The sequence below is a fragment of the Palaemon carinicauda genome, chromosome 5 (assembly GCF_036898095.1).
Source record: "Palaemon carinicauda isolate YSFRI2023 chromosome 5, ASM3689809v2, whole genome shotgun sequence".
In the NCBI taxonomy this organism is placed as follows: domain Eukaryota; kingdom Metazoa; phylum Arthropoda; class Malacostraca; order Decapoda; family Palaemonidae; genus Palaemon; species Palaemon carinicauda.
Genome location: NC_090729.1, coordinates 192,261,110 through 192,371,109, shown reverse-complemented (window position 1 = coordinate 192,371,109; position 110,000 = coordinate 192,261,110). Strand labels below are relative to the sequence as shown.

The 110,000-nt window shown below is 42.0% G+C and overlaps 2 protein-coding genes across 3 annotated transcripts; one reads left to right on the top strand and one right to left on the bottom strand.

Moving 5' to 3' along the window:
* The first annotated feature begins 7,064 nt into the window (after positions 1-7,064).
* LOC137641691 (reticulon-4-interacting protein 1 homolog, mitochondrial-like) lies at positions 7,065-60,116 on the top strand. Of its 2 annotated transcripts, XM_068374491.1 has the most exons (12): positions 7,065-7,132; positions 17,306-17,373; positions 17,879-18,104; positions 19,491-19,636; positions 22,429-22,584; positions 23,231-23,329; positions 24,181-24,374; positions 25,260-25,445; positions 25,676-25,853; positions 35,651-35,844; positions 57,931-57,968; positions 58,939-60,115. In XM_068374491.1, exons 2-12 carry the CDS (start codon positions 17,326-17,328, stop codon positions 58,950-58,952), a joined length of 1,479 nt encoding a protein of 492 aa, XP_068230592.1. In that variant the 5' UTR covers positions 7,065-7,132; positions 17,306-17,325; the 3' UTR covers positions 58,953-60,115. The 2 variants fall into 2 exon arrangements, with proteins under 2 accessions (XP_068230592.1, XP_068230593.1); XM_068374492.1 differs by lacking the exon at positions 57,931-57,968 and having other exon boundaries at positions 58,939-60,116.
* A 25,252-nt stretch (positions 60,117-85,368) lies between these two features.
* On the bottom strand, positions 85,369-109,079 carry LOC137641690 (SET and MYND domain-containing protein 4-like). The gene is made up of 4 exons (XM_068374490.1): positions 108,853-109,079; positions 105,928-106,680; positions 105,371-105,495; positions 85,369-86,806 (listed from the first exon to the last, which is right to left on the bottom strand). The coding sequence occupies exons 1-4, from the start codon at positions 108,914-108,916 to the stop codon at positions 85,664-85,666; spliced, it is 2,085 nt and encodes a 694-aa protein (XP_068230591.1). The 5' UTR covers positions 108,917-109,079; the 3' UTR covers positions 85,369-85,663.
* Positions 109,080-110,000: the final 921 nt, after the last annotated feature.

Here is a 110,000-nt window from a genome sequence, read left to right as displayed (position 1 = left end):
ACCAATCAGATAGCAGAACACTTTTCCGAGCTAAAAGGGCACCGCTGCGAGTCGGTGCAAATGCACCTCATTAAAAAAAAAATTGAGTGTAGTGTACCCACATACATATTTATTGCAAAAGTTTCGAAATTTCAAATGTCATCGTCAGTGGTACCTAAATTAAAAATAAAATCTGAGATTTTATTGTTTCTTTTATCTAAATGCGCCTCATTAAAAAAAAATTGAGTGCAGTGTCCCCACATACATATTTATTGCAAACGTTTCGAAATTTCAAATGTCATCGTCATTGCTACCTAAAGTACACTTAAAATTTGAGATTTTATTGTTTCTTTTATCTTTACTTCAGGTAGCAGTGATGATGACAATTGAAAAGTCGAAACGTTTGTAATAAATATGTATGTGGAGACATTAGTGTTTCTATTTCTATTAAATTGACACAATAGCTTTACAGGGTGTCATTTGGTAATTGAATTATTTATCTTTTTTTTCTTGCCTGACTTTTCTTATCTTCTTATCTAAAAAGTTAAATTACATTTATTACAATCACAATATTTCCAGTATGATTACATGCAATAGCATTTTTATATGAACATAAACCATCTAATCTAACAATTTACAAAATTACACATCTTGATTGTAATAATAATAATAAATAATAATAATGTTTATTGGACAAAAACATATTTCCATACAAAATATTTACAAAAAAAGACTCGGTCCAAGCCCATGTGGAGCAGAGCTCTTCGGGCAATAATACAAATAAAATAATATCATCAATTAAAATTTTTTTTTTATAAAAAGTAAATATTGATATAGATAAACTAAATGTACACATACATATGCACAAGTATATACATATGCATACATATACACATACATATACACACATGTACATATACATACACATATACACATACACATATAAGTGAGATTTTTAGCCTAAAAATAAATGGAAATGTATATTCATATAATTAAGAAGGGCGGAATAATAAACAGTGCAAATTTTGAATTTAAACATTGATATGGTAGAAATGCTAGAATTACAAATGTATACAAGCAATAAACGATATAAGAATTAAGAACATTATAGTGTGCATTAATGGTTAGGTCATGAAGAAATGTCTACTAATAAAACTTAGTACACAGATAAATAACCAACAATTAAAACAGTGGCGTTATTATAATCCTTTTTCGTCCTATATATGTAACTGAACATTAATGTATTTAAAAAATCGACCCTGTTTGTGTCACAGTTGAATTATTGATGGATATGTAGCCTAAATGAGTCCCTTCCGGCTTGTCTGTTTGAAATCTTAAGCCTAAATATTTACCTGCCATCCGAAATGACCCTTTCTGACACCTGGCTAATGAGGTTTGGACTCCTCCCACAAACACCTGAAAATATAGGGTAGGGTACCGTGTTTTTCTTAGTGTAGTATTGTTTAGTAAATATTTGTATGCGTGTATGTCCGTGCGCTTGATGTACCTTATAAAATGTAAAGAAAACTAGTTCAATAAGTCAGTCCTCTGAAGTATCACGAAATTACATTTCCCTGTGGTTATTTTGCATTATTTTGCATTATATATATATATATATATATATATATATATATATATATATATATATATATATATATATATATATATATATACACACACACACACACACACATATATATATATATATATATATATATATATATATATATATATTCACACACACGCACACATATATATATTTATATATATATATATATATATATATATATATACATATATATATATATATATATATATATATATATACTGTATATATATATATATACACGCACACACACACACACATATATATATATATATATATATATATATATATATATATATATATATATCTGGTCACTCAGCGGCATACCAGACGCATAAATATGCTGTACTGCCCCCCCCCCCTCGTCCCTAGGGTAGGGAGAGAGGGAGTTATCATTCCCTGGCGAGTGGAGAGTACCCCGAGAATGGGGGGAGGGGGAGCGAAGGGTTGAAAGTGGCCGTATGTCTACCTAAATATGTAACCGTCATTATTTACGGGTCGCATACACTAAACTTATACATATTGTAAACTGATAGAGGTCTAAACAGATGAAGAAATGGTTGCATAGACAATGATAAAGGCTACTACACTCCGCATTCATTAAAAGTGTATTAGAAAATATCCCTGATTTACTCAAATCAGTATGTTTCTAACTTAAAAACATTTAGAAAAATAACTTAAATAAAAATTTAATTTTAACATATTATAATAGATGTTATAATGTATATACAAAAATGTAAAATGTAATTTCATCATATTATAATAGATGTTATAATGTATATACAAAAATGTAAAATATAATTTGTTAAGGAATATTTCTTTATAAAAGAAAAAAAAATGTATGTTATGAAAATGTAATTGTATTTTCATAATAAAATATAAAAAAAAAATTATTCAAATCAGTATGTTTCTGACTTAAAAACATATTTAGAAAAATAATAAAATAAAAATTGAATTTTATCATATTATAATAGATGTTATAATGTATATACAAAAATGTAAAATACAATTTGTTAAGGAATATTTCTTTATAAAAGAAAAAAAATGTATGTTAAGAAAATGTAATTGTATTTTCATAATAAAAGATTAAAAAAAATTACTCTATCAGTGTGAAATTTGAGATTAATTGTCATTATTATTCTCTACAGTAGTTCTACAAACCACGACATTTTTAAGTCTATAATTCACTTAATTACCTTAATGGGACAACAACAACTTCAGTTATATTTGCACGATTTCCAACCCTCAATTCTGCACCTGTTTTTAACACGTGCTTCATTCCACACCATACTACCGTCTACACATCTGCACTGCACACTGCGGATTCTCAACATTCTACAGATTACATTACTTACAGTACTGTTATGTAATTCCTTCTAAACAGTATACACTCGGGCACACTATTCTCTTATTTCTCTTCCTTTCTCTTTTTTTTTAAGTTTTTATAGTTGTAGGAAATATCTGTTTTAATGTTGTTACGGTTATTAGAATATTTTATATTAATTGATACTTAATTTTCTGGTAGTTTCCTCACTGGGCTATTTTCCCTGTTGGAGCCCTCGGGTTTACAGCATGCTGCTTTTCCAACTAGGGTTGTAGCTTAGCAAATAATAATAATAATAATAATAATAATAATAATAATAATAAATAATTTATATCAATTGTTAATTACTTTTCTTGTAGTTCCCTTATTTCCTTTCCTCACTGGGCTATTTTCCTTGTTGGAGCCCTCAGGCTTATAGCATACTGCTTTTCCAACTAGGGTTGTAGCTTAGCAAGTAATAATAATAATAATTCATATTAATTGTTAATTAATTTTCTTGTAGTTTCCTTATTTCCTTTCCTCACTGGGCTATTTTCCTTGTTGGAGCCCTCAGGCTTATAGCATACTGCTTTTCCAACTAGGGTTGTAGCTTAGCAAATAATAATAATAATAATAATAATAATAATAATAATAATAATAATACAGAGTTCTTTGATGTCTCTCAATCACATTTCTTATATGTTTTACGAAGTACTCGTGATCACAACAATTTCTGCCTTGATAGCATATCAATTTCTTAATCATATACTTTTTTTTATCTTTTATTATGAAAATACAATTACATTTTCTTAACAAAAATTTTTTTTTCCTTTTATAAAGAAATATTTCCTTAACAAATTATATTTTACATTTTTGTATATACATTATAACATCTAATATATGATAAAATTAAATTTCTATTTTATTATTTTCCTAAATATGTTTTTAAGTTAGAAACATACTGATTTGTGAAAATATTTTTAACATGATTCTTATATCCAATAATATTGACATTAAATGTATTTAACAGTTTAATCTTTATACACTTAATAATTTGCTTTTGATAACTCCACATGAAGGTACGTAAAACAACTTTTTTTTTTCTCACTGTGAATAAAAAGCTTTACATTCTCGTTGTTCATTTATTCATTGTAGATTATTTTTGCGGGTATGCGCAGTTAAAAATACCGTAATTTTAATTGTAAATTTTCCGTAAAAAATATGCTGTGCTCAGCCGTATATCAGTAAAATACAGACGACCGTAATTTTTACCCTATTTTGTTATTTTCTTTTACGGTTTGGTGACCGTAAAATCACTCGCTAAGGTCAATATTTTAAAACGGTAAATGCCTGGCAACATTTATTCCAGGATTTTTACCGCTTTTTTTTTACGGCAAACTTTTAACAGTGTATGATTAATTATTAATATATATATATATATAAATATATATATATATATATATATATATATATATATATATATATATATATATATATATATATATATATATATATATCCGTTGTCTAGTCTTGTGGCCGCATATGTGAAATCTCTAGAAGTCTAGAAGCTACAGTAAACAGATACATCTTGGCTCTAATAACGTGTTGAAACTATCTGTAATTATTCTCGTGTTTACACGGTTAGTTGGCTGAGCGATGTGTAGGCAGTCTTAGAATTTTTAGGACGTCCGGTTCTGATAACTTACAGAGTTATTGCACACGTCTTAAACTTTATTTTAGCTTTAATTCGCAGTCAGTGTAATTCAATTAGTATAGAGGTGCGGCACCTTTTATTATTTGCTCCTCTGTTTATTATGTTTTGTAATTTCTTAAGTTAAACTTTCAGTAGATTGTAATTTTCTATAGTTTACATGGGAGATATTTATTTTATCATTCTTTATGAGTAATATCTTCTCGTGGTGAGGCACCAAATATTAGTCTTGCTCCTCTGTTTATTATGTTTTGTAATTTCTTAAGTTAAACTTTCAGTAGATTGTAATTTTCTATAGTTTACATGGGAGATATTTATTTTATCATTCTTTATGAGTAATATCTTCTCGTGGTGAAGCACCAAATATTAGTCTTGCTCTTCTGATTATTATGTTTTGTAATTTCTTTAAGTTAAACTTTGAGTAGATTGTAATTTTCTATAGTTTACATAGGAGATATCTATTTTATCATTCTTGAAATATTTATTTTTCCTTGTTTCCTTTCCTCACTGGGCTATTTTCCCTGTTGGAGCCCTTGGGCTTATAGTATTCTGCTTTTCCAACTAGGGTTGTAGCTCAACAATTAATAATAATAATAATAATAATAATAATAATAATAATAATAATAATAATAATAATAGTTGAAGTAGTCAATCCTGGTAATAATACCGTTAATCACAAGTTTGTTTATATAATATTCATCAAAATTCTTCTTTATAAAAAACAATGTTTCTGAAGTGATATCTAGTGATTTACTACATTGCCCTATACAGTACAGAGTGAATTCAAGAAATTGTAAAGCTTATAATTTGGAATTGAAGAGATTAACAGAAAATACGGCCCATGGATACTTAGCCCTTATGTAATAATAATAATAATAATAATAATAATAATAATAATAATAATAATAATAATAATAATAATAATAATAATGTTTATTGGACAAAAAAAATATTTACATACAAAGATTTACAAAAAGAAAAAAAGACTCGATCCAAGCCCATGTGGAGCAGAGCTCTTCGGGCAATGATACAACTAAAATAATATCATCAATTAAGTAAAAATAAAAAATAAAATAAATATGGATATAAAACAATTCAAATTCAATAACTAACAAATAAGAAATATTCTTCTCACGAAGCTGAAGGCTTCCTTGTTCTCTAAGTGTTTCAATTATGTGGATTTGACATCAAACACCAGTTATTATTAATATTACTAGCCAAGCTACAACCCTAGTAGGAAAAGTAAGTTGCTATAAGCCCAAGGGCTCCAACAGGGACAAATAGCCCAGTTAGGAAAGGAAACGTGGAAATAAATAAACGATATAAGAAGTAATGAAAAATTAAAATAAAATATTTAAAAAAAAACATTAACATTAAAAAAAGATTATTCATATATAGACTATAAAAAGACTTATGTAGCCTGTTCAACATAAAAAACATTAACTGCCAGTTTGAACTTTTGAAGTTCTACTGATTCTAGAATACTGTGTAGTATTGAGCTTAATGATGAAGAAGGCCTGACTATTAGAATTAACTGCTAACCTAGTATTACGAATAGGATGGAACTGTCCATGAAGATCTGAATGTAAAGGATGGTCAGAATTACGAAAAATCTTATGCAACACGCATAATGAACTAATCAAACGACGGTGGCAAAGATTAACATCTAGATTAGGAATAAGAAATTTATACGACCGTAAGTTCCTGTCCAACAAATCAAAATGAGAATCAGCAGCTGAAGACCAGACAGGAGAAAAATACTCGAAACAAGGTAGAATGAAAGAATTAAAACACTTCAGAATAGATTGACCACCGAAAATCTTAAAAGACTTTCTCAATAAGCCAATTATTTTTTGCAGTTGTTCAGTGTAGTATACAAAATACCTATGAATCTACACAATAAACTGATTTTGTAGGCCATATAGAGAGTAAGGGTCCCCCTACGTGATAGGAGTAGAAAAAGCAGTCCTTAAAGAAAAGTATTTGTATGAGCATCGCATACAGTCAAGTCAAATGATACACCATCAACAGATACAATACCAGGCAAGATTTAAATGTCCCTTCCGTCTGTACCCAATCTAAGTTCCCTTTAAATAATTAAAAAGGTCTACCATGTTGTGAATATACAAGTGTATTTTCTACATTCAGTAAATATATTTACCGGTTTGCAATAAAGACATTCCGCGAATGATAATCACCTAATTTACATTGAAGCCTTTGAAGGTCGTTTATCTTAGAGCCCAGCATCTCACCACCATTCACCAACGGCCTATAATGAAGCATACGGATCGAACATAAACAGGCCTATTTTAAAGTACTTAATCTTGTATATTAATCGTCCATTTAAATACATCGAAAATAATAGCAGATTAATTATATCTTTTCATTTCAGCAAGTTTTTATGCCATGCATTAAGTATTAGATAAATCTGATATTAAACTGAGAATTATTACATAATATCACAACTTGACCCAAACGCCACTGTGCAACGAGAACACTACGGATAAGTGTCTAGACTGCTAAACAATTTCAGGTAAGATAATGCCGGTGTATGCATTAAAAACTTCTTTTAAACTAAAGTTTCTGACCGTGTAGGGACTGAAAATTTATAATGTGAAATCACTCGTCGATGATTTAAGTATGTTAGCGCCTTTCGAAAGTCATTTTATGAAGTATCAATTACCTTAAGACATTTTTGAAGACGTGCAAAAGCAAGATCGTGCCAGTTGTTAGCCCTAGATTAGATTAAGCTGACCCTATAATTAGCCACTACTATCCTATGGTGAATAGCCAAAAAAAGGTGTTTAGTTCATAGAAAGATGTGGTAGAAAAGTTTATCAGTGGGAAAAGTAGCTAATTCAAACCAACATATGTTGTGACTTCCTACAGTTACTCCAGCACAATGAACCAACGAAATTTCAAAGTTATTTTGGGCCAGTTGTGATGATAATTGAACCGTTAGTCAGTTGTGGTGATAATTGAACTGTTGGTCAGTTGAGGTGATTATTGAACTGTTAGTCAGTTGTGGTGATAATTGAACTGTTAGTCAGTTGTAGTGATAATTAAACTATTAGTTGTAGTGATAATTGAACTGTTAGTCAGTTGTGGTGATAATTGAACTGTTAGTCAGTTGTGGTGATAATTGAACCGTTAGTCAGTTGTGGTGATAATTGAACTGTTGGTCGGTTGTAGTGATAATTGAACTGTTAGTCAGTTGTGATGATAATTGAACTATTAGTCAGTTGTGGTGATAATTGAACTGTTAGTCAGTTGTGGTGATAATTGAACTATTGGTCAGTTGTGGTGGTAATTGAACTGTTAGTCCGTTGTGGTTACAATTGAACTGTTAGTCAGTTGTGGTGATAATTGAACCGTTAGTCAGTTGTGGTGATAATTGAACTGTTGGTCAGTTGTGGTGACAACTAAACTATGAGTCAGTTGTAGTGATAATTGAACTGTTAGTCAGGTGTGGTGATAATTGAACTTTTAGTCAGTTGTGGTGATAATTGAACTGTTAGTCAGTTGTGGTGATAATTGAACTGTTAACTGTTAGTCAGTTGTAGTGATAATTGAACTGTTAACTGTTAGTCAGTTGTGGTGATGATTGAACTTTTAGTCAGCTGTGGTGATAATTGAACTGTTAGTCAGTTGTGGTGATTTTTGAACTCTTAGTCAGCTGTGGTGATAATTGAACTGTTAGTCCGTTGTGGTGATAATTGAACAATTAGTTAGTTGTGGTGATAAATGAACTGTTAAGTCCATTATGGTGATAATTCTATCGTTGTGATATTTGAACTAATAGTTGTGGTGATAAATGAACTTTTCCGGTCTCTCTCGATATTGAAGCTGGAAGACAATTATAAGCTCTCCTTAATGAATATGATGTTCCAAACACTTATTTTGAACAAATTTCCAGATTTAAGACGAAAAATAATTCAGGAACAATCAGTTCATCCATATGGAACAAGAAATTCAAACTTAACTCTCCCTTTCATACGTATTAATAGATGCGAGCAATCGTATCTATACCAAGGTATTAAACTTTGGAATACTCTGCCCGCTTATCTAAAGGCACTGCTTAGCGTTCGGTCTTTTAAGAAATCATATACAAATCTCCTGTTATCTGGGTATTAAGCTTTATTAATAAATATTTATACTTGCCTACCTAACCACAACGCAAGTATGTTTCATTGTTTAGAATATTTTTTTATTTGTAAAACTAGTTCTTTTACTGAGTTTTTTGCTTAATATCTACAATTTTTTCAATGTATATACCATTAGCTTTCATATACCATCTTTCCTTATCATATAAATATGCATTTCCATTTGTTTTTAGGCTAAGATTCTCATTTATATGTATCTATTTGTATACATATGATTATGTATATGTATGCGTACATTTTGTATATCTATATCCATATTTACTTTATTTTTTATTTTTACTTAATTGATGATATTATTTTGTTGTATTATTGCCCGAAGAGCTCTGCTCCACATGGGCTTGGACTGAGTCTTTTTTTTTTCTTTTTGTAAATCTTTGAATGTAAATATTTTTTGTCCAATAAACATTATTATTATTATTATTATAAAACATTATTATTTATTATTATTATTATTATTGTTGTGGTGATAATTGAACTTTTATCAAATTGTGGTGATGATTGAACTGTTAGTTAGTTGTGATGATAATTGGTCTGTTAGTTGTGAAGTTAATTTAACTTTTTAGTCAGTTGTGGTGATAACTGAACTGGTAGTTGTGATGATAATTCAACTGTTAGTTAGTTGTGGTGATAATTCAATTGTTAGTCAATTATGGAAATAATTCAGGTGATGTGATGATACTTCAACTGTTAGTCAGTTATGATGATAATTTAATTGTTAGTCAGATATGGAGATAGTTCAGTTGTTGTGATGATAATTCAACTGTTAGACAGTTGTTATGATAATTCAACTGTTAGACAGTTGTTATGATAATTTAAATGTTAGTGAGTTATAATGATAATTTAAATGTTAGTCAGTTATAATCATAATTTAACTGTTAGTCAGTTATGATGATAATTTATCTGTTAGTCAGTTATGGAGATAGTTCAGCTGTTGTGATGATGATTCAACTGTTAGACAGTTGTGATGATAATTCAACTGTTAGTCAGTTGTGATGGTAATGCAATTGTTAGTTCGTTGTGATGATAATTCAATTGTTAGTCAGTTACCATGATAATTCAACTGTAGTAAGTCATGATGATAATTCAACTTCTTCTCTGGGGGTGTATGTATGATAACAGCCACCTGTACGTATTATCATGTCTAACTTAGAATACGGCAGTGTAAGGGGGGTCGCAGGAGGGCATTAGCCCCCCGTTAGGTAAGTAGGTCAGGTTCGCGGGGGAAAGTTTAGGTTAGTTGATATCCAATTTTAATCGTGTGAGGAACTGGCCGCTGATATACAAAGGCTCCCTTCTCTGTCAATTATGATAATATACAGACCACCATTTAGAAATATGTGTATCCTAAGTCAGTTTTGAGTAAGGGGGAGATGGTTGAGGGTTTGGAGCCCCTCTGAATAGTAAAGCCTTGTCTTAGGCTGAATTAGATGATGGAGAGGTTTTGTGGTAAAATGTAGTTTGTCGGGACGGGCGATATCTTTCTTATTAAAGTTCTGTGGCCTTTTAAAAATCTGAATAGGGGTTGTGACCTGGGAAAGGGTCCCGGGGTTTGCCTCCGTCTAGGGGTTGTGACCTGGGAACTACAAGGTTAGGTTAGGTGGGTTTGGTAGGTTCTGTGGCCTTTTACAAATCTCAAAAGTGTTAAATAATCAAATTTTGTCATGTTTTGTACACACCCAAATCCCTAGATTCCCACCTGTGTCCGTCGAGTATTCCTAGTACAGTATGTAGAACGTTGGGACAAAAGAGTGAAATTTCAGTTACATATTTGATATCGTATGAAATACCAAGCACAAAACTACGGTTTTCTCGGTGTTCTAACAACGTTTCATGTTGTATATCCTCGGACGTTTCCGACATTCATGCGCCGAGTGGTCCTAGTATGTAGATTGTTAGGACAAGCATTTACAAAACTAGTGAATTCATTAATATTTCATTCGGTTATGATTCCAGTGAAAAAACAGCCGACTTCTGACGTTTTTTTACTCTATTTTCTGGTGATCCCAACCCTGTCCCAACAAACTACAAAGGCTCCAGTATTTTATGTAGGCATGGGCTAGCAAATGGGTAAACACTTGCTGATTATTTAGCCAAAGACATCAAGTATTTTTGTAACCCAAGCTAGGATGGTGTTTCCTTACACATTGGGGTGCAAATTACCTAAACTAACCTAGGCCACCGCATTCTCAACTCGATGTACATACAGTATCTCTAAGGGCCCGGCCAGACCAAGCGCGGCTAGCGGCGAGGTTAGCGGCAAGAGGTTATGGCGGCAAATTGAAATCTTAGGTATCTTATGTAGCCTCGCCCCTCCTATCTGGCCACCTACATAAGATACCTAAGGTTTCAATTTGCCGCCATAACCTCTTGCCGCTAACCTCGCCGCTAGCCGTGCTTGGTCTGGCCGAGCCCTTAAAGAGGTAAAGATATAATAAATGTGCAAAACTTTGCCTTGAACTAAGTTAAGTTAGGTTACATTAGATAATGTTTTGACAAATAAATTATATGCTTACTGTGTGGTGGGTTGTGGCATTTCTTATCTCTTGGAATATGAAGGATAACTCTCAAGGGTTTATGAAAGCAGCGTTGTTAATGCGGATTTTACAACTAAATTTTAAGAAAAGGCTTACGTCATGGAATATGAATTTCGGTACACTATAATTTAACTGGATCTACGATGCCATGTTCTTTCTTATTGAATACAATTTTATCTGTTTGGAACAAGGATAAATTTTTACTAGAATTTCTTCTTTCGAAATCTTTCTTTTTTAATCAAAATAATACAGACATCACATATAGATTTTCTTGAATCTGCTAAACTGTACCATCGCCCTTTAAAGTAAGTTCAATTAGTCCTCGAGTTACAAAGGTTTCGACATCTGAATACAAAACAGCTTCTGAAGGAATACTATGATATTTATGGCTACTATTTCACTCAATATTTGGTGGCTAGATTAAGTAAAATTTAGAAATCAAATAACCTGAAATTACATATAAAAATTAGACTATATATCATTTTAGTAAGATCGGTGTTACTGTACGGACATGAGTCATGGTATAACAATGAAACAATCTCCAATAGATTTAGTAGATTTTAGAACAAAGCTCCCAGAAGGATATTGGGAGTTAAGTGGCAGGACAGGATTAGAAATGAAACTATAAGAAAGATTACTCGATTGCCATACGTGGATGAGATCAGGATGAGGGGTAGATGGAAATGGTTTGGGCATGCTCTTCGCACTCCCCAAGACAGATTGGTTCACCAAACGTTCAACTGAGCTTTACAAGGGACTAGAGGAGTTGGAAGACCCAGGTCTACATGGCCGAGAACTATGACGTATAAAGTAGGAGATGATGAATGGAGAAGTATTGAAATTCATTAACCCTTTTACCCCCAAAGGACGTACTGGTACGTTTCACAAAAGTCATCCCTTTACCCCCATGGACGTACCAGTACGTCCTTGCAAAAATATGCTATAAAACTTTTTTTTTTTTTTTCATATTTTTGATAATTTTTTGAGAAAATTCGGGCATTTTCCAAGAGAATGAGACCAACCTGACTTCTCTATGACAAAAATTAAGGCTGTTAGAGCAATTTAAAAAAAATATACTGCAAAATGTGCTGGGAAAAAAATAACCCCCTGGGGGTTAAGGGTTGGAAATTTCCAAAGAGCCTGGGGGTAAAAGGGTTAAAAGCTCAAGATAGAGACGACTGGCGAAACCTACCCGTGGCCCTTTGCGTCAATAGGCGTAGGAGGAGATGATGATGATATTTATGGCCTCCATGTATTTTTTAGTCCTAGTTATGTTTCTAAGTCATAAAGTGTGTTTTTATAAACTAGTTTAAGATTTTACTACTGCATTACTATAGCTGAGTGACTTTGGTGCTTACATTAAATACTACTGTATACTGTATTTGGGCTTGTTCTGACTTATATCAAAATTTGAGTCACAACACATTGTAAGAACAGATCTCCGTAACCAAGGGACCTACTGTATAGTATAGGCAACTATAGTCCATTTCTTTTAGCGATGCATATTTGCACCGACTCGCGGAGGTGCCCTTTTAGCTCGGAAAAGTTTCCTGATCGCTGATTGGTTGGAATTATCTTGTCCAACCAATCAGCGATCCGGAAACTTTTCCGAGCTAAAAGGGCACCGCTGCGAGTCTGTGCAAATATGCATCGCTAAAAGAAATGGACTATAGACCCTCTAGATACTAATGATACCACATTTTTCAAAAACTTAATTCAAGATATGCAGTGAACTGGTAATAGGGCTTGCAATGTTATGCTTGGAATACCTAGTCAGGTAGAATGCTTCGCCAGATTTAGGTAAGGTTACAGGTCGGCATATTTCTAAGAAGCACAGTACTAACATAATTCTAGGCAAGGTTAAGTGGGTTTAAGGGCTAAATTCATCCGATTAGGTAGAATGTAATGCTCCAGGTATGGTTATGAATTATCCGTGCAAGTAAAGTACAACAAGACTTGCACAAAATTAACACTTTTACCCCCAAAGGACGTACTGGTACGTTTCACAAAAGCCATCCCTTTACCCCCATGGACGTACCGGTACGTCCTTGCAAGAAAATGCTATAAAAAAATTATTTTTTCATATTTTTGATAATTTTTTGAGAAAATTCAGGCATTTTCCAAGAGAATGAGACCAACCTGACCTCTCTATGACAAAAATTAAGGCTGTTAGAGCAATTAAAAAAATATATACTGCAAAATGTGCTGGGAAAAAAATAACCCCCTGGGGGTTAAGGGTTGGAAATTTCCAAATATCCTGGGGGTAATAGGGTTAAGGCAGGGTTAGATGGGTGGTTAATTGTCAAGTACTGATTCAGATAGAAAACTTGCCTTTCTACAGTATTAGGTTTGATTATATATATGATTGCTTTTTAACTCAGTTTTGTTCATAGTGTTTTTCAGTGAACACATTTATGAATCACTGCCATTATACTGTACTGTACTTGGTACTAATATGTGTTTGTATTTCCCCCAATCAAAAACCCCAATTTCCCACTTAATGCTGTCCATAATCATTGCATTTAAGTGGTTTTCACTTGCAATTACTGTACTGTACTGAAATCTTAAAACAGGAGGTAAGCAGTAAGAAAGATAATGTATTCATACTTTCGAATGAATATTATACCATTGTTCTACCACTGGGTAATGTTATGGTAAAACATTGGTATTCTTGATAGTATTATAAAATATGTAATAAAAGCCACTTTCTCTGTTGTACAAATTTTTAAATTTAAAGTAATCTAGCCCTTTTTTTTTTATCGACATCATCATCTCCTCCTAAGCCTATTGACGCAAAGGGCCTCGGCTGTATTTCGTCAGTAGTCTCATCTTGGGCTTTTGAAAGCTTTTTTTATAGGTAGGGCTAATTATTTGAGGACAGGAGCTTAATATGGGCTAGGTAGGATCCCTCACACTATGATGGGTTAGGTAGGATATGGCACCGTAGGGTGGTTTAACAATGGGTTATGGAGGAGCGTGTGCCTTATGGTGGTTTAACAATGGGTTATGGAGGACAATTGGTCTTAGGATAGTTTAGAGAAGACTTTCAAACCACAAAATAAGCTTAGTTAGTATCCCTCACCCTGCGATGGTTTAAGCAAGACATGGCACATAAAAATGGTTCAGGTTTGAAACTGTGCCCCAAGCTAGATTTAGTAGCACATGGTGGCTTCAATGGGTTTGATATATGATAGCGATCATAGTTCAATGAAAGTTGGGGATATGAATGGAAGAAACGTTGTAAATTTTTAAGCCATTTGTATTTTTCCTAACTATGTAAACCTGTGTACTTTAATAGGAGTATGTTTTCAGCGTACCAGGAACATGGCTGTTAAAATTTATAACGGGGTGTCGGTAGTTACTAGTGGGTGTGGGGGATCACTGGAAGCTGACCTGTGTCTCTTCCAACACCACTGAAGGGACTGCGTTAGGAACAAGTTCCTCCAAAGAAGAAAGATGTAGTAGTCGTTGCTATTGTTGAGCCAGTAGCACTTGCTGGGAGAGGAAAGGCCGCACTACTTTACCGAATCTGCTAACACAGTTGTCTGATGGAACAACACTTACTGTCGCTATGTCTATCCGCATTCCCAAGTACTCCATTCTCTCCTTGGGCGTGAGACTTGACTTCTCCTGATTTACTACGCACTCTCCTAAAAGGCGAGGAGTAAGACGAGATAAGATTGAAAACTTGGTGTGGGAGCCAGTCTAAAGCACAACTTTGAACTGGTATGCCTTACCATCGAGGAAAAGCGGAGGTACTTCCTGCAGGAAAGCAAGGAAATTGTTCTTCTGATGGCAGCTAGCACAGTGCTTGCTGTCTCCATCTTGAAGGGAGTTGCGACACAAAATCGTTTAGGGATAGAGATTGAGGACCAGTCTCCAATTGACTTTCCCACCAGGAACAGAAGAATGTAAAAGCCTGGAGATTTGTCATATGCAATGTGCAGCATTTCCTTCTCCAGCATTTCATCACCTCTGCTTGAAGGGCGAGGGCTTTGTCGGATTTTCTGAGATCCAATGAGAATGCTATCAGAGTCTGAGTGAAGGGAGGATGAGACCCAATGAATGGAAGGAGGTATTTGTCTCAAAGGACCTCTATCATCCAATCCTTGGCTATGTGGTGCTGCCACCTTGCCCGACGGGTTGACAGATGTCCCTCCCACTCATGGCAGCAGCAGGAGGTACCTGCCTATTGTAGCATTCTCTGGTTCTTCTCTCACCTCTACCTTTTCTGGATTGGCCAGAGTGGGAACGAAATGGCAGAGCAGTGTTGGGGCCTCTGTGAGAGATAGAAAGGGCTAAAGGAGAAACCCTGGTCCTAAATGTTGCTGGGGATTTCTTTAAATCGGACTTCATAGAGGTCGGTCGCTGACATTTTAGTAGTCATCTTGGATGTGGTTGAGCCTTTAAAAGTTACTACCTGATGAAAGAGGGAGTTTTGATTTGTTTTATTCCATCTCTCTACTATGTTATCTACTTCACGAGATGGGAAGAGGGCTTAGTTTAGCAAAACTTTAGAATTCTGGAGTGCTATGGACTCGTTGTCCGATCTGCCTAGCGAACTTCGCAACAACTGCATCTCTCTGTTTAAGAATCCAGTTGACCCACTGATAGGCTAAGAATGTGACTGCTTTTGCTCCTGACAGAACTAGGTCAGAAAATTGCTTCTTGTTCTCAGGAGTTGCCAAATCCTGAGAAGTAGTGAAGTAGGATACTGTTCCTGACCAGTGTTCCAAGCAGGAGGCCGTCCAGAGACTTGCCATGGAGGCTCACTCCCTTGCCATCAGCCAGTAACTACCAACACCTTGTTATAAATTTTAAGAGACAAGTCCAAGCTACGCTGAAATCATACTGTACTTCTATTAAAAGAAGAGGATTTGTATACATGTAGGACAAATGGCAATCGCTTGCGAGATACTTTTGTTAGGTTTTCCTATGTTGGGGAATCCATTACTGATGCCTTATTTTAGACATTTGTAGTGGATGCATTTTTCCCAATTTTTTTTAGATTATACTGAAAATAGTATACAGGTGACCCTCAGGTTACAACGGTCTCATCTTACGATGCTCTGTGAATACAATGCATATTTCATAAAACAAATTGTGTTGTACTGTATTATTGTAACTTTCATATGATACAGTATACTGCATCTATGGTCTCCATATTTTAATTCTACTTCCTGTTATGTTTTATATCCTAGACGTAGATAATGATTTTTCTGTACAGTAATTAATTTGGAAGGGGGGGGGGTGATGACTTCAGTAATGTATTTACGTGTGTCCCGACTCGAAAAGACGAAATTTGACTTGGGCCATGGTGAAGAAACGGATCTTGGTCGTAACTCAAGTACCACCTGTATACAAATGCATAGTACTGTACTGTACAGTTATTGATTTTCATCAAACTTGTTTTTACACTGTTCATGAGCAATGCCAGTTGAATCGAAGTACCCATCCTTAAAGCAATTAACCATTAATCACACAACACTTTTTTATAAAGCAGATTTGACTGTACTTACTGATTTTGGTGTACAGTATAGCTGTTATTAAAAATTGGTGCATGGTTGTTATTAACCCTTTTACCGCCAAAGGACGTACTGGTACGTTTCACAAAAGCCATCCCTTTACCCCCATGGACGTACCGGTACGTCCTTGCAAAAAAAATGCTATAAAATTTTTTTTTTCATATTTTTGATAATTTTTTGAGAAAATTCAGGCATTTTCCAAGAGAATAAGACCAACCTGACCTCTCTATGACAAAAATTAAGGCTATTAGAGCAATTTAAAAAAAATATACTGCAAAATGTGCTGGGAAAAAAATAACCCCCTGGGCCTGGGGGTTAAGGGTTGGAAATTTCCAAATAGCTTGGGGGTAAAAGGGTTAACCATTAATCACACAACACTTTATAATGCAGATTCGACTGTACTTACTGATGTTGGTGTATGGCTGTTATTAAAAAGGCTCATATTTTCTTGTTCTCTAAAGATCATAAAATTTTTCTCCACCAGGTATGATGTTTATTTAAAGAATGGATCATCTCCTCTTCTTGGCCCAGGAGAGGGCCGAATCAGTACAAGTAAGGAGCTTTAGTGTCTTGGGGCATATGCACAAAGTTTATCAAGATACTTGTATACCTTTATATTAACCATTACTCCTTATATATGATATCTTCACTGTATAGGTGTCCATTGAGTTTTCAAATCCTTAGAAAATGGCACCTCCCTTGATTGACTTTGTACAGTACAGTATGCCAATTTTGTGATAATGTAAATTCTAGAGCACAATACTATAGTCCATTTCTTTTATCGAGGCAGATTTGCACCGACTCGCAGCGGTGTCCTTTTAGCTCGGAAAAGTTTCCTGATCGCTGATTGGTTAGAATTATCTCGTCCAACCAATCAGCGATCAGGAAACTTTTCCGAGCTAAAAGGGCACCGCTGCGAGTCAGTGCAAATCTGCATCGCTAAAAGAAATGGACTATAGAAATAATCTTTTTGATGATTACAGTACTGTATAGTATTTTGATTGCTATAAATTTCTTGGATTTGATGTATTTTTAAATCTACCGTAATCATCTACAGTTATCCCTCCGTTCGGCCTCTTCGCATCTGGTGCATGGCCTCCAGAGTGCTCGGGATGGGGCCAGAGAGGCTTACAATAACTCTCTTGAAGCCATAAAACAACAAAGATTCTCAAAAGAACTGGCTGAAAGAATACGAGAGTTATTGATTAAGCTCAAAGAAGCGATAAGTGCCATTAGACCCTCCGAATTATACGAAAAATGCCTAATATTTTTCTTAACTGAAGGTAAGGAATTGCAACTGATCTTCTATAGTCCATTTCTCTTAGCGATTCATATTTGCACCGACTCGCAGGGGTGCCCTTTCAGCTCGGAAAAGTTTCCTGGTCGCTGATTGGTTAGAATGATCTTGTCCAACCAATCAGCGATCAGGAAACTTTTCCGCGCTAAAAGGGCACCGATGCGAGTCGGTGCAAATATGACTCGCTAAAAGAAATGGACTATAGTGCAAACATTTGCTTTTATACTTATATTGAGTTTCTTGTTAGTTTTTGAAGTTTTGCTGACAAATTCATGCTGCTATTAGAGAGCATATTTTCAGATTATCTTATTTTTTACTTTAAAGCTTTTATTGTTATGGAAGTACAGTGCAGCACTGTATTGAGTATTGCAAATGGAAGTACAGTGCAGCACTGTATTGAGTATTGCTAGGTAGCTTTTGAGCTTTTGTGTGTCAGTCACCTTGAGTGATTTGTTAAGCAGGAATATGTTTAAACTAATGGAAAAGAGAGCGGCATAACACAAACACTGAATAGGCTAGAACAACGGTAATGATATTATGAGTTGACCTGTCTTAGATGAGGAAGTTGTAGGCCACCTATATCTGGTAATATTTTAGGAGAAAAAAATGTGGCCCTAGCCTAGAAAAAGGCTGTTTCTGATAATTGTCACTTTATTCCTTTTTAGTTAATAATCAGTTTTCATTTCATATCATTTACTACTTGGCTATGGAATTATTCATGAATGAAAATGTACCCTAGAGCTAGACTGCTAATTTTTTTATCTTTCTTATTTTAGGATATAGTATAGGGTTATCCATTTTGTATTGAAAGTTATATATTTGATATTAATTTATTGTAAATACAGGCATAGCCAACTTTGATGAGCAGTTCATGAATATACTGTAATGTTTAACCAGTAGAGATTTATTATAATTACCTTCAGTTGTATGCTTTGCTAATGCATGCTCTATATTTAATGCTATATTATGTAGAACACTGCATATTAGCCCTTTTACCCCCAAAGGACGTACTGGTACGTTTCACAAAACCCATCCCTTTACCCCCATGGACGTACCGGTACGTCCTTGCAAAAAAATGCTATAAATTTTTTTTTTTCATATTTTTGATAATTTTTGGAAAAAATTCAGGCATTTTCCAAGAGAATGAAACCAACCTGACCTCTCTGTGACAAAAATTGAGGCTGTTAGAGCAATTTAAAAAATATATACTGCAAAATGTGCTGGGAAAAAAATAACCCCCTGGGGGTTAAGGGTTGGAAATTTCCAAAGAGCCTGGGGGTAAAAGGGTTAGAAAAAATGAAATGGACAGTATCTAGAATCTTTATCATCTCTTGTTTGTTACCTGCATTTTATACCTTTTTATTCCTTCCAGTGACGCGAACGCATATTTACTTTGGCGGAGTCTGTTTCCTAGTAGGCGGTTTTGTAGGGCTAGCTGTTGGTTTAAGGCTTCGAAGTTGTATAGTTGCCCCTCAGCGGATGAGAGCCGTTGTGGCGAACAGTTATCGAGGAATTGAGGTTTGGAACGTCTGTTGATTTTATGCTTATTAGATTAACATTTTAGAGTATTGTAGATACTCTAGGATGTCAGCTTAGTAAGTTTCTAGTTTAATAATTGCTTTCTTTCTTTGCATGTAATATTATTCTTTCGTTTTACAATTAAAGGAGTTATGTGCATTATATTGGAAGAATAGAGAAACTATTAAAAGGGCAAATTAGTATGTATATATCGCTCGTTTGCGACAACGTCGTCATAACTCAAAAACAGCTATTTTTCAGGAGAGCCATTTTAATCAGTTAAAACACTCTCATATTAATGTATGTCGTTAGGACATTTAGCGCCTCTAGCGATCAATTTTTTAGCTACAATTATGACACTTTTGCCAAAAAAATCAGCATTTGAAGATGAATATGTCTATATTGATAACCCAAAAATACATTTATTTGAGTTATGACGTCGCAAGCGAGCGATATGATGTTGAAATCATAAAAGTACTGTACTGTATATTATAGTTTTGATTCATGTACAGTATACAGGTATTTTTTCCCATACAAATATAAACCTTTATCCCCTATTAGGAGTACGGTATGTTTCCAGTGTAGCTGGAATTCTGCTGTTAAAATTATAACAAAGTGTAGGTAGTTACAGTACAGGGTGGTGGGGAAGCCAGCACACTGAGTAACCACTTAGTTTTCACCTGCTGGAGAGTACAAACGTATTACTGGCCCAATCAAGTGGTTGTTTTAATCTTTTGTTTTTTCTTTTAGATAAATGTCGTCAGTTCGTTGTGCAAGATGGTTTTGTAGGTTTCCCTATAACTGTAGCTGAATGACAATTGTCTGTGTAACCAGCCAATATGCACTTTCTTGTTCCTGTGCGACAGAATTCCTGATGGTGCTTAGACCCTCATGAGTGGGAAGAAGTGTTTGCAATGCCGATTTATTCCCTCACGAGTGGGAAGAAGTATTTGTAACGCCATTTTGAAGGGGTGGACCACCACCCCTCTCCTTTTTCTTCTTATCATAGCGTGCCCTTGCGCTTATGAAAAAGAGCTAGATCTTGAGATTGACCGTCAGCCTCACATGCAACCCCCAGAGCATGGCCATTCTTCTAAGAAAGTGCTCTCTTCTGAGGTTTCTATGCAATCGCTCATGAAAAGGTGCTCAAGCTCACCTCAGATCTCCCCCCCCCCATGCTTTCGAAGGAGAGCTTGCTTATTAAGTGATTTTCTCAATTCTGCGCTCGTGGCTCAGTTTTCTTTACATGCAAGTGCTGCAAAGTGCTCTCATTCTTCGGAAGATAAACTTACCACAAAACGCTCATAATTCTTTGGAAGATGAACTTGCCACTAAGCGCTATTCGTTCATCAGAAGATGAACTTGCCACAAAGCGCTATTTGTTCATCAGAAGATAAACTTGCCACAAAGCGCTTGGCTTTCTTTGGAAGATGAACTTGCCATGAAGTTCTTTTCAGTCTTCGAAAAGTGAATGTGCCACAAAGTACTTTTTAACCTTCAAAAGATGATCTTGCCAAAGAGTGCTTTTACTTTTCATTCTTTGGAAGATGAACTTTCATATAAAGTTGAAACTCTTGCTCCCGCACACCCTCTGTTTGCTTGCATGTGCCCGACATCCTATCGTGCCTCGTTAACGAACTTATAATGTTCCCCTTGCTTAGAGAGGATTACTAGTCTGAGTGCTCATGCACTTCTGTTCGTGTACACTTTGTTAATGTTCAGCACTCACCCAGAAGTGAGAGCAAACCTGGATATTCACACACTCCTATTCATGTGTACCCTTATTAGCCAAAGAGCTCTGTGTTTCACAAGAATGGAAGGAATTTCTACTGACTATGAGTGCAAGCACGGTCATGGTTATAAACACTCACTTTGGCTCTTGCACTCAGAGGCAAAGTGATGAGCTGAATCTCGTTTATCCCCCTAGCCATGAGTTCTTACGTGTCTGAAATAACCCACCTGTTTGCAGCAGACTTTTCATTTGTGATCAGGCTCAACCTTAGAAAGGCAACCCAAAGACAAGACAGTCCACAGGTCCTTCTATAGTGATTGCGTGAGCCCTACAGCGATACAAGTCTTCGATCAGTTGCCCAAGGCTCATGTGGGATCAAAGGGTGCTGAGAAGACTGTCTATCATTTGAAAGTACCTAGCCTATGTTCTACAAATCCAGTAGTGCCATAGGAAGTGGATTGGAGTCTATCATTCTATTCCCAAGATGTCTGAGTGCTTAGATATCTCTGGATTTTAGCGAGCCAGTGTGGTAGGGGCGTCCTCCCATCTATGTATAAGTCTCCTATTAAAGGACGAAGGTTTGTAACTGTCGACACCTCGTAAAAATGATAACAGCCAAATTCCAGCTATGCTGGACATATCCCTATTAAAGTACTAGGTTTTTGTTAGGGAAGAATATAAATTACTTTTAAAATTAGGGATTTTTCCAGGTTTTTCTAATTTTGAGAATGGAAAGGGTACATAGTCATTTTTGCTTTGTGCTCATATCGAAGCACAAGTACAAAATAATGGACATAACATTTGCAATGTTTTTGCTAGACATATTTTAATAACAATTTAATGTATATGAGAGCAGGAAAAATAATTCAAGTACAGTATATTTTACTAATGAAAATTTTCAATAACATTTTCTAAATTGCCCTTAAGACTTTTCGATTTTATTTTTCTAGCAAAATCAATCATTTGAGAATATTTTATTACATGACAAATGGAATGTAGTACAAGATAAATTATGCAGTAAATACATTTCCAGATTTAAAGTGATTTTTTTTTTCTCTAGGCCATAGGTATAGTAGAAGATGTAGTTGCTCCAAGGATCACCGAACCAAATCAAGTATTGATACAGGTCAAAGCAGCTGGAATTGATTACTTAGACATCAAGATAGCAGAGGGTTACGGCCGTGTATTAAGAAAACAACTAAATAAGTACAATCCTGTAAGTCTTCCATCATTATCTTTAACGATTTTGTCACCTTTTGCGTTTATTAGTTTAGACTTGAAACGAGTTCTTGCTAGTCTTTTCAGTCCTGTCCTCTTTCTGCCTAAACGTACGTCAAGTCAAAGTCTTTGTCTGTAACCAGTTTTTCTTCATCCAAACCATCTCAGTTTTTGAGTTTCAAAAGTGTAAGTAATTTTATATTACTTGAGTAACATTTTCATGTGTAGAAGTATCTTTTGGGAATATTTTATTCATTAGTAGTTTCATAGAGGAAATTCAAAATATACACATGTTATTAGCTCCATGTGTTCCTCTTCTGCTCAGGTATGTGCATCTTCCAACAGGTGCCATACTGAAAACTTTCAGATTATAGAGGCATGCACATTTGAAGGTTAGTTCAGTATATCAAAGGGAGATGATGGGTATACTGTATTAAAGGTGTCCTAATTTTACCAAAATGTACTTAGTGGAGACTCATTGATCTGTAAAAATATTGGCTTTACTGTATTTTTCTCATGTATTTTTTAGTTACTTCTCCTCTGTATGATCATAATGATATACTGTATCTAAGAACTACATTATAATAGATGTCATACATGATGTGTTTTTGCCTTTCATTTGAAAATTATTACGGTATTTTCAGAACAGCGATGGAGAATTTCCTGTTGTCCTAGGGAGGGATTGCTCTGGTATTGTTGTGGCTGTTGGAAAGGCAGTTTCTCGAGTTGAACAAGGAGATGAGGTTGGTAAAAGTTCAATATGTACAGTCCTTATGGGATAAAGTAGTTTAAAAACATTCATATGTTAAGGAATATTTTATTGTAATTTGACAGGTTTAACACGCAGAATATTTTGCATCTTTGTAGTGAAACTTTTACTTTCATTTTTTAAAGTGCAAAATGGACAGAAATTGAAATTTTTACTTCTCCTTGTTATAAATGGCATTCGAGGTCCCCTTTTTGTTTTTGTTTCTTTGTTGATGTCGGCTACCCCCCAAAATTGGGGGAAGTGCCATGGTATATGTATGTATGTATAAATGGCATTTTTAGAACCATGTCATGGTGGCAAATATATTTAATTTATAGCGAATCAGATTCAGCAGTACAGTATTATATATTAAGGATATTTTAGTTCAATATTGCTGTACAGTATTTTGAGGTAAACAGGTGAAAGCCTTTTTCATGTGTTTATGTATTGTAAATTGATTTGATGGAATAAAATTCTTCATTGGTTGTATTCTATATATCTATAGATTCAATCATATGCACAGATTTTAAATATCTAATCTCATTTGAATTGGTATGTATCCAAGAAAATAATATTGATGACTATAAAAGGTTTGCAAGGAACCTATAGGTTATGGTTATTTTTTTCTTTTTAAAAAGGTAGGCTTCATAGCTTTAAAAATATTTGTGAGACCCTTTAATTAACAATACAGTATTTCAAAGTTTACAGTATACTTTTTTGGTACCACTGTAACAACCCAATTTTATGTTTGGAACCTTGCGAAAAGTATTGCAATTCATCAAGTGTTCATAGAGGTAAGGCATGAAAAGATTTTCCTATTTCATAACTTTTACCAAAACTTCACAGGTTTGGCTTGCCGTTCCATTTTATCATCCTGGTACGTTAAGCGAATACATTGTTGTATCGGAGGATCTCGTGGCACCAAAACCATCAAAGCTTACTTATGAAGGTGCAGCTGCTTTGCCGTACAGTATTATGATGGCTTGGGATGCCCTTGTTTCGCAAGGGGGACTTGGGCCCGAAACATCAAGTGGGAAGAGGTACAGTAGCAAGATTAACCCTTTTACCCCCAGGCTATTTGGAAATTTCCAACCCTTAACCCCCAGGGGGTTATTTTATTCCCAGCACATTTTGCAGTATATTTTTTTTAAATTGCTCTAAAAGCCTTAATTTTTGTCATAGAGAGGTCAAGTTGGTCTCATTCTCTTGGAAAATGCCTGAAGTTTCTCAAAAAATTATCAAAAATATGAATAAAAATTTTTTAATAGCATTTTTTTGCAAGGACGTACCGGTACGTCCATGGGGGTAAAGGGATGGCTTTTGTGAAACATAGCAGTACGTCCTTTGGGGGTAAAAGGGTTATCATCCTTTTCTTTGCATTTTAATCTACTGTTATCTTTTTTAATCTCTTATGCTCGAGTTTTTTTTTATGGATACAGTATATGTACTATACTATATGGCAGTAGAACTTAGAGTAAGTTAGAACTGTACTAGTTCTTTGAGGTGTGACACTAGGGGAAAGATACATAGTGTACTGTACTGTATCAAGTGCATTATGTTTTGTGTGAATGTTAACATTCCCTTTCTTGTTGACTTCAGGTTTGTGTAATACATCTTTTTCTTAATTGGATACACTGAACTTTGAAACTACAGTAATTCTCTCTCCAGTGTACAGTACTGCAGTCCTTTATAATTTCTTAAACCTGCTACTAATTTGCTCTATAAATTTTCCAAACTGACATAAGTTTGTATGGGTCATATTTGAAGCATTCTCATTTAATGAATAATTTGAAAGCCAACTCTGAAACTCCATTGTAATGGAACAAGTAGGTAATTTTTATGCTTTGCAACATTGTTTATATAAAGAATTCACCCTTTGATAATTTTAAGAATTACTGACCTAAATGGAGATTATCCCTTTACAGAGTACTAGTTCACGCTGGTGTTACTGGAGTTGGTGTTGTTGCAATACAGTTGGTGCGGGCGTGGGGTGGAAATGTCACAACAACCGTATCTTCGCGTGCTGCTCCCCTCGCTCACATGCTAGGAGCAGATGATGTCATCACTTACGACAACTCAAATTTTGACAAAGAGCTGATGCTGAGAGAAAAGTAAGGGCAGTTTTCTTATGAATGTACAAAGCCATGACTTGTTGCTATTGTCTTTTTTTCCTTAGCTAATTCTATTTTTCTTTGTTTTGTATATTTTGTCTGTTAATGTGCTTTAGGGCTAATTTGTAATAGCACTATTAAATTAACAGGGGAACGGCACTGACTTTGAAATAAGAGGGATTCCATTTTTGTTTATAAACTTTGTTAATGTCTTGTGTTTGGTTTTGCAGGTATGACCTAATTCTTAACACTGTTGGCCAAGTGTTACATGATTCATGTTTAAAATATTGTGTCCCTGGTGGAGTTGTCGTTACAACTAGTGCGTCACACTTAGTATCTGATTCATATGGGTATGTGATGGGAGGACTATACTCTCTGTACATGAGAGCCAGATATTGGTTTACAAAGGTAAGGCAACGGCTCATCTTATAGCTCTTTCCTCTAAGTAGAGGGCATTATCTGAAATTTAATAAATGCTCCTCATCCAGGTACATTTCCCTCTTAATATTTTGCTATCTTTTACTGTATACAGAGTAGTATTCCATTTACTGTATACAGGGTAGTAGTCCGTCATATACCCAGGCACCCTACGTTTAAACTTACCCATCATCATGAATGTATTAAAAAATATAAAAAACTGAATTTACTTTGAAACACTTACTGATAACCCTTAAGGAGATCTTTGGCATACAGTAGTTTTAAATTATCAATGAAGGTCTTTTAGTTAGTAAGTAATGATGTCTGTTGTAAATATTGTAACTTTTATTTATAACCTACTGTGCATAAAATAGAAAAAAGGAATTTTATTAATAAATGTATTATTTCTATACTGTACTCACCTGATGGTCATATTCCTTGCTTTATGTCGACATACACGCTAAACCTAAAAATGTCCTGTTGTCTTTCCTTTAAATAGGCTTAGGCCTCTAGTACAACATTGTGACCATCTCAGGCAGGGGGACAAGCTCAAATTTGCGTATCTTTGGTGGCCTAGGGTGGGATAACTACTAACCTAACCTAACAACTCGCTACCCATTCCCTACGCTCGCATATATAACATACTAAGTACTGATAACTAATGTCTTTACTTGGTTTCTATCAGTGTAAATAGTGTGAAATTAAACCAGTAAGTGTACAGTACATGTGCACATGTGTACACTACGCACTGGACACGGTAAGGCTACAATACAGTACGTAACACTACAGTACTTAGTTATTGCACTGACCAAAGTATTATACAGTATAATTTTACCGAGTAGTCATCATACAATTATAACAAAACACAGTTGTTCCTATCTAGTAATACTGTACCGTATAACACTCACTGATACTGTAGTCTGTAGTATATATTACTGTAATATATATACTGTAGGGTAATATCACTATAGTACACCTTAACTGTACTGTAAGTGTTTGGTGTTTTCGTTTTGATGACTCAACTACTTTGACAACCGACCGCACACGTACCCTACATTTATATACTGTACTGTACAGTATTGTAGAGTAAAGTATGTAGTTAACCCTTTTACCCCCAAAGGACATACTGGTACGTTTCACAGTAGTTAACCCTTTTACCCCCAAAGGACATACTGGTACGTTTCACAAAACTCATCCCTTTACCCCCATGGACGTACTGGTACGTCCTTGCAAAAAACTGCTATTTACATTTTTTTTTTTTTTTTTTTTGATAACTTTATGAGAAACTTCAGGCATTTTCCAAAAGAATGAGACCAACCTGACCTCTCTATGACAAAAATTAAAGCTGTTAGAGCAATTTAAAAAATATATACTGTATAGCAAAATGTGCTTGAAAAAAAAAATAACCCTGGGGGTTAAGGGTTGGAAAGTTCCAAATAGCCTGGGGGTAAAAGTGTTAATAAACTCTGTAGTGTAATACTGTTCTGTATGATATACAATTTAAGATTAATTATGTGTGCATATTTTATACGACGACCACTAACCCTTCTTGTCCAAAGTTCTACGCAATGACATGAAGCATGGCGCAATTCCTGATGCGTCCTCTCTTGCGCAGTACTGCCCGACATCCACAGTAGCCCGGTAATAATACTTATCCCATCCTCTACTTCAATGGGTTCAAAAATTAAAAGATAATGATAAAAGTATAGTTAGTAACGTTATAATCATTGCATAAACGCATACAGCCACAATAACAACTGAACAAAAACAGCTGAATTTTTCATACTTGTAATTATTTTTCTACTTACATAGTACTTTGGAAGGATTGACTCATGCTCAGTATAATCATATACTATAGTTATGTTCAAGTAAAATAAAAATGTTATTTTGATGATAAAATAAATTTTTGAATATACTTACCCGGTGATTATAATAGCTGCAGCTCTGCTGCTCGACAGAAAACTCTACGGAAAAAATCCGCCAGCGATCGCTATGCAGGTAGGGGGTGTACTTCAACAGCGCCATCTGTCGTCCAGATACCCAGTACTCATTGTAAACAAAGAACTCAATTTTTTTCCTCGGTCCACTGCGTCTCTATTGGGGAGGAAGGGAGGGTCCTTTAATTTATAATCACCGGGTAAGTATATTCAAAAATTTATTTTATTATCAAAATAACATTTTTCAATATTTAACTTAGCCGGTGATTATAATAGCTGATTCACACCCAGGGGGGTGGGTAGAGACCAGCAATATATGTTTACATTATTATGAGCTAAGGATTTTTTATTTCATTTTAGAAGTTATCAAAATAACAAAAATAAAATAAATAGGTACCTGGTAAGGAAGTCGACTTGAACAATTACTCTGCCTTTTTAAGTACGTCTTCCTTACGGAGCCTCGCGATCCTCTTAGGATGCTGAGCGACCCCTAGGATCTGAAGTATGAAGGGTTACAACCCATACCACAGGACCTCATCAAAACCTCTAATCTAGGCGCTTCTCAAGAAAAGAATTTGACCACCCGCCAAATCAACCAGGATGCGAAAGGCTTCTTAGCCTTCCGGACAACCCCAAAACAACAATAAAAAACATTTCAAGAGAAAGATTAAAAAGGTTATGGAATTAGGGGATTGTAGTGGTTGAGCCCTCACCCACTACTGCACTCGCTGCTACGAATGGTCCCAGAGTGTAGCAGTTCTCGTAAAGAGACTGGACATCCTTAAGATAAAAAGACGCGAACACTGACTTGCTTCTCCAATAGGTTGCGTTCATTATACTTCGCAGAGATCTATTTTGTTTAAAGGCCACTGAAGTTGCGACAGCTCTAACTTCATGTGTCCTTACCTTCAGCAAAGCTTGGTCTTCCTCACTCAGATGTGAATGAGCTTCTCGTATTAACAGTCTGATAAAATAGGATAAAGCATTCTTTGACATAGGCAAAGATGGTTTCTTAACTGAACACCATAAAGCTTCTGACTGTCCTCGTAAAGGTTTAGTTCGTCTTAGATAGAACTTAAGAGCTCTCACAGGGCATAAAACTCTTTCTAGTTCATTTCCAACCATATTCGATAGGCTTGGAATATCGAACGATTTCGGCCAAGGACGAGAAGGTAGCTCGTTTTTGGCTAGAAAACCAAGTTGTAGAGAACATGTAGCCGTTTCAGATGAAAATCCGATGTTCCTGCTGAAGGCGTGAATCTCACTGACTCTTTTAGCTGTGGCTAAGCAAACCAGGAAAAGAGTCTTTAAGGTGAGATCTTTAAATGAGGCTGATTGAAGCGGCTCGAACCTTTCAGACATGAGGAATCTTAGTACCACGTCTAAATTCCAACCAGGTGTAGCCAAACGACGCTCCTTCGTGGTCTCAAAAGACTTAAGGAGGTCCTTTAGATCTTTATTGTTGGAAAGATCTAAGCCTCTGTGACGGAAGACTGATGCCAACATGCTTCTGTAACCCTTGATAGTGGGAGCTGAAAGAGATCGTTCTTTCCTCAGGTATAAAAGGAAGTCAGCTATTTGAGTTACAGAGGTACTGGTCGAGGATACAGATACTGACTTGCACCAGTTTCGGAAGACTTCCCACTTCAATTGGTAGACTCTAAGGGTGGATGTCCTCCTTGCTCTAGCAATCGCCCTGGCTGCCTCCTTCGAAAAGCCTCTAGCTCTCGAGAGTCTTTCGATAGTCTGAAGGCAGTCAGACGAAGAGCGTGGAGGCCTTGGTGTACCTTCTTTACATGTGGCTGACGTAGAAGGTCCACCCTTAGAGGAAGCGTTCTGGGAACGTCCACTAGCCATCGAAGTACCTCGGTGAACCATTCTCTCGCGGGCCAGAGGGGAGCAACTAACGTCAACCTTGTCCCTTCGTGAGAGGCGAACTTCTGCAGTACCTTGTTGACAATCTTGAACGGGGGGAATGCATATAGGTCTAGATGTGACCAATCTAGGAGAAAGGCATCTATATGAACTGCTGCTGGGTCCGGGATTGGTGAGCAATATATTGGGAGCCTCTTGGTCATCGAGGTTGCGAAGAGATCTATGGTTGGCTGGCCCCATGTGGCCCAAAGTCTCTTGCACACATCCTTGTGTAGGGTCCATTCTGTTGGAATGGTTTGTCCCTTTCGACTGAGGCAATCTGCCATGACATTCAAGCTGCCTTGGATGAACCTCGTTACAAGCGAAATGTTTAGACCTTTTGACCAGGTGAGGAGGTCCCTTGCGATCTCGTACAACGTCATAGAGTGGGTCCCTCCTTGCTTGGAGATGTACGCCAAAGCCGTGGTGTTGTCCGAGTTCACCTCCACCACTTTGCCTTGAAGGAGAGACTTGAAGCTTTTCAAGGCCAGATGAACTGCCAGTAGCTCCTTGCAGTTGATATGCATTGTCCTTTGACTCGAGTTCCAAGTTCCCGAGCATTCCCGACCGTCTAATGTCGCGCCCCAGCCCACGTCCGATGCGTCCGAGAAGAGAACGTGGTTGGGAGTCTGAACAGCCAGGGGCAGACCCTCTCTGAGGCTGATACTGTCCTTCCACCAAGTCAGGCAAGACTTCATCTTCTCGGAAATGGGGATCGAGACCGCTTCTAGCGTCTTGTCCTTTTTCCAGTAAACAGCTAGGTGATATTGAAGAGGACGGAGGTGTAGTCTTCCTAACGATACGAACTGTTCCAGGGATGATAGTGTCCCTATCAGACTCATCCACTGCCTGACTGAACACCGTTCCTTCTTCAGCATGTTCTGGATGCATAACTGGGCTTGGCTTGTTCTGGGGGCCGACGGAAAAGCCTGAAAAGCTAGACTGTGAATCTCCATCCCTAAATACACAATAGTTTGGGATGGGACCACTTGAGACTTTTCCATATTGACAAGGAGACCCAATTCCTTGGTCAGATCTAGAGTCCACTTTAGATCCTTCAGACAGCGACGACTGGAAGAAGCTCTTAGAAGCCAGTCGTCCAAATAGAGGGAGGCTCGGATGTCCGCTAAATGAAGGAATTTGGCTACATTCCTCATCAGCCTCGTAAACACAAGAGGAGCTGTGCTTAGGCCAAAGCACAGGGCTTGAAACTGGTAGACAACCTTTTCGTAAACAAATCTCAGAAAAGGTTGGGAGTCTGGGTGGATGGGGACGTGGAAGTATGCGTCCCTTAGGTCTAAAGAGACCATCCAGTCTTCCCTTCTGACCGCTGCTAGAACGGACTTTGTGGTCTCCATGGAGAACGTCTGCTTTGTGACAAAGACATTCAGCGCACTGACGTCTAGCACCGGCCTCCACCCTCCTGTCTTCTTTGCCACTAAGAAGAGACGGTTGTAGAAGCCCGGGGTTTGATGGTCCAGGACTTTGACTACCGCTCCCTTTTCTAGTAAGAGAGACACCTCCTGTTTCAATGCTCGTCTCTTGTCTTCCTCTCTGTACCTGGGAGAGAGATCGATGGGAGACGTTGCTAGAGGGGGTTTTCGTACAAACGGGATCTTGTACCCCTCTCTGAGCAACTTCACAGATTGTGCATCTGCGCCTCTCTTCTCCCAGGTCTGCCAGAAGTTCTTGAGTCTGGCTCCCACTGCTGTCTGAAGAAGCTGGCAGTCAGACTCTGCCTTTAAAGGACTTGGTTCCTTTCTTCTTTCCACGTCTCCCTTCGGCACGAGCACCTCCTCTGCTGGAGGCTCTGCCACGAAAGGGCGGAATAAATCGGGACGCTGGAGTGTCCATCCTTGGTCTAGCTGACAAGGTAGGCAAAGGGGTGGCTTTGCGAGCAGAGGACGCAACCAGGTCATGAGTGTCCTTCTGTATCAAAGACGCAGCAATCTCCTTAATCAAGTCCTCTGGAAAGAGGCACTTAGAAAGAGGAGCAAACAGAAGTTCGGATCTTTGACAAGGTGTCACTCCAGCTGACAGGAAAGAGCAAAGGTTCTCACGCTTCTTGAGGACTCCGGATACGAACGATGCAGCAAGCTCATTAGACCCGTCACGTATGGCCTTGTCCATGCAGGACATGATGAGCAAGGAAGTTTCCTTCTCTGTCAAAGAGATATTCCTGCTTAAAGCTCCCAGACACCAGTCTAAAAAGTTGAAGACCTCAAAGGCTCTAAATATCCCTTTCAAAAGGTGGTCTAGGTCCGAAGATGACCAACATATTTTCGAGCGTCTCATGGCTAGCCTGCGGGGAGAGTCTACAAGACTTGAGAAGTTGCCCTGGGCAGAGGCAGGAACTCCCAAGCCAAGAACTTCTCCCGTGGCATACCAGACGCTTGATCTAGAAGAGAGTCTAGCAGGGGGAAACGTAAAGGCTGTCTTCCCTAGACTCTTTTTGGACTACATCCATTCTCCTATCACTCGTAAAGCTCTCTTGGACGAGCGTGCGAGGACGAGTCTAGTAAAGGCAGGCGAGGATGACGGCATACCTAATACAAACTCTGACGGAGGAGAGCGCGGAGCCACAGACACAAACTGGTCCGGAAACATCTCTTTGAACAGAGCTAGAACTTTTCTAAAGTCCAAAGAGGGTTGCGTGGACTTAGGCTCGTCAAGATCCGAATGTGGTTCATCAACGTGAGCAGCACCATCATCATCCGAAAGTCCATCATCCGAGTATTGAGGAGGAAGCGGCAATGGAGTAGGTAACGGCTGGTTAGCTGAGTCCGGTCGCACGGGTGCACGCGTGACTGAACCGGACGCAACGTCATGGAACTGTTGCCCAGTCTGAGCTGGCAACAACCATAGCAGCGCGGGGACGCACAGCGTCTACTCCAGACTGAGAAGCCTGATGAGGGTGAGCAGTGGCAACCACACTGGGTTGCGGAGGTTGACGCACCGCGTCAAAACAAAACAACTCTGACGGTTGTTGTACCTCGCGAACGTCAACGGAAGGCTCCGTGCGTCGCTGAACGTCAACATGCGGCTGGCAGGGCACACTGGAACGCATGGGTGGCGGAACTCTCTCAGCTGGAGTGCGCAAGAAGGTCGCCTCAGCGTCCACAGGACGCACAACCGAGTGTGTGGTTGGTTGTAGGCAAGAGGCTGGTGCAGCAGCAACCTTCTCCGCACGAAAGTCCTGCATCAGTGACGTTAATTGGGACTGCATGGTCTGCAGCAAAGACCACTTAGGGTCTGCAGGAGCAGGTGCGGCGACAGACGGTGTAACAGTCTGAGGCGGTACCGCTTTGCCTCTCTTAGGAGGTGAGCAGTCATCGGAAGACTGCAGCGAGTCCGAACTGACCCAGTGGCTACAGCTGGGCCGTTGGACTTGCGCGGAAGGGACCGACTTGCGCTTTAACGGTCGTGAGACCTTGGTCCATGGTTTCTTGCGAGAAACCCCTTCCGCAGACGAGGTATTAATGGGCTCTCTCGTCTTTGTGTGGTTGGGACGATCTTGGGTAGATACGCCCGAAACCACGGAGGGAACGTCTGTTCGCTGATTAAAGCCTCTCGAACCCATTGGTCGTACGACATTGCTTCTCCCCTGGACTTGGGAGCTTGCAAGAGGTCCCGGACTAGGAGGACGACAGGCACGAACAGACGAACCCTCAAGCGCAACACTATCACTCACTTTATCACTTCCCACTGCACTTTTACACTTCAGCTCCTTGACGTCCGCCATGAGCTGGTTACGGTCACTAGCCAGAGACTCAACTCTCTCACCCAGAGCTTGGATGGCATGCATCATATCAGCCATCGAAGATTCCTGAGTGCCAGAAGGGGGATTAGGAGCAACCACTACAGGGGAAGGAATAGGTTGTGGGGCATGAGGAGAGGAAAATTCAACAGAACGAGAGGAACTTCTCCTGACTCTATCTCTCTCTAGCCTACGTGTATATTTCTGGAATTCGATAAAATCGAATTCCGAAAGCCCAACGCATTCCTCACATCGATCTTCCAATTGACAGGTTTTATCCCGACAATTGGAAAAAACAGTGTGAGGATCGATAGAGGCCTTCGGAAGACGCCTTGAACAGTCCCTAGCATTACACTTCCTGAATTTTGGGACTTGAGAAGGGTCAGCCATTTTGAATTGGTCAAAGGGGAATTCAAAAACTATCCAAAGTCATCAACAAATAATCCGTAATCAAAAAAAGAATGCAAGGATTTATTGAAGAGAAAGCCTGCACAGCGAAAGCTCAAAACTAGAATAGTGTACTTCACCAAATAGTTGTGAAAACAAATCCAGTTAGCAACAGCGAATTCGTAGGTCTTGCCGGTAGCACGACAGAGAGAAAATTGAGTTCTTTGTTTACAATGAGTACTGGGTATCTGGACGACAGATGGCGCTGTTGAAGTACACCCCCTACCTGCATAGCGATCGCTGGCGGATTTTTTCCGTAGAGTTTTCTGTCGAGCAGCAGAGCTGCAGCTATTATAATCACCGGCTAAGTTAAATATTGAAAAATAAGAATTAATCTTATCTTTACAATATTACAATATTTCTGTCACCAAAAACATTTGTTTTGGAAAACTTGGATTGTTTAAATTTTTGCCAAGAGATGGTGATTGCCGTTATGTAAACATCGAGTGAATTATTATGTAAACATTATGTAAAAACTCACAAATTGTTTTATTCTTATACTTTCTTAAACAAATAAAACTTATTTTATTAATTAAAAACAAATATCTTAGTAATAATTTTCTTTTAGGAAATATAAAATATCCTTCGGTAACATGCCTTAATCAGCTGATTTGAAAAACATGAATGTAAACAATGAAAAGATGATAATTTGCTGTGTTTTTATTTACAAATACAATACTAAAATGTGAATATTACTTCTTATTATTGGATACAGTTAAGTGATACATCAATTAACCCTTTTACCCCCAAGCTATTTGGAACCTTCCAACCCTTGACCCCCAGGCGTTTTCTTTTTAAGCACATTTTGCTATATATTTTTTTTAAATTTCTCTAACAGCCTTAATTTTTGTCGTACAGAGGTCAGGTTGTTCTCATTCTTTTGGAAAATGCCTGAAGTTTCTCATAAAGTTATCAAAAATGTGCAAAAAAGTGTAAATTAACAGTTTTTTGCAAGGACGTACCAGTACGTCCATGGGGGTAAAGGGATGAGTTTTGTAAAACGTACCAGTACGTCCATTGGGGGTAAAAGGGTTAAATCAAAATCCAGTTTATTTTAATATAGCAGTAATTTTTCATCACAGTAAATGGATATACCGTATACAGCGGGAGCTGGGTGGGGAGAGAGGAAAGTGACGCAAAGCAAGTCTAATGCATAGGAGTACAGGCTATTTTAACCATCGCACCACGAGATTTTTTATCGTGAATATTTTATTTTATTTAATAGGTATTGCGGTTCTCTGTGTCGCATATGAGTGAAATAGCGAAGTATAAACTCACCCAAAGCCCGGGCTGACTACATATCTATAAAACCAGGCTTTGAGAGGGATGCAATATGAACATCAGAGGAGTTTTATAAAAATATTAGCCTGTTCTAATAAGTACCGGTAATATGGATAAGAAAAAATGATCTTGTTAGTCCCTATATTAGTTACAAATAATATAATGAAGAAGGTACTGAATGGCTTCCCTTGCCCATTCACTAAATTCAATTCATATACTGTGCTGTGGTTTTCAATTTCTGGAATGGTAATCTTTTCATATTTTATCATCAGGAAATTTTAGACAGGTACAAATAATTTTATGATTTGAAATTTTTAATAATTTTACGGTTAAGCATACAGTATACGGTTCGTTTTATGACTAGAAATGTTTGATGAAATGTAACTGACTTTGTAAATTATACTTTAATTTTGTATTCAATTGAAATGTAATTTAAGTTTTATCTTTTCTAGTCACCATTAGTTACTGGAGGTCGGTGGGCAACATTCGAAGTAAATGGAACGGTATTAGATGCTGTGTTGCCATTAGTTGACTCAGGGAGATTACAGGCAGTCGTAGATAAGGCTTATTCGGCGCAAGATGCTGAAGTGGCCTTTGCACATGTGGCAAAGGGTGAACAAATCGGAAAGACAGTTGTACGATTCAGGTAAGTTTTTATTTTGTAATGTTTGTTCTTTCCATTTGTAGTGATTGCTATGCTTGTGTAGTGTGTATGTAAACAAATAAGTCTTCCTCAAAGGAGGAATAATATAGATCATGCCTCTTGAAGGGCAACTGGTAACTATAGGTGTCTTTTTTGCTAAGACCTCAGTAGGATTTGTTTTAACGTCTGCTGTATATTGTCTGTTTTAGTGTTAATTTTCAATAGCTGTTTTGTATATTTTACATCTTAATACAGTATCTTTTTGCATGCTTGTCTGCTCACGTAACTCAGAAAATGACAAGTTTTGTAAGACGGTGGATTAGTCGAAACTAAAAGTAAGTGGTAAAGTGTATAAGTTAGAATTGTTAAAAAAAATTGTGTAAGAATATATATTTGTATTTTCCATGTGTTGAAAACTTCTACTCCGGTCTCTTATTCCAACTAGTTTTCTATAGCAATTTATAGCCGAGATCTTAACTATGGCAGTTACGTTCCCAAATTGTATTTTCAGTTGTTGCCAGTATTAAGTCTTACTGCCATTACATTGGAATTAATTTGGTACAAATGTATTTCATATTTTTTTTGAAGAAATGTTTTGGCGAATCTTTGATTCTTTTGTTTGTAAAGTGCAAACCACTGATACTGTAGTAGCGTCAGTCATGATGAATTAACGACAAACACTTGAAAAACACCGAGAGCACAAAAAAATACGACTATGCGGGCAAGTCCAAAACAGAAGGATGACCTAGAGGGGGTTCGTGTTGGGTGACGGTGGCGTGGTCCAAGTGTGGTTTCTGGGGCCTTTGTTACGGCCCTTCCCTTTGATGAAGGAGTTATCTAAATGGAAGACAGCCTGTGAATAGTGGTTTTCACACGCCCCTGACGTATACACGACACCCACGAGGTGCTCGCGCGAGGGTAGTAACCTCTGCATTCCATGCTTTTATCTTTCTCTGGTATATTTTGAAGATTTATATCAGAAAAGTGTAAAGAAGGACTCTTTTCACCGGCCGTCACAGGTCTCTCCCCAGAAATAGATTTTTCCTTCGTCAAAATCCCTTTTTAGTTCTGAAGTAGATTATCTTTGAAAATACTCAAGTCCTTTCTTTTTGTTTGTAATGTGCAGGTTGAAGTCTTGATTTTATTTACACGAAGTTGTAGAAGCTTTGATTTAAAATTACTCCAAGCAAATTGTAATACCCTTTTGATTTTCTAATAAGGTTTTGTCTTTTATGTGGAATTCATTTTGGATTGATAGGCAAAATGTTCAGCTTTGTGGAAAATTCAGGTTTCCAAAATACAGTACATCTTGTTTTTAGTTTGATGACAGCTCCTTTTAAACAACAACTTATACAGTAAATATTCAGGTTATGATGGGATCTGCTTACGTCGTTTCGTACATATGATGCACCTAACTTAAATTATTAACCCTTTTACCCCCAGGCTATTTGGAAATTTCCAACCCTTAACCCCCAGGGGGTTATTTTTTTCCCAGCACATTTTGCAGTGTATCTTTTTTAAATTGCTCTAGCAGCCTTAATTTTTGTCTTTGAGAGGTCAGGTTGGTCTCATTCTCTCGGAAAATCCCTGAATTTTCTCAAAAAATTATAAAAAATATGAAAAAAAATTTTTTATAGCATTTTTTTGCAAGGACGTACCGGTATGTCCATGGGGGTAAAGGGATGGGTTTTGTGAAACGTACCAGTACGTCCTTTGGGGGTAAAAGGGTTAAGGAAATATGTGTCAACTTCCAATCCTTGCATTATTACAAACGAACAGACTACCTCGCATAGTTACGGCATGACAATATCTCTTAACTCTTTTACCCATGCCATAAGGTTAAATTTCGAGCACATTTTGCTATATATTTTTTTTCAAATTGCTCTAACAGCCTTAATTTTTGTCGTAGAGAGGTCAGGTTGGTCTCATTCTTTTGGAAAATGCCTGAAGTTTCTCAAAAGGTTATCAAAAACATGTATATAACAGTGTTTTGCAAGAATGTACCGGTATGCCTTTGGGGGCGAAAGGGTTAATAGCGCCAGCAAAAAAAGGTAACACAGTGCCTGAGAAAAGAGAACAATGTAAAAGCTTCGCTCAGTTACTGTTGATACTTTGTTATGAATTATCATTCTCTTTGTGGTCATGGCTTCCAAACATAAGGCAGACAATGATGGCAGTGCATCAAAGAAAAGGACACCCTTTATCTCGGATTTAGACCTTGTGAAACGGGCAGAAAAGGGAGAAACGCTGGCAAATATCGGCTACACTCTCCAACCGAGTCGTTAAAACAATCGATGATCAAGGGTAATGATTGTATCCTTTAGCATGTGAAAGGATCTTTTCCCATGAAATTGACCGTAATTATGAAACAGTGCAATGGTCTCATTAAAATGAAGAGATTGCTAGTTTTTCGTTTGGAGGACCAGAGTCATCAGCGTATCCCAGTGAGCCTTATGATAATTAGAGAAAGCAAATAGATTATTTGAGACATTGTAAGGGTGAAAGAAGTAAAAGTGAAGAGTTTGTGGCCAATAGGGTTTAGTTCATGCAATTTAATGAGCATGTAAATTTTCAAAACACTAAAGTTTAAGGTGAAGCTGCTAGTGCGAAGTAGATAACAGCAAGTGTGTATCCTAATTTATTGACAGAGATAATTAACCCTCTTAGGATTTGGTGACTCACTTATGAGTGATCCATACTCACTTTGGCGTCATCCGCTTGTGTAACTATAAATGCTGTATAGAAAATTTATTCAGTTTTCAATTGCAATTTTCATTTTCTATCTATATTCCTTTGTTAGTTAAACAGCAACATGTCAACATAAATAGGTTGATACATGACATCATTGCTCCTTGGCCAAAAGTCAAAAGCAATTTTGACATGGCTGGGGTAACCAGAGGGTTACCTTCCTGAACAAGTTTTTAATGTAGGTGAAACGTTTATTGTGGAATCGTACCTTGATCATGTCAACAAAAGGCTCAGGGATTCCAAAGCAATTGAGGACAGACCACATGGCTGTTCTTGGTACACTGTTGTATGCTTTTTTGAGGTCGTAGAAAAATAAGGATTATGGGTTTTTGCTATTCTTTTGATTTTTCCTGTAGTTGGCGAGCTCAGAAAATCATTTCTAAGGTTCCTCTTGATGGGCGGAAACCACACTGGGATTCTGGTAGGATTGTTTCTGCTCTATTTCATAATGTATTTAGTAAGAGTCTTGACAAGATTGATTGATTATCAGTTATCTGACATTCTTGCCAAGACCTTTCCTGCAATTGACAGCAAGGACATCCCTCTATAATTCCCACATTCTCTTCTATCTCCTTTTTTGAGAATGGTTACAAGAGTGCTTCTATCCCATCATTGGGGGTCTGTTTTTGCTCCCATGATCTTAGTATGAAGGAGTGAAGACGTATCTTTAGGACTAAACTGCCGTGGGTCAAAAGTTCAGTAGGCATGTTGTCCGGTCCTCCGGCCTTCCCTTGGCACATTTGTTTTTAAGCTGCATCGAATTCTTGAAATGTTGATGGTAGGGACATCCATATTTGGGGTAAATGTGGCACATTTTGGAGGAAGTCTTGTTGGGCTGATGCGTTTCTGTTCAGGAGGATGTTGAAATGTTCTGCCAAATGGTTCTGGATCTCTTTATCTTCTGTGAGGATGGTGTTGTCTGCTGCCAAGTGTGCCCCTGCAGCAGTGTGCTTTGGTTCGAACAAAATTTTTGTGCCTGTAAAGCTTTTAAGGTCCCTACTGTTGGCATAACCTTGTAGGTCTTGAGCCATTTGCTGTCACCATTCATTTTGTATTTCTCGAAGCCTGGCTTGACACTGTGACTTTGCTTGTGCACATTTAGCCTTCTTTGGGTGGAAATTAGGGTCTTGGTCAAGGCCTATTCGAGCTTTCCGTTTGGCATTAATAAGGGACTTCATATCTTAAGTCATTATCATGAAACCAGTCCTGGTGCTGTTTGCTCTGGAAGCCGATTACGGTTCTTGCAGCTTCATTGATGGTATCTCGAAAGTTAGTCCATTCAGCGTTGATTGATGGTTCTCTGGCTTGTAGGTTCTGCCGGATTGCTGCTTGGAAAGGTCAAGATGTATCAGGATCTTTTAATTTACCAGTGTCATATCTTCTGGTTTCCTTTTGTTGGATGTTACATGGCTTCCTTTTGATGGTTAGTTTTAATTTTGTGATGAGCACCTGGTGATCTGTCCAGCAGTCATCAGCTCCAGGCATGGTTCTCGTGATCAAAACCTTATTTTTGTGTTGTCTGACAATGGCATTATCTAAGATAAGCCAGTGTTTTGATCTAGGATGTTTCCAGGTGGTCTTAAATCTATTCAAAGTCTGAACTGCGGGTTTATGATGAACAGATCCTGTTCAGCATAAAGGCCAAGGAGGAGGCAATTGCCATTGCAGTTTCCCATGCCTTGCTTGCCAATGATGTTGTTCTAAAGTTCACGATCTCGCCCCACTCTGGCATTAAAATCCCTTGAGAGAAGGATATGGTCCCCAACTAGAATTTGGGATATGGCAGTGTCAGGCTGTTGGTAGAAGGCACCTTTGACAGGGTGTTCCGCATTTAGTGTTTGGGGCGTACACTGATACTAGCGTGATGAACTGTTTTATCGAGCGTTAGTCTTAGTGAGGTGATGCTCTCATTAATTCCATGTGGTGTCCGGTTATGGGCTTTTACTAATTGGGTCTTAACTGCAAAGCCAACACCCAGGGAATGGCGGTGTTTAAAGTTTTTCCCTTTCCAAAAGAAAGTATACCCTGACCCAACTTCTGTGATTTGCCCTTCACCAGGTTTTCGTCTAGCTGAGAGCAGCCACATCGACGTTGAATCTGATGAGTTCTCTTGAGACTAAGGCTGTTTGTCTTTCAGGATGGTGTGTCTCTCTAGCATCCATAAAGGTGCACACATTCCATGCACCTATTTTGAGGTACGATTTACCATAACGATTCCTTCTTTCACAGCTGCACATACAGTGCGTCATTGGGTGCAGCTGCCCAATGACTGGGATGGTGTGACTGCCAATGTTTAGCCCACTTTTTTTACGGCCTTCCACAGTTGGGGCAAGTAGCGTACTTCTGAATAGGCCTGTTCAGTTACAGGTGTAGGACAGAGTTCCTGTGTGGTCACAGTCACAGGGAAAGCGGCCATCACACGTCTGTCCCCAGTGTGCAGATCCGGCTTAAGAGTTTCCAGCTACACCAAGCCTACTTCCACCACCCTTGTCCCATTGCCACTGGTCTTTTTAGGTAGGGTTAGGAGGAATGGAAATAAGGAGGGTGTTAGAGGCAGTAGGTAGACTGAAAAGGCCGTTGGCGTGACTTTGTTTACGGTGGACAACACTTTGCCAAAGAGATGCCCACATACTCTGGCTTCACACCTTACTCCTGTACTGTACACTATATATTGTAACACTATGGGGTATCCATAGTTACCCTACCTGTAAAGGCACATTTTTTTTTAACTTCCAGTCCCAACTCCCAGTTTTCTTTTTTCTTCAAAAGTTTTCGACCATTATCCCTTCTACATAATACCTAATGGCTTTTGTTTGTCCCTCCTTTTAGGAAAATGATAAAAAAAGAGGTTACCAAGGTCTCGTACCCTATTTTTTCAGCATATTCCAGGTTTAAAAACCGATTGCCCACAAACATACACATAAGGTAATACTGTATTGTCTATACAACAGTACAGTATATTATGCATAGACATCTCAGTTTATATTTAACATTCAAAGCATTTCATTACATCAGTAAAATTCTGCTCATTGAGAGAGTTGTTCTTACAGTACTTATCCACCAAAAATGTTATTTTGATAATAGAATAAATTTTTGAATATACTTACCCGGTGATTATATAGCTGCAACTCTGTTGCCCGACAGACAACTCTACGATAAAAACTCGCCAGCGATCGCTACACAGGTTGCGGGTGTGCCCAACAGCGCCATCTGTCGTCCAGATACCCAGTACTCAATGTAAACAAAGACTCAATTTTCTCCTCGTCCCACTGCGTCTCTATTGGGGAGGAAGGGAGGGTCCTTTAATTTATAATCACCTGGTAAGTATATTCAAAAATTTATTTCATTATCAAAATAACATTTTTCAATATTTAACTTAGCCGGTGATTATATAGCTGATTCACACCCAGGGGGGTGGGTAGAGACCAGCAATATATGTTTACACTTTTATGAGCTAAGTGTTTTTATTTCATTTTAGAAGTTATCAAAATAACAAAAACAAAATAAATAGGTACCTGGTAAGGAAGTCGACTTGAACAATTTCTCTGCCTTTTAAGTACGTCTTCCTTACGGAGCCTCGCGATCCTCTTAGGATGCTGATCGACCCCTAGGATCTGAAGTATCAAGGGTTGCAACCCATACAACAGGACCTCATCAAAACCCCTAATCTAGGCGTTCTCAAGAAATGACTTTGACCACCCGCCAAATCAACCAGGATGCGAAAGGCTTCTTAGCCTTCCGGACAACCCAAAAAACAACAATAAACATTTCAAGAGAAAGATTAAAAGGGTATGGAATTAGGGAATTGTAGTGGTTGAGCCCTCACCCACTACTGCACTCGCTGCTATGAATGGTCCCAGTGTGTAGCAGTTCTTGTAAAGAGACTGGACATCTTTCAAGTAAAATGACGCGAACACTGACTTGCTTCTCCAATAGGTTGCGTCCATTATACTTTGCAGAGATATATTTTGCTTAAAGGCCACGGAAGTTGTTACAGCTCTAACTTCGTGCGTCTTCACCTTAAGCAAAGTTCGGTCTTCCTCACTCAGATGTGATTGAGCTTCTCGTATTAACAATCTGATAAAGTCTGACCAAGCATTCTTTGACAAAGGCAAGGATGGTTTCTTAACTGAACACCATAAAGCTTCAGATTGGCCTTGTAAAGGTTTAGTACGCTTTAAATAGAACTTAAGAGCTCTAACAGGGCATAAGACTCTTTCTAGTTCATTGCCTACGATCTCCGATAAGCTGGGGATATCGAAAGATTTAGGCCAAGGCCGAGAAGGCAGCTCATTTTTGGCTAGAAAACCAAGTTGTAGCGAACAAGTGGCTTTTTCTGACGAAAATCCTATGTTCTTGCTGAAGGCATGAATCTCACTGACTCTTTTAGCCGAGGCTAAGCATACCAGGAAAAGAGTCTTAAGAGTGAGATCTTTCAGGGAGGCTGATTGTAACGGCTCCAACCTGTCTGACATGAAGAATCTTAGTACCACGTCTAAATTCCATCCAGGGGTAGCCAAACGACGCTCCTTGGTGGTCTCAAAAGACTTAAGGAGGTCTTGCAGATCTTTATGTTTGGAAAGATCTAAGCCTCTATGCCGGAAGACCGATGCCAACATGCTTCTGTAGCCCTTGATAGTGGGAGCTGAAAGGGATCGTCCTTTTCTCAGGTATAAGAGAAAAACAGCTATTTGAGCTACAGAGGTACTGGTCGAGGATACAGAAACTGACTTGCACCAGTCTCGGAAGACTTCCCACTTCGATTGGTAGACTCTAATGGAAGAAACTCTCCTTGCTCTAGCAATCGCACTGGCTGCTTCCTTCGAAAAGCCTCTAGCTCTCGAGAGTCTTTCGATAGACTGGAGGCAGTCAGACGAAGAGCGTGGAGGCTTTGGAGTACCTTCTTTACGTGTGGCTGACGTAGAAGGTCTACCCTTAGAGGAAGACTACTGGGAACGTCTACTAACCATCGAAGTATCTCGGTGAACCATTCTCTCGCGGGCCAGAGGGAAGCAACTAACGTCAACCTTGTCCCTTCGTGAGAGGCGAACTTCTGCAGTACCTTGTTGACAATCTTGAACGGTGGGAATGCGTAGAGATCCAGATGTGACCAATCTAGGTGGAAAGCATCTATATGTATTGCTGCTGGGTCCGGGACTGGAGAGCAATAGATTGGAAGCCTCTTGGTCAGCGAGGTTGCAAAGAGATCTATGGATGGTTTTACCCCAAGTGGCCCAAAGTCTCTTGCACACATCCTTGTGGAGGGTCCATTCGGTTGGAATTACTTGCCCTTTCCGACTGAGACAATCTGCTATGACGTTCAAGTCGCCTTGGATGAACCTCGTTACTAGGGAGATGTCTTGACCTTTTGACCAGATGAGCAGGTCCCTTGTGATCTCGTACAACGTCAGTGAGTGGGTACCTCCTTGTTTGGAGATGTACGCCAAGGCCGTGGTGATGTCCGAGTTAACTTCCACCACTTTGCCTCGAAGGAGAGACTTGAAGCTTTTCAAGGCCAGATGTACTGCCAACAGCTCCTTGCAGTTGATATGCATGCTCCTCTGACTCGAGTTCCACAGTCCTGAGCATTCCCGACCGTTTAGTGTCGCTCCCACCCCCACGTCCGATGCGTCCGAGAAGAGAACGTGGTTGGGAGTCTGAACAGCCAGGGGAAGACCCTCTCTTAGGTTGATATTGTCCTTCCACCAAGTCAGACAAGACTTTATCTTTTCGGAAACCGGGATCGAGACCGCTTCTAGCGTCTTGTCCTTTTTCCAGTGAAAAGCTAGATGGTATTGAAGAGGACGGAGGTGTAGTCTTCCTAGTGACACAAATTGTTCCACGGATGACAGCGTCCCTACCAGACTCATCCACAGCCTGACTGAGCAGCGTTCCTTCTTCAGCATCTTCTGGATGGATAGCAGGGCTTGATCTATTCTGGGGGCTGATCGTCTTGTTGTTCAGCAACGTCCTCATCAGAGGGTTCCTCATCCGAAAACTGATGAGGAAACGGCAACGGAGTGGGCAACGTCTGGCTCGCTGAGTCCGGTCGCACTGGTGGATGCGTGACGGAGCCGGACGCAATATCATGGAACTGCTGCACAGTCTGTGAACTGTCAACAACCATGGGTGCGCGAGGAAGCACAGCGTCAACCCGAGACTGTCTAGACCGTCTGGGTTGTGCAGTCAACACCCTACCGGGTTGCTGAGGTTGACGCACTGCGTCAAAACAAGTCACCTCTGCTGGTTGTTGAACGTCCTGAACGTCAACAACCACCTCCGAGCGTCGCTTAACGTCAACGTGCGGCTGGCAACCCACACTGGGTCGCATCGGTGGAGGAACCACCTCAACTGGCAGACGCGAGTAGGTTACCTCAGCGTCAACAGGGTGCACAACCGACCGGTTGGAAGGTTGTTGGCCAGAAGGTTCGGTAGCAACCTTCTCCGCATTAAAGTCCTCTATCAAGGACGCAAGCTTGGACTGCATGTCTTGCAGCAAAGCCCATTTAGGGTCTACGGGAGCAGGTGTGGCAACAGACGGGGTTAGCGACTGAGGCGGTACCGTTTACCATCCCTGAAAGCCTTGTTATTCATGACATAATTGTACAGCAAAACTTCAAAGGCTCGAAAACAGCTGTGAAGTTGACCTGTAAACAACTTGGAGCGTCTCCTGGCCAGGCGCCAGGGAGAGTCTACGAGAATTGAGAAGTCTATCTGGGCAGAGGCATGAACTCCCAAGCCGAGAACTTCTCTCGTGTCATATCAGACTCTCGCTCTATAAACCAGTTAAAAGAAGGGAAAGCAAAGGCTGTATCCTCCAAACTCCTCCTGGTGAAAAACCAGTCGCCTAGCCAACGTAAAGCTCTCTAGGAGAGCGAGAGAGCACTAGCTTAAAAACAACGGCTTCGAAGTAGCTAGGCCTAGTGTAAGCTCTGACGTTTAGGCGAACGAGGAGCAGCAGTTACAAAAAGATCCGGACAAAGATCCTTAAAAAAATCATCATGATTTAATTAAAGTCCATAGGAGGCTAAGCAGCTTTAGGCTCCTCTCCATCTGACAGAGTCCTCAAGGGAATATCAGTAGGAGGGGGAACAGCAACTTCCTCATCTACAGGAACCTTGTCCGATAAAAGCTGAGTCTCAAGCAAGGGAGAGAGCTACCGTGGTGGCAATGCTTTACAAGCAGAGTCCACACTCACTGGTGCATTAGTAGCGGACCAGAACGCAACGTCATGTAACTGCTTGACAGTCTGTGAACTGTCAACAACTGAACTGTCAACCACAACAGGTGCGTGAGGACGCACAGCGTCCACTCGAGACTGCTTTGACTGCCTAGACTGAGCAGTCAAAACAACTCTAGAATGCGGAGGTTCACGCACAGCGTCAAAATAAGTCAACTCCGATTGTTAGTGAACGTCTTGAACGTCAACAGGAGCATCAGCAAGTGGCCTAACGTCCAAATGCGGCTGAAAAACCACACGAGACCGCATCGAGTGTGGTTCTAAACAACCTGACTGACGTGACTAAGCTACGCCAACGTCAACAGTAAGCACAAAGGAACGTTAGGTTGGCTGAAAGCCAGGATATCGATGAGATAAACGGCTAGACTCAACGGACTAATCGGCAGAATAGTCTTCCATAAGGGAGGCAAGCATATACTGCATGTCTTGCCATACAACCCATTAAGGATCAACGGAAATGGTTGTGGTAAGAGACGAGGGTAACGTCTGTGACCGCAACACTTTGCCTACAAAAAAAGACTCTCGGAGTCTGTGTTACGCTTTTGTTAGGCGGCGAGCAGTTATCCGATGACTGCATAGGGTCAGAGCTGTCCTAATGGTTGTAACCAGGACGCTGGACCTGTCCTGAAAGGACTGACTTTCGCTTAAGGGCTTCGAAACCTTGTGACAGGTTTCTTATGCGAAAAGCCTTCGGATGACGAGGAGAAACAACGTCTCTCTCGTCTTATGGTAGGGGAGATCTTGGTAAGATACACCCGATACCATAGAGGGAAAACGTCTGTTCGTTGGTCAAGGCCTCTCGAACCCATAAGTCGTTTGACATTACTTCTCCCCTGGGCTTGGGAGCATGTAAGAGGTCCCGGACTAGGTGAACGACAGGCACGAACAGACGAACCCTCGGACGCAACACTGTAACACTTTGCGCATATCACTTTATCACTTCGATTTTCTGTTTTGCACTTATTTCACTGAAATCGAAACTTTTACTGATTTCTACCTGAAACACGCAATTCTACCCTTCATTAAAAGGTAGTAATTGCGAAATCAGTCGTATAATGCAAGCTCATTAATACCAGCAAAAACCAGAAAACATATTTTAAGATAAAAAAATCAGTGGCTGGGAAAGAGACTAAACACTAGTTCATATAACTACGTTTTCAATCTCTCACCGCACATAGCCTGGGGACGAGAATAAAAAACTAAAACGTTTTATCCTTCCTCCCCGTACAGCGACTAGGGACGAGAGTAACTCGAGAACAACGTTACCCGCTTGAACGGAACGTTTTCTCTCCTCTCTCTCCCTCCGTCTCTATCTCTCTCTCTCTTTCTCTCTTGATTTCGCACCTAAGAGAAGAGCCCAATTACATTTCGTCAAAAAAACATGTTATTTGACCAAAGGAAAAAACTGAAAGGTTTTTCAATTAAAAAGTTCCTTTAAAATAGAATTTAAAACATTTAAGCTTTGAAAGAAGAATGAACAAAACGTCAGAATCGATTACTCTTTCTGCAAAGTGAAACCGTGATACTCTCTCTCTCTATCGTAATGATAGAGCGCAAACTGCGTAGCATAAATAAACTAAACGTTAGTTCATCTTTGAAAACAGTACGAAGACTATTCAAAGAAATTCTTTCATAAAATATTTATTAAAAATATTCATTTAAAAAGTTTTAAATCATTAGCTCTTTAAAAGCTATTTACGATTGAAAGGGCTCAACGTTGTTTAACTTCGGTTTCCAAGTTAGGACCGCCTACTCTCAGGAAAGGTCGCATATAAACAAAACATTAAAATTTATTTTTTATGTTTATTATAAATGGAAAGTTAATCGAAGAGGCCTAATAAAGGCGGTGAGATATAAAATATATAGAGGAAAATCTATAATTAATTTATAACCTGATAAGATAATTACTAAAAGCCTAAACACACTTCCGTCTAAGGGAAGGGTCGGCCATTTAAAAGTCAAAGAAAGTCCATACTCTCTTTGTCACCAAAAATTAAATCTATCCAAAACGAGTTCAAGATTTAAGATGAAGATAAAACACCTGCACTGCGAAAGCTCAAACCAAAATGAAGTACTTCACCAAATATGTTGAGAAAACTCCAGGTTCTACAGCGAGTAAAAGTACGTCTTGTCGACACGTCGACAGAGAAGAAATTGAGTCTTTGTTTACATCGAGAGAGTGGTATCTGGCCGACAGTTGGCGCTGGTGGGCACACCCGCAACCTGTATAGCGATCGCTGGCGAGTTTTTACTGTTTTTCGTCTATCGAGCAACAGAGTTGCAGCTATTATATATTCACCGGCTAAGTTAAATATTTAAAATTACAAGTGTCGTATCTTCTGGTTTCGTTTTGTTGTATGTTACATGGCTTCCTTTTGATAGTTAGTTTTAATTTTGTGATGAGCACAAGGTGATCTGTCTAGCAGTCATCAGCTCCAGGCATGGTTCTCGTGATCAAAACCTTATTTTTGTGTGGTCTGACAATGGCATAATCTAAGATAAGCCACTGTTTTGATTAAGGATGTTTCCAGGGGGTCTTAAATCTATTCGGAAGTCTGAACTGCGTGTTTATGATGAATAGATCCTGTTCAGCATAAAGGCCAAGGAGGAGGCAATTGTCATTGCAGTTTCCCATGCCTTGCTTGCCAATTATGTTGTTCTAGAGTTCACGATCTCGCCCCACTTTGGCATTAAAATCCCTTGAGAGAAGGATATGGTCCCCAACTGGAATTTGGGATATGGCAGTGTCAGGCTGTTGGTAGAACGCACCTTTGACAGGGTGTTCTGCATCTAGTGGTTGGGGCGTACACTGATACTAGTGTGATGAACTGTTTTTTCGAGCGGTAGTCTTAGTGAGGTGATGCTTTCATTAATTCCATGTGGTGTTAGGTTATGGGCTTTTACTAATTGGGTCTTAACTGGAAAGCCAACACCCTGGGAACGGCAGTCTTTCAAGTTTTTCCCTTTCCAAAAGAAAGTATACTTGACCCAACTTCTGTGATTTGCCCTTCACCAGGTTTTCTAGTCTAGCTGAGAGCAGCCACATCGACGTTGAATCTGACGAGTTCTCTTGAGACTAAGGCTGTTTGTCTTTCAGGGCGGTGTGTGTCTCTAGCATCCAAAAAGGTGCACACATTCCATGCACCTATTTTGAGGTACAATTTACTATAACGATTCCTTCTTTCACAGCTGCACATACAGTGCGTCATTGGGTGCAGCTGCCCAATGACTGGGATGGTGTGACTGCCAATGTTTAGCCCACTTTTTTAGGGCCTTCCCCAGTTGGGGCAAGTAGCGGTACTTCTGAATAGGCCTGTTCAGTTACAGGTGTAGGACCGACTTCCTGTGTGGTCACAGTCACAGGGAAAGCGGCCATCACACGTCTGTCGCCAGTGTGCAGATCCGGCTTAAGAGTTTCCAGCTACACCAATCCTACTTCCACCACCCTTGTCCCATTGCCACTGGTCTTTTTAGGTAGGGTTAGGAGGAATGGAAATAAGGAGGGTGTTAGAGGCAGTAGGTAGACTGAAAAGGCCGTTGGCGTGACTTTGTTTACGGTGGACAACACTTTGCCAAAGAGATGCCCACATACTCTGGCTTCACACCTTACTCCTGTACTGTACACTATATATTGTAACACTATGGGGTATCCATAGTTACCCTACCTGTAAAGGCACATTTTTTTTTTAACCTCCAGTCCTAACTCCCAGTTTTCTTTTTTCTTCAAAAGTTTTTGACCATTTTCCCCTCTACATAATACCTAATGGCTTTTGTTTGTCCCTCTTTTTGGGAAAATGATAAAAATAGAGGTTACCAAGGTCTTGTACCCTATTTCAGCATACAGTATTCCAGGTTTAAAAACCGATTGCAAAACTAACATACACATAAGGTAATACTGTATTGTATATACAACAGTACAGTATATTATGCATAGACATCTCAGCTTGTAACATTCAAAGCATTTCATTACATCAGTAAAATTCTGCTCATTGAGAGCGAGTCTTGTTCTTACAGTACTTATCCACCAAAAATGTGCATACGGAGGGAAATGTTTGCTCACAGACCAATACAATGAACATATACAGTATTGAAATGAAATTTCATGATTTTGTACCAAAATGAATGTATTGTATTCCAAGTTATTCGTAAACCGAGGTATTACTGTATTAAGAAATATTAAGTTTTCCTCTATTGGAGATTAACCCTTTTACCCCCAGGCTATTTGGAAATTTCCAACCCTTAACCCCCAGGGGTTATTTTTTTTCAAGCACAAAAAAATAAATTGCTCTAACAGCCTTAATTTTTGTCATAGAGAGGTCAGGTTGGTCTCATTCTCTTGGAAAATGTCTGAAGTTTCTCAAAAAATTATAAAAAAATATGGAAAAAAAAAAATTTAAATAGCAGTTGTTCCAACACAAAATACTTACCGAGAACTACTTTTCTTGGAGTCACTTGTGAATCCCTCAATCTCGACCAAGGTTTTTCCCGCCGATACCCCCCTTACTCCGCTCTACATAGGCTTACCCCCGCCGCTAGAGAATGGGCCCGGAGGGCAGGATTAGGGCAGGTCACTGCTTCTCTGGGTCAGCGTCCTCATTAAGTTCCTTGGTCGTGAGCAGTACACAGCTCACTCTCGTCTCTCTCGATCCTTTGGCGCGTTTGTGTTCCACGTGTTTCCAGCGTGGGGACTTGTGTTTTTGCGTAGTGCGTTATTCGCAAGTGTTACAGTGCGTTCTCCCTGTGTATATCCCCAGTGTACGTATAGCTCACTAGTGTTGTGCCATTCGTGTGCGAACGATGGAGCATGTGCGCCGTTGACCTGGGCCTAGGGCCGGAAAGTCGTGTGGGGCTTTCCTCTCAAAGCCAGAGGTAGACCCTCACTCCCTTTGTTCCACGTGTAGGGGGAAAGTTTGCTCCTCCGCGGACACGTGTCCGGAGTGCGTAAGTTGGGATGATATCCAGTGGGTACGCTACGGTACCAAAAAGAAGAAATCTTCTAAGCGTTCCCCCAGGAAGATAAGTGTCGTTTCTTCGTTACCGTCGGCCAGTGATCGGTCCGACGAAGCCTCGGCTTCTCCGTCTCCTTCGCAGAGGAGAGGGCAAGAAGCCTCCAGTGTTGTAGAAAGTCAAGGCGTTCTTCCCAGGGAACCCAGTGCGAGGGAAGAACCAAGGGCGGGCCCCTCTAGGGCTAACGAAGGGTCCGGTAGTGCTTCGGGTGAGTCACGCCTTGTGGCGGGGGGCCATGCGTCCTCTGAAGACTCCGTGTGGGGCAGTGTTGTTGTTTCAGAGTCTCCTCCGCCCTCGTGGGCCGGTGCGTCGGGCTCTCCCCCGCCAGGGGACAGCCAAACTAGAGTTCGCTGCCCGAGTAGCGATGCCTTCGGGTGGAAGTTGCCGAAGACGCCAGGGAGGTCACCGCTAAGAATGGACGTGACCCTGGACCCCTGGCCCCCTGGCATGGATAGATTAGACTCTTTGCCGACGATCTCCACGGCGGTTCCCGAGGACTTCCTCCAGCATTCGATCTCGGACGCCCGACGGCGAGGAAATTCCCCCGCGGATCACGCTGGCAGCCGTTACGCGAGGAACGTGGCGCCGTCGGACTCGTCAGAGGTAGACTCATCCTCCGAGGAAGAAGTCAGGGGGAAACGACGCAGGAGAAGGGAGCTGTCCGAGAGCGAGCATTCCCGCTCTAGGTCAAGGTCGCGGCCTAGCAAGAAGCGCTCCCACTCCCATTCCCGTAAGTGTAGGAGAAATGTCTCTCCCGGGGGCGCCTGGGTCTACGTACCTTCAGGAGAGTCCAAGAGGCTCCATTCACCAGACCCTCGTTCCAGTGAACGTGCGTCTAGGCTACCGCTCTCTACGCACAGCCTAGAACCGCGCGACCTGGCACGCAGGAAAGACCTCTCACAGAAGCATAAGTCCTCGAGGCCTCCGGTTCACCCCGCCCAGCGGGGGGAAACGCGTTTCTTTGCTGGCAGCCTGACCGAACCAGCCCAGCTGGTGCGGTCATCGAGTAAGAAGGAACGGTTCCCGTTGTCGGGTCAGCCCACCGGGACCGTGACTTCCGCTTCCAGAGCCTTCGGGCAACCGAGGGCCCTCCCTGAGCCGGTGGTACCCACCTTGCAGCAAGATCCACCCTCTTACGGAGCTCCCTACAGTTAAGGGTCGGCCCCCCTGGACCCAAGGGCGGGACGACCAGTCTGCCGAACCAGCAACCCGGCGCCCCCACTCCAGGCCGAGGCCTCGGCTGACGGAGGAGAAGCTCCCCCGTCGGAGGACTCCGCATACAGAAGTGTGGTGGGCCTCATCAGGAGGCACCATGGGATTACAGAACCCTCGGCGCCTAAGGTGGATTCCTGGAGATCAAGCCTCCTGAGAATTACCCATCACGCCACCCTTCCGAAGTCCTCCCTGGCCCTTCCTCTTGCCCCAGACCTAGTACTAGGGCAAGAGTACATAGACAACTTGGTGGCCAGCAATGCGGAAGCCCCCAAGTCCCAGAGTGCCTCGAAACTGCTCCAGGGCCTCAAGACACAAGGCAAAGTATACATTCCAGAAGGGCGGTGCCCAGGCCCCTGTAGAGTGGACCCGGCCTTGGACATCCTAGGACAAGGCGGCTCAGACGAAAGAGCCTCGTCAGCCCCGGTTTCCTTCTCTCCTACGGAAGCCGCCATGATGGAGGTGATGTCGCGGGACCTGGTTAACGTCTCCTCATGGCTGGACTGGTGGGCTTCCACTTCAGTAAACGTGCAAGCCTCCATCGACCCCGAAGATCCTGAGCAGCAGAACCTCGTGACGGACCTTCTCACCTCCGGGGGGGGAAAACTCTGAAGTTTCTATCGTACCAGGCGCTCGCCCTGACGGCCAACTGGGTACTAAGGAAACGAGACACGGTATTAGCTAAGGTGTCGAGGAGGATCCCGGACAGAGAGGCCCGAGCTGTTCGTAGCCTACCCTTGTGGGGTGAGTCTCTGTTCCCATTAAAAGAGCTGGAAAACCTAATGGAGAAAGTGTCCAAGAAGAAAGAGGCCAACGTCCCCAGACAGGCGTCATCTAAAAGGCCGCCATACAGGAGGGCCGCCTCAGATAGCGCCGTGACTCCTCAGGCCGCCCCCAACACTTCGAGGAGGGACGCTCCTTCCTCCTCCTGGACAACAACTCCTCAGCCCTCCCGCAGAGGAGCACCAGCTTCTTCCAGCTCCTTCAGGTCGGGTTACTCCGCCTCTAAGAGAGGCAGATCAGGCCGCCCCTCTAGGAGAAGGTAGAGGGAGAGGCCCCCTACTCCCGCCCAAGCCTCGGGTTGGGGGATGCCTCAGACCTCATTGGCAAGCATGGAAAGCACAAGGAGCGGATCCTTGGACGGTGTCCGTCCTGAAGGAAGGCTACAGGCTCCCCTTCATAGCGGACCCACCCCCTCTTATTCCAGCCAGCCAGACAGAATGGTTGGCCCCCAAGGACCCGATGAAAAGGGCCACCCTTCAAGAGGAGATTTCCTCCATGTTGGAGAAGGGGGCCATGGAAGAGGTCCTTCTCCCAGTCCCAGGCTTCTACAGCCGCCTGTTCCTGGTAGAGAAAGCAACGGGGGGGGGGGGGGGGGGGGGGGGAGACCCGTGATAGACCTGTCGGCCCTCAACAAGTTCGTCAAGAAGACGGACTTCAAGATGGACACCCCAAAATCCGTCCTGATGTCCTTGAGGGAGAAAGATTACATGATGACGGTCGACCTCAAGGACGCATACTTCCAGATCCCTGTCCACCCGTCGAGTCGGAAGTTCCTCCGGGTAAAATGGGGTTCCCAGATCCTGCAGTTCAAGACCCTTTGCTTCGGTCTGTCGACGGCCCCTCAAGTGTTCATGAGGGTCTTCGCGACAGTCTCAGTGTGGGCTCACGAACGGGGTATCCGTCTCATCAGATACCTAGACGACTGGTTGCTCCTTTCCAACTCAAAGGCCCTCTTGGGGGAGCAAGGGAGAAACCTCCTCCAGTTCTGCAGGAATCTGGGAATCGTAATCAATCTGGAAAAGTCGAACTTAACACCATCCAACAGAATGGGATACTTGGGGATGACGTTGGATACCGTGCAGGGGAAGGTTTTCCCCTCGGAAGACAGGATACGGAACCTCAAGCACATCATTCAGCCGTTCCTGTCAGAACATTCCAGGAGGGCGAGAGACTGGCAGAGACTGATAGGTCACCTGGTCTCATTGGAGAAACTGGTTCCCCAAGGGAGGATGAGGCTCAGACCCATTCAATGGAACCTCAAGAGCCTCTGGTCCCAGCAGACTCTCAGAAGGCGTTAATTCCAATCCTTCCAGACACGAGAACCTCCCTAGAATGGTGGCACTGCCAGTCAAACTCCCTCAAGGGGATGCCCCTCGGGTCCAGTCCCCCCGAGTACCTCCTGTTCACAGACGCCTCCAACCAAGGGTGGGGGGCCCACCTTCTGGAAGAGACAGCAAGCGGTACCTGGTCGGAGAGCGAAAAGCGTCTACACATCAATGTCCTAGAACTAAGAGCAGTCCAGAAGGCATGTCTTCACTTTGCAAGTCGGCTAAAGGGAAACACCGTGGCGTTAATGTGCGACAACGCCACGGTAGTGGCCTACATAAAGAAGCAAGGGGGCATGAGATCGAAAGAACTGTGCGACCTCGCCATAAGCATCTTACATTGGGTGGACGAGCAGCAAGTGGTGCTGCTAGCAAGGTTCATCCCCGGGAAGAAAAACGTGCTAGCTGACGGCCTCAGCAGAATGGGTCAAATAGTGGGGACAGAGTGGTCTCTACACCCAGAAGTAGCCAGACTCATCATTCAACGCTGGGGCTCCCCGGTGATGGACCTCTTTGCAACAAAGCTCAACGCCCAACTACCGGTCTATTGCTCCCCGGTCCCAGACCAAAAGGCAGCCCTAGAAGACGCCTTCCAGCACAAGTGGGACAACCTGGACTTGTACGCTTTTCCCCCCTTCACGTTGATAAGGCAGGTACTCAACAGAGTAAGGGCCTTCCGAAACCTAAGGATGACTTTGGTAGCGCCCTGGTGGCCGGAGAGAGAGTGGTTCGCGGACCTAAAAGACCTAGCGAGCCAACCGCCTTGGCCTCTGCCCGCCAGGTCAGACCTCCTGCACCAACCGCACTTCCTCAGGCTCCACGACAACCCTCTCTCTCTTCGCCTTCACGCATGGAGACTATCGAGCGACTCTTGAAGAAGGAGGGGTACTCCTACGCCACAGCTAAGAGAATGTCCCTATACCTGAGGAAATCCTCTACCGCAGTATACCAGGCGAAGTGGGCCTCCTTCACGAAGTGGTGCTCGGAGAAACACATTAGACCTCTTAAAGCTTCGGTCCCGGACATAGCTGAGTTTCTGGTGTATCTTAGAGATAAAGTGGGAATGTCAATCCCAGCCATTAAAGGAGTTCGAGCCGCCTTAGGCCAAGTCTTCCTCCTGAAAGGCATCGACCTGGGGACCTCGAGACACATAGCGATGCTGATTAGGAGTTTCGAGCAATCCTGCCCCCCTCAAGCTAGGAGAGTGCCCAGGTGGGACCTAGCCAAGGTCTTGAAGATGCTAAGTCTTCCTCCCTTTGAACCCCTGAAAGATATCGGGGACAAAGACCTCACCCTCAAGACCGTCTTCTTGCTAGCCTTAGCTTCGGCTAAGAGAGTGGGCGAGATCCATGGTCTGTCTTACTACGTTTCGCACTCCAAAGGGTGGAAAGAAGTGTCCTTCAGGTTCGTGCCCTCCTTTGTGGCGAAGACTCAGAACCCAGCAGTCTGGGACCTGAGGTTTGAAGGTTTCTCAATTCCGGCCATTCCCAAGACGGGCATTACGGAAGACTTGAAGTTATGCCCAGTACGGACGCTCAGAAAATACCTGGAAAGGACAGCTCATCTCCGACCAGGTGCCAAGAACCTCTTCATTTCCACAGGTGTTAATAGGAAACAAGTTTCCAAGAACACCATTTCCTTCTGGCTGAGACAAGTCATCGCTAGAACCTATGAAGAGGATAGAATGGCAGTGCCAGGCACTCCCCCGCCCCCATGACATCAGGGGTCTGAGCACCTCCTTGGCCTTTGAGAGAAACATGGCGGTGGGGCAGATCCTGCAGGCAGGCACTTGGTCGCACCAGTCGACCTTTACTGCCCACTACCTCAAGGAGTATTCAAGAAAATCCTTGGACGGGTTCTCCATTGGGACAGTCATTGCCGCCCTCCAAGCTGTGTAGCGGTAGGCCAGAAACTGTCCCCAACGGTGAACAAATTCTTCGCGACTACATCAGGAGAAAATCGCCAGAAGAAATTGTAAGAGGTGAGTCTTAAATAATAGCGTAAGGTTCCACAGTTACCCTCACTCCGCACTCTGATAGGCCCCGCATTCCATAGCCCTCTAGGCACTATGTGCCGAGTCAAGTGTCAGAATAGCACTCCCGCCTCCTAAAGTATAAGTCTCCAAGAAAAGTAGTTCTCGGTAAGTATTTTGTGTTGGAACAAATCAAAAATTTTAAATAATTTTTATTTTTCCTAACATACTTACCGAGAACTACTTTCGGGTAATTGCCCTCCCTTCCGTCCCCGAGTGCCATCCTTCCATTGCCAAGTTGGGCTAAGCGACGAACTTAATGAGGACGCTGACCCAGAGAAGCAGTGACCTGCCCTAATCCTGCCCTCAGGGCGCATTCTCTAGCGGGGGGGTAAGCCTATGTAGAGCGGAGTAAGGGGGGTATCGGCGGGAAAAACCTTGGTCGAGATTGAGGGATTCACAAGTGACTCCAAGAAAAGTAGTTCTCGGTAAGTATGTTAGGAAAAATAAAAATTATTCAAAATTTTTTATTTTTTTGCAAGAACGTACCGGTACGTCCATGGAAGTAAAGGGATGAGTTTTGTGAAATGTACCAGTACGTCCTTTGGGGGTAAAAGGGTTAAGTGAATGTGTATTTTGTTATATTCAGGGGCTATAGTCTTTTCTAGTTATTACTGTACTTCTTATCACATAGAATTTTCTGAAGATTCTACCAATATTATGTATTCAGAAAAATATTGGTTTGTAGCTTCTGCTTTTAGGAAAATTCAGTTCCTCTAATACTGTTTAACAAATATTGAGTGTTAAGACTACCAGTCCTTGTCTTCTTATGTTAAGAATACTACACGTAGCATTTGCCAGACCTCTGTAATTTCCTTCATTTATTCAGGTGTTAGTTTATTTTTAGAGAGGCCCTTAATTTTTCAGGGCTTTTCTATTTATTGAAGTTTTCAAATTTGCTTTTAAGCTTTGTATTGATTTTGACATTTTATGATCCATATTGTTAGCCTTGTTTTATTCAAAGTTTAATTAATTAACCCTTTTACCCCCAGGGTATTTGGAAATTTCCAAACCTTAACCCCCATGGGTTATTTTTTTTCAAGCACATTTTGCAGTATATTTTTTTAAAATTGCTCTAACAGCCTTAATTTTTGTCATGCAGAGGTCAGGTTGGTCTCATTCTCTTGGAAAATGCCTGAATTTTCTCAAAAAAGTATCAAAAATATGCAAAAAATATTTTAAATAGCAATTTTTTGCAAGGACGTATCGTTATGTCCATGGGGGTAAAGGGATGAGTTTTGTGAAACGTACCTGTACGTCCTTTGGGGGTAAAAGGGTTAATGAAACATTTTCAATACCTTATACCTTACAGTTAATTTTACCATTGAATAAAACATCTTGCATTCAAATGCCTTGCTTGTGTGATTTACATTTTTGAAACATTCATGTTCCAGTTTACAGCTGTAATTATTCCAATAGCTTCGTAGAATTAAGAGTTGTTCAATTTTATGGTTATAGGAAATTTGTCAGTGAATAAATTAGCAGTTACAAAGACATCTTTCAGTGTGGAGTCTTACTTACACCGTTGGTAACCCCTTCTCATTTATGACAGAGGGATGGTGGGTGAAGATTAGTACCCCGTGTTAGTCGTGTACTATTTCAAGTTTGCAAATTTTGTGGAATTCTGTTTTAACTTGTATCATGAGCATTTTATGATGATATAGCATGTTAATCAGGTTATCCTCTTTGCTTGGGTTTGTTTATTAATAACTGCTAACATTTTTGTGTATTCTTTATTGCAGTATTAATTCTCCAGTTAGGAATCTAGGAATGGCTTTTTGTAAGTATTTTGTTTCTTTGTTTGTCTCAATTAGTATAAGTAATTTCTTTTTTTGCTTTTAGTTAGTGTAATTAAATGTGTTTTTTTTTAGAATTACTGATTCCACTTAAAGTATGTCTTGCAATTTTATTTAATCTCCCCGCTGTTGTAATTATATAGGATAAAGTAAAGTTGTGTAAGCTAAAGTGACGTCCAATTAGTTTGATTAAGTTTTAGCATCTGCAATTATTATGAGATCAATGCAAAGTATCAAGATTTTCATGACTTTTGCCCATTTTTTTCAATAGCTAAGGTAATATTTTTCTGCATTGAACCTATACTTTACATTGTGAAGCAATATGTAATGTATTTTCAAGCTTTGACCCTAAAAATGTTTCACAGTATTTTGCTCCAGTCCTATGACCCACTACTTTACATTTTAAATACTATGTCATTGCCTGTCAATAAAGTTCTTTCTGAAGCAAGTTTTTGCAATGTGGAACGTAAAAACATTTTACACATCATGTTGAATGAATGCTCTGCTTAAATTTAGAGTCAGTTAGCTTTAGTTTACTTTTGTTATGAAATATTTATTTCTGAAAGTAAGACTTTTCTGATACATACAGTATTAACCCTTTTACCCCCAGGCTATTTGGAAATTTCCAACCCTTAACCCCCAGGGGGTTATTTTTTTCCCAGCACATTTTGCAGTATATTTTTTTTAAATTGCTCTAACAGCCTTAATTTTTGTCATAGAGAGGTCAGGTTGGTCTCATTCTCTTGGAAAATGCCTGAATTTTTAAAAAAAATTATAAAAAATATAAAAAAAATTTTATAGCATATTTTTGCGAGGACGTACCGGTACGTCCATGGGGGTAAAGGGATGGCTTTTGTGAAACGTACCAGTACGTCCTTTGGGGGTAGAAGGGTTAATGATTATTTTTTTAAAACCAGTACGGTTTGTCAAAAAAAACTCTCTCTTTTATTTCAGGGCAAGACCATTAGCATCAAGAATGGAAGGCTCGATGTAAATATGAGTATGTGAGGTGCAACAGGAAGTTGAGATAAGCTACAATAGTTGCGTAAATGAAGGATCATTACAGAGAACTTGATCATGAACTGTCAAACTAGAAACCTGTCATAATGTATCGAGAAATTCTAAAGGCAAGTAAGACCGGGAAGGCAGAGATAATCAAAATCTTTAAAAATGTTCAAATATTAATTCTATTTTTTGTAAATGCTTGAGATCTGCTCTAATGATTTCTTCGCGTGGATGTGGGATAGAAAGGACACAACTGCCGTTATAGGGTGCGGTGCTTTAGATTTTTGATAATTCAGGGATCTGCCTTCATATCACAAATGCAGGCAAAAAAAAAAAAAAAAAAAGTACCACATACTGAAGTATTATACTAAAGATACGCGAGATTTGATTGCAATGCGTAAATCAATTTGGTTACATATAAAAGTTTTAGATTTGAAAGGGCTGTTGTTTTATGTTTTGAGTTGAAATTCAATTTGATGACCATAAAAAGCAATAAGAAGGTATAGCATTTTGTCCACTCAATTAATTTGAAGCTGTTGTTACAAGTGGTGTTTCCCTTTTAATGGAAATTGCCAATAAAAATGAATTTCGTTTTGAATATGAAAGTAGTCATAGTACTCTTGTAATGGAGGTAAATGTTATTTCTTCAAAAATTAATTTATTGGCAGTACATTATGCATTTAACGTATGATACACACTGTTGTGTAAAAATATACTTAAAAGGTTTTACTAGTCAGATGAATGGTTTTACGGTTGATTTTTAAACATGGGTGTTGAAATTTTTAATTTATTGTTATTGAGAAATTATTTTGCTCAGTAATTTACAAAAATTAAAATTTTGTAAGATTTTATTGTTATTTATGAATAGGGCACACAAGTGTTTTATGCTGCCTGGTGTTGGTACTTTTCAATTGTCTTTGTAGATATCATATTTAAATTATTGAATCTCTAAAAACTGTTGGTGTGTTATTTTTGATACTGTCAGACAATAAGTCATATGTAACTAAACAGTGAGTAGAGGTCTTCCTGCCATAATGTATAATATGTCTATTAATTTTTTAGGTGTACAGTTTTATTAGTACTATATAAATTAAAACACTTGTACAGTGTACAGTCTTCTTACAAAATAAATAGTTTGTAAATGTATATTTGATTGATATATACCTTTTGCATATACCTTTTGCTTATTTATCTTTTAAAAATAACTAGTGAAATCATCAAAGTTTCTAATTTAAATACAATTCTTCACTCCCAGTAACTATGTTTTGGCATAGTGTAAATTACTTATTGACTTTAAATTTCTTAAAAATCAATGAAATTATATATTTTTTTTAGAAATTACAGTAAAACTAGACAGTTATTAAGGGTGTGACAAAACTGGGTACAATGTATTATGAAAGAATACTTTCAACAAACCCACATCGTCGCATTTACTCCACAGGCCTGAGAGCTTGCCTGAAAAAGTTTTTCATAAATAAGTGAAAATGGGAGGAACTGGACCAAAAATAAACTACTCATACTGTTACCTACCAAAGCTAGGAAAAGGTAATGGTTACAGAGATTAGAAAAGTCTCTGAAAATTCTGAAATCAAACCAAAACCAGTAAGAATAGTAGTAATATGACAAATTTTTTAAGTAATTTGTATTTTTCCTAACAATATAAACCTGTAGTTATTTACATAGGAGACAGATATAAGTGCCACCTGGTACACAGCTTCAAAATCTTTTTAGGTGTAAACAACCAATCCGGTTGTAACCAGTGGTAGCGGGGAGAAGCACCACTCAACTCATGCCTTCCTCACTTTGATCGCAGCAGGAACTTTCTCTGGGGACCAGCCTAGACCGAGCTGAATTTTCCTCTTGGAGAGAAAGTAAGAATTTGGTATAGTGGTTCTGAGTGGAGAAGCACCCCTTTCACAACACTAATCACAAAAGATTGCCTACTTTGCCTGATAGACTGGGGTTCTTGTCAAGGACCTTCTGAAGTAACCAGAAATCTGTTTCACCACTGGTTGCGAGAACCCTCTCTGATCATTGTTTTGATTGCTGACAAGTCAGACGATGGGATCGTGAAGAAACTGACTTCCAATAAGCAAGGTTGAAAACATTGCAACAGCATTCGCTAGGAAGCAGGCTGCTCGGACGTGTCTGCCAATGATCAGCATACACAGAAGGAAACAGACTTCCTCATAAAGGTTCTCTGATCCTAAGACTTCACAGAAGTCTAACTCCAAGGAGGGAAAGGTAAGTGTTCACCTTTAACCAACCTAAAGAGATAATAGAGCCATGATATAATCAAGACTCCAACTCTAGGATAATATCCCCGAGATGCTAATGTGTCATCTCAGAAATAAACCAAGAGTAAAAAGTTTCATTTTGCCCAAGCCCGCAGACGTGGAAGGAGACGTCTGTTTCCAACCACGGCTGAGAGCAAAGTGAGGAATGTATGAGTGAGCGGGTGGGCTGTGCTTCTCCACGCTACCACTGGTTACAATCGGATCAGATGTTGCCACCTTGTTGAAAGTTTTTGTAGCCGTGTGCCAGCTTGCACTGATATATACCTCTTATGTAAAGAATGCAGGGTTTGTATTTTGTCCAGGAATACAGTGAACCCTCGCTACTTCGCGGTTCGACAATCGCGGATTCACCACTTCGCGGGGTTTTCCCATAACCCATATATATATACATATCGCGGATTTTTCGGAAAATTCGAAAATACCGCGAAATCTGAAGACAACCAAATACGATATTTTGTTACCTGTAATTCCATTAATACTGTAATTAGTAATATCTGCTCTTACTGATTGTTCATTGCATTACATATGATATATAATTCAGCACAGAAAGAAATAAAACACGAAAAGAGAATGTGATCATACGATAATTCAGTACGTAGTAAAATTAAATCGAACATGAAACGCAAATCAGATGCAGTCATACCATATTAGAATGGTGTGTACTGTAATGGATGTGCTTCTTTTCCATGAATCTTTTGTATGTATACGTACGTAGTACAGTACTGCATCCAATAATATTCTTTGTTGCAAAAATCACATTTCGAATAAGCGTACGAGAGAGAGAGAGAGAGAGAGAGAGAGAGAGAGAGAGAGAGAGAGAGAGAGAGAGGCGTAAAATAGCGTACGTAAATTTTTATTATTATTGTTATTATTATTATTATTGTTGTTGTTAATAAAATTATTATTGTTATTATTATTATCATTATTATTATTATTATTACTGTACAGTATTATCATTATTATTTATTATTATTACGGTATTGTACTTAATCTACGTACGTTCAGTATGCGCGGGGCATCTTCTATGAGTAACCAACGCATCATAGTACTGTAAGACGGGTTGTGATTGGTTCAAGCGCTGATAGATGACGAATCAGAACTCAAGTTTTGTTATCTAGCCTGTGATTGGTGTTTTGCCCGCATCTTCTACCCGCAGCATCAAAGTTCTCGCCGGGCTGGATCGTTCACTTTCTCTTTCCGCGTATTGCTGAGTAGACGTTCTTAAGTTTGTGAAGTTTAATCTGTGCTGTGTGCGACTGTTTTAAGTTGAACTTTTTGTTGAACTTTCTGTTAAATCCTACTGTACAATGCCTCCCAAGCGTTCTGCTTCTAGTAAGGCTGGTAGTGAGCCTAAACGCCACCGAAGGATGATGACGATAGCTGAGAAGGTTACGCTTCTCGACATGTTAAAAGATGGTAGAAGTTACGCGGCCGCCGGCCGCCATTTTGGCATCAACGAATCCACCGTTCGCTATATCAAAAAGGACGAGGCGAACATTAGAAAGACGGCTGCAATCACCTTTAGCAGATCAGCGAAGCGAGTCGTTACAATGCGTAATAAAACGATCGTACACATGGAAGGTGCTTTAGCTGTGTGGATTGCCGACTGCCGGAAGAAGAACATAGCCTTGGATACGAACACCATCCAAACAAAGGCTTTGAGTTTATATGAGAATTTTGCTGCAAAGGAACCTAAAGATGACGACGGCAACCATGCTGAAGATGATGATGATGCAGATGATCCTCAACCAGGGACATCCACTGATTCCCAGCCTCAGAAACGTTTTTCCGCAAGCAAATGATGGTTCGCGAAGTTTCAGAAACGGTTCGCCCTGAAAAGCGTTTCCCTGCATGGGGAGTCTGCTTCCGCTGACACTGCCGCTGCTGAAACTTACGTGAACCAGACGTTCAAGAATATTATCGCCGAAGGTGGATACAAGCCGGAACAAGTCTTTAATATGGATGAGACTGGCTTGTTTTGGAAGAGAATGCCGTCGCGAACTTTCCTGTTCAAAGAGGAAGCCAAAGCCTCTGGCTTTAAGGCATTCAAGGATCGCGTTACCCTCGTGATGTGTGGCAATGCTGCTGGATTTTTGTTAAAGCCGGGGCTTATTTATAAGTCGAAAAATCCTCGCGCTTTGAAAAATAAAAATAAGAATCTCCTTCCCGTGTACTGGATGCATAATCAAAAAGCATGGATTACGAAGATGCTGACCTCCAACTGGTTCCACCAGTGTTTCATCCCGCAAGTCCATGAATATCTCTTAGAGAAGGGCTTGCCATTCAAGATCCTTCTCCTTATGGATAACGCTGGTGGACACGCAACTGACCTGTTGCGTGAGGGCGTTCAGGTTGAGTTCCTGCCACCCAACACCACGTCATTAATTCAACCGATGGACCAGGGGGTTATCAGGGCGTTCAAGGCCCTCTACACGAAGAATACCTTGGCGGACCTCGTTGCGTGTGTGGATGCTGCCCAAGATGACGAGGATGAAGATTTCAACTTGAAGGCGTACTGGCGGCAGTACACCATAGCCACGTGCCTGCAGAATATTCAGAAGGCACTTCAAGAGATGAAACCTGCAACCGTGAATGCGAGCTGGAAGAGGCTGTGGCCCGATATTGTTTACGACGACAAGGGATTTACTCCGTCGGAAATCCAACACTCTGCAATACGGAAATCTGTGCAGTTGGCTGCCATAATTGGAGGTGACGGGTTTGGCGACATGACGACTGAAGACGTCGACGAGTTGTTGGACTGCCATTCCCAGCCCCTAACTGACGCAGACCTCGAAGACCTGACGAAATCGGCAAGTGAGGAAGAGAGTGAGGGTACCCAGGAAGAGACCCAAGAAAATGTCGAAGAAACGGGCTTAACATTAGAACGGCTTGCCAAGTTCTGCAACCATATCAAGGAGGCGAAAGAAATGTTACAAGAGTGGGACGAGGATATGGTTCGCTCGATGCAATTCTCCAACAAGGTCGATGACATCATGACTCCCTACAGGATGCTCTTGGATCGAAAAAAGAAGCAGCGGCAACAACTTCCGATCACAATGTTCTTCCAGCCTCGCAAAAAAGAGCCAGTTCCTCCTGCTAGTACGCCTTCGGAAGAAATTGAAGAAGTTTCCCAGGAAGAAGTTGAAGAGGTGTCCCAGGAAAAGACACCTCCGTCTGAAGAGACGTAAAATACTATCATTGACTGCACAGTAGAACACATCATCAGCTTCATCATCATCATTTCTACTGTGCAGCAAATTCATCGCCATCACCATTCAAGTTTTTCTTCAACTTCTTTCGTGGTGAGTACAGTAACAATCTTTATTTTTTACTTTAATATTCTTACTGCCTGTTTTATAGTTTAGTACAGTAATGTACGTACTGTATGCATTAAGTTAAAGGGAAGGTTTTAAAAGTCTACATGTTGTAACCTATCATATTTTTTTTGTTTAAAATTTACATTTACGTACGTAAAACAATCTCTCTCTCTCTCTCTCTCTCTCTCTCTCTCTCTCTCTCTCTCTCTCTCTCTCTCTCTCTCTCTCTCTCTCTCTCTCTCTCTCTCTCTCTCTCTCTCTCTCGTAAATTGTTTTCCTGCTTTGCTACGTACAAGTACTGTATAATTTATATTTGTAAGGTAACATATTTTGTAAATGCTTTTACTGTAAATACTGTATGTACTGTATCATTATTTATCACTATCATCATGCGCGTTAAATGCCTTGTTTGTTCTGAGCGTGGTTATTTACTGAGCGTACACGCCGTCGTTTCAGGCGGCGTCATAAAGAAAAAGATTTCATTTGGAAGTCCTAAGAAAAATACGTAAACTAAAACATTGGTAATAAAAAAATCAACATACAGTACTGTATAATCAATATAATCGATGCAAAAACTAACCTATACATATATGTGTACACTAAATGAGTTTGTTTCTTCATTATGATCAGAGATGAACGTAAACAAAACATTGGTTGCCATTTTTTATCGTGCTTTTTAGGTGTTTAGGAAACACATGATATAAAATCGCCTTTAATATTTGTGCCTGTTTTAGTTTAGGGTGCTGTAGTACATGCATTAAGTGTTCTGTACATTAAAGGGTGGTTTGTTAACAGTACTACGTACAAGGGAAGGTTTTAAAAGTCCGAATATGACAAATTCGAAGATAATTTGTATTTTTCCTAACCATACAAACCTTAGCTATTTACAAAGGGTTATTACTTTTAGCGTAGCTGAAATGGCGAGCCATTAGAATTTAACGAGGGTGTATTACCCCCCGCGCAAGTTAGCGGGGGGGTAGGGGAGTGGTAGCTAGCTACCCCTCCTCCCCCTCACACACACGTGAATACTCACTTTCACTTAGAGGTAGGACTTGTCTTGGGGGACAGGGCTGGCGGGCAAATATGTGTAAATAGCTAAGGTTTGTATGGTTAGGAAAAATACAAATTATCTTCGAATTTGTCATTTGTTCCGTAACCGAAATACAAACCACGCTATTTACAAAGGGTGACTTATCCCTTAGGAAGGGTGGAAAGTCCCCAGCCATACTGGCTTTGGCTTTACCCGGGGACTCAGAATCCGAGTGAGTCGCACTCGAGAAAAGGAGTCCCTGCACCTCACAAGTTCCTTGCTCCGCAAGGAACCATGTGGCCTACGTAAGCTTGTGTGTGAAGGAAGAAGTGTGACCCGTCTTAGGCAGTTGACCTGGAGTTCCAGAAGGAACTCTGGGTTAGGACGTTCCCAATACCACCTCGTCAGGGTATGGGGGACGCGACAGTATTGACTCAATACTCGGAACACAAGGAAGCATGGTTTACCTGCAGAGGTTCGAGGTCAGCTATGCAGAGACCAGGATGCTGCTTCCCCGTAGAGGGGATGATGAAGAAAGAAGTAAGGGCCAGACATACTTCTTTCGTTCATGCAGACTAAAACCTGATAACAATGCCCTCAACCTTCTGCTACCTATCCAAAAAGGAGCCTGAGGTTAGACCAGCTGTTGTGTAGCCACCACAGAGCGATAGAAAACGTATCGAGACTCCTGTGGGTCACGCCCTGCAGGAAGCGGGCTGCGAAGGTCATCAGACGCTTCCAGACTCCAGCTTGTAGCACCTGCGTCACAGAGTAGTATTACTCGAAGGCGAGGACGTTGCGATGTATCCAACATCGTGCTGTAGGGCGACGTGACGGGGGAGGGTTTGAAGACAGGTCGAGATGAATGTACTCGAGTCCGGGCTGAAGAGGTATACTGGTGACTCTCCCCCCATGTCCTCCATGTGTTCCCAAATCGGCTGCAACTGAGGCCAAACTGCAGCTGTTCCCAGCGCTAACCTCTCGATTCCTTACTGGCAAGAAAGAGAAGGTCTTGGGACATAACACACAGAATGGAGACTCGAAATCTTGAATGAATCGGACCGAAGGGTCGGGACCCTCAGATTCTGAGTCTAGCCAACAACTCAGGAGCGAGCCTGAATGTTGCCTTCCCCTCTTCCTTAGAAAGGGGGGAGTAGTAAGAGACCAAGAAGATTGCTTACACACTGGCCGTGGCCAGAGTGAGCAGAAGACCCAAGGCGGAATACAATCCGAGGCCTGTCGTAAAAGGGTCTTGAGAAGATCTCTTAAAGGACTAAAAGTCCGAGCCATGCTCCAAGTTGGAGGTCTTCCTCCGACTAGGGCAGGGACGATCGTAGCTTCGCATGAGCGAGGATAGATCCAGCGGGCAGGAAAAAGTTATTCCTTTAAGCCTGAAGGTCAGGGAAAGGCTGAGCGACAGGCTTCATTGCCGAGAGCGGAAAGGAGCTTCCTCCCGCCGAAAGGCAATAAGACCGTTATTGCTGGAGAAGAGGCCTCACGGGAAGAGGTATATCTCCCACGGCACCCACCACCTTAGACTCTTCACTTTGCCTGGGAGACCCCTGTGGATGACTATCGCAGATGACGCGACCTCCGTACCGCGACTGTAGCGGGTTGTCTCTTCTAGAGGAGGAAGCGTAGTGTCTCCAGGCATGAAGCCGAAGCGATGCCCCGGTTCGGGAGAGATGTCGCAGTGTGGTTGCTTGAGTAGTCTGCGCCGTGGGAGAAGCTCTCACGGGAGTTCCGTCAGGGGAAGCAGAGGGTCCAGAAACCGTTCTGCGCATAGTCCCAGTGGAGCTCTCCCATTGAAAGGTTGACAGACAACCTGGTTTTGTTGAGACCCATTGTCCGCAGACAAAAAGGAGGGAAGACGCAGGCATCGAATTTGTCCCACCATCACCGGAATGCATCTTGCCAGAGTCTCGGGGTCTGAGACTGGGGGTAAGACTAGTGGAAGCTTGAGGTTCCAAGGTGTTGCGATCAGGTCCCCCAGACCAGCACTTGCTGGTTACCCAAGGTCAAAGACCCCTAGGTACACTCTCTCTATGAGGCTCTGCTCGGATAGTCTGAGAGAGACATTCCCCTGCCTGGAATGAGAGAGCCGATGGTGGAATTGAGAGAATCTCAATCATCCCGGTATCTCTACTACAAGATGTGAAGGTGTGAAAATGCGTCCCCTGCTGGTTAGAATGAAGTCGACGCGCAACGGGGCGACTTGGCAGGAGCTGTAGGATCTGAAGAGGGGCCAGACTAGGGCCCTTAAGCCTGCCTGAATGATGGAGAGGTATCCTTCAGGTCTTGACCATAGGCCTGGACCGGAACATGCCCCCCCCCCCCCCCCCTTTCCTTTGACGAGTCCGAGAACCGCATCAAGAATGTGGGGAAAGGACGAGAATATCCACTACCATCAAGAGGCTCCATAGGTCAACACCCATTGCAGGTTTAATAGTTCCGCTGGTCCCATAGGGCCAGGGAGTCCGGTTAAACATTGCCTGAAGCCACCGGGACTTGGATCGCCCCACATGGAACTTATCCTGAGGCGACCGTTCGGACTATAGACGGGTCAATGAGGAAAGAAGAACTAGGAAACGTTCCAAGGTAGGGCTGAAAGCTCTGCTTGACTGAAAACAGGTACTGCGACTCTCCTCAGTCTTGCCACAGTCAACCGAAAGGAAGGCTCGGAGGATGCGGTAACAGAATCTGGCGTCCCCAGGTGGTCACCCATCCAAGTACCGACGTTGCTTAACCTCGCTGGACGGACGAGAAGCGGGGTTTCCAATGTGGTAAGGCGGTTGACTCAAAATCATGGCCAGATACTCCAGATGTTGAGGCAGAGGAAGAGAAGGCTCCAAGCAAAATACCATGAGCCCACACTCATGGTCACATTCCGGAAGCTAGTCCCGGCGCTGAAGAAGGTCGAAACCCGAGCCTACCGGAGTTGACCAGGCCTCCAAACAGCAGAGGAGGCGGAAGCCTGCACCTGAGCGGCCAAGAGGAAGGCAGGGAGAGTTCTCTGGGGAAACAAACCTGCTATGCCACGGCGGGATAGCCACACTGCATCATAAGCAGGAATACTTGCAGTCTAGGCTGAATTCGACGAGCACCCTGGAAGATGGATGGAATGGAAACTGAAAATACCCGTCCTTCCGATCCAGGGTTTAAGGAGTCCTGTCGCCTCGTTACCAGTCTGATCGATTCTGCTGGTCTACGCTGGCCGAAGTTTGTTCGACAAACTTGATCAGGACTGAGAGGTCGACTATGGACATCCCCTCTCAGATCCTTCCTTACAAGAAAGGATCGACTGAGGGGACCGGGGGTGAAGCCGTCGATGATCCTAAGGAAGACCTTCGCCTAAGGTATGGATCATTCTGCCCAACCGGGCAACTCTGCTGACGCTATGGCATAGAGGTTCAGAGACACTGAATTCGCTGACAGAGACAGCAAGCGCGATATCCTTGGCTACTCACAGAGATTGTGCGGGAATGGGCATCGGGAAGCTGTCATTCGGATGAGTAACCTTAAGCATCCTCCCAGCGAAAAAACCTGCAATCCTAGAGTTCGTGAACTCCTTTTAGGTCTATGCCCCCCCCGGGGGGATCTCCCGTGCCATCTGTTCCTGACAGGAGGAAACTGCAATTGGACACCTTGTCCCAGTTGTCGTAGCCGATAACTTAGGCCGACGTGGTTGAAAGAAAAGGGCGCTGGAGCCCTGCAGAGTCTGGAAGAAAGCGCCTTGGAGGAGTAAAACCGGAAGTCGATTTACTCCGCACAGCAGCTGTCTAAGTCTCTGTCCTTGGGCACAGACAAAACTCTTCTCAAGGATGGAAGGGTGTCTGAGGTCGTCGACCTCCACAGATGAGACACCCGAAGGAAGCCTTCAGTCAGCGCGTCCAGATGGTACAACATCGAGCTTGTCCGCAAGTAGATACTTAACGACGAAAGGCCAAGGTATCTGAGCTCGAGAGGAGGAAAGTACCCTTGATCTTCCTGTAGCTTCCTTGAACCAAACCTCGGGCCGTAACCGAGGAGGGAAAGAACCTGGTAAGCTCCCAGAGGAAGAGGTAAGCAGTCACCCCTTGTCCGATGGAGAAATCTTGAACGGAAAGCCCCCCCCGCCAAAAATCCTTCCAGGGCAGGAGAAGGAGAGAGTACTCGTACAGGAGAGGGGACCCTCGAGACCGACCTCTTGGGAACCAACTTCGCCCTGGGGGAAGTCACCACGAAGTCCACTCCTCTCTTTCTCTTCAGCGTAGGAGAGACAGCCGCTGGTTTGTTACCCTGGCCGGCGAGTACTGGTTTCATAACCCTCATTAACGCCCGTGCCAGCGGACCAAACCATGTCTGCTGCTCCAAGGACAGAGTCCGAAATCCTCGCTAAGGTGAAAGGGATCGGGCGATCCTTTGGAGTGGACCCGACGGTACCTGCCTGAAAAGAAGGTGGGGAAGAATGCTGTACTGACCTGTCTTCGTCCTGCACTACCAACCTGTGCTTGGATGGAGGTGATCCCGAGTGCCGTCTAGGAGCACGCGTCCCTGCTGCTACCACCGGCTGTGGAATTCGCCGCGAACTATGGTCGCGCGAGGGTGTACGGTTGCGCAAAGGCGAATAGTCGCGCAAAGGCGAATGGTCGCGCGGGCGAGCGATCGCGCGGGCGCGCAGGCGAGCGATCGCGCGGGCGCGCAGGCGAGCGATCGCGCGGGCGCGCAGGCGAGCGGGCGCGCAGGCGAGCGGGCGCGCAGGCGAGCGATCGCGCAGGCGAGTGGGTAGGTAAATGAACACGTGTCCGAGGCGACGAACGCAAGCGATGGCGTGACGGCGAGGGATCGTGCTGCCGCGTAGGTGAAGAAGATCGCTGGCGATAATGACCGCGTGATGGTAAGCGATGGCGAGCAGCATGTGTAGGTGAATGAACGCGTGAAAGGGTGCGATGGTGATCAGCATCCGCAGGAGGGCGATCGTTCAGGGTTGTGCGATGAGGAGCAGCATGCGTAAGCGGGCAATCGTGCAGGGTTGTGCGATGGCGAGCAGCATGCGCAGGTGAATGATCGCGTGAAAAGGTGCGATGGTGATCAGCATCCGCAGGAGGGCGATCGTTCAGGGTTGTGCGATGAGGAGCAGCATGCGTAAGCGGGCGATCGTGCAGGGTTGTGCGATGGCGAGCAGCATGCGCAGGTGAATGATCGCGTGAAAGGGTGCGATGGTGATCAGCATCCGCAGGAGGGCGATCGTTCAGGGTTGTGCGATGAGGAGCAGCATGCGTAATCAGCATCTGCAGTTGAGGGTCGCGCGATGGCGATCAGCATCCGCAGTTGAGGGTCGCGCGATGGCGATCAGCATCCGCAGTTGAGGGTCGCGCGATGGCGATCAGCATCCGCAGTTGAGGGTCGCGCGATGGTGATCAGCATCCGCAGTTGAGGGTCGTGCGATGGCGATCAGCATGCGCAGGTGAGCTAGTAGCTGGCGAACCATGTTCCTTCAGAAGTGTTGGAGAACGTTGGCGTGCCAGCTGTAACACACGTGGGCGATCCGGAGATCGCTGGCGAGCTGATGATCGCTGACGAGCTGATGATCGCTGGCGAGCTGATGATCGCTGGCGAGCTGATGATCGCTGGCGAGCTGATGATCGCTGGCGAGCTGATGATCGCTGGCGAGCTGATGATCGCTGGCGAGCTGATGATCGCTGACGAGCAGAAGGCTACGCGTGGAAGCCTGCGCAAAGAAGAAGTCCTTGACCCCGACCTGAACCGAAGTTCTAGATCGCGAGGGCGAACGTGGGCGCACAGGGCACGTAACAGGAACCGCAGGGAAGATCATCTTGAAAGCGCTGACGAACAGGAGAGCGCTGATGAGCAGAAGGGCGCGCAGGGAAACCCTGACACGCAAGGGAAGAACCCCCGTGGGGGCAACCCTTTGCCCCGAAGGAATCGTTGTCCGCCGGGAGACTGATGTCCGTCGGAAGACCGCTGTCCGTCGGGCAGACCGTTGTCCGTCGGGAAGACCGTTGCCCGTCGGAAGACGAGATCAGACTGCTGTCCATCTGCACCAAGGCGGAAGATCGAGAAAAAAAGGAGTGTAGGCTGCAAACGGAGATCCAAAAGGGCGCCTCAAGCACCCTTATAGAGAGATGAGAGGCCCTTATGACGAGGCGGACGGAGGGCCTTACGGCGAGGGAGGCCAACAGCAACAGCAACAGAAGAAACCTCCGAAGAGGAGTCTCTATGAGTGTACTCTCTCGCGAACGAAAGAGAAACACTTCGAGAAAGAGACTGGTCAGCCAGTGACCTAAAAGGAGCAATCCTCCGAAGAGGAGCTCCTGCAGTTGCCCAGCCCCTTGAGCGAAACTGCAGGTGCGACCGCTCAGCACCAAGAGCATAGTCGCACGAAAAAAAAGGCAAGAGAAGAACCCCCCAAAAGGGGAAAAACTCAAGCCTGGACAGGAAAAACTTCCCTCGGAAGGAAAGTTATCCGCCCAAGGAGGCAAGCCTCCTGACTGTTCTAAAATGAACTGGAGAGCTGTCCGTCGACACGGGAGTACTACCAGTAGAAGGAGACACGCCCCTGACGAAAATACAAGGGGGGAGGCAGCAACAGCCGAATCCCCAGGACTCAACCAGACAGCTCACACCGTTGCTATATTACAGAAACGAACTAGATCGGTAACTGTAAAAAAATAAAACAAATAATATTAGTACACATTCATTCCCCCGGGAAGGCTCTGTAGAGGAATCCCGAGGGAAAGGAACAAGAATTACACAACAGGCACGTGCCCTCACAACCACTTACACTCGCGGAAGGAGAGCTGTAACCAAAACAGAATTATAACAATTATAATTATGTAACTATGTAATTATGTAATTAAAAAATGAATGAACACTAAAGAAAGAACGAAAACCCCGAAAGGAATCGTTCTACAAGCTGAAAAAAAAAAAACAACTACAATTAGATTCATAACTAATTGATACAAACGTACGCGTAGCAACCCCCCACACGGAAAGGAAGCTAGGCTACAAGGGCGTAGTAACACGTAGTAAAAGGGTGAACGACCTCAAGAGAGAGAGAGAGAGAGAGAGAGACATAAGTCAAACTCGATCGCCACCCATAAAAAAAGCCGTGGTGGCCTAACTGCCGAGGCCTCCACGTAGATATCGTACACTACACACACACATCTGAAAAGGAAACTTACTTATTTCTATACTCAAATATATATACAAACATGAAAACATGTTTACATATATATTGAGTAAAAGAAAAGTAAGCGATTAAGTAAAGACAAAACAGACAATGGCTGCCAAGCGAGGACCAAGACAGAGACGTCTGTCACAGTCCGAGCCAAAAGTGAAAGTGAGTATTCACGTGTGTGTGAGGGGGAGGAGGGGTAGCTAGCTACCACTCCCCTACCCCCCCGCTAACTAGCGCGGGGGGTAATACACCCTCGTTAAATTCTAATGGCTCGCCATTTCAGCTACGCTAAAAGTAATAACCCTTTGTAAATAGCGTGGTTTGTATTTCGGTTACGGAACAAATACATGTTAAATAAATAGGTAAATATGATGTCACTACTTCGCGGATTTTCACCTATCGCGCCCGCGTCTGGAACCTATCTACCGCGATAAACGAGGGTTCACTGTAAATGGAATTTATACCATAAGACTCCGAGCTGGTGGCAAGAAGGGCTCTTAAGTGTTAAGGTGCAACGAGGGAAAAAATCTGACTCTTTCACTGAATTATAAGTGGTTGGACAACAAGATGGAAGCAAAGCAGTGAGATCAGATAAAGTATAAAGCCAAGAAAAGGATTGCAGCTAGGAGCCGGAAGGATGATGCAAAGATCTCTTGCACCCAGTATGGGGTAGTGCCATCACTCTTGCGGTGCACTGGGTATTTCGTGTCTTTGGACCCTAGCTGCACTTGCTTTATACCATTCTACTTTACTTCCATTTCTGTTTCCTTCTTTCCATTTTATTTTCCCTCCTTTACCCAGATAGGTTCAAAACGAAAAACAATCAGCATGGAAGACTTAATTGTAAAGCGTTAAGAACGAGAGAGAGAGAGAGGAGGTAGCCAGCCGCCATGGAGGTTCCGAAGCGTGGCCTTGAACCGTGAATTAAAAACTGTGATAAAATAACAACTAAGGGCAAGGCTACCTCCAAAGACTCAAAACTCATAGATCTGGTACTTAATTTCGACGGAGTGACAGTAGAGTCCGACATCATGATATAAATCCTGGGTAAATCCGGGAAAAAAACACACACCGAAAAAGTGAACTGTGTAAAGCAAGTGCTATGAAAGGAGTGACGTCACTGGCGTGGGTTAGGTTAGTGGTAGTAGTGTTTTGGCACCTCGCTGTGGCGGGGGTTTTGAAGAGGAGATATCTAAATGGTGCGAGACCTCTGGTTGTGAATCATCACGCCCCAGTATTATATCGACACCTTATATAGGTGAGCGAGCTGGGTTCAACCTGGCATTCCTATGCAATTTTTTCTCTGGTAATATATAGCAGTTATATACCTTAGAAATGGTGCTAAGGGAGCATTTCACTGGGCGGCACAGGTCTCTCGCCCAGAAATAGATTTTTCCTTCGTCAAAATCCCTTTTTTACTTAATTGTAACTGCATAAGTACAAGGGTTCCCCCAAGTTACATTTCTGCACTGAATTTCTTTTTCATTTTGGATATGTCCAAAATACTATACTGCCTTCCTTGTTTTCATAATAATTATTTCAATTTAATCTTCCTAATATTAAATTCTGTTTAGCTGTTATGTTGGGCAGAGGAGAGGGACATCTACTTGTTACCTCATTTCATTCCAGGAGAGCAGGCGGTATTGGCAGATCAATTATGTTGTAACAACCAGCTCATACTCATAAAAATTTTTGTTCATCTGCTGGTTTGCCAGGAATTATTGAAATAGGGGAAACCAATACTGGATATGCTTGGAAAGTCTTGAAAGTATGATGGATATTTACTGTTCACCAGTACAGGATCACTTACTGTAGTTGCGGTGGATGCCATGCTGCAGGAAGGGTTGAACCTGGACTTCTATACATTCCCTCCCTCCCTTCATGATTCGTCAGGTAAGCAGGTAAGCATCATTAACAAGTTCAGGACTAAAACAATGCCTGGATGACAATCATCAACTCTGTATTGACAACCCCGAGGGAATGGTTTCTAGACCTCCAGCCTTTGGTGATGGAACTTTCAATCCCTCTTTCATGCTGGGCACTTCATTTCAGACACTCACATTGTCAACTGCTCCATCATGCTTCATCTGATCTTCTGTGATCTCCACCATATCCTCAGACCTAAATGATTTTCCAGGTTCTCTAGACTGTGCATTGTAGCATCCAAAAGACTGTACCATCAACTTATATCAACATCAACGATCCACTTACAGTGTTTTATGTAGAGAAAATCTTAAAAATTTCTCTTATCACCCAGGATGATCGATTATCATTAAGTTTCTAAGGTCCCTACATTATGAGAAGTTTTAAGTCACAAGCATCGAAGACTAGATTTATATTGTTTTTAGATCTTCAGCATATAACAATAGATCTCTCAAGTAGTTTGGATATTTGGAAAATGATTAGATCCTTTATCATAGAGAAAGCTTTAGTCAGGGATTTGTACATTGTTATATATACATCTGCAGTTACGAAAGAAACTTCTGTATGAGCTACTGGAGTCCACAGATTTGTGTTGGCTAAGAATTGCAACTCTGTTAGCACCGGCATCTGGCAAGAGGGTGAGAATTCCAGTCTGTTAGGTTGGATTTCTTTTCCAAAGGTCAAAGTCCCTCTCTGGTGCTCACCCAGTGAAGGTACAGTCAGCCCTCGATATTCATGGGTTCTATCTTTGTGGATTCGGTCATTTGCGATACACAGAACTACTGTATATAGCCTATTAAATAAAAATTCACCCATTTGCAGTTTTGTGATAAGTACTCTCACGGCCAAACAAATTCACACTGACCTCGCTCCTTTGCACCCAGCCTGCTCCGTGCTTTTTCCTTCTCCGCACAATACAACACCCCATCTCTCACTTACTTGGCCTTACTCTCACTCACATTGTGTTTCCTCATGCGTGCATCTCTAGCTTCAGTCCTCTTTATGCAGCATCATGTTGTGATGTAAAAAACCTGTACATATCCAGTGTGTTTATAGTGATTTTAATATAAAATGTGATACATACATTACACTACCCCACATGCCAAATAGTCGACGGCTCAAGAGTTGCATCATGCTTCAGACTTACTGAGCAGTGAGTTGGTAGGCTCCTAGGTCAGCAGGCATTTGCGGATTCTCAATTTTTGCGAGAGCCTATGTTACCTGATCCCTGCGAATAAGGAGGGCTAACTGTATAAGAAAGAGACAATTTCTTGAAGACCAAAGAGGAACCGGTTTAGGTGTGCTGAACTGTGTCTACCAGCCCAACACCCCTGGGGTTTTTCAGTTCAAGTCCCCTCCCATACAGTTACTCCTAGTTACTCATCTCATCATCATCCCGAATCTCATCTCATCATCATCCTGAATCTATGTTGAACCCTTTAAAGATTTACCTCTTTTGTTGACTGGCCCTGCGCAAGAGTTAGCATCATGACAAAGATGCATGGCAATCTTAATCAATCAATCTTTTCCTAAGAGGCCATTTTGTATCTCCTACCGGAGTTTAGAGCCACGAAAGGCTCCCGAACAAGTCCCTTCCGAGAGATTTGAAGGTCCTAGCTTTGGCGGGTGTGGGGAGGGGGACGAATCTGTTGTGATATAGCATAAACCGGTAATAGCCCTGAACCAGATTTCTTTGAACAGGACTTAGCTATTTAATAGGGGTATTACTTTTGGCGTAGCTGAAATGACGAGCCATTAGAATTTTAACGAGGGTTTACTACCTCACCGCTAGTTAGCGGGGGGTAGGGGAGGGTAGCTTGCTATTCCCCCCCCCCCCCCCCCTCACAGACACCTGTGCTTGAGCTCACTTTGCTTGGAGGTAGGACTTCAAGGGGGATAGGGCTGGCGGGCAAGTTTGATTAAATAGCTAAGGTTTGTATAGTTCGGAAAAATACAAATTATCTACGAATTTGTCATTTGTTCTGTAACTGACATACAAACCACGCTATTTAATAGGGGTAACTCACCCATTAGGAAGGGTGGAACGTCCCAGCCAGTACTGGCTTTTGGCTTTGCCCGGGGGCTCGTTATTTGAGTGTGTCAGCACTCAAAAATAAGGAGTCCCTGCACCTCGCTAGAACCTTGCTACGCAAGGACTGCGGCCTACGCAAGCTGTGTGTGAAGGTATCATGAAGTGTGACTCGTCCTAGGAAGTTAACCTGTAGTCCTTTAGATGGAAACTTTGGGCTAGGACTCTCCCAATACCACTTCGTCAGGGTATGGGGACGTGACAGTATTAGCTTAATACTAGGAACACAAGGAAACATGGTTTACCTGCAGTGGTTTGAGGTCACTATGCAGAGAACCAAGGATGCTGCTTTCCCCAAGGGAGGGGAAGATGAAGAAAAGAATAAGGGCCAGACAAACCTTTTCATTCATGCAGACTAAGACCATGTAACAATGCCCTCAACATTCTGCTACTTGTCCAATAAGGAGCCTGAGGTTTTAAACCAGCTGTTGTGCAGCCACCACAGGGCCGATAGAGAACGTATCGAGCCTCCTATGGGTCACGTCTTGCAGGTAGTGGGCTGTGAAGGTCGTGTGACGCTTCCACACCCCAGCCTGAAGAACCTGCGTCACTGAGAAATTCTTTTTGAAAGCCAGGGACATAGCTACGCCTCTGACATCATGTGCACTAGGGCGACGTGACGGAGGAGGGTCTGGATTCAGGGACAGATGAATCACCCTACGAATCCATGCTGAGATGGTGTTCTTGGTGACCCTCCTCTTAGTCCACCCAGTGCTAACACACACCGCTTGCACCTGAGGATGGACTGCAGCCGTTATTTTGAGATATAGCCTCAAGCTCCTTACTGGGCACAGTAGGAGATGGTCTGGGTCATCTGTTACAGAACGGAGACTCAAAATCTGGAAGGAGTTGAACCAAGGGTCCGCCACCCCCGGATTCTGAGTCTTAGCAATAAACTCAGGGACGAATTTGAACGTTACCTCCCCCCATCCCCTTGAATGATGGGCGATGTCATACGAGAGACCATGAAGTTCACAGACTCGCTTGGCCGAAGCCAAAGCTAGTAGGAACACCGTCTTCCAAGCTAGGTGGCGATCTGAAGCCTGGCGTAATGGTTCATAGGGAGGTCTCTTAAGAGACCTGAGAACTCGAACCACGTTCCATAGAGGAGGTCTCACTTCCGACTGAGGGCAGGTAAGTTCATAACTTCGTATGAGTATGGAAAGTTCCAGCGAAGAAATGTCCATTCCTTTCAGCCCGAAGGCTAGACTTAAGGCTGAGCGATAGCCTTTCACCGCCGAGACTGAAAGGCGCATTTCTTCCCCTAAATACACGAGGAACTCCGTTATTGTTGGAATAGTGGCATCGAGTGGAGAGATACCCCTTTCACGACACCAACCACAGAAGACTTTCCACTTTGCCTGGTAGACAGATGCGGATGATTTTCGGAGATGTCCAGACATCCTGATCGCAACTTGTTGCGAAAATCCTCTCTCAGCGAGGAGATGCTGGATAGTCTCCAAGCGTGAAGTTGTAGTGAAGCTACGGCTTTGTGGAAGATGTTGGCATGTGGTTGTCTGAGTAGATCATGTCGCAGAGGGAGTTCTCTCGGAAGTTCCGTCAGGAGTTACAGAAGGTCCGGAAACCATTCCGCGTGATGCCATAGCGGAGCTATAAAGGGGCATTGAAAGATTGACCGATATTCTGGTCTTGTTGAGCACCCTCCTAATCAGACAGAACGGGGGAAAGGCGTACACGTCGATGTTGTCCCACCGTTGTTGGAAGGCATCCTGCCAGAGCGCCTTGGGATCCGGGACTGGGGAGCAGTACAGCGGAAGCGTGAAATTCAAAGCTGTTGCGAACAGATCCACAGTCGGGGAACCCCACAAAGTCAGGACTTTGTTGGCTACTAGATGATCCAAAGACCACTCTGTACTCACTATCTGAGACGCTCTGCTCAGATTGTTGGCGAGCACATTCCTCTTGCCTGGGATGAAACGTGCCGATAGTGGAATCGAGTGGACTTCGGTCCATCTCAGTATCTCTACTGCAAGATGGGATAGCTGCTTTGAAAAGGTACCTCCTTGCTTGTTGATGTAAGCCACTACTGTGGTGTTGTCGCTCATCACCACCACAGAGTGACCCGCCAGGTATTGTTGGAACTGTTGAAGGGCCAAGAAAACGGCCTTCATCTCTAGAAGATTTATATGGAGGCACTTTTCTGATTCTGACCATAGGCCTGAGGTCCTGTAGTGCAGAACGTGGGGCCCCCACCCTTTCTTTGAGGCGTCCGAAAACAGCATCAAATCCAGGGGGAGGACGAGAAAATCCACTCCTCTTCGTAGGTTCTCATCTGTCACCCACCACTGGAGGTCCGTCCGTTCCGCAGGTCCCATAGGGATCATGACGTCCGGGGAATCGTAACCTTGATTCCACCGGGACTTGAGTCGCCACTGGAGGGATCTCATCCTGAGGCGACCGTTGGGAACTAGACGAGCCAAAGATGAGAGGTGACCGAGGAGACGTAACCACGAGTGGGCTGGAAGCTGTTCTCGTCTGAGAAAAGGGCTTGCGACCTTCCTCAGCCTTGCTATCCTGTCGTCTGATGGGAAGGCTTTGTGGAGATTGATGTCTATAATCATGCCTAGGTATACCAGTCTTTGAGTGGGAAGCAGAGAAGACTTCTCGAGATTTACCACGATCCCCAGATTCTGGCTAAGTCCCAGAAGTTTGTCTCTGTGTTGAAGAAGGGATGACTCCGAGTCTGCTAGGATCAGCCAGTCGTCTAGATAACGGAGGAGACGGATGCCGATTCTGTGTGCCCACGACGATATTAGGGTGAACACTCTGGTGAAAACCTGTGGTGCTGTGGAGAGACCAAAACACAGCACCTTGAACTGGTACTCCGGGCTTAGACACCACTGTCTTCGCTGCCGTTGTTGGTTTCGTGGTCTTGGTAGGACAGGGCTGCTGGGGCGCTGGAGGCTTATAGGGCTTGGATGTCAAAACCCTATGTAAGAGGGAGTCTTGGTGGGATTTCCTCCACCTCTCAGCAGCATGCTCCACGTCTTTAGGCTCAAACAGATTCGTTTCCTCCACGGAAGAATGTCTGAGCCTGCTTATCTCGGTGCTAGGGACCTTCTGATGGAACCTACCTCTCAGCCACCGCATCCCGACGTTTCAGGATGGTGTTCGCCCACAAGTTCGAGACTTGGTGGGCCAGAAACTCGATCTTGCGAGTGCCTGAGAGTAGAAAGGTCTCCATAGCTTTCCTGGTAAGTTCTTTGGAGAAATCCTCCAAACGTATCAGGATACCTAAGGTCCCTAACCAGATATCCAGCCATGAAGTGGCCTGCATAGCACACTTCGCAACCTTCTCCTGATTACGGATCTCAGTTGCCGAGAATGAGACCTGCCGGTTGGAGAGTCTCTCTAGAGGGACTCCCCTGGTAAGCTCTTCCAAAGAATGGTGAAGGGGAAGAGCTAAACAAGGCTCCTCTAAGATCTCGAAGTACCTCCTCTGCTGTACGCGAGGAGGTGGGAGAAGCTTGTTGCCGACACTGGATCAGCTGGAGGAGGCTAACTCAGAGAGCTGGACTGCAATCTTGTCCCTGGTACTCTTAACCCCCTGAGACCAGGGCAGAGCCGCACTGGCCTTAGAAGGTTTTTGAGTCCCAAATACTCGGTCCAAGACCGTGTCTTTGCCCTCTCGAGGGGGAATCTCTGGGTCAGCAAACCCATTGAGAGTCCTCATAAGGGTCAGAACCTGCCAAAATGCATGTTCTGACTCCTGTAGCTCTCCTCCGGATGTTGGACTCGCAGCGAAGTCTCCTATCCCCAAAGGCTCTTCTTGGGAAGAATCGTGGACGTTCTCTGAGTGACTGGCTGGCTCCGTCTTGAGTCTTGTCGAGGATTTCGGTACTGTTTTAGAGTCCTTTGACTCCCTCCTGGGAGGGATGCAGGACTCCAACAACGACGGAGGTAAGCTCTTCTCCGTCCCTACCCGAGAAGACTTTCCAATGCGAGGTGGGGTTTCCCTCACTGGTGCGATGGGGGAACGTCTCGCCTTATGTGACTCCCCTGAGGACAGGAAATCCTCGTCTGACAGGGAGGGAGAAAAAGTCGGTGGGGGGGGGGGGGGGGGGGGGCTGCCTTGAAGGCTTACAAGGAGATAGCTTAGTCCTCGGAGAAGTCACCGCGTCTGAAACTCCTCTTTTTCTCTTCAGGGGGGTAGACGCAGCCAAGGATTTGTGGCCCAATTCAGAGAAAACAGGCTTGGAAGCCTGCGTAACTGCTTTGACTAGGGCCCCAAACCAAGGCTGCTGGCTGACGGCCGCGCTGTCAGACACTCCCTCTAGAGGGACATCGATCCCTGGGAGGAGTTTCCATAGGGAGGTTCGCCTGAAAAGAAAAGGAAGAAGAAATGTCCCTGGACCTTTCTGGAACCTTCCCCTTCACCGGCGAGCCCGCTGTTCTGTGCTTGCAGGTGTGTGTGGATGGCGACCTTGCCGTGCGTTGTCCTGCAGCCTCGTGGGAGGGTATTGGCGATCGCGCGATGGGGAATACCAGGGGTCGCGCGCGCGCAGGAGACTAATGGCATGTGCGCGGGGGACTGCTGATGCTCGTGCGATTGCACGGGGGACTGCTGATGCGCGTGCGATTGCGAGGGCGCACGCGGGCGAGCGATGGCGCGTAGAAGCGTGCGCAGGAGACACAGGAGTGCGCACAGGAGGCTGATTGTGCGCTTGTGGGCGCGCAGGATCAGGATAAAGGGCCCGTGGGCGTGCGGGCGAGAGATCGCGCGCCCCAGAAGATGTCGTAGGGCGCGCGAAGGAGGGAGAGATATCCCTTGCGCGAGTGCGCGCAGTCGGAACATGTGTTCGTTGGCGCGCCTCTTGTGGGCGCACGGCAGGCTGGCAGTGTGTAGCTGCTGTAGGGGATGGGCGTGGGCGCGTGCAGGTGAATGCGCGCGGTTGTGCGCTGGCGAGGGATGGCGCGCAGGAGAAAGCAGGCGAGCGCTGACGAGTAGGTGAAGTCTTACACTTCCCTACCGCCCCCAGATCCGAAGATCGTGGGCGCGCAGTTGAGCGCTGGCGCGTTGGTGAGTGCTGACGCGTAGGAGAGCGCTGGCGCGCATGGTGTTAACGCGCAGTAGGTTGATGGCGTGCAGTGGCGCGCTGACGCACAGGTGAGCGCTGGCGCGCTATCTCAGGAACAGCAGGTGAACGCTGGCGCGCTATCTCAGGAACATCCTTGTGGGCAGGAGATCATTGACGCGCATGTTTAACATGGCGCATAAGGGACGTGTGCGCGTGATGGCGCGTACGCCCCCTGTTGCCCCGAAGGGACCGGTGCCTGACTATGATAGACAGGTTTTGTCGGTGCATAAAGCGCATCAGCTGCCAGGAACGGCGACGGCAGGTCAGCAGGTCTGTCAGGTGGAAGGTGGACGTGTCCTTTGAAAGGACGACCTTCCACCGAAGTAGATCGCGAACGATCCGCAGAGAGGTCCAGGGTCGTAGCAGGAACAGTCGGTGATCGATGACGAGGCTCCTCTGCGGCAGACTGCAACGACGACGATGAACCGAAGAGGCGCCTCCTCACCGTCTTATAAGGTGAAGGAAGGCCTCTCCGATGAAGAGGAAGGCGAGCCTTGCGACGTAAACGCCCTCTGGGGGCCATTGGATAAGCAAGCTGACCTTCAGCAGTCCTCAGAAGAGGAGTCTCTGTGAGTGAACTCCCCCGAGGGAGAGAATCACCGGCAGGAGAGACTGTTGGACTTAGTTTCTCCCTTGTAGGTTGAGCAGGAACGGGAGAAACTAAGCCTTCAGCAACTGCGGGATGAGAAGAGGCAGAGGTATTAGGAGATACCGCATTGAATACCTCTGACACCACAACCTCGACAATAGACAGAGGATCAACCTCTGCCAAAATCGGTCATTGCTTGACAGCGGCACCCAATTGTATGATGTCAAGAAGTGCTTCCTTGGAGGGCGAACCCTCGAGCCCCAAGGAAGACCAAAGCTGAAACAGATTAGACAAATTAAAATCCTCCCCCGGGGGGAGAGGTGGAGCTGCCTCGCTAGGGGAGGCAACACCATCTCTCGAACCCCGAGTTCGGGAAACAGAACCATGGTCTACGCTACCGCTCGACGGTCTCTCGAAAGAGACCGATCGAGCGGGAGCTTCGGAGGTGGTTTGGGCAACGGAAGAAGAGTCCTAGGGATTTTCTGTTTTCAGAGAAAACTTCGAAGAAGAAATATCCCGCCTGGACTTCTTCTTACGTCGCCGAGAAAACCTCTCCCACTGGGAAGTAGACCACTCCCTACACTCACCACACTTATTACCATTATCACACTGTTGACCTCTACAGTAAGGGCAAAGTGTGTGAGGGTCCGTCTCAACCACCGACATAAATGTTCCACAGGGGCGGTCGGGTAATCCAGGACAGGTGCCCATATTCGCAGAGGCCAACTTCACACTCAAACCTGTAGAAGAAAAAGCAAAAAGACATTAATGGCTGTTAGAGAGAGGCGAGGGTGAGAGCGGACACGTCCGACTACCACCCGAGCCGAGAGCAAAGTGAGCTCAAGCACAGGTGTGTGTGAGGGGGGGGGGGTAGCAAGCTACCCTCCCCTAACCCCCCCCCCCCCCCCCCCGCTAGCTAGCGGTGGGATAGTAAACCCTCGTTAAAATTCTAATGGCTCGTCATTTCAGCTATGCCGAAAGTAATACCCCTATTAAATAGCGTGGTTTGTATGTCAGTTACGGAGCAAACCTACTCTTTTGTTTTGGTCTAAATTCCTTTTAGACCTTTATCAAAGAATACCATGGTATCATTCCCGAAGGCTCTAATAATATATAAAATCCAGCCCCAGACTGGCTAAAGTGAAGGTTCACAGAATTAAGGGGGTGGCAATGTCCCTTTAATTCATAAATTTCTTTCTGCAGAGAATGTTATAGGCAGCACAGTGGTGGTGTACTACAGTATTTGTAATGCATTTAATAGGGTGAGGACAGACTTTGGAGACTATTAGGCCTTAGGTTCCATGGTGCCAAGAAGGGACATATCAAATTAAGTATGAATAGCCTTATCACTAAGTAAATATTGAAATACTGTAACGAAAAAAATTAAACTTTCATATTTCCATTTTAATTTTACAGAGTGCACAAGATTTAGCTTTTTTACATCCTCCTTCAGCTACTTTTCTAGCATGACTGTACTCTTCACTGATGTCACTCCACATATTTCTGCTGCCTTTTGTATATTTTACCTTCTTTCAGTGACTTTCACCGAATACTTCTAGATATATTCATTCACATTTTCCTAATACTGCAACCATTTTTATCTTCTTCAATTTATATTTTCCATATTTCGCTTCTACTGACAAGCTCCTTTTACCTTCGTTCTAGTCTTCAATATTAAATTAGCTTACAACAATTTAAGCTCTCTTAAATATGCTTCATCTGGATATCACAGAGCCATATGTTTCATTGATGCCATCCATACTTTCACTCAAACTCCATTGTTTCAACTTCTTCATTCCTGGATACTATTAACTTCTCTCTAGGCTTCTTAAACATTGCGGTGGGAGATGTCTTAACAGTCACTCGTCCCGAATCGCCATAGAGGCCAGCCGATCTGGCTGGCCCAGGCCTAAAGTGGTACTATGTGGCGGATGCCAGAACCTTGATAATTCTTCATTGGCCGTACTAGTTGTCGCCAGAATCGTACCCCTACTAAAAGAAGTGGGTTTGTACCAAATAGGAACAGATTCCGTTTAGTAACTTTGATCTTTTGCTTAGGTAAACTTTCATTAATGATTCTCCATGTTGAATTCTTTCTCCTAAGCTATATCAAAGCCAGCGCTGTCAGTTCTTAACCCTTTTACCCCCACCCCAGGCTATTTGGAAATTTCCAACCCTTAACCCCCAAGGGGTTATTTTTTTCCCAGCACATTTTGCAGTATATTTTTTTTAAATTGCTCTAAAAGCCTTAATTTTTGTCATAGAGAGGTCAGGTTGGTCTCATTCTCTTGGAAAATGCCTGAATTTTCTCAAAAAATTATCAAAAATATGAAAAAAAAAAAAGTTATAGCATTTTTTTGCAATGACGTACCGGTACGTCCATGGGGGTAAAGGGATGGGTTTTGTGAAACGTACCAGTACGTCCTTTGGGGGTAAAAGGGTTAAGTACTAATTAGGTCTCCTTCTATAGTATCCCTTCAGACTGTAGCATTTGTCATTACATCTGTTGCAGATAATGAAAGTTAAAAGTAAATGCCTTAGATGACCGCGGAGGTAGCAGCAGTAGGGGACTCAGCATTATGAAGCTTCATCTGTGGTGGATAATGTGGGAGGGTGGGCTGTGGCACCCTAGCAGTACCAGTTGAACTCGGTTGAGTCCCTTGTTAGGCTGGAGGAATGTAGAGAGTAGAGGTCCCCTTTTTTGTTTGGTTTCATTTGTTGATGTCGGCTACCCCCCAAAATTGGGGGAAGTGCCTTAGTATATGTATGTATGTATATGATGTTTCTTTTTTTCTGAAGCCTCTGAATGGTAAAGATTCTATGTTCTATAAGGTTCTATTAAGGCACAATTTGTAAAAAGAAAACTTTTATTTTGATGACCAACATTTCAAATGTATAAGCGATTTAGATAAGAAAATACTTTTCAACAATAAGTTACTGTAGTAATAACCTTGCAACAAAACTTCCAAGTGAAGCATCACGAAAAACTCCACAAATTGTTTACCAAAAGCATTGTCTAGTCCTACTCCACACACACTAGTCTAAAATTCACGTAAAAAATATACTGTAATATTATAACACAGATAGAAAATATCACTACATTTCTCAGCACTCATAAATGTTCACAGTCGGCAGGAAAGCTCATTGCATTCAAGTACCAGTATTTGTTGGGTTTTTGTACACGACAGAACCCATGAGATCAAAACATGTCATTAATGTCTCTTGGGTACTTATGTAAGCTTTGTTTGGATGTACAGTGTACTTATCTAACAGGGTTAACATTTCAAGTACTTTTGCAAGCAAGTCTGCACTTATCTTACCCAGCTGGATTTCAGCTTCAGCTTTTGAATACTCTGACCAGGTACGACTTATCTGTAATTGGGTCTTAGGGGCATCGTACAACTTGATTCCATTCTTTAGGGCACTATCAGAGGTACAAACAAGTTTACATATCATACACTGGAACCCAACAAGGACTTGACAACAGGAAGGACAACGAAGACTAGGTTTCTCAGGAAGTTCTTGGTACACTGGCCAGTCTGACTGACAAGCTGCACAACCACAACAAAAGAAGTAATGGTCTTGAAGAGCTTTACGCCTTTCTGCCCTACTGTGGCTGACATACCTTTCACCGTAACTGTCGGTAATCTCTACGCCTTTGGGGATGATACTGATGCTATACAAAAACTTTGTACTACCTAGAGAAGTTGTTAATGAATTAGGAATGCACGAGTGATTTATCAGGCTCAACGCACAATACACAGCCCAGCCAACCTCTCTCCCTCTGGCTTTTTTAATTGCTGTAGCTTTATTATCAGTACTAACTTCTACCTCTTTTGTGCTGTGGACATTACATTCAATTCCTAAGATAAGATGCATCAGCTGACTTCCAACCAACACGATATCATCTTCAGTGGGTGTGATGCTTGATCCATTAACATCTGTTAGAAAATTAGAGCATTTTTCTAGCAATATATTGGTTAGAATGTAAGCAATAGCAGCTACCTCCTGTAGCTGACTTTCTGGTCGTGCTGTTGCGTGTCCTTCCAAATGGTACAGACTTCGGTAATCCTGAGTCAACTGTAGCAACGGTTTTAATCCACCACCAGTGCTTCGACGATAGGAAGTTACCTGATTCCGGAGAGTTGGAAGATTGGTCGATGCTAAAACCCGAAATGCTACAGCAGGAGCAGGGTCCAGCTGGAGTGCCACTAACGCGGCTAGCACTCCACATTCTGCTCCGTGACCTCCACTTAGGCTAGCACTACGACATTTGTCACTGCAGAATACCACCTGATTTAAGAAAGGATATGTTAGCGAGATGTAATTACCACAGAACCTTATTTGCTATAACATGTTATACAAAGTAAAACTGCAGTGTCTTAGCTTTGAAAGAATACTTCTATAACTTTGAAGTGTTTAAACTATCCTGTATTCAAAAGCGATGCTAACACCAGATATGATCATTATCATATGAAGAATGATTGACTATTTTATTCCTGAAATTCAGGATAATAAATATTTTAATTTCATTCAAAATTAAAACTTTCTTAACAAAGGCTCCTCCTTTGTATGACTATAAGCTTTAACAATTCAATGGAATTAAGAAGAATCGTCTAGCCACTTGTTCAAGCCCACAGTCTATAAAATCTGCAAATATTCACATTTCTTGGCCTCTACCCTTATTTCCCAAAGTCGTAACCTTTTGATTGATTAAGTATTATTTACTATAATAAAATGGTAATACACACCTCTATGACTGGTATATGGCAAATATCAGAAATCTTGAAGTAATTTGTATTTTTCCTAACTATACAAACCTCAAGACCTTTAATTGAAGTATGACTTCAATGAAGCTTGAAAGGCTGTTAAGACTTTAAATAAGGTAGACATAGGTGGTCACCCGGTGGCAGGGAAGCCCCACCCACCTTACAGGTAGAGCAACCTCCACTTTGACCTTTGACCTAAGTGCTTGTGGGGTGGCTGAGGCAGGCCACTGAACTTGAAAGGTCTCCTCAGGTTTGTATAATTAAGGAAAATGCATATCAATTTAAAATTGACCTTTAATAAGAAATTTATCCTTAAGAGAGAGGAAGTCTTTATCACCAAAACTGGCTTAGTAAACTGACCTGAGAAATAACAATGAAGTTTGGTCCTAAGGAGGAGCAAAAGCCATGACTCCTATCAACTCCCTAACTTCTAGTGATGCAATAAGAATTAGGGTAGGTCATTACCATAAACTGTAAGTCAATGAAGAAAAAGATTCTATATCCGACAAGATATGCTTTCCAGTGTATAGGCATTATATGATTAATGTGTATATAACAGGTCCATCCCCCACCTTGGTCAGAGGATGGGTGAAATACTTTAAGAACAACTCAAAATTGTAGTCACTCTGGTACATAATTTACCTGCATCTAGCATCCGGTCCAACAGCATAACGGTATGCTTGCTGTACCCCAAGAGAGGGGAAAAGGAACGGGAAAATTGCTAGTTTGCTAATTATTCTTACCTTTCACTCTAGAATTACGTCACTACCGTTATCCAAGACACGATACTACTTGAGCTAAGTTTGCTATACCACCCATCCCAAGAAATATGTAATGAGGACCTGAAGGTATATTCACGGAGGTAGTGGCCAGTGAAGGTCCATTTGGTGTTTACAGAGTCCGGCCTTTGTAAACTGTCACAAAAAGATTCTCCCTGAAGGTAAGGACGAGCTGATATTCCCGACTTCGTGGACCCTCATTCGTGAGGGACCACCCCCTTGAGCATCACTCGAGACATTTGATAGTTTCCCAAAGCTCGAAGGAGATGGAGGTCAGTCTCTTAACCTTCAGAGGAAGGAACAGTTTCTGGTGCTCAGGTCTGAAGTGCCAAGTTCTTTGAGGTAGTGTCTCAATGCCCTCACTGGACAAAGCAACAGATTGTCTTAATTACTAGTTGCTTCCTTACGGGATATGGAGAAAGTCTCAAACCTAGGATCTTGAATCACTGGGTTTTGCGATTTCACTCCGAACTGCAGAATAAAGGAAAACAAGCCTCCTTCCATCCCTCAGTGTGACCAATTATATACAAAATGTTGTATAACGCTCAAACTTTCTTTGCTGAGGCCAAGGTAAGCAGAAACCTGGATTTCACTGTCAGATCACGGCTGTTCTGACAGCCTCTCGAGAGGTTTGTTCAGGGCTCTCGAGAGATCCCAGGACATTCGTGACGTCCCAATCAGGTGGTCAAAGTTTATTTGAAGGATAAGACTGTTAAGCTCTTTAAAGTTTGGACAGTTCCCATGAGGTGAAAATGTCTAAGCCCTTCAGTCTGAGTGCCTGGCTCAGACCAGAGAGATAGCCCTTTACTGTAGCGACTGAGAGGCGCCCTCTCCCAGCAAAGAAAGACATGGAAATCAGCAATTTCTCTACTTGCATAGAGGCTACAACCAGATAAAAATCTTGTCTATGATACTAATGGCAGAAGATGGCACACTTCCCCTGCTAAACTGCAACAGATATCCATACTTCCCCCTTGCAGTGCCTCGTAAAAAGCCCTTCACTCAGAGGAGATACTGGATAACTGCTGTGGGTGAAGTGACAGAGATGCCACAGAGTTTTGAAATCAGCAGGTGAAGCTGACAGAGGGGGTTGGGTCACCGGGGTAACTCTCTAGGTATTTTGACAAGGAGCATTAGCAGATTGCTGAACCATATAGCTTGTGGCCACTTGAGAGCCACCAGGGTTATCCTGACTTTTGAGGTTTTCAACTCTTTATTGATATGATGAAACAGATAGAATGAGAAAAGTATAAGCAACCAAGTTGCTTTAGGAACGATGGAACACACCCTCCATCGCTGTGCCTGGTCTGGCACTGAAGAACAGAACCGTACACTTGAAGCTTCTAGTTCAGATGTGTTGCAAGCAAGTCGAACATTGGGGAGCCCCAAAAGGCAGGAAGCTTTCTGCTACAGCTGGTAGAAGAGACCAGTCTGCCCCTACTTCCTACCCCAGGTGGTTAAGTGTTTTGGCTAATACATTCTTCTTGCTAGGAATGTATCTTGCTGACAGTTGCATTGTGTTGTCTAACGCCCAAGTGTGTATCTGCCTCGCTAATTCGCACAGTCCCTCACTGCTTGTTGATTGCTTTTTTAATAGACCAAGTCATTAACTTTTATTTTTCACTAGTCGCCGTATTCATAAAAATCAGAGGGGGGTAATCCAAGGTCTGGGGAAAACAGAAAATGAGAGAATTGCCTGGGAGAGAGAGGGAGACCACACGAATCCTATACAGTACCCGTTTGATTTTTAAGATTTGGGTTTACAGATTTTGGCGACATAACCCGGCACTGGGTCCTATGAAGCCATTCAGTGCCTACAATGACAAAAGCACCACAATCTTAGCTCCTGTTTAATATTGATATCAACATTTTGTTTTGCAAGTCTGCCTTCCCCATAATATCCAGCACCATAATTATGATATTTTGATTATAAAATAAATTTTTGAATATACTTACCCGGTGAATATATAATAGCTGACGTCTCGGACGGCTCGACAGATACCAAAAACTCGCGAGCGATCGCCGTGAAGGTTGCGGGTGTGACCACCAGCGCCGACTATCGGCCAGATACCGCATATACTTGTCAAGTTCTCCAGTTCTTCTCAGTCCGCTGGGTCTCTATCGGGGAGGAAGGGAGGGCCTTTAATTTATATATTCACCGGGTAAGTATATTCAAAAATTTATTTTATAATCAAAATATCATTTTTAAATATTAAACTTAGCCGGTGAATATATAATAGCTGATTCACACCCATGGTGGTGGGTAGAGACCAGTATTAATGCAATAAAGGCGTAAATGCTCATGAGTTTTTGACAATTATATCATAACAAAACCCACTTAAATATAGGTACCTGGTAAGGAAGCTGACTCTGACGATTACTCTGCCTTATTAGCCCGCTTTCCTCACGAAGCCCAGCCATCCTCTCAGGATGCTGAAAGACTCCCAGGAGCTGTTATATCCAGGGCGACCACCCATACAACAGGACCTCATCAATACCCTTAATCTGGGCGCTCTCAAGAAACGACATTTGACCACCCGCCAAATCAAACAGGATGCGAAAGACTTCCCAGTCTTCCGTACAACCCAAGACAAGATTAAAAACATTTCAAGAGAAGATTAAAAGGATATTGGGATTAAGGGAATGTAGTGGTAGAACCCTCACCCACTACTGCACTCGCTGCAACGAATGGACCCAGGGTGTAGCAGTCCTCATAAAGAGTCTGGACGTCTTTTAAGTAAAATGAAGCGAACACCGACTTGCTCCTCCAAAAGGTCGCGTCCATAATACTTCGCAGAGACCTGTTTTGCTTAAAAGCCACCGAAGTTGCTATCGCTCTCACTTCGTGCGTCTTGACCTTAAGTAAACAACGATCTTTCTCACTTAAATGAGAATGTGCCTCACGGATTAAAAATCTAATAAAGTACGATAAAGCATTTTTAGACATGGGAAATGAGGGCTTCTTAACGGAGCACCATAAGGCCTCAGACCCACCTCGTAAAGGTTTAGTACGAGCTAAATAAAACTTAAGAGCTCTAACTGGGCACAGTACTCTTTCAACCTCGTTGCCTACGATTTCTGACAGGCAAGGTATATCAAAAGATTTAGGCCAAGGACGAGAAGGCAGTTCATTCTTGGCCAAAAAACCAAGTTGAAGCGAACATGTGGCTTTATCTGTAGAGAAGCCGATGTTTCTACTAAAGGCATGGATCTCACTGACCCTTTTAGCCGAAGCCAAGCACACCAAAAAAAGCGTCTTTAGGGTGAGATCCTTCAGGGAGGCTGAATGCAATGGCTCAAACCTGTCGGACATCAGGAACCTTAGGACCACGTCTAAGTTCGAAGCAGGAGTTGACATACGACGCTCCTTAGAGGTCTTGAAGGACTTAAGGAGATCTTGGAGATCTTTAATATTTGACAGATCCAAGCCTCAATGTCTGAACACAGAAGCCAACATGCTCCTGTAGCCCTTAATAGTGGGAGCAGAGAGGGAGCGAACATTTCTCAGATGCAGGAGAAAGTCTGTAATTTGGGCTACAGAGGTACTGGAAGAGGAAATAGAGGATGACTTGCACCAATCTCTGAAGACCTCCCACTTCGACTGGTAGACCTTGATAGTAGATGATCTCTTAGCCCTCGCGATCGCTCTGGCTGCCTCCTTCGAAAATCCTCGAGCTCTTGAGAGTCTTTCGATAGTCTGAAGGCAGTCAGACGAAGCGCGGGGAGGCTTTGATGAAGACTCTTTACGTGGGGCTGCCGTAAGAGATCCATCCTTAAAGGTAGACTCCTTGGAACGTCTACCAGCCATTGAAGTACCTCTGTGAACCACTCTCTCGCAGGCCAGAGGGGAGCAACCAACGTCAACCTCGTCCCTTCATGAGAGGCGAACTTCTGCAGAACCCTGTTGATGATCTTGAACGGCGGGAATGCGTACGCGTCCAGGTGAGACCAGTCCAGCAGAAAGGCATCTATGTGGGCCGCCTCTGGATCTGGGACTGGAGAGCAATAGGTCGGGAGCCTTTTGGTCAAAGAGGTCGCAAAGAGGTCTATGGTGGGCTGACCCCAAGTCATCCAAAGACTCTTTCACACGTCCTTGTGGAGGGTCCATTCTGTGGGGATCACCTGACCTCTCCGACTGAGACAGTCCGCCAAGACGTTCAACTTCCCCTGGACGAACCTTGTCAACAGTGAGATGCCTCGATCCTTTGACCAGATGAGGAGGTCCCTTGCGATGACGAAGTGTGTGGGAGTGAGTGCCTCCTTGCTTGGAGATGTACGCCAAGGCTGTGGTGTTGTCCGCATTCACTTCTACCACTTTGTTTCGGAGAAGACTCTCGAAACTCGTCAAGGCCAAGTGAACAGCCAACAGCTCCTTGCAATTGATGTGAAGGCTCCTCTGATCCGACGTCCAAAGACCCGAACATTCCAGACCGTCCAGAGTCGCTCCCCAACCCAAATCCGACGCGTCTGAGAATACCACGTGGTTTGGGTTCTTGACCGCCAGGGACAGACCCTCTCAAAGACTTATGTTGCTGTTCCACCAGTTCAGGCACGTCTTTACTGGCTCGGAGATCGGGATTGAAACAGTTTCCAAAGTCTTGCTCTTGTCCCAATGGGAGTCTAGATGGAACTGGAGAGGGCGAAGGTGAAGTCTCCCTAGCGAGATAAATTGTTCCAGGGATGACAGAGTCCCTAGGAGGCTCATCCAACTTCTCACTGAGCAACGGTCTTTTCTCAGCATGAGGCGGACTTTGAGCAAGGCTTGATCTATCCTGGTGGCAGACGGAAAAGCCCGAAAAGCTAGACTGCGAATCTCCATCCCCATCTAAGTTCACTAACAGTCCCAACTCCTTTGCAAGATCCAACGTCCATTGAAAGTCCTGCAGACAGCGATGACGGGACGACGCTCTGGCTCTGAGTAGCCAATCGTCCAGGTACAGGGAGGCTCGAATCCCCGATAAATGAAGAAATTTTGCCACATTTCTCATGAGCCTCGTAAAAACAAGAGGAGCAGGGCTGAGGCCGAAGCACAGTGCTCGGAACTGGTACACCACATTCCTGTATACAAACCTCAGATACGGTTGAGAATCCGGGTGTATAGGAATGTGGAAGTACGCATCCTGCAGGTCGAGAGAGACCATCCAGTCTCCCTCTCTGACCGCTGCTAGGACGGACTTCGTGGTCTCCATCGTAAATTTTGTTTTGACAACAAAAACGTTGAGCGCACTGACATCCAGCACTGGCCTCCAACCTCCTGTATGCTTTGGGACTAGGAAGAGACGGTTGTAAAATCCCCGTGATTGAAGGTCCGAGACTTTCACCACCGCTCCCTTCTCTAGCAACTGAGACACCTGGGAGAGAGGTCTAAAGGAACTGTTACTAGAGGAGGTCTCCGTACAAAAGGTATTTTGTACCCCTCCTTGAGCAACAACACAGACTCTCGGTCTGCACCCCTCTTCTCCCAGGCCTGCCAGAAGTTGTTTAGTCTGGCCCCTATCGCTGTCTGAGGACGTGGGCAGTCAGACTCTGCCACGGGAGGACTTGGATCCTCTCCTCTTGCCTCTTTTACTGTCGGCACGAGCGCCTCCCCTACTGGGGGCTCTGCCACGAAAGGGCGGGATAAACCTCGTAGCTGGGGTATCGAGCTTGGGTCTTACGACATAAGACGATGAAGGAGCAGCCTTGCGCGCCGACGTAGCCATCAGGTCGTGGGTGTCCTTCTGCACCAGAGAAGCCGCAATATCCTTGATCAACTGCTGAGGAAACAAGGCAGATGACAACGGGGCAAAGAGAAGCTCCGACCTATGGCAGGGAGTTACTCCTGCCGAAAGGAACGAGCAAAGAGTCTCCCTCTTCTTAAGGACTCCTGCCGTAAAGGTAGCGGCGAGCTCATTAGAGCCATCACGGATGGCTTTGTCCATGCAGGACATAATAAGCACGGAAACATCACTGTCGGCCGAAGAGATCTTCCTGCTCAAGGCTCCCAGCGACCAATCTAAGAAGTTAAAAACTTCGAAGGCCCTGTAAACCCCTTTGAGGAGATGATCAAGGTCCGAAGAGGACCAGTAAACTTTAGAGCGTCTCATGGCCAGGCGACGGGGAGAGTCTACGAGGCTTGAGAAGTCTCCCTGGGCAGAGGCAGGAACTCCCAAGCCGAGAACTTCTCCCGTGTCATACCAGACGCTCGCTCTAGAAGCCAGTTTAAAAGGGGGGAAAGTAAAGGCTGTCTTCCCCAAACTCCTCCTGGTGATCAACCAATCGCCTAGCAAATGCAAAGCTCTCTTAAAAGAGCGAGAGAGCACTAGCTTAGTAAACGACGGCGTCGAAGTAGCTAGGCCTAGCGTAAACTCTGACGGAGGCGAACGAGGAGCAGCAGTTACAAAATGGTCAGGAAACAGATCCTTAAAAATCAGCATGATCTTTTTAAAGTCCATAGAGGGCTGAGCAGCTTTAGGCTCCTCTCCGTCTGACAAAGTCCCCAAAGGAATATCAGTTGGAAGGGGATCAGCGACTTCCTCATCCGACGGAACCTCGTCCGACAACTGCCAAGTCTCATGAAAAGGAGAGACCTGCCGAGGCGGCAACGCTTGACAGGCAATGTCCACAAGCAAAGGAGCAGCAGTAGCAGAAGAGGAAGCGACGTCACGCCGCTGCTGAAAGGACTGAAATCCTTGAGACTGACCAACAACAACAGCTGAAGTTGATTGACGCTCGACGTCACGTCGGAACTGCATTGACTGCATAGACTGAGCAGGCAAAACAACCTCCGACTGCGGTGACTGACGCTAAACGTCACGTCGAGGCAACGGAGCCGGTCGGCGAACGTCAGTGCGGGGCTGCGGCGGCAGCAGCTGAACGTCAGTACGAGACTGCAGCAAGGGAGGATCCACGTCACGTGACTGACGTGAAAGACTACTGACATCACGTTTCAAAGTACTAGAAACGTCAGCACTAACGTCAAACGGAGGAGTAAATACTCGTTTGGGCGGCTGACGGCCAGAGTCTCGTTCAGCGTAATGGCGACTCGAAAGCAAAGGATCATCGCGAACCTGCTCAACGTCATACTCTTCCATAAGGGAGGCAAGCTTAGACTGCATATCCCGCAGGACAACCTACTTCGGATCAACGGGAGTCGGAACGGGCCGTGACGTCGGTAACGTCTGTGTTGGCAAAACATTGCCTCTACCGCGACCCTCGGACCCCGTGTTACGCTTGCGCTTAATAGGCGACCAGTCTTCCGACGACTGCAAAAGGTCAGAGCTGTCCCAATGGCTACAGCCAGGATGCTGGACCTGTCCTGAAGGGACTGACTTTCGCTTCAAGGGTCTAGAAACCTTGCGCCAAGGTTTCTTGTGCGATAAGTCTTCGGAGGACGAGGAGAACACAGTCTCACCCGTCTTATGGTAAGGGCGATCTTGACGAGAAACGTCCGATACCAAAGAGGGAACGTCTGTACGTTGGTTAAAGCCTCTTATCCCCTTAAGTCCTACGACATTACTTCTCCCTGGTGCAGGGGAGCCTGAAAGAGGTCTCGGACTAGGGGAGCGACAAGCACGAACAGACGAACCCTCGGTCGCAACACTAAATACACTTTGCGCACTTATCACTTTATCACTACGATTTTCTGTTTTACCACTCTGACACTTCAACAACTTAACATCTGACATGAGTTGGTTACGGTCCGATGCTAAGGACTCAACTTTTTCGCCTAAAGCTTGAATCGCAAGAAACATATCCCGCGTGGACGGTTCATGAGTGCTAGTAGGGGGTTCAGGAACAACTACTACAGGGGAAGGATTAGGTTCGGGGGCATGGGAGGAGGAAAATTTCAACGACCTAGAGGAGCTTCTCCTCACCCTATCTCTCTCCAGCTTACGAGTATATTTGTCATATTCAAGCCAGTCGAATTCCGACAAGACCACGCACTCATCACACCGATCTCCTAATTGGCAGGATTTACCCCGGCAATTAGAACAAACGGTATGTGAGTCGATAGAGGCCTTGGGAAGACGTTTGTTGCAATCCCTCGCACAGTTGCGATATTTAGGTTCAGGGATAGGAGAAGGGTCAGCCATATTGAACAATCAGAGAAAATCCAAGTCAAAACCAAAGTCATCAACAATAAACACTAGCCAAAAAAAGGGTTTCAAGAGTTTAATTGAAGAAAAAACACTAGTCACAGCGAAAGCCCATAAAAAACCAAAATAAAGTACTTCACCAAAAAGGTCGAAAACTCAAGGTCATCAGCGAGCGGAACCAACTTGTCGACAAGACCGACAGAGAAGAACTGGAGAACTTGACAAGTATATGCGGTATCTGGCCGATAGTCGGCGCTGGTGGTCACACCCGCAACCTTCACGGCGATCGCTCGCGAGTTTTTTGGTATCTGTCGAGCCGTCCGAGACGTCAGCTATTATATATTCACCGGCTAAGTTTAATATTCAAAAATTATTATATGATACTGTATGTGATTTGTCCTAAACAGACCTATGATACCCAAGGATTTAACTTCCTCATTAATGAACAGAGAAAAATTGATTGAATTGATTAAACCTTGAAAAGTTTTTGTCATATTTTTCCAATGAATGGTTTGGCAAAAATATGATACTTTAACTTCTGGCAAAATACACGAACCAAATATTTTCCCTACTCGCTATCTTGTGTTTATGGATTTCTGACCATGATTATTGGGGAAAAGCACCAGTTTATGAGTTTTTGGACCTCTTAGGCCTATATAAAGACAATTATAGGGACCCCAGTGTGAAAACGGGGTTTTCGGGTAGGAAAATGCCCACAAAGAGTGATCTGCAGCAATAATAATGTCAGAAATTCAAAATAAATACAAGTTTACCAGGTGGAAAAATATATGGTTCATGTAAATGGCTGGAATTTAAAGAATCTTAATTATCTATGGTTCACTTCACGTCCTTCTGATGATTTTTGCTCCTACGTGGCTCACTACACTCGCAAAATTAACATTACCTCACGGCTCCTCTGTCCTCTACTCTGGTAAGTGGTACAGTACATAGATATGCTGCTTACGCAAGCCCTGTGAATCATTATTTCGGGGATATTTTAAACTTTCACATTAGAAAAAAAGCTATATACTGAACGGAGAGTGTTTTCAACAATCAATTCTCGAATTAGATGAAATTATACTAAATTTTTAAATAGATGGTACTGTACTGTACTTCCCTATTGGAGATGTCTTTATGTGATGGTAGTCAGGCTGAAACTGAAGGATGGAAAAAAAGTGGCTGCTGAAGAACAACATCCGGGAATTAGTGGTTAAATATTTGGAAGCTCATGATTGGTTAAAAAACCCAGATAATGATTAATGAAAAAAAAAAAAAATCTGGCTAAAGCGAATGCAAACAATGGATGCTGTAGTAACTCCTAATCAATTTACTACAAGTACAGTAAACGATGGACTCCAAATTAGACTTCTCCTTTTAACTTCTGCCCCAGCCCCCATAAAACATATAGAGAAAAATGCCAAACTAGCCACCTCTCATTCATTTCTTATAGAACATTCCAATTTTGCTAGAAATTAAAGTACCATAATATGAGACTTTAATTTCTAGTCAAATACATGAACCGTATATTTTTCCTACTTGCTATCTTGGTTTATGCATTTCTGACCATGATTACTTGGGGCAAACAAACCGTTTATAAGTTTTTGGACCCCCTTATATGATGACAATTATGGGGTCACCAGTGGGAATCCAGTTTTTTTTTTTTTTTTTTTTAAGGGGGGTGGGGAAATAGCACCCCCCACCCAAAAAAAAAAAACCAGTGATTTGCAGCAATAATAAAGGTCGGAAATACAAAAACACAAGATAATCAATTGGAAAAATATATGGTTCATGTAAATATGATGATAATTATGGAAGTCACCAGTGGGAATCCAGTTTTTCTTTTTAGGGGGGTGGGGAAATAGCGCAAAAAAAAAAAAAAAAAAAAAAAAAAAAAAAAAAAAAAAAAAAAAAAAAAAACAGTGATTTGCAGCAATAATAAAGGACGGAAATACAAAACAAACACAAGATAATCAGTTGGAAAAATATATGGTTCATGTAAATGAATGAATATTAAAGTATCAACTCTCTATGATTCACTTCGCATCCTTCTAATGATAATTGCTCCGCTGTGGCTCGCTTCACTCCCAAATAACAATCTCACTGCTCCTATGTTTCAGCAACTGTACATGGATGTGCTGCGCACGCGAGCCTGGGGGTCATTATTTTGGGGATTTTTTTTACTTTCACACGAGCAACAATAGCTATACACTGAACGGAGAATGTTTTCATCATAACCAATTGCCGACATAGATTGAATTTAAATAAAATTTCAAAATAGATGGTACTTCCCTCTTAGAGACGTCTTTTTGGGCTCAAGCCATGTCGTCCTGATGGAAGGTTCCTTCAGTAGCTTCCTAGGGTATATTTAACTACATACCCAAGGAAGCTACTGAAGGAACCTTCCATCAGGACGACATAGCTATCTCACCCAAAAATAGATTTTTCGCTTCGCTCAAAATCCGTTTTTTGTGATGCTAGTGAAGTTGAAACTGAAGGGGAGGGTGTAAAAAAAAAATAGCTGTTGAACAACATCCGGGAACTTGTGCATAAATATTTGGAAGCTCGTTATTAGTTAAAAAAGCCAAGTAATGATTGTTATACAAAAAAAAAAAATAAATAAATAAAAACAGCTCACAAAATTGAAACAATGCATGTGCAAGGCCAATAACTCACTATCAGTCTCCCAAATGTTAACAAACAACGGATTAGTGAGAAATACTGTACTTCACATTCTAATCGACCGATACCCAAGTTTATTATTCACCAGCCCCCAGTAAACATATAGAGAAAAATGATAAACTAGCCAAATCGTCCATTTCTTATAGCGAATTCCATTTTCGCTAGTAATTAAAGTATCATATTAACCTTATGGTAAATACGGTACATATACTAACCTTATATGAAAGGCTACTGTAAACCATTTCGTCTTAACAGAATGAATGGGGTAGTTTGCAGCGCTACGGCCAAGCGTCCTAATTTGCTTATTATCGCTCCGACTTATCTTGTATAGAATAAAAATGTTTGGAAATGGTCTACAAATCTTAAATATGTTGTGTAAGGGGGGGTCCAGGGGGGCGCAGCCCCTCTGGGTAAGGACATGGCTTTTAGCATAGGTTAGGTGGGTTTTTTAAGTTAGCTTCTCCCGTCGTACTCGTAGGTAAGGAAACTGTTGTGTAAGTGGGGGGGTCCGGAGGGGCGAAGCCCCCCTGGGTAAGGATACGGCTTTTAGCATAGGTTAGGTGGGTTTTTTAAGTTAGCTTCTCCCGTCGTACTCGTAGGTAAAGAAACTGTTGTGTAAGTGGGGGGTCCAGGGGGGCGAAGCCCCCCTGGGTAAGGATATGGCTTTTAGCATAGGTTATGTGGGTTTTTAAGTTAGCTTTTCCCGCCAAAATCGTTTTTAAAACGACGGCCACAGTTCAGAATATTCCCGTTTTCTATGGGATCTGGCCGTCACCCTACAAAGGCTCCAATGAATGTTGTGAAACTACACATCCTGCTTTAACATACTATAAAGTATAGCAAGATTAATAGGTTAGGTTGTGAGTGGCCATGTTTGGATCAGACACCCTACATTAGGTTAGATGAGATTGGTTAGGATGTAGGCCTATCCTTGATGGAAATTGGCAATTTTCCTCTCTAAAGACATGCTCAACTTGTCTGCAAATTTACTGGTAAATTTATGGGGCTATTATACGAAGATGACACATAAGGAAAAATTAGGTTAACCTGGACAATTTTAATGTCTCGATCAAGATAAGAATTCAATATGAACCATAGAATACCAAACGCATTTAGTGCCCGAGTTGGGGTACTTGATCACCAAACCTAAAAATTACGGAATTTTAAATAAAAAAAAACTTAATGAAACAATAACTAGAGAAAATAGAACACAATTCAGCACCTATAACCTACAATTAAAATTGGGACGAGCAGAGATAAGACTATTGTATTGAATACCACAATATAGGGACACTTGGCCTAGGCCTAATACATATTCTTTTTATCCCGGAATTAAAAAGCTACATCCTAACATAACCTACCTTAAGGTACTATAATTTACTCGTCTGATAAGAAAATGACCTCCATGACCTATAACTGAAAAAAGGAAGGCTACACTTCACAAGGATGCCTGTAACCTACTCCAACCTTGCATAGACCAATCACAAATACATGTCTTCGATTTTAACCTAATATACTTAAATAAAAAGGCCTACCTTGAGTATTTCTTGCTGTATATGGTCAAGTATGTTCTTATATTCAATAACGCAGTCATCATGTACTCACGAGGCCGTTTTGGGTGGTAAAATTAGAGAATTTTCTTGAAAAAACACTATAGACACAAGACACTACTAACAATACTGTACTGTTTTCAGTTCTGCGTTCAATGCAGTGTTGCCAGATGGGTTAGTATAAAAATCCCCAAAACTCATAAAATATCCCCAAAACAACCTAAAAATCCCCATTTCCACAAATATGTTCTCCTCTGTCTTGATCACGCAGGCTTTACTAAAATAGAAATTACTCAATATACTTCATATAAGCGCAAGCAAATTAATTGCAACAATATAAAAGTTTACTCGTCTTTTTTTCTTCATAGAAATTTGAACAGAATATCCCCATCAGACACCCAAAATCCCAAACTCTAGGGATAAATCCCCATACCTGGCAACACTGGTTCAATGGTTCCAGTGGTCACCAGGCCCAAACAGGAAATTAAAACAAGCATCCAATAAATAATAGGTATCCAAAAATTAATATATATATATATATATATATATATATATATATATATATGGTCACCAGGCCCAAAAAGGAAATTAAAAAAGTATCCAATATATATAAATATACTGTATCTATCTATCTATCTATCTATCTATCTATCTATATATATATATATATATATATATATATATATATATATATATATATATATATATATATATATATATATATATATATGTGTGTGTGTGTGTGTGTGTGTTGTTTTTATATCAATCAAGTAATTATCTTCTGCTAAATTGCTACTGAGGTGGGAATTTCTATATCTATCAAAATAACTAAAATTCTTTCGCAAAATTGTTACTAATGTGGGATGCAATATTTTCTAGTTACTTCACAGGCATTTGCAAATGTTTCTAAAATACTAAGAGTTTGATATAAATGTAATAAAATTATGAATCTTATGCTCATGGTGCATATAATAGGAATTAAATATCTGCACTAAGAAATATGGGTATTTAAATATCAATATAACTGCCAAGGCCTATTTTTTGGTTGCTAATCAAGGCAAGCAGTTTTGCATCCATTTTCTTTAGCTAAAATTAGACCATTTATTGATTAAGCATTTAGTCCATTTCTAGCATCAGTCTTTATGATTTTCATTTGGGAACAATTCTCTCATTATCAACATGACTGTCACTTAATCGTAAACAAATTTATAATGATTCTTTTTATCCTCTTAGAGATTTAAAGGCGATCATGAATAGAAGAAGCAAGGCGGGACAATGTCCTAGAGACTGACCATATGATCAGCCCAATCATTATGATTATTACTAGCCAAGCTACAACCCCAGTTGGAAAAGCAAGATGCTATAAGCCCAAGGGCTCCAACAGGGAAAAATAGTCCAGTGAGGAAAGGAAATGAGGAAATAAATAAATGATAAGAATAAATTAACAACATATTCTAAAAACAGTAACAGCGTCAAAACAGATATGTCCTATATAAACTAGTAACAGCGTCAAAACAGATATGTCCTATATAAACTAGTAACAGCGTCAAAACAGATATGTCCTATATAAACTATTAACAATGTCAAAAACAGACATGTCATATATAAACAATAAAAAGACTCATGTCAGCCTGGTCAACATAAAAACATTTGCTCCAACTTTGAACTTTTGAAGTTCTACTGATTCAACTACCCGATTAGGAAGATCATTCCACAACTTGGTAACAGCTGGAATAAAACTTCTAGAATACTGTGTAGTATTGAGCCTCATGGTGGAGAAGGCCTGGCTATTAGAATTAACTGCCCTCTACATCAAGCTAGGACCAGGGATGTCCAGGCAATGGCTGCTGATGACTGAGCAGTAGACCTATAGTCTCCCTCAAAATCCTCAATCTCTAGCTCAAAACGATGATGGGGTTGCAGACTCTACTACAAGAATCTATTGATCTTGAGCAGGTCTCGAACACCAGGGCAACATATTGGAAAGCAGGAACGTTTCCATTATGATACCATAACCCCTAGACCTGTAGACCTACGCCTTTTTTCCGGAACAGGAAACTCTTATTAGGCCTAGCTCTTCATTCATCCCATTTTCCATGATTTCCTAAGTTACGAATCTGAAACCGTATTTCTGATCTTGCTATCAAAATACTGTAAAATTACGAAATTGCTCCGAGTCTTAATGTTGTAGCAGGAGGACATGTATGGTTTCCAATATTTACTTTTACTACTAGAAAAAACAATGGTTAAGTGAGCAGAAGGCATCTATAATTACATCGATGTAGTTCTGACTGATGACAGCAGACTTTTCTTATTATTATCATGACTTCCTAAACTACAACCCAGTTGAAAAAGCAGGATGCTATAAGCCCAAGGGCTCCAACAAGGAAAATAGCCCAGTGAGAAAAGGAAATAAATAAACAACAAGAGAAGTAATAAACAATCAAAATATTTTAAGAAAAGTAACAACATTAAAGTAAATCTTTCATAATATATATAAACTATAAACATTTAAAAAGAGACGAAGATATAGGATAGAATAGAGTATCCGACTGTACCCTCAAGCAAGAGAAATCTACCACAAGACAGTGGAAGACCATGATACCAGAGGCTATGACACTACCCAAGACTAGAGAATAATGGTTTGAGTTTGGAGTGTCCTAATATGATTAGTACTGTTCTGCTATTCTGAAAGGCTGATGATAGTACTTAAAGACTGCTACTTTTGAAAACTGGTAATAATGCTTTATATTAACAGCTAAAATAAATATAAGCTACTATTAGGGACTGATATTAATTAATATTATCAAGAGCTACTCTTAAGGATTGATGATAGGCCTAATACTTAATATCAATAACCACATTTATGGACTATTTATAATACTTAGCATTAACAGCCGCATTTGAGAACATAATAATAGTATTAACTGCCCCTCTTAAAGATAGATAAATATACATAACATTAACTGCTACTCTAAATTACTAATATTAACCGTTAGTATTAACAGTCACACTTAGTGATCGATATTAATCTTCTTTCTCTCCGTTATCCCTGCATTAAGGGGTTGGTTGCCTGCTAGGAGGATTATTACTAGTATTAATCCACCTAGGTTGACTGATGCACCCTCTCCAATGCCTTTTACCCAAGACATCCTCTTCCATCAAACTCTTCTCTCCATATCATCCTTCCCCTTATCTCACCATCTAATTCCCCGCCTCCTTCTCGATCTTCTCCCCCTAACATGCTCCTCCAAAGCCCTCCTCACTCCCTCCCTACCATCCATCCTCAACACGTGCCCACGTCATCCCAGCTGTGACACTCCCATCCTCTCTGTGATCTTTACTACGCCTGACATATTAAGTCATCATTTTCCAGTTTTTCAAAGAGTGATATTCCCATCATACACTTCAGTATTCTCATCTCTGTTCTTCCAAGCTTTGTTTTCTCTTTTTGTCCAAGAGCCCACGCTTCAGATTCATAAAACTAGTCTTATTACTGTGCTATAGATCTTGACTTTCAGTTTGATTGGCATTTTCTTATCTTATACCACTCCTGCTACCTCCTTCCACTTCCCCAAAAGCTGCTTTTATCCTATTCTTAACTTCCGCCTCACATCCTCCCTCCCGACTTATAGTTAATCCTAAGTATCTAAACTGTTCCACCTGTTTTATAACCGAGCCTCAACTTTCCTCCATGGCTCTCCTGTCCCTACTTGCCTTACTGCTCACCATACCTTCTGTCTTATCCACATTTACTCTGAAGCCACCCTACTCCTAAGTCACTTGCCACTCTACAACCCTTCTCTGTAAGTCTTTCTTATTTTCAGCAGTTATCACCAAATCATCTGTATATAGTAATTCCCACAACTCTTCACTCAACACCTTCATAACCTCCACAAATAAAAATGGGGTTAATGCTGACCCCTGGTGTAATCCAATACTAATTTCAAAGGTTTCTGTTTCCCCAACTGCTGTTATGACTTTGTCCTTGTTCTTTTGTGCACCATTTCTACCATACTAACCAACTTCTCCGAGACTTTCCTCTTCATAAGGCACCAAAAACATCCCTTCTCTAGATCTACTAAAGCACAGAAGAGCTTCTAGTTTCCATCTAGCCTTTTTTCCTGTAGATATCTTTCTATAAAGATGGGATCTACAGTCCCTCTTCCCCTTACGAATCCATGCTGCTGTTTCCCAACCTTTCAATGTCTCATCTAGAATCCTCTCAAAAACTTTCCAACCATGCTCTGTTAGTTTAATTCCCCTGTAGTTACCACTGATATAAATACTTAATAATAACAGCCACTTCTAAGGACTCATGACAATACTTAGTATTTACTGCCATATTCAAAGACAGTTAGTAATACTTAGCATTAACAGTCACATTTAAGAACTGATATACTTGGTATTGATAGCCACTCTTAAGACTGATTATTATACTTAGAATTAACAGCTACTCTAATTGACTGATATAAATACTTAGTACAGTATTAACAACTATTCTTAATGAATGATATTAATACGTAATATTAACAGCTACTCTTAAGGATATTGATGATTATACTTAAAATTGACAGCTACTCTGAAGGACTGGTATACATAGTATTAACAGCCCTCATTAAGGATTGATACAAATACTTAGTATTAATAACCATTATTAAGGCTAACTCGTAAGAGCAGATATTTTCTGTACAGAATTTTCCCGCTCGTTAAGAGGCATGTCTTCACACGAGAGGATTTTGTCGCAAGTGGCCTCGTAGTTTCTATGAGGGACTACACTGGAACCGCGCAGGTTGGCAGTGCACGCAGCTAGTATCTCCCTGCCACTCGGTAGAATTTCCAAGCGGGCAGTGTAGGGCCTCATTGATCTTCATTGATTTCTAATCCATGCGAACAAAACCACATGGCATCAATATGCTCGTGTGAAGCAAGCCTAAGTAATGGTATTAATACTCAGTATTACCAGCCATCCTTAAGGACTGATAATATTACCTGTACTTACAAGTGAGCATGTTGGACAAGGAATGGGTATAGGAGCACGTCGCAGACATTTTGAGCAATGGCTTCGTAAAGTGGCACCTAATTTGACGACGGCTGTGTGAGCATCTTCCACTATCAGTATCTCGCCTGTAAATTTGTTTAAAGATAGCTATGATTCACAATTCAAGCAAACGAATATTGGCACAAGAATGCAAAATCTTATGATTATACAAATAGGTCAGAAAGACTCATGACTGAAATGTCTTGAATATGATTTTACAAGAAAGCAATTGATTTATTGAATACACTGTAATACTGATATCACAACTTTTCTGATAGAATTGATTTTATCAATATGGTTATTTATATTAAATATTATCTTGAATACTCTGTAACCTGTAACCTGGCTATTAACTTTCTCTATATTGGACACCTGTAACAAACTGCCTAACTGGACAAGGTAAGAACATCAAACAATACATTTGCTATATGTAAGTGATATCAGGTTGTTAAAGACTGCATGGAAGCAAACTATCTTCAGAAATGAAGCTGATATTTGATGTGTGTAATAGAAGTTACCTGGCTGTATTTCCCTTTCAGCCACTAGATGGCGTCCCCGAGCAGGTGTGTAAGCAATCCTCAGAGCACTGCTCATGCATGGTGCACTTTCTTGTGGTGAATTAACAGTTGGAGGAGCTATGGGTCCTGTATAGTACAACTTGCTACAAGCATCCATAGTACTTTCTATTTCAAAACTCTTATTTTCGCATTTTGTGAGCAATTTATTCATGGAATCCGTCATGGTTGCAGATTCCTTCTCCTCCAAAGAGAGCGTGTTTAGAAGGTTGATGGCTTCCTCCAACGTCTTACGAGCCTCTTGCGACCGCCCAAGAGCCAGAAGGCATTTAGCCTGTCTTTCATACAGTCGGTGCTTGCGATTGGAAGGGTAACCGAATACCAAGGCCTTCTCAATATCTGCCATAGCCGATTCGTACTGCCCCGTCTCGTACAGAAGAGCAGAGCGGTTCGCATAGCCTAGAGCTAGTACTTCATATTCATCTCCCTTGACATTGTAGGACCCACCAACCATAGGAGGATGGGGAGCTGCCAAGATGCTGTAGTTGTAAGCCAACAGAGCCTTGTCGAGTTTCTTCTCGCGGTAAAACCGGTTACCCTCGTTGCGGAATTTCTCCGCTTCAACGGCTCCTTTCCGGCTGATCCGGCTGTCACCTGGTGGCGGTTGGAGGAACTGCTGAGCTTCCGGGAGAGTTAATAGGTACTTGAACATAGACTCCAGGGACGCTGTGGGTCCGAATTGGGCGGCTACTTCTCCTGTTATAGTTTTTTTTTTTTTTTAACAAGAAAACATTAGGTTGAATACATTATCATAAACAAAATAAAATATCAAGAAATGGCAACAATTAAGAAGGGAAAATATTTGACCTAAAACATTTGAATACACAAACGATTTACCACTTCTCCTATTCAGTTAAATTCCAGTGATATAGTATTATGTTCAAGGTATAATTATAAGCAATATAAAATATCCAGGCGGCAAAAACATCCAGACAGTAAATGCATGAAATATGAGAAATATAAAATATCCAGAAGGCAAATGTTTGAACTATGAGCAATATGAAATATCCAGAAGGCAAATGTTTGAACTATGAGCAATATAAAATATCCAGAAGGCAAATGTTTGAACTATGAGCAATATAAAATATCCAGAAGGCAAATGTTTGAACTATGAGCAATATAAAATATCCAGAAGGCTAATGTTTGAACTATGAGAGTAAATGTTTGAATTATGAGTAATATAAAATATCCAGAGGGTAAATATTTGAATTGTTAGCATTCGATATGAAATATCCAGAAGGAAAATGTTTGAACTTTAATATATATAAAATATCCAGAAAGTAAATATTTGAATTATGAGAAACATAAAATATCCAGAAGCTTTATGTTTGAATTATGAGCAATATAGAATATCCAGAAGGCCAATGTTTGAACTATGAGAGTAAATGTTTGATTTATGAAAAAATATAAAATATCCAGAAGGTTCTTTGAATTAGAAACATAAAATATCCAAAAGATTGTTTGAATTTTGAGCAACATGGAATATCCAGAAGGTTGTTTGAATTAGGAGCAATATAAAATATCCAGAAGGTTGTTTGAATTATGAGCAACATAAAATATCTAAAAGGTAAATATTTGAATTATGAGCAATATAGAATATCCAGAAGGTTGTTTGAATTATGAGCAACATACAACATCTAAAAGGTAAATATTTGAATTATGAACAATATAAAATATCCAGAAGGTTGCTTGAATTAAGAGGAACCTAAAGTATTCATAAGGTTGTTTGAATTAGGAGCAATATAAAATATCGAGAAGGTAAATGTTTGAATTGTAGAAACATAAAATATCTAAAATGTAAATGTTTAAATTATGGGCAATATAAAATATCCAGAAGGTTGTTTGAATTATGAGCAACATAAAATATCTAAAAGGTAAATGTTTGAATTATGAATAATATAAAATACCCAGAAGGTTGTTTGGATTAAGAGGAACCTAAAGTATTCAGCAGGTTGTTTGAATTAGGAGCAATATAAAATATCCAGAAGGTAAATGATTGAATTGTAGAAACATAAAATATCTAAAATTTAAATGTTTGAATTATGGGCAATATAAAATATCCAGAAGGTTGTTTGAATTATGAGCAACATACAATATCTAAAAAGGTAAATGTTTGAATTATGAACAATCTAAAATATCCAGAAGGTTGTTTGAATTAAGAGGAACCTAAAATAGTCAGAAGGTTGTTTGAATTAGGAGCAATATAAAATATCCAGAAGGTAAATATTTGAATTGTAGAAACATAAAATATCTAAAATGTAAATGTTTGAATTATGGGCAATATAAAATATCCAGAAGGTTGTTTGAATTAAGAGGAACCTAAAATATTCAGAAGGTTGTTTGAATTAGGAGCTATATAAAATATCCAGAAGGTAAATGTTTGAATCGTAGAAACATAAAATATCTAAAATGTAAATGTATGAATTATGAGCAATATAAAATATCCAGAAGGTTGTTTGAATTAGGAGCAATATAAAATATCCAGAAGGTGAATGCTTGAATTATGAGCAACATAAAATATCTAAAATGTAAATGTTTGAATTATGAGCAACATAAAATATCTAAAAGGTAAATATTTGAATTATGAGCAATATAAAACATCCAGAAGATTGTTTGAATTATGAATATAAAATATCCAGAAAGTTATTCGAAATAGGAGCAACATAAAATATCCAGAAGATTGTTTGAATTATGAGCAATATAAAACATCCAGAAGATTGTTTGAATTATGAGCAATATAAAACATCCAGAAGATTGTTTGAATTATAAACAAAATAAAATACCCAGAAAGTTATTTGAATTAGGAGCAACATAAAATATCCAGAAGGTAAATATTCCCCCTAAAATAACGATTTAAAATATACCAACCTGTCTGCCATCCCTCTAAAAGAGCTCCTTTGAATTTGGCGTAGATTTTCTGGAAGGACGTCATCCTTCAATAATCTGTCCTTCAGTGATTGAAAATTATCTCTAGCAATGCCTTTATCACCTACAGAGATTCATCCTCCAAGTAGCCAGTCGTGTTTCTTGTCTTTGGAAGTGTACGAATCCTGAATGCCATTTCGACCATCTTCGAGTCCTGCGCGAGACAGTTACGATCTACGGATTGGAAAACGTTGGATTACATGAACGACAAATGGAAAAAAAGGCTTAATATGATTTAAAAGGATTACATGAACGACAAATGGAAAAAAAGGCTTAATATGATTTAAAAGGATTACATGAACGACAAATGGAAAAAAAGGCTTAATATGATTTAAAAGGATTACATGAACGACAAATGGAAAAAAAGGCTTAATATGATTTAAAAGGATTACATGAACGACAAATGGAAAAAAGGATTAATATGATTTAAAAACATTGATAAAACTGTAGTGAGTCAAGGGTGTTGCATACTGGGAAAGCATCATAATTCTATAACAAGTTTGTGGTAGCCGATGTGGTAACGTCCCTGACTGGTGAACGCTAGACTGGGGTTCGAGTCCCGCTCATACTCGTTAGTTCCTTCGGCCGCTGCAACCTCACCATCCTTGCGAGCTAAGGATGGGGAGTTTGGGAAAGCCTATAGGTCTATCTGCTGAGTCATCAGCAGCCATTGCCTGGCCATCCTTGGTCCTAGCTTGGGTGGAGGGGGGCCCGATGTGGTAACGTCCCTGACTGGCGAACGCCAGACTGGGGTTCGAGTCCCGCTCATACTCGTTAGTTCCTTTGGCCCCTGCGACCTCACCATCCTTGTGAGCTAAGGATGGGGAGTTTGGGAAAGCTTATAGGTCTATCTGCTGAGTCATCAGCAGCCATTGCCTGGCCATCCTTGGTCCTAGCTTGGGTGGAGGGGGGGGGCTGAGCGCAGATCATATGTATATATGGTCAGTCTCTAGGCATTGTCCTACTCGATAGGGCAATGTCACTGTCCCTTGCCCCTGCCATTCATGAGTGGCATTTAAACCAGAACCAGTAAATATAGATATACTGTTGTTTTGTTTGTAAACAGGTAACGAGTTAGACAGATTAATGGA

Excerpts from the sequence above, each read along its gene's own strand:
- LOC137641691 (XM_068374491.1), top strand. The coding sequence starts at position 17,326 with ATGGATCATCTCCTCTTCTTGGCCCAGGAGAGGGCCGAATCAGTACAA. Across the intron at positions 18,105-19,490 it reads AATATTTTTCTTAACTGAAG|TGACGCGAACGCATATTTAC; the intron begins GTAAGGAATTGC and ends TATTCCTTCCAG. Across the intron at positions 24,375-25,259 it reads GAAACATCAAGTGGGAAGAG|AGTACTAGTTCACGCTGGTG; the intron begins GTACAGTAGCAA and ends ATCCCTTTACAG.
- LOC137641690 (XM_068374490.1), bottom strand. The coding sequence starts at position 108,916 with ATGACGTCCTTCCAGAAAATCTACGCCAAATTCAAAGGAGCTCTTTTA. Across the intron at positions 106,681-108,852 it reads TTTAGAGGGATGGCAGACAG|GAGAAGTAGCCGCCCAATTC; the intron begins GTTGGTATATTT and ends AAACTATAACAG. Across the intron at positions 86,807-105,370 it reads CTTGTCCAACATGCTCACTT|GTGGTATTCTGCAGTGACAA; the intron begins GTAAGTACAGGT and ends TTCTTAAATCAG.